Below are 129407 nucleotides of genomic sequence, written 5' to 3'. Positions count from 1 at the left end.
TCCACCTGGGGTTGCCCCAGGGCCCCCATCTATGCTCAAGTCAGTCCAAGGAGTAGTCACTCCTGCAACCAATACCAGCCCCTAGGGACCTTCCCAGACACCCCCATTGTACAGTATGTCATGTCTAGAGAGCTCACTCCCATCTTAACCCGCTAGTAAATTAAGCAGCTACTGGGCTGGGCACGGTGGCTCAAGCCTGTAACCCCAGCATTTGGGAGGCTGAGGCGGGCAGATTGTCTGAGCCCAGGAATTTGAGGCCAGCCTTGGCAACGTGGCGAAACCCTGTCTCTACCAAAAATACAAAAAGTAACTGGATGTGGTGGTGCACGCCTGTAGTCCCAGCTACTCAGGAGGCTGAGACAGGAGAATTGACTGAACCAGGAGGCAGAGGTTGCAGTGAACCCAGATTGAACCACTGCACTCCAGCCTGGGCGACAGACCAAAACTCCTCCATCTCAAAAAAAAAAAAAAAGAAAAAAAAGAAAAACACCTACTGTGCACCAAAGTCCCAGGTTTTACATGCATTCTGCTGGTTCATCCTGAAGAGGGACTGCTCTTCTCATTTTCCAGGTAAGAAAGTAGGCCCAGAGATGTCTAGACTTGCCAAGGGTCACACAGCCCTACAACCTAGGATTCCCTCCAGAGCCCTCCACCATCATGGCCCTGTCATGCCTCCTCCATCCCCAGCCTTTTTTTTTTTTTTTTTTTTTTTTTTTTGAGATGGAGTCTTGCTCTGTCACCCAGGCTGGAGTCTTGCTCTGTCACCCAGGCTGGAGTGCAGTGGCTTGGTCTTGGCTCACTGCAACCTCTGCCTCTCAGGTTCAAGCGATTCTCCTGCCTCAGCCTCCTGAGTAGCTGGGATTACAGGTGCGAGCCACCATGCCTGGCTAATTTTTGTAGTTTTTAGTAGAGATGGGGTTTCACCATGTTGGCCAGGCTGGTTTTGAACTCCTGACCTCAGGTGATCCACCTGCCTTGGCCTCCCAAAATGCTGGGATTAGAGGTGTGAGCCACTGCGTCTGGCCAGCTTTTTTTTTTTTTTTTTTTTTCTTTTTTGAGACAAGGTCTCTCTCTGTTGCTCAGGCTGAAGTGGGGTGATCGTGACTCAATGCAGCCTTGAACTCCTGGGCTCAGATGATCCTCCCGTCTCAGCCTCCCAAATAGCTGGGACTACAGGCGTGTGCCACTACACCTGGCTAATTTTTTGAATTTTTGTAGATAGAGGCCTTGCCATGTTGCCCAGGCTGGTGTTGAAATCCTGGGCTTAAGCAATCCTCCCACCTCAGCCTCCTAAAGTGCTGGGATTACAGGCATGAGCCACCACACATGGCTGCCTCTTCCCTTTTTTTTTTTTGAGACGGATTCTTCGCTCTGTCACCCAGGCTGGAGTGCAGTGGTGTGATCTTGGCTCACTGCAAGCTCCGCCTCCCGGGTTCACGCCATTCTCCTGCCTCAGCCTCCTGAGTAGCTGGGACTACAGGTGCCCGCCACCACACCTGGCTAATTTTTTATATTTTTAGTAGAGATGGGGTTTCACTGTGTTAACCAGGATGGTCTCGATCTCCTGACCTCGTGATCCACCTGCCTCCACTTCCCAAAGTGCTGGGATTACAGGCATGAGCCACCGCGCCCGGCTGCCTCTTCCCTTTTTAAAGGAAAGACGCTCATGTGCTTCTCCTGAAACCAACACTGATGATGTCCAAATGCCTACTGCACACCAGGCCCTCAACACATCTCATCTCCTTCATCTGCATGAAACCCCCAGGAGGAAGGCATGAATAGCCACGGGTGCCACTGGGGACACACTCGGAGTTGAGCCTGGATACAGCTCCGGTTGGTGAGAGACCCTGCAGCGTGCTTTTATTTTTTTATTTCATTTTTATTTATTTATTTTTTGAGATGGAATCTCACTCTGTCATCCAGGCTGGACTGCAGTGATGCGATCTCAGCTCACTGCAACCTCTGCCTCCTGGGTTCAAGTGATTCTCCTGCCTCAGGCTCCCAAGTAGCTGGGATTACAGGCATGTGCCACCACGTCCGGGTAATTTTTGAATTTTTTACGGGGTTTCACCATGTTGGCCAGGCTGGTCTCGAACTCCTGGCCTCAAGCGATCTGCCTGCCTCGGCCCCACAAAGTGCTGGGACTACAGGCATGAGCCACTGCGCCCGGCCTGCAGCGTGCTTTTAGACAACAGGACAAACAGATGATGTGGGAAAAGGGCTCGGATTCACCTGGCTTCAAATCCTGGTGCTGACACGCATAACTCTGTGGCCTTGGTCCTCTCTGAACCTCAGTCTCTTCTTCAAAACATGGAGGATGACCCTCCCTGAGGGCCTTGCTCTGAGGCATAAAATAATGAATAGAGGGTCTGGCACCGGGGCTGATGTACACGTGGCGCCCCAAACCATCAGCGTCACTCTGATGATTATTGCTAAAATAACCAGCTCACCCCATGGGTGAGTGCAGGAACAGACCCCAAAAACATCTTTATTCTATTTCCCGGGTTCCCGAAGACTCCCGGATGCCATGGTGTGGGGCCATGGAAGAAATGTTAGGACATTCAGGAGTGTGGCAGCCCCTGGCAGCAAGAGTCCCAGAGCCAGGGTGGACCTGTTCTCTAGCAGTACCCAGGGGCAAAGGGTGGCGGTTGTTGGTACTCCTCCGGGAGCTGGTCGTTCTCAGGCTCTGCCAAGCCCTGGTGCTCTGGCTTGGACTCCTGGGAGGATAGGGCTCTCACTACCATTTGGTGCCAACTCCTGTCCCCTGGGGTCACCTCAATGCAGCTGGCCGACCTCTCGGCCTTCCTGGTGGGGACCTTTCTGTCTTTTGGTGCCTGGGGCTGTGAGGGGCTTTTGAGAGATGTGGCCACATGGAGATCCGTGTAGCCGCTGTTCCCCGAGGTGGGATCCCCTGAGTGATCTTGGCTGCCTTTTCCGGTCCCAGGGCCTGAGATCACCGTGGATCTCCGGACATCCAAGAGTGATGACAAGTTCACAGTGGCGAGGTGGCTTTTTAGCTGCTGCCGGACCCTCTGGCTTCTCTGGGGAAGCATTTTGAGGCTCCTCCAGAGTTTCTGGCGGGTCTCTCCAAGAGGGGCTTTTGGGGGGCAGGAGGAAGTGGCTTCCTCGGTGCTTATTCCGTCCATCTCTGTTGACGGCTTCCTTTCCTTTGATTGGTGACACAGGACTGGCTTTGGGGAGGCCTGAAAACGAGAGTGGGTGAGGCCTGGGGTAGCTCGCCCACCAGAGCACCATGTCTGTCCCAGAAATTGGAGCCTGGGTTCCACCCAGACACCCTGCGGCTGAGAAATGTCCGCGTGTGAACCCCCAAACCTGATCCCATGCCCCATCTTTCTCGTCTCAGTAAATGGCTTTGCTGTCTCCCCCAGGGGTTGGCAAACTTCTTCTTCTTCTTTTTTTTTTTTTTTTTTTGAGATGGAGTTTCACTCTATCGCCCAGTCTGCAGTGCAGTGGTGCAATCTCGGCTCGCTGCAACCTCCACCTCCTGGGTTCAAGCGATTCTCCTGCCTCAGCCTCCCAAGTAGCTAGAACTAAAAGCACACCACCATGCCTGGCTAATTTTTGTATTTTTAGTAGAGACATGGTTTCACCATGTTGGCCCTGGTGGTCTTGAACTCCTGACCTCAGGTGATCCACCCATCTCGGCCTCCCAGAGTGCTGGGATTACAGGCATGAGCCACTGCACCCAGCCTGGCAAAGTTCTTTTACAAAGACTCAGCGAGTAAATATTTCAACTTTGCAGGCTGTACCATCTGTCTCAATCACTTAGCTCTGCTGTTGTAGGGGATGCCAGAGGTCACATGTCAACCAATGAACGTGCCTGGGTTCTAATATAGCTTTATTTATAAACATGGAAATGTGAATTTTACCTGATTTTCACAGGTAACAAAATACTATCTTTACAAAAATGTGGGGCCAGGTGTGATAGCTCACGCCTGTAATCCCAGTGCTTTGGGAGGCTGAGGCAGGAGGATTGTTTGAGGCCAGGAGTTTGAGACCAGCCTGGGCAATGTAGTGAGAGCCCATCTCTACAGATTTTTTTTTTTTGAGAGGGTCTTGCTTTGTCACCCAGGCTGGAGTGCAGTGGTGCCATCATGGCTCACTGCAGCCTCGAACTCCCGGGCTCAAGCAATCCTCTCACCTCAGGCCCCAGAGTAGCTGACTACAGGCATGCGCCACTATGCCTGGCTAATTTTTTAATTTTTTGTGGAGACAGGGTCTTGCTGTGTTGCCCAGGCTGGTCTCAAAGTCCTGGCCTCAAGCAATCCTCTCGCCTCAGCCTCCCAAAGCACTGGGAATACAGGTGTGAGCCACTACGCAGACCAAATATCCATGTTTCTTTCCACGCCTGGGCTCTCATTTTTGTCCCTCCCACCTTGACACTGTCCCCCAGCCCCACCTCACTTCCTCCTTCTTTCCATCTCCACCAGTGCCCAGGAAAGCCCCTTCTGCAGCCAGTAGCCACAGGAAACATTTAAAACCACCAGTCCTGGCCAGGTGTGGTAGCTCACGCCTATAATCCCAGCACTTTGGGAGGCCGAGGTGAGCAGATCATGAGGTCAGGGGTTTGAGACCAGTCTGGCCAACATGGTGAAACCCCGTCTCTACTAAAAATGCAAAAATTAGCACGCACCTGTAGTCCCAGCTACTCAGAAGCCTGAGGCAGGAGAATCGCTTGAACCTGGGAGGCAGAGGTTGCAGCGAGCCTAGACTGTGCCATTGCACTCCAGCTTGGTCGACAAAGCAAGACTCCGTCTCAAAAAAAAAAAAAAAAAAAAAAGTCCTCCCATGCATACACTCTCCTATGGCTCCTCCCTGGTGCAATTGGACTAGAATCCCAGCTCCTCACCTTGGACCCAAGGCCCTGCACTATTGGCCCCTGCTGACCCTGGGGCTTCAGCTTCTGACAATCTCTCTCTCACTAACCCCACTCCATCTATATGCTGGCTTTTTTTGTTCTGTTTTCCAAACACACCAAGCCCCAGGACTTTTGCAAGTGCCATTCCCTCTGCCTGGAATGTCCTCCCTGTGTCTGTGTGTATGACTGGCTCCTCCTTACCTTGCAGATCTCAGCTATATGCCACCTCCTCTAGGAAGCCTTCCCTGACTGCCTTCCCCCACTTGCACCCCCCCCCTCACTGATGTCCATCACACCAGCCTGTTTCATTTGCACCACTGTCATAACTTCCCCTGCTGGGCAAGGGGCTTGGAAAGCACTTAGACTTCAACCTAGGGGTGCCTAAAGGTCTCCCAAACCCCAAGATGCATTCATTCATCTACTCCAGAGATTCATTAGTTAAGCACCTTCAATATGGCAGGTCCTCTCAGAGGGGTGGGAGAAGCAAAGGCAAACAAGCCAGATGGAGTCTCCAGTCTCTCAGAGCTCACAGTCTGATTGGGAAGGCAGCCAGGGAGCATGTAAACCCATAAGTAAATAGGATTTGGGGGAACATTTTTGGGAAGTCCGCTGCAGTGAATAAACAGGGTAATGTGAAGGAGAATCCAGAAGGTGTTGCTTTAGGTCTGGGGCCTGGGGAAGGAGGCACTTGAAGGAGAAATGAATGAAGACATGGGAAATCTAGGGGCAGGGCACACAGTTTGTGCAAAGGACCTGAGGTGGGGCCGGCACACGCAGAGACCCCAAGGCTAGCTTGGAGTGTCTGAACAACAGACGGTATGGCAGCAGGGCTGGTGCTGGGTAGGTGATAGGCAGAAAGAGGAACTGAGATTGTAGTTTGAAATTTAATCTCGGTGTTGGGAAAGCACTGGAAAGGTTTAAAGCACCAAGCTGTAGGATCGCATTCTCATTCTAGAAGGAGCCTCCTCTGACAGCTGTTGATCACCTCTGCTCCTGCCCCTCAGCCAGGTGGGCGGTGCCAGCCTCCTGTCATATACATACCTCCTCAGGGGCAGACACCGGGCAGGCAGCTTCCTCGGCCACTGCGTTGGAGTAGAGGAAGAGATCCTCATAATCCACATTTGCGGGATCCTTCTGCAGGGCGGAAGGGGACTGTAACTCAGCACTAGGGAGGGGGAGAGGTCCTGCGCCGACCCTGGAAGGCAGGTCTCAGGGACCATCCCTTGAATAGCAGTTTCTTAGTACCTAGGTCACGCCCACTAAGCGTTATAAGAAAATATGCCCCACCCACAGCCATTTCTTAGGGGTCCTGACACACCCACTGAACCTTCTAAAGAAAGATGCCCTGCCCATAGCAGTTTCTTGGGAGCTAGGCCACACCCACTGAGCTTTCTAAGGAAAGATGCCCCGCCCACAACAGTTTCTTGGGAGCTAGGCCAGGCCCACTGAGCCCTATAAGGAAAGATGCCCCGCCCATAGCAGTTTCTTGGGAGCCAGGCCACACCTACTGAGCCTTCTAAGGAAAGATGCCCCACCTACCACAGTTTCTTGAGAGCTAGGCCAGGCCCACTGAGCCCTATAAGTAAAGATGCCCCACCCACAGCAGTTTCTTAGGGGCTAGGCAACACCCACTGAGCCTTCTAAGGAAAGATGCCCCACCCACAGCAGTTTATTGGGAGCTAGGCCACACCCACTGAGCCTTCTAAGGAGAGATACCGCCTCCTCAGCAGTTTCTTAGGGGCTAGGCCACGCCCACTAGGTCTTCTAAGGAAACATGCCCAGCTCACAGCAGTTTATTGGGAGCCAGGCCACACCCACTGAGCCTTCTAAGGAAAGATGCCATTCCTTCAGATGAGCCAAGATTATACTTAGCACATGAACCCTTATAAAAAATCAGCCTGTTGACATGGGCCTGGAGGGCGGAGCCATGGGGAAGCAGGAACCACAAGGGAGACGGCTGGGGGGGGCAGAGGGACTACGAGGGGTGGGGCCAGAGGGGCCAAAGACCCTGAGAGTGACAGAATCAAGAGTAGCTGATGGGGGCATGGGAAACAAAGGGGTCTGGGGGGCTTGGCCCCAAGGAAATGGCTGTGAACCTTGTGGGCCCCTGCCCTCACCTGCCTGCAGGGCTGTGTCAGCAGCTCCCTGCGCGGCTCAATTGGCTTCTGCTGGTGGAAGGTGACCAAGGCATCCAGCGAGGTGTGGGCCACCTTCTCCCCGGGGATCATGAAAGTCCCATCATCCAAGAGCTTCACCATGAAATGGCAGCAGCTGCTTTGGGCTCTGTGGAGACACTGTGGGGGCTGGGACATCCTACTTCCCCTCATCCCTGCCCCAAGTCCCCAGCCCTTGGGCTGGCAGCATCACTGCTACAGCCAGACTACCCCAGGTTCACATGCAGGCTTATTCACTCACTAGCCATGGGACACCCAGCAGGTTACTAACCTCGCTGTGCCTCAGTTTCCCCCATTTATAACACAGGAGTACAAAGGCTGACCTCAGATGAAACATGCCACTACAGATAAAAGCTTCACTCATTGCCTGGCTAGCAGCTCCCGTTCTCAGATCCACAGCCTCAGTTACTGCTGCTTTCTGAGAAGCTATGACATGAAGCACCCCTTGCCCCCTCCAAGGAAACCCGAGAGCCCACCTGCCCCTGCCCTGGCCCCCGGCCCAGGCCTTACTTGTAGGAGAGTGTGTAGCCCACATGGCTGTGACTGACCCTGATGAGAAAGGATCCCAGTGGCTGTGACTCCAGCAAGTTCTCAGCATCCCTGGAAGGGCACACATAGAAAGGAAATGACACAGTCCGGTCGCCCCACATACCAGTTAGACTCCTGGGGCCATTGGCCCATTCATGGAGAAGGCTGGTAGTTTTCATATTTCTTTTTTCCTTTTTTTTTTCTGAGACAGAGTCTCGCTATGTCCCCCAGGCTGGAGTGCAGTGGCGCAATCTCAGCTCACTGCAAGCTCCACCTCCTGGATTCACGCCATTCTCCTGCCTCAGCCTCCCAAGTAGCTGGGACTACAGGCGCCCGCCACCACGCCCGGCTAATTTTTTGTATATTTTAGTAGAGACGGGGTTTCACCATGTTAGCCAGGATGGTCTCGATCTCCTGACCTCGTGATCTGCCCGCCTCGGCCTCCCAAAGTGCTGGGATTATAGGTGTGAGCCACTGTGCCCGGCCTCTTTTTTCCTTTTTTTTTTTTTTTTTTTTTTGAGATAGAGTCTTGCTGTGTCACCCAGGCTGGAGTGCAATGGCGTGATCTCGGCTTACTGCAGCCTCAACCTCCCGGGTTCGGGTGATTCTCTTGCCTCAGCCTCCCAAGTAGCTGGGATTACAGGCACCCGCCACCATGCCCAGCTATTTTTTTTTTTTAGTAGAGACAGGGTTTCACCATGTTGGCCAGGCTGGTCTCAAACCCCTGTCCTCAAGTGATCTGCCTGCCTCAGCCTCCCAAAGTGCTGGGATTACAGGCGTGAGCCACCGTGCCCGGCCTGTTTTCTAAATGAACAAACATCTCAAACCCATCTTTTTTTTTTTTTTTTTTTTTTCAGTTGTTGCAGACCTTGGGCTATTCAGGGATTAGGGATGTTCCCCCCGAGGAGCTAGGAGGCGTCTGATGGCATTGATCTCAGGCCAGACCTCCTTCCATCTCCCACAGCCACTTCCCAATGCCTGGAATCCCCCGATTAAGGCACCTTTGGGTGGATCAAAGTGTCACAAGTAACAAAGAAGGAGCTGTATACTCAGATGCATTCGAGTTCATAACCCAGCTCTACTGTCCATCAGCTGTGTGACCTCAGGCAATCGTCTCTCCCTTTCTGACCTTCAGCTTCCTCAAGGGGAGAGTAAACTCCACTTCCAAGGCTGCTGTGAGAACAGAAAGAACTTGCAACATGAGCATGACAGCTGCTACCTGCTAAGTGCTCCCAAAGTGTTTGTTGTTATTATTACTATTATTCTCTCTTTTTTTTTTTTTTTTTTTTTTGCGACGGAGTTTTGCTCTTGTTGTCCAGGCTGGAGTGCAATGATGCAATCTTGGCTCACTGCAACCTCTGCCTCCCAGGTTCAAGCTATTCTCCTGCCTCAGCCTCCCAAGTAACTGGGCTTACAGGTACCTGCAACCACGCCCAGCTAATTTTTTGTATTTTTAGTAGAGACGGAGTTTCACCTGTTTGTCAGGCTGGTCTCGAACTCCTGACCTCTGGTGATCCACCCGCCTCGGCCTCCCAAAGTACTGGGATTACAGCAAAAACCAGTCTGTTTTCTATATTACTACCATTATTATCTGGAGTTCACAGAGAGGAAGGCGGCTTTCCGTGGGACAAGGTGGGGAGACTTTGGTCCTGTACTCTTCAATGCAGAGGCCACTGGCCTTTTGTACTGATTTCCAAAACAGCACAAAAAAGGAACATATGCTGTTTCATGAATCGTTTTTTGTTTTTGAGACAGGGTCTTGCTCTATCACTCAGGCTGGAGTGCAGAGGTGCAATCATAACTCACTGAAACCTTGAATTCCTGGGCTCAAGAGATCCTCCCACCTCAGCCTCCTGAGTAGCCAGAACCACAGGCATGTTCCACACGCCTGGCTAATTTAAAAAATAATTTTTTTTTTTTTGAGTTGGAGTCTTGCTCTGTCACCCAGGCTGGAGTGCAGTGGCACAATCTCAGCTTACTGCAGCCTCTGCCTCCAGGGTTCCAGCAAGTCTCCTGCCTCAGCCACCCGAGTAGCTGGGATTACAGGCACGTGTCACCATGCCCGGTTAATTTTTTTTTTTTTTTTTTTTTGAGACGGAGTTTCACTCTTGTTGCTCAGGCTGGAGTGCAGTGGCACGATCTCAGCTCACTGCAACCTCCGCCTCCCGGGTTCAAGTGATTCTCCTGCCTCAGCCTCTCGAATAGCTGGGATTACAGGCATGCACCACCACGCCTGGCTAATTTTGTATTTTTAGTAGACACAAGGTTTCACCATGTTGTCCAGGCTGGTCTCGAACTCCTGACCTCAGGTGGTCTGCCCGCCTCGGCCTCCCAAAGTGCTGGGATTACAAGCATGAGCCACCGCACCCAGCCTAAAATTCCTTTTAGAGATGGAGTCTCACTATGTTGTCCAGTCCAGCCTTGAACTCCTGGGCTCAAGCGATCCTCCTGCCTCAGCCTTCCAAGTAGCTGGGATTAAAGGTAAGTGCCAGTGCATCCAGCTGCTTCTTTTAATATAACTACTAAAATTTTTTTACATTGCAATGTGCAACTCATGTTATATTTCTGTTGTTCAGCAAGGCCCCAGAGCTCAGAAACCATGACCAACACTACTTCCTCTCTGTGGCCTTCACAGAATTTTCTCAATTTCCTGCATGCAGAGAGTGGCCATAAATATTTTTTCCTCCATTTAGTTAAAGCCGGGCCCACATCCTCAGAGCTCACAGTCTGAGGTAGAAAGGGCACACTGGGGCCAGGCATAGTGGCTCATGCCTGTAATCCCAGCACTTTGGGAGGCCGAGGCGGGCAGATCACTTGAGGTCAGGAGTTTGAGACTAGCCTGGCCAACATGGTGAAACCTCGTCTCTACTAAAAATACAAGTATTAGCCGGGCGTGGTGGTGCATGCCTGTAGTCCCAGCTACTCATGAGGCAGGAGGATTGCTTGAACCCAGGAGGTAGAGGCTGCAGTGAGCCGAGATTGCGCCACTACACACCAGCCTGGGCAACAGGAGCAGAACTCTGTCTCAAAAAAAAAAAAAATAGAAAAAGAAAAAAAAAGAAAGGGCACATTGGTTGTATCCTGATGGGTTGAGAGCAGGTGCTTGGGGTACTGTGTTCAGAAAGATTCTGGCTGGGTGCGGTGGCTCACGCCTGTAATCCCAGCATTTTGGGAGGCCGAGGTGGGTGGATCACTTGAGGCCAGGAGTTTGAGACCAGCCTGGCCAACATGGTGAAACCCTATCTCTACTATAAACACAAAAATTAGCTGGGCTTGGTGGCATGTGCCTGTAATCCCAGCTACTCAGGAGGTTGAGGCAGAAGAATCACTTGAATCAGGGAGGCAGAGGTTGCAGTGAGCCAAGATTGCACCACTGCACTCCAGCCTGGGTGACAGAGTGAGACCCTGTCTCAAAAAGAAAGAAAGAGAGAAAGATTCTGAGGCTGCATCCTGCCATCGTTGATTGGTAATGCTTGGCCTGGGCGAGGTGTGGGGTGCTGCCAGGTCCCTGGCAGTGCTGGCCTGTTGGCCACTTGTATAGAGAAAGCTGAGGCCCACAGAGAGCAAGTAACTTGCCCCAGGTCACACAGTGAGCCCACAGAGGTGGCAGGATTCAAGCCTGGGAGCCTGGAGCTCATTTTAGCCTCTTGCCACACTGAGCTGAGCCAAGTCCAGAATTCTGCAGTTAAAAGCTGCCCAGGGTAGGGACAGACAAGGAAAGAATGGGGAGGGCAGGGTGGAGGGTGTGGTTGTGTCCTCACTCTCTTGAGATTGCACCATGGAACCACTCGGGGACCCCGTCTTGGGCCAGCTGGCCCACCTGGGTGTGCACAAACCAGTCCAGCCGTGGGGGTAGCGGTAGGGGCGGCTTCCTGGCCTCTGTCATAGCTTCCTGGGGTGGAGGGAAGGTCACCTGGGTAGAGATGGGAGGGAGGACAAGAATCAAGCTTGATGCACCTCTTATCTTTGCTCTGTTCTTGAAGCTTATGGTGCCTCCTCCTTTGAGAAGTCCTCCAGGGTGGACAGAGCAATGGACTTAAAACTGGCTTGTGGCTGGGTGTGATGGCTCACACGTGTAATACCAGCACTTTGGGAGGCCAAGGTGGGAGGATTGCTTGAGCCCAGGAGTTCCAGACCAGCCTGGGCAACATAGCGAGACTCCTATCTCTACAAAAAAATTAAAAAATTCGGCCAGGTGTGGTGGCTCACGCCTGTAATCTCAGCACTTTGGGAAGCCAAGGTGGGTAGATCACCTGAGGTCAGGAGTTTGAGACCAGCCTGGTCAACCTGGTGAAACCCTGTCTTTACTAAAAATACAAAAATCAGCTGGGTGTGGTGGTGGGCACCTGTAATCCCAGCTACTCCGGAGGCTGAGGCAGGAGAATCGCTTGAACCCGGGGGGCAGAGGTTGCAGGGAGCCAAGATCGCAACACTGCACTCCAGCCTGGGTGACAGAGTGAGACTCCTCAAAAAATAAATAAGTAAATAAATAAATAAAATAAAATTTAAAAATTAGCTGGGTGTGGTGGTGCATGCCTGTAGTCCCAGCTACTCAGGAGGCTGAGGTGGGAGGATCCCTTGAGCTCGGGAGGATGTGGCTGCAGTGAGCTGTGGTTGTGCCATTGCAGTCCAGTCTGGGGAACAGAGCAAGACCATATTTCAAAAACAACAACAACAAAAAAACTGGCTTGTGTGGCCGGGCGTGGTGGCTCATGCCTGTAATCCTAGAACTTTGGGAGGCTGAGGCAGGTGGATTACCTGAGGTCAGGAGTTCAAGACCAGTCTGGGCCACGTGGTGAAACCCTGTCACTACAAAAATACAAAAATGAGCCGGGCACAGCGGCATGTGCCTATAATCGCAGCTTCTTGGGAGGCTGAGGCACGAGAATCACTGTAACCCAGGAGGCGGAGGCTGCAGTGAGCCGAGATTGCACCACTGCACTCCAGCCTGGGCAACAGAGTGAGACTCTGTCTCAAAACAAAACAAAACAAAACAAAAAAACCCACTGGCTTGTGGTTTTTGGGCACCTACTATGTGCCTGATAGTTTTTACACATTCATTCCTTGGCTCATCCCCAAAGTCCTTCAAGGACTTTTCCTTTTATTCTTCTTATGCCATTGTGTTTTTTTCTTTTTTTTTGAGACAGGGTCTCGCTCTGTCACCCAGGCTGGAGTGCAGTGGCCCCATCTTGGCTCACTGCAGCCTCGACCTTCTTCCCTCAAGTGATTCTTCCACCTCAGTCCCCCAAGTAGCTGGGACCACAGGCATGTGCCACCACGTCTGGCTAATTTTTGTATTTTTGTAGAGATGGGGTTTCACCTTGCTGCCCACATTGGTCTCAAACTCCTGGACTCAAGCAATCTGCCTGTGTCAGCCTCCCAAAGTGCTAGGATTACAGGTGTGAGCCATTGTGCCCAGACTTTTATGCCATTATTGCAAGGACTAGAGGTTCCTTTTATAAATAAATGTTTTGAAATTTAATAATAGAGTATTTAGAGCTGGGCATGGTGGTTCACGCCTGTAATCCCAGCACTTTGGGAGGCTGAGGCAGGTGGATCACCTGAGGTCAGGAGTTCGAGACCAGCCTGGCCAACATGGTGAAACCCCGTCTCTAATAAAAATACAAAAATTAGCCAGATGTGGTGGTGGGTGCCTGTAATCCAAGCCACTCAGGAGGCTGAGGCAGGAGAATCGCTAGAACCCAGGAGGCAGAGGTTGCAGTGAGCCAAGATCGTGCCATTGCACTCCAGCCTGGGGGACAGAGTGAGACTCCGTCTCAAAAAAAAAAAAAAAAAAAAGAGTAGAGTATTTAAATATTAAGTAAATACCAATGCCCCTGGAGGAATGAGGAAATGACAAAATGGCAAGTGAACGAAATAAACAGCAGACCCAACAGTGATGGTCAAAAAGGGTTGCCCTGATTTCTTTCTTTCTTTCTTTTTTTTTTTTTTTTTTTTGAGACTGGGTTTCCTCTGTTCCTGAGGCTGGAGTGTGCAATGGTGCAATCACAGCTCATGCTCCTCACTGCAGCCTCAACCTCCCAGGCTCAAGCAATCCTCCCACCTCAACCTCCCGAGTAGTTGGGACTACAGGCATGCATTACCATGCCTGGCTAATTTTGAAAATTTTTTTTGTAGAGACAGGGTCTTGCTCTGTTATCCAGGCTGGCCTCGAACTCCTGGGCTCAAGCAATCCTAACACCTCAGCCTCCCAACATACTGGGACTACAGGCACGAGCCACGGTGCCTGCCTGCCTTGGTTTCATTAAACACCAGAGAAATGTGGCTTCAGACAGTCACTTCTGCCACCAACGTCACCACACGTTGTAGCCACTCATGGCACACTTACAATATGTCAGATGCATCATTAATTCACACACTTTCTTGACAATTTTAAGCAAGCAGTACCACGGGACTTTGTGTACCAATGACAGAGCTGGAGAGAGAAAGCAGCACCGTTTTGCAAAACAGTATTAAGTGAGTGTAAGACAAGCCAAAGGATTGTATCTTGCTAGATAGTTCCTTCAGGACCCCTCTTGCTCACCCTTAATTCTTTTTTTTTTGAGATGGAGTCTCGCTCTATTGCCCAGGCTGGAGTGCAGTGGCGTGATCTCAGCTCACTGCAGCCTCCGCCTCCCAGGTTCAAGTGATTCTCCTGCCTTAGCCTCTTGAATAGCTGGGATTACAGGCATGTGCCACCACGCCTGGCTCATTTTTGTATTTTTAGCAGAGATGGGGTTTCACCATATTGGCCAGGCTGGTCTCCAACTCCCGACCTCAAGTGATCCGCCTGCCTTCGCCTCCCAAAGTGCTGGGATTACAGGCGTGAGCCACTGCGCCCGGCTGCTCACCATAAATTCTGTCCTTAAACTGGAGCTCACTCCCTCCACCCATTGGCCCCATCTAATGTTTCAATATCTCAAAACATCTTTTTACTGGGCTGTTTCTATGAGGAGGCGGGGCCTGTTGACCAATGGCAGTCAATATTGACTTTCTCCAACCAGATGTCAAGCATATCCTCTGGGGTATGGCCTGAAGGAATTCTGGGGCAACCAAAATTAAATAACTGTATTAAGAAATGTTTAATAAAGCAGGGTGACAAAGCAATTAAGAGCCTGGAATTGGAGGCTGGGTGCAGTGGCTCACACCCAGCACTGTAATCCCAGCACTGTTGGAGCCTGAGGCAGGCGGATCACCTGAGGCCAGGAGTTTGAGACCAGCCTGGCCAACATGGTGAAACCCTGTCTCTAATAAAAATACAAACATTATCTGGGCAAGGTGGCTCACGCCTGTAATCCCAGCTACTCAGGAGGCTGAGGCAGAATTGCATGAACCTGGGAGGCAGAGGTTGCAGTGAGCTGAGATTGAGCCACTGCACTCCAGCCTGGGCAACAGAGCAAGACTCCATCTCAAAATAAATAAATAAATAAATAAATAAATAAATAAATACATACATACATACATACATACATACATACATACATACAAAAATTATGATGGCATGTGCCTGTAGTCTCAGCTACTCGGGAGGCTGAGGCAGGAGAATCACCTGAACCCGGGAGGCAGAGTTTGCAGTGAGCCAAGATCGCACCACTGCACTCCAGCCTGAGCAACAGAGCGAAACTCTGTCTCACAAAAAAAAAACAACAACCAAAAAACCCCCATCACCACCAACAACAAAAAAAGAGCCTGGGCCAGGTGCGGTGGCTCACGCCTGTAATCTCAGCACTTTGGGAAGGCTGAGGCAGGCAGATCACGAGGTCAGGAGATCGAGACCATCCTGGCTAACATGGTGAAACCCTGTCTCTACTAAAAATACAAAAAATTAGCTGGGGGTGGTGGCAGGCACCTGTAGTCCCAGCTACTCAAGAGGCTGAGGCAGGAGAATGGCGTGAACCCGGGAGGCAGAGCTTGCAGTGAGCTGAGATCGAGTCATTGCACTCCAGCCTGGGCGACAGAGCAAGACTCCGTCTCACAAAAAAAAAAAAAAAAAAAAAAAAAAAAAGAGCTGGGATTCGACCCAGATGGCCTGGGTTCAAACCCTGGCTCCCCCACTTAGCCACTGTGTGACCTCAGGTAAGTCACTTAATGGCTCTCTGTGCCTGTATTTCTGCCTTTAATTTGGGGATAATGATATTTACCTAGGAAAGTTTAGCTGGCACTGTATATATAGAGAGAGATATATACAATATTCATGAATCCAGTTGTGACCTAGCATGGGGTAATGTTTACAGGCTTATTCTTTTTTTTTTTTACTTAGAAGAACTCCTATTTATCCTTCAAAACCCAGTAAAAATGTCCCCTCCTCCAGGCAGCTTTCCTACGTCTCCCCCCAGACAAAGCCCTGGCACCCCTCTCTGTCCCCAGCGTTCCCCCCCATTCCTCTCTCTGGTCCAGCCATGACTCCATGGAGCTAAAGTGTCTTTATCTTGCTCTGTCTCCACCAGCCTGAGGGCCTCCTAGGGATCAGGGCTTAGGGCTAGGTTCTTGTGATGTTTTTTTCTGCAAGGGTCTTTGCTGATGAAAAGCTATCAAGTGATGAAAGATCTCATGCTCAAATTCAAGCTCCTGACCCTGGCCTGGGAGCCTCCTCTACTTCCCTGCTACCCACATTCTAGACCTAAAGACATCCTTGCTCTCTCTCTCTTGCCTCTGCACACCTTTGCTCATGCTGTTGTCCTACCAAGACCCCCTTTTCCCCAACTCCAGCTCCATTTTCCATTTGTGGTCACCACAAATATCCCCTCCTCCATGAAGCTCTCCCCCATCCCCCCAGAAAATCCCTCCTGCCACCCCGGGCCCCACTAACCCTGTCCCTCCTTGTGGCCTAGCCTAGCCCCCATGTTCTGTCTCCTCGAGGGCTGAGAGGAGGGCTGAGGCTTCTGGGTCACATACCTGGGAGACCCTTGGATGGCCGAGGCCCTCGCTGTAGCTGTGCCAGTGCCTGCAGGAGCCTGGGTTTCGATTCAAGGTCTGCACGTCAATGGGGCGGAGCTGGCTGCCCCGAGGCAGTTCCTGTTTCCTCAAGCAGGTGAGCCCTGGGGGCGGAACAAGGACAGCCCAAGTCACCCTGTCTGCAGTCCAACAAAACATCTGGTGCCACAGGTGCAGAGACAGCTTGCTCCCGCCTTGCCCCCAGCAAGTTGTTATTGAGTACCTATAGTGTGCCTGCTCTTTGGAGGACACAGGGGTGACACGGAGACAGGTGCAGGCCCCCTGACTCCTGGCATCTACAATCTATCAAGCAGTGAAGAGGAGTGAGACGTCATTACAAAGGGGGAACAGGGGACGGGTGTGGTGGCTCACACCTGCAATCCCGGTACTTTGATAGGCTGAGGCAGGTGGATCACTTTAGGTCACGAGTTTGAGACCAGTCTGGCGAACATGGCAAAACCCTGTCTCTATTAAAATACAAAACAGCTGGGTGTGGTGGTGCACGCCCGTAATCCCAGCTACTCAGGAGGCTGAGGCACAAGAATCGCTTTAACGGCTGGGCGTGGTGGCTCACGCCTGTAATCCCAGCACTTTGGGAGGCCGAGGCGGGCGAATCACGAGGTCAGGAGATCAAGACCATCCTGGCTAACACAGTGAAACCCTGTCTCTACTAAAAAAACAAAAAATTAGCCGGGCGTGGTGGTGGGCGCCTGTAGTCCCAGCTACTTGGGAGGCTGAGGCAGGAGAATGGCGTGAACCCGGGAGGCAGAGCTTGCAGTGAGCCGAGATCGCGCCACTGCACTCCAGCCTGGGCGACAGAGCAAGACTCCGTCTCGAAAAAAAAAAAAAAAAGAATCACTTTAACCTGGGAGGCGGAGGTTGCAGTGAGCTGAGATCGCACCATTGCACTCCAGCCTGGGCAACAGAGTGAGACTCCTTCTCAAAACAAAAACAAAAGCAACAAAGGGGGAACAGAAACCGGGCACGGTGGCTCACACCTGTAATCCCAGCACTTTGGGAGGCCGAGATATGTGGATCATTTGAGGCCAGGAGTTTGAGACCAGCCTGACCAACATGGTAAAACCCTGTCTCTACTAAAAATACAAAAATTAGGCGTGGTGGCCGGTGCCTGTAATCCCAGCTACTCAGGAAGCTGATGCAAGAGAATCGCTTGGACCAGGGAGGCAGAGGCTGCAGTGAGCCAAGATCACGCCAGTGCACTTTAGCCTGGGTGACAGAGGGAAACTCTGTCCCCCGCAAAAAAAAAAAACAAAAAAAACAAAAAGAACAACAACAACAACAGCAACAACAACAAAAAAAACCAGCCGGGTGCAGTGGCTCATGCCTGTAATCCCAGCACTTTGGGAGGCCAAGGTGGGCGGATCATCTGAGGTCGGGAGTTCTCGACCAGCCTGACCAACATGGAGAAATCCCGTCTCTACTAAAACTACAAAATTAGCCGGGCGTGGTGGCGCACACCTGTAATCCCAGCTACTCGGGAGGCTGAGGCAGGAGAATCGCTTGAATCCGGGAGGTGGAGGTTGCGGTTTGCCGAGATCACGTCATTGCACTCGCCTGGGCAGCGGGAGTGTAACTCCGTCTCAAACAAAACAAAACAAATGAAAAAAACAAAACAAAAAAAACAAAAAACCCCAAACAAACAAAAAAACCCAAAGGGGGAACAGGAAGTGGGAACAGCAGTTGCACAAACCCACAAAGGTGGCCTAACTGACCTGGAGGAAGGGGCATTTGAGGGTGAGTAGGAATCATCTTGATTTGGGGAGTGTGTGGTGCAGAAAGAGTGTATTTTTTGTAGACATGGGGTCTTGCTATGTTGCCCAGGCTGGGGGAGGGAAGAGCAGGCACAAAGGCCTTGAAACTGAATTGAGCCTGGACAGGCTAGGGTCTCATGGCACGCATAGGTCCACACCAGGACTTCCTCCATTACAAAATATTTAAAAATATTTTTATTAATTGACTAACTTATTTTAGAGACAGGGTTTCACTCTGTCACCCAGGCTGGAGTGCAGTGGTACAGTCATAGCTCACTGCAGCCTTGAACTCCTGGACTCTAGTGATCCTCCCACCTCAGGCTCCCAAGTAGCTGGGACTACAGGCACACAACACCACACCTGGCTAATTTAAAAAATATTTTTTTTAGAAATGGGGTCTTGTTGTGTTGCCCAGGCTGGTCTCAAACTCCTGGGGCTCAAGTGATCCGCCCACCTTGGTTCAAGCGATTCTCCTGCCTCAGCCTTCCAAGTAGCTGGGATTACAGGTGCTCACCAACACGCCTGGCTAATTTTTGTATTTTTAGTAGAGACAAGATTTCACTATGTTGGCCAGGCTGGTCTCAAACTCCTGACCTCAGGTGATCCACCGCCTCAGCCTCCCAAAGTGCTGGGATTACAGGTGTGGGCCAGCGTGCCAGCTTAAAATTCTATTTTACAATTGCGTTGGCATTAAGACCCATGTGGTCCAGGCTGGATTCCTTATTGTATATTTATTTTTAGGATGTTCAGGTTTTTTTCTTCTGGTTTTAAATAAGCTGAAGCCCTTTGGGAAGTCCTACACAGCACTTGGATCCTGGGTGCAGGCCCCGTGTGCCTAACAGATTGGCCAGCCCTGGCCGTGTGCTCGTACCCCAGGCAGACAAACAAAACTACTTCCTCTTCTCCTTTCAGGCAGAAAGGATCCAGATCCTGCTGGGGGCCTCCCCACGGGCCTATTGCCCTGGCCCAGCTGGGCTAGATAACCCCAGGCTCACCCTGGGTGCCTCTCTCACCCCCCTACTCCTCCTCGTCAGCAGCAGCGCCTTGTCTGCCCTCTGTGGTCAACAAGGTCTAAGCAGGAGACACATGGAGCCCTGCTTCTCACTCACCTGCTGTGTGTCCTCAGGTGACTTGCTTACCCTCTCTGAGCCTCAGTTCTGCATCTGTGCAATGGGCATAATAGCCTTCCTTAATCATGTGAAGATGATAGGAGAGGCAACCCTCCAGCACAGCACATGGAGATGAGTTGGGAGTGAAAGAATCAGGACTCTTTGTTGTGACTTAATTCAAGCAAGGCCTTTGTGTTTGCCTGGGGGAGACTCTGGCTTGGGCCTCAGACCTCATGGGCTGAGCTGCCTTGGGCAACTCACTTCACCTCTCTGTGGCTAATCTCTTTTTCTTCTCTCTCTCTCTCTCTTTTTTTTTTTTTTTTTTTTGAGATAGGGTCCCCTCACTCTGTTGCCCAGGCTAGAGTGCAGTGGCGCAATCTCAGCTCACCACAGCCTCTACTTCCTGGGCTCAAGCAATCCTCCCATCTCAGCCTCCTGAGTAGCTGGGACTACAGGTGCACCACCACCACGCCTGGCTAATTTTTGGATTTTTGAAGAGATGGGGTTTTGTCATGTTACCAGGTTGGTCTCCTTCAAGTGATCCTCCCGCTTCAGCCTCCCAAAGTGTTGGGATTACAGGTGTCAGCCGCTGCATCTGGCCTTTTTATTTTTGAGATGATGTCTTGTTCTGTTGCCCTGGCTGGAGTGCAGTGGTGCGATCTCGGCTCAATGCAACCTCCACCTCCTGGGTTTAAGCAATTCTCCTGCCTCAGTCTCCCAAGTAGCTGAGATTATAAGCGTGCACCACCACTCCTGGCTAATTTTTATATTTTTAGTAGAGACAGGGGCTCGCCATGTTGGCCAGGTTGGTCTTGAACTCCTGAACTCAAGTGGTCTGCCCACTTTGGCCTCCCAAAGCGCTGGGATTATAGGCCTGACATAGTTATTTATTTATTTTTTTATTTAATTTATTTATTTTTTGAGACGGAGTCTCGCTCTGTCACCCAGGCTGGAGTGCAGTGGCGTGATGTTGGCTCACTGCAAGCTCCGCCTCCTGGGTTCACGCCATTCTCCTGCCTCAGCCTCCCGAGTAGCTGGGACTACAGGCGCCCGCCACCACTCTCGGCTAATTTTTTGTATTTTTAGTAGAGACGGGGTTTCACCGTGTTAGCAGGGATTGTCTCGATTTCCTGACCTTGTGATCTGCCTACCTTGGCCTCCCAAAGTGCTGGGATTACAGGCATGAGCCACAGAGCCTGGCCTTCACTTCACTTCTCTGATCCTCCTGGGAAAGTCTGACCATCGGGGCTCTTATTTGCATGGGGTTTAGAGTTTCCAGGAACATGGGGTATGTTTGCCTAGCTCCAGCACAGCCCCCTAAGACCTCACCACAAACGGCTCAACCTTGCTTCCCCTGACCTGCTTGGGTGATGTGGTCTCCCACAAACTAACGCCTTCCTTTCAGATGTTGCAACAGAATCACCCCCACATCCCTCAGTGTCTGCAGGCCTCGGCCCGCAAACGGATATGCGTCCCCCAGAGGAAGGAAGGGTGTGGAGGGGAAAACGAAGGTGCCCTGATGGGGAGATAACGGGGCTAGAATTCCAAGGCCCCCTCTCTCTGATATCAGGTTCTCCAGGGAGACAGATCTGGGCTTCTCAGCAGAGGCCGCAGCTGGTAAGTGGGCCATTCACAGACTCATGTGGGATGGCTCTTGGGGGATGTGGCCACAATGCCATCTTAGTGCTAGGAAAATGCTGGGCCCATACATATCAGGGAGTGGGGAAGCCCATAGGCTCTGCCAACACTGTGTTTGATGCAATTATTTTCAGAGACAGGGTCTCACTCTGTTGCCCAGGCTGAAGTGCACTGTGCCATCATAGCTCCCTGCAACCTCAAACTCCTGGGCTCAAGCGACCCTCCCGCCTCAGCCTCCCAAGTAGCTGCAATCACGAGCTCACACCACCATGCCCGGCTAATTTTTCAATTTTTATTTTGTAGAGACAGGGTCTTGCTGTGTTGCCCAGGATGGTCTAGAACGCCTGAGCTCAAGCAATCCTCACACCCCCGCCTCCCAGTGTTGGGATTATAGGCATGAGCCACTGTGCCCAACCCTGGGCTTGATGTAATTTTATGGTTTTAGCTTCCTACAATGCCTTCATTCTATTCATTCACTCATCTCACAAACACTGGCTGAGCCCCAGCTCTGGATGGGCGCCATGCTAGATGCTGCCAATGAAGCACAAGGCAAGATCGGGCCAGGTGCAGTGGCTCATGCTTATAATCCCAGCTCTTCGGGAGGCCGAGGTGGGCAGATCACCTGAGGTCAGGAGTTCAAGACCAGCCTGGCCAACATGGGGAAACCCTGTCTATACTAAAAATACAAAAATTAGTCAGGCGTAGTGGTTCATGCCTGTAATCCCAGATACTCGGGAGGCTGAGGGCAGGAGAATTGCTTGAACCAGGAGATGGAGGTTGCAGTGAGCTGAGATCATGCCACTGCACTCCAGCCTGGGTCACAGAGTGAGACTGTGTCTCAAAAAAAAAAAAAAAAAAAAGGCAAGCTCGGCATGGTCCCCACCCTTCTAGAGCCTACAGTCTATTGAGAGACAGATGCTGAACAAGTTCACATGCAGGACAGCCAGGCAGAAAAGAAAATAGCAAGGGCAAGCTGGGTGCAGTGGCTCAAACCTGTAATCCCAGCACTTCGGGAGACTGAGTCAAGGGATTGAGACCAGCCTGGCCAACATGGTGAAACCCTGTCTCTACCAAAAATACAAAAATTAGCTGGGTATGGTGGCTCACGCCTGTAATCCCAGCTACTCGGGAGGCTGAGGCAGGAGAATCGCTAGAATCCGGGAGGCGGAGGGTGCAGTGAGCTGAGATCTTGCCACTGCACTCCAGCCTGGGCAACAGAGCAAGACTCTATCTCAAACAAACAAACAAACAAACAAACAAACAAAATCAACAAGGGCAAAGGCCCTGTGGTAGGAATGAACTTGGCACGTCTGAGGCACAGATGATGACAGCTAAGGTGTCCAAATGGTGGAAACAACCCAAATGTCCATGAATGAATGAATGGGTAAACAAAACATGGTTCATCATCCACACCATGAATCATGATTCAACCACAAAAAGGAAGGAAGCACTGCTCCATGCTACAATGTGGATGAGCCCCAAAAACATGATGCATAGTGAGAGAAGCCAGACACGAAGGCCACCTAGTGCATGATTCCATTGCTATGAAATGTCCAGAACTGGCTGGACCCACGGTGGCTCATACCTGTAATTCTAGCACTTTGGGAGGCCAAGGTGGGTGGATCACCTGAGGTCAGGAGTTTCAAACTAGCCTGGCCAACATGGTGAAACTCCGTCTCTACTAAAAATACAAAAATTAGCCAGGCGTGGTGGTGGGACCTGTAATCCCAGCTACTAGGGAGGCTGAGGCATGAGAATTGCTTGAACCCAGGAGGCAGAAGTTGCAGTGAGCCAAGATTGCACCACTGCACTTTTCTTGGGGAACAAGATGAACAATGGTGGTCATAGTAATAACAGGGTGGGTGTGGTGGCTCACACCTGTAATCCCAACACTTTGGGAGGCTGAAGTGGGAGGATCACTTGAGGCCAGTTCAAGACCAGCTTGGGCAGTGAGACACCATCTCTACAAAAAAGTAAAACAATTAGTTGGGTGTGGTGGTATGCACCTGTAGTACCAGCTACTTGGGAGGCTAAGGCAGGAGGATCGCTTGAGCCTGGGAGGTTGAGGCTGCAGTGAGCCATGATCCCACCACTGCACTCCAGCCTGGGCAACAGAGCAAGACCTTGTTTCTTTTTTTCTTTTTTTTTTTTTTTTTTTTTTTTTTTTTGAGACGGAGTCTCGCTCTGTTGCTCAGGCCGGAGTGCAGTGGCGCGATCTCGGCTCACTGCAAGCTCCGGCTCCCGGGTTCACGCCATTCTCCTGCCTCAGCCTCCCGAGTAGCCGGGACTACAGGCGCCCGCCAACACGCCCGGCTAATTTTTTGTATTTTTAGTAGAGACGGGGTTTCACCGTGTTAGCCAGGATGGTCTCGATCTCCTGACCTCGTGATCCGCCCGCCTTGGCCTCCCAAAGTGCTGGGATTACAGGCTTGAGCCACCGCGCCCGGCTTTTTCTTTTTTTTTTTTTGGAGACAGAGTCTCACTCTGTTACCCAGGCTGGAGTGCAGTGGCGTGATCTAGGTTCATTGCAACCTCTGCCTCCCTGGTTCAAGTGATTTCTGGCTAATTTTTGTATTTTTAGTAGAGACGGGGTTTCACCATATTGGTCAGGCTGGTCTCGAACTCCTGACCTCAAGTGATCCGCCCACCTCGGCCTCCCAAAGTGCTGGGATTACAGGTGTGAGCTACTGCGCCCGGCCGGAAGACCCTGCTTCAAAATAATAATGATAATAACGATGATGATGGTGATGAGGACAGTAATGATGCTGATATCAGCCTATTCTCTCTCTGTGCTCATTATGTACCTGTGCCTCCTCTGGGATCCACCATCTCCCTGGCTCTTCATAGCCATCCTATGAGGTGGAAACTATGATCACCCCTATTTTGCAAGAGAGGAAATTAAGTTCAATTGGTGAGGGCATATGTCCAAGGTTGTGCCATTGAAACGGCCTCATCTGGGGTAGATACCCGAGATTTGTCATCTCATGGCCATGGAGAACAAGGACGTGGACACACAAGAGTGGGGTTAAGAGCAGAAGTTTAATAGGTGAAAGAAAGAGTTCCCTCCTGCAGAGAGAGGTCCTGAAAAAACGCATTGACGGATGCACAGTGAAATGCAGGGGGTTTTATAGATGCCTGGTGAGGAGGCGGTGTTTGATTTACATAAGGTGTGAAAGATTGGTTGGACTAGGTGTTACATTTGCATAGGGTGCGAAAAACTGGTTAGGACTAGGTGTGCCATTTGCATCGGGTGTGAATTTCTGGCCACCCCTACCGTAATCTTTTATCATGCAAGCGGGTCCTCTCCCTGAGCTGTGCCATGTTGCCCACCCCTTTACTGTACACGTGGTAATAAAAAGAGGGGAGATAGAATCTCCACGTTGGTCTTGCCTGGCTCCCAGGCAACTGTTTTCTATTGACGCAGCTGCTGGCATCTCCCCATGCAAGCTTCTAGCTCGCTCATCTATGTTTGCAGCTCGATTTCTCAGACTGCTTTTTGTTAGAAAAAATAATTTCTTGGGCTGCTTTTTGTTAGAAAAGAAATTCTGCCAAGGACTCTGGTGCCCTCACTATCTGCCTAAATAATTTCTTTCTAGCTCCTCTATCACCGTGGGTCTTGAGTGGTGCTGGGATTCGGGCCCAAGCAGCTCTCTCTTATCCGTGACCCATTAGGGGCTCAGAAGAAAGCCAGGCACAGGATGGGTTCCCAGTCAGCATCTGCTATTCATTGCCATTGGCTGTCACTGTCTCCAAATTTTGCAGTTTTGGACAGAAACTGCAGTTGCGTGGAAAGAAAGCAAGTTTCCCAAAGTGGCCGTTTATCAGGCATCCCTGGCAGGGGGCGACTTTGAGTTTTACTATCAGGATTTAGGGTCCTCCTGAGTGGGTGCTCGGAGGCTCAAGGATAGACACGACAGAGATGTTGATGGCAGCTAAGCCAGGGACCACCAGGGCAGCCTCTAGCATGGTCAGGTGGGAAGGGAGTTTGTGGCTGGGGGTTCCCAAACCCATTGAGTTTGCAATGCCTGGGGAGCTGCCCCCCACGCTGCAGAGGCTGCAGGATCAACCCTGGAAGCTGGTTTCTTTGAGGGAAGAGGATGTCACCTCCCTTGTGCTCACCCTAGAGGCCACTTGGGTGTCCTTCATTAATTCAATGGGTTCAGGCCACACACAAGCACACTACAGAAGTCCCTGTCCTCATGGAGCTTTTGGGCTGAGTGGGGACAGGCTTGGCAATGAAAACAGGTAACTTCTCATAAATGCTATGAAGATGAGCTAGGAAGAGGGAAGGGCATGGCTGGGAGAGGCCTCTGCAGAGGTAGCCCTGGATAACCATGACGTGATGAACAGTGGGCTTTGCACATTTCAGGAGACTGCAAGACTACGGTGTGGCAAGTGCAAAGGCCCTGGGGCCTTCTCAGTGATGAGTGTGGAGCGAAGGAGTAAGGAAGGAGAGGATTGGAGTGGAGTGAGCCAGGGAGGGCGGCCAGAGAAAGAGGAAGGAGTAGGCGGAGGCTTGTGCCCCACAGTGAGGGGCGTAAGTTGTATCCCTAAGCCCAGGGAAGACCTGGGGAGGTTTTTTTTTTTTTTTTTTGATAAAGGGTCTTGCTCTGTCACCCAGGCTGGAATGTAGTGGTGTGGTCACAGCTCACTGCAGCCTCCAACTCCTGGGCTCAAGTGATCCTCCCTCCTCAGCCTCCTGAGTAGCTGGACTACAGGTACATGCCACCATACTTACTATTTTTTATTTTTTTGAGACGGAGTCTTGCTCTGTCACCCAGGCTAGAGTGCAGTGGCGCAATCTTGGCTTACTGCAACCTCTGCCTCCCAGGTTCAAGCGATTCTCCTGCCTCAGCCTCCTGAGTAGTTGGGACTACAGGCGCATGCAACCATGCCTGGCTCATTTTTGTATTTTTAGTAAAGATGGGGTTTTGCCATATTGGCCAGACTGGTCTCGAACTCCTGATCTCAGGTGAACCACCCGCCTTGGCCTCCCAAAGTGCTGGGATGAGGCATGCGCCACTGTACCCGGCCAATTTTTGTATTTTTTTTTATTTTTATTTTTAGAGATGGGGTCTCACTGTGTTGTCCAGGCTGGTCTTGAACTTGAACTGGCCTCAAGCTATTCCCCTGCCTCAGCCTCTCAAGGCACTGGGATTATAGGCATAAGCCACGCACCCCAGCCCCTGAGGAGAGCTTTAAACAAGGTGACACTGATTTCAGTTTTGTAAGGACACTCTGAAAATAGTTTGAAAGACAGAGGGGAGGGCCGGAAACCCACGAGGAAGTGGTCACAGAGGTCCAGGTGGTCGTGGCTACCACTCGGGAGGGGTCAGCTGTGGGCACGATGGGGAAGGCAGGGATGGAGTCCAGGGTCAGGGCTGTGTTACGCTTATGGTGCCGATGAGACATTCAAATTGGAATAGAGAGTGGCAGGTGAAACTCAGACTTGGGTCCGGCCTGGATTTGCAGCATGAAAGCCACTGGCCTATCTAAAGGCATAGTGTGTGCAGAAAAGAATGAACAGATCTGAGGCTGCTTCCTGAGAAAGGCCTGCTGGCAAGGTGGGCCTGCAGTTGGTAAAGTTCCCTACAGATATAAAACTTCCATACATGCGTGGTTCATGACGGGTGCCTACACTTTCTGTACAAATGATGCGGTTTATGCTAAACCCCTGCTTTCTTTGTAGGAGTCTGGAATCCTGGTAAGTGCCAGGTAGAGGGTTCCTATGTGACTGGCCCCATAAACACCTGGGCACAGAACTGCCAACCAGCTTTCATGAGAGACACATTACACACCTGTTGTTACAACGCGTTGTTGGGGGAGTTAAGCATGGGGTGTGTGACCCCACTGAGAGAGGATTCTGGAAGCTTGTCTGGTTGCCTCTGGACTTCACTCTGCATGCCTTTTCCCTTTGCTGATTTTGCTGTGATCTTGGCTGTGAGTACAGCTCTCTGCCAAGTCCTAGGGAATGGCTGGACCCGGGGGGTGGTCTTGGGAAGGACCCTGGATAGAGTGGAAGGAATGCCCTGGAAAGCCAGCCAGGAGAGGGCCCCTGGAAGCACCTACCAGGGAGGCAGGAAGGACACAGTGGCTGAGCTGTGTGCCAGAAGGCAGGTGACGCAGGCTCTTGGGGAGGATGGGGTGCTCCTGAGAGCTGAGGGGTGCAGAAGCAAGGACTCAACTTGGCCAGATGGGTACCACTGGGGACCAAGGCAAGACAGTTTTGGTGGCATGATGGGGCTGATGTTGGCTGAGCAGGTCAAGCAGAGGAGTAAACAGTAGGGAGAGACAACCTTTCCATTTTCCTGCAAAGGAGGGGTGGAAGTAGGGCTGTGGCTGCAGGTGGGAAGGGCTGGGTTTTTTTTTTTTTTTTTTTTTTTTTGTTTGAGACAGGTTGTTACTCTGTCGCTCAGGTTAGAGTGCAGTGGTGCAATCTCAGCTCACTGCCGCCTCAACCTCCTGGCTCAAGTGATCTTCCTGCCTCAGCCTCCAGAGTAGCTGGGACCACAGGTACGTGCCACCGTGCCTGGCTACTTTATTTTGTATTGTTAGTAGAGATGGGGGTTCACCATGTTGGCCAGGCTGGTCTTGAATTCCTAAGCTCAAGTGATCAGCCCGCCTTGGCCTCCCAGAGTGCTGGGATTACAGGTGTGAGCCACCGCGCCCGGCCAGGAGGCTTCTTTTCCCAATTTAGTCTCTTGATGATGGGTGGCATCTCCTCTGAGGAGGCCGCTCGATGGGGTAACCCATGGGCTCTACCATCTTGTCCAGACCCACCCCCAGCACCTGGCCATGTCCGGGTGGCCTACAGGGAAAATGTGGACATAAAAATCCTTGGACTTTAAGATGAGCTTTAATTTGTTGGTTTTCCTTAAGTGCATTTATCGATGTAAACAGAGCATGTTAGAGATTCCCGGGGAGAGCAGACTATTGCTGATATGTTGGTTTAATTCAAAAGAAACGATGATGCCAATGGTTTGGATCGACAGCAGCTTAAGGAGGAAAAAAAAAAAAAAAAGAAAAAAAGAAAAGGCTGGTGACACCCCTCTGGCTTGGTTGACCTGGTCCCAATCGCAGTCCCTACGGGACAGCAGAGCTGTCAAAACAGAACCCAATGATGACGGCTGAAAATCAAGCCAGACTGCTGTGCGGTCAGCCTGCCGCCGTGGAATGCCTCGTGTCTTGGCCATGTCCAGCCAAGGGTACAACGTGCTTATACCCGATCACCCAGGTTTGCCATTGGAAGTCAAAGACAGAATTGCTTCATGGCACTACAGATGTGGAAAAATAAAAATCTCAGCTAGAAAGAATGTCCGATTTGGAGACAGCAGGAGGACATGAAGGAGTGGGGGCCATTTTGGTGCTGAAAGGAGGGTGCCCCAACTTCAGGAGGACCATGTGACGGCTGTGGCTGTTTTCGGGGTCACTTGTAGCACACACGGCGTCCCCTTGATGCTCGATGGGGACCGCAGACGGGCCTGCGGACCTAACCCCTGGCTGTGGACAGGAGAGGCTGCTCCAGGCTTCTTTCCTTCTCAACGCTTTACAAGGATTTCCTTCATTTGTGCTTTCCTTTGGTTTAACAGTTAAAAAAGAAGAGTGAGGGGGCAAAATGGTTTGTCACTTGTCCAAAACTGAGAGAAGAGGTGGAAGTGGGCGCCAAAATCTCCTGGGTGATGCTTCCCGGGCCTGGCGATCGGTTGCCTTGCTCAGGGTTTGGGACCTGCTGCTCCTGGAACCACCGCTGGCCTTCTGGGACCTCGCTTCCGTGGTGGGGGACGTGAACCAACCTCCTGGTGGAGCTTTGTGTTGCAGTGAGGCCACAAAGCAAAGGCCCAGAGGCAGAGGCCTGACACTGGCTATGGTTGACGGTCGCACCTTGACTCCCTCTCTCTCTCTGGATATACAATGTGTGGGTGGGCCCGTTCAGCAGACGTTACAGGAAAAATAGCAAATTTTTAACTTATTCCATCTCCAAAGTTGAAAAAGATCAGACAGTTACTAAAATAAACGATTTCTCAATTGCATTCTGGTGGCCGTGGGCCTGGTGGCCGTGGCGTGGGCGGGGCATTGGAGGTGGGAGGGCCCCGGCTGAGTGAAGGGCTCACTCAGAACAGGCACAGTCAGCTGGGCCGAGCGAGGCTCAGAGTAAGGCGGTGTTCCTCACAGAAGAACACATCGGAAAAAGCTGCTCCTTTTCTGCTGGTCTGGTGTGATTTTGACTCCCTGGTTGCTCCCCTGGGGGCTATTGCCTTCCTGAAATCACAAGAGGTTTTCTGAGGTTATCACTGAGCATCAGCACTACGTCTCACAATCAACCAGCCATCCACCTAAACATCCATCCAACCATCCATCCAACCAACCAACCAACCAACCAATCAACCAACCAAATCAATCAAACCAACCAAACCAACCAACTAACCAATGAGCCATCCAACCATCCATCCATCATCTGCCAGGTCATCCTTCTGTTCCCATTCCAACCATCCAACCAACCAATCAGCCATCAAACCATCCATCCATCATCTGCCAGTCCATCCAGCTGTCCCCTTCCAACCACCCAACCAACCAGCCAACCAACCAACGAACCAACCATCCATCTATATACCCTTTCAACCATCCATCCATCCATCCACTCACCCATTCCCTTCCATCCATCCACCTGCTTCCAACCAACAAACCAATCAACCAACCATCCATCCCTTCCAAGAACTATCCACTCATCCATCCCTTTCCAACCATGTCTTCTTCCAACCATCCATCCCCTTCCAACCAACCAACCAACCATCCATCCCCTTCTAACCACCTCATCCAACCAATCAACCATCCATCCATTCCTTTCCAGCCATCCATCCACCCATCCATCAACTTCCCTCCATCCACCCTCTTGCAACTAACCATCTCCTTCTAACCACCCCTTCTGACCAATCAACATCCATCCATCCCCTTCCAAGCAACCACCTCCTTCCAACCAACCATTCAACCATCCCCTTCCAACCACCAACAAACCAATGATCTATCTATCCAACCATCTCCTTCCAACAAATCAACCATCGATTTATTCCCTTTCAACCAACCATCCATCCATTATCTTCTACCCATCCATCCAATTCTCTTACAACTGATAATTCGTTTTTCAAAAACAGATCTATTTTCCATCTGCTATATACCACCCCTTCCAACCACTCTCTCACTTATCCGCCCACCCCATCATACCCTTCCCAGCACTTTGGGAAGCCAAGGCAGAAGAACTGCTTGAGCCCAGGAGTTTGAGACCAGCCTGGGTAACAAGTGAGATCCTGCCTCTTAAAAAAGAAAAAATGGCCAGGTGGGGTGGCTCACACCTATAATCCCAACACTTTGGGAGGCCGAGGCAGGTGGATCACCTGAGGTCAGGAGTTCAAGACCAGCCTGAGCAACATGGTGAAGCCTCGTCTCTACTAAAAATACAAAAATTAGCTGGGTGTGGTGGCATGTGCCTGTAATCCCAAGTACTTGGGAGGCTGAGTCAGAAGAACCGCTTGAACCCGGGAGGCAGAGGTTGCAGTGAGCAGGGATTGCACCATTGCACTCTAGCCTGGGCAACACAGCGAGACTCCTTCTCAAAAAAAAAAAAAAAAAGAAAAAGAAAAAGAAAAAGAAAAAAAATTAGCCAGGCATGGTGGCGTGTGCTTATAGCCCCAGCTACTTGGGAGGCTGAGGTGGGAGATTGCTTGAGCCCAGGAGTTGAAGGCTGCAGTGAGCTGTGATGGTGCCACTGCACTCCAGCCTAGGTGGCAAAGTGAGACTCTAAAAAAAAAAAAATCTCTTTTTTAACTAATAAAAAAACTAAAAGAAAAAAGAATCAAACCTTGACCATTATACTGAAGAAAAAAAATTACAAGAAAATCCCAAATTATTGTTGGTCAGTGCACTGGTTTCCATGAACTGTTTCCCATTTTGATTTAATGGCCAAAGAGCTGCTATTAAATCAATCACATGCCTCATTGTTCAACTCACCGCATCTTAGAATTACAAAACAGATTTGCTTACATCAGATGTAAACTACTTGAACGGCATTTTGTATTTTATGTGCATTCTCGAGTGACCAGACTTAACCCACAAATAGAGCGCCATGTGCTCCTCGATTGGACAACCAATGTAACATGGCTGGGAAAGGGCAGTTGCTGGAACCAGGGCGAGGGAGGAAGGGTCACTATGGTGTTTAGGCACTAAATGCCCCCAAAGTACAGGGAAGTGTTTTGATTCCGTCAAGAAAGCACCATTGATACTGAGCGCAATGGACTAGGAAATCACTAGTGCGGTAAACAAAAAAAGCAAGAAACGAATGAGAGGATCGATGGGGAAGGATTCATGCAGACTTCCCTGGAGGCCTCAAGAGAACCCTGGGACACAATGAAGGTCGCAGAGCTGTCACAACTTGTAGCATCTGGGGCTGGGGTGGAGCGGGGGCAGGTTCTTGATCTGCCATGCTTGTCAAGATGATGAGCCAGCAGTTATCAGACACCAGCCCCGGCCCTGCCCAAGCGACCTAGGAAGCTTTTCTCCGAGACGTGGCTCTCTGTCCCTGCACACCGTGTTGTCTTTCTGGCCCTTCTCTTAAGTGGAATGGAAAGGGCCGTGTGCCCCCTGCTAGCCTGGGGATTCACCGGGCACGGCCTTGTCTGCTTGGGCAGCGTCCCCAGGCCGGCACTGTCTGATGCTGATGCCCCAGCCACACCTGCAAACTCTTCCCCCTTTCCCAGCAATGTCCCATGGGGTCTGGCTGGGCCCTAAAAAGCAGGATCTAGGGCATGTCATGTCACTGCTGCTAACGACAATGGCTGGATCCCAGAGATCCACTCGGGGATCTAGGAAGGACACACACTCACCAATTTTTTGTCCATTTTTGCTTTGATGTCTCTGGCGAGAGTGAAAAATGCCTGTGGAATAAGCACATTGTGAGTCCTCGGGATGGCAGGACCCCGAGTCCTCAGCTGCCCGTGTACAGCAGGTGTGGCGGGACAGCTTCCCAGGAGTGGGCCTCCCATTTGGCCCTTTGATGCCCGCCTCTGGCAGTGGCTTCATCTGGCCTGTCTGGCCCCGCTCCTGTCCTTCCCTGGCTCCCTCTGCCTCCCAACCACCCTTACTCCCTGGTATCAACTCTCACTTCCGTAGAGCACCTTAGCGTTGCCGGGACTTTACGAATGTGCCACCTCCCCTAAGCCCTGTGAGATGGGGCGACACTCAGTTGGCCAGAGAGGAAAATGAGGCTCAGAGAGGCCAAGTGACTTGTCCAAAGGCACCCAGCAGTTAACCGACCAATCCAGAAGGATCTAGAAGGAGTGCCCAGTTCTTTGTCTCTAACTCCTAGGTTCTGTCAGCTCTGGCCTCCCTTCTGATGGTCAGGGAAAAAGGCAAGCAGCTCTGTGGCCAAACAAGCTTCACTCGGAGTCCTTGCCTGGCAGGGCTGGGAGCGGGAGCAGGTTCATCTCCCAGCAGCCAAGGCTTGAGCTGCTGTCACAGCCTTGAGGAGGGGACATACAGAGATGGCAGGAGGCGTGATCCCAACATACATCCCCATGATATGGGAGGTACTGGAGAGTGGCTTGGGGTGCGGAGGAAGGCCCAGGGGAGGCTGAAGGTGTTCTTGGGGAGAGGCCCCCTGGGCCGGGCCCTGACTAGAAAAGGGAACCTGGCAGGCAGAAAAGGGGGCACATAGGAGGGAAATGCAGTGAAGTATTGGAGAAGGGAGCAGCCCAGGTGGCCTGGGGAGGGAGTGGTGGGGTGGGCAAGGCCCGAGTCCTGGGTGGCAAACACCAGCTGTGGTCAGCAAGGGAGGGTTTTCCATGCCAGGCGAGGAGTCTAGCCTTTGTCTTCACGTCAGCATAGAGACTTTAGGTCAGAAGTGATATGGAAGATGTGCTTTGGAAACACGACTAGGATGGGGAAACATCACAGGATCGGCCGCAGGGCTGGGGTCGCCCCGTGGAGAGGGGAGGGCGGCATGGGCCCGGGTCCCATCAGGGCTCCCTGCTGTGTCTGGGCTTTTGACAGGGGCCTCTCCAGGGTAAGTGGTGTGGCTGAGAGGGTAAACACAGAGTTGGGTCTTTCTGAGCCTTAGTTTCCTCACCTGTAAAACCGTGCCTATTCCCCAGGGCTGCCCAAGAGCCCGTGAGATGCATCCTAGGTGCCCTTTGTGGGGCCTGTCCCTGCTGATGGCACATTCCCAGGGGCTGCCTGTGCCTGGCACGTGGCACTGCCCAGGAAATGTCCCTCAGAGGACTGAATGGCAGCCCTGAGCCCGAGGCTGTTCCCTCTGGCAGGACCTCCTCGGAGGACGCCAGCTCCCCCTTCAGCCTGAAGGGGCCGATCCTGCAGGCCCCGTGTCTCCCAGCAGGAGCCGGGACTCACATTTTCCACGTTGATGTTGGCCTTCGCGCTGGTCTCCATGAACTTGATTCCATAGTCGAGGGCCAGCTGTGAGAGAGGGAGGCACACGCATGAGCACACCAGCTGCTGGGCGCATCTGAGCTTGCCCAAAACAGGAGCGGAAGGCAGTGCCGGCGCCAAGAGGGAGCAGCAACGGGGCTGGGGCTGTGCGGCGTGACTTCCTGGATCACTCCCTCAATTCTATAGTGAATGGCCCTCCATAGTGCTGCACAGGGCATGGAGTGCTGGGGTTGGCAGCTGAGATGGGAGGGTGGCGGGGGCCTGCTGGGATCAAACCATGGCTCCATTCCCTGCTCCTGTGGTCTTGAAAGCCTGCAGCGGGGCCATGGTAGGTTTTGAAGAGATGCCCGCAGAGCGTACCCAAGAAGCCCCGGCTGGGTGTGTGCTCCTGCCATCCCACAGCACATGCCCCACTGGGGTGACCAACTCGTCCCAGGCCCCTGGGGCAGAGGAGGGACAGGGGAAGCCCTCCGCACAAAAACCCCTAGACCCCAAGGCCCTCTGCCCCTTGTGCCACCACGCCCACCTTTTCTCCCCGTTCCTTGGAAACTTGTCTCTTGTCATTCACATCACACTTGTTCCCGAGTATCATCTTTTCGACGTCTGCAGAGGCGTGCTGAGAGGGAGGGGGACAGACGGGGGATCAGACCAGATGACACAGGCCAGGTGCCTCTGCCAACACACAGCCTGTCCCCAGAAATCAGAGCGGTGGGGTCAGGACTGCTAGGTACAGCCTGGTCTAAGGGACAAGCTAAAGCTCACAGAGGCCAAGCAGCCGGCCCCATGTCACACAGCTAATGCCAGGGCTGGGGCCAGGGTTCTAGCTGCTACTCTGAGCAAATGCACATTTTCTGAAAATGCTTTCTGGCAGCTTCTATGGCTGTATCAATCAAGCCCCCACACCTGGGCTGCTGGGCGGATCTAGCCTATGGGAGGTGAGTGAGGCTGAGATATTTATCCCCGACCTTGGCTTTCCTCCTTCCCTCCCTGGCTCCTCTGCAAGAGGCCCCAGCTGTTGTCCTGGGACCTTCTGCTCTGACACTTTTTTTTTGTTTTGTTGAGATGGAGTCTCATTCTGTCTCCCAGGCTGGAGTGTAGTGGCATGATCTTGGCTCACTGCAACCTCTGCCTCCAGGTTCAAGCGATCCTGAACCTCCCGAATAGCTGAGATTACAGGCATCTGCCACCATACCAGGCTAATTTTTTGTATTTTTAGCAGAGTTTCGCCATGTTGGCCAGGCTGGTCTCGAACTTCTGACCTCAGGTGATCTGCCCGCCTCGGCCTCCCAAAGTGCTGGGATTACAGGTGTGACCCACCGCGCCTGGCCCTGACATTTCAACTCTCTTTTTGGGCTCCGGAAACAGGCCATGCCTGAGGTGGTCACAACTCGAGGCCGTCACCAGCCACAGGCACTTCACCACCCTGTGTGATGTTGCCCAAACTCTGCCCTCATACCCAAAGGCAGCTCCTTCGTCAAGCCTCCCTGGGTCCCCATGGAGCGGACCACGCTTCCTGGAGGACGGGGACACTGGAAACTGCTGTCTTCTTCCACCAGCTCAGACTTGGTCTCTGGAACCTACTGCGCCACTCCCTGCCTCACTTCCCATGAACCAGAAGGTGGCTCCTGCCCGCTGGCCAGAAACAGAGACCTTTCACAAAGACCAGGCTCTCCTCCTCTCCATGGATGAAGACAGCTTTCCCAGCTGGGGTGCACCCCTGCACTGGCAAATTCAGCAGCACAGCCCTCTCAGGGTCACTGGGGAGGTGAGCCCAGTGCAATGACTCATAAATGATGGGGTGGCCTCTTGGCCTGGCCTGGGAGGTCCATGAGTCCTGGGTGGACAGTGATATGCCCTTTTGCTGTGGTTTTATAGATGGGAAAAGTTCTCTGGCTGTGCCTCAGACCTGAAGCCCCATCTGGTTAGTTATAGAAAGCTGCAGGTGCCGGTAGCCAGGAAGGCTTTGCGGGTGAGGTCAGCTCTTTGGGGAGCAGGAAGATGAAGATGCTGGCTTTGGGAGGGGAGGAGGGGTTGGCCTCCTCTGTGGTTCAAGGTCTGAACACAGGTCGTTTGTACCAGGTCACACCCTGCTCCGATATAGCTCAAAGTACAACTGACGCCTGCTCACCACACCCTCCAACTACAAGGGTCACACCTGTGCTAGAACCTTCCTTCTCTAGAAAGCACCCAACACAAGCTTGGATTCCTTTCTCTTATGACCACAAGCTTGGATTCCTTTCTCTTATGACCATGACACTGGCCAAATCCAACAGCCTAGCTGGAGGGATGGGCTCCGAGGGGCTCTGGGGTGGGGCCAGGCCAGTGTGTGGTCCCTGGGGCCGGCTGCCTGCATCTCAGTCCCTGCTCCCACCACGTCCCTGACTAGGAGGCTGTTGGCAAGTGGCCTGTATGTGTCTCTGCACCTTGGCCTTCTCATGAGTAAACCAGAGGGCTTTGGGACAAGGACTGAAGCAGGGACAATGGGAGGAGCCAGTGGGCCTCACCTCCTCAATGTTGCGAATCCAGTTCCGGATGTTGTCGAAGGACTTCTCATTGGTGATGTCGTAGACCAGCATGATGCCCTGAGCGGGGAGAGAAGACACAGGTGCCTGATCGGCTGCAGGCTCTGGAAGGCAGGCCTCAGCGGCACCAGAGAACAGTGGCGGGGAGCCCAGCACCCACTGCACAGCCAGGCCCATTAGCTGCCGCCCTCCCCACCTCTGTGGAGCCCTGGAAGCCAGCCCCCTCCTTTCCATCCCTGTGGCCCTTCTTTCTGCTGGGTTCTGGAACCAGCCTTGTCCTGCCCCTCGGGCTGCTGAGGTGACCCTTCTGCCTCACAGGCCAGCCCCTGCCACGCCCTCGCTGACAAGCCCGGCTGGCTCCTCTCATGGCCCACGGGGTGGTGCCACCTGATGGTGGGAGCTGGTCTATAGGCCCACTGCCATCAGCACTCCCCTCATGCTGACCCTCCCCTGCAATCGGCCTCCTCTTCACCCCTTGCTCACCCCACGCTCTGCCTGAGCCACCTCCCAGGCACAACTGAGCCCAGGAAGTCCTGACCCGACATCCACACAACTTCCAGTGACCCCACCACAGAGGGAACCGGCTGTGTGAAGATGGAGCCGAGAGCGCCGAGGCCCTTCCAGTTCCCTAACCTAGACGTGAGCAACTGGGAGATGGCTTGTGGGTCCTGAAAGAGCTTCGGGGCAGCCCTGCCTCAGCCTGGGTCCACAGCCTTGCTACTGCTGTGGACAAGGGCAAACATGCCCATGCAATGCAAGGGGAAACTGAGGCACAGAGACGTGACCTTTAAGATTCAAGCCCGGGGTGGGGGGACTAACTCCAAAAGCGCTGATGACACCTATCCTCTCAGCAATGTCCCTGGGCCTTTTTCAGCCCCAGAACCCACATGTGGGGGCCACCTTCTGACGGTCTGTGTGTGGTTCTCGATGTCCTTGTGGAGTGCCCACAGCAGGCCAGCCTGCAGTGCCATCACAAGTCCCCCTTTGTTGCCGGGCATCCTGGGCTCCAAGGCATGTGGCCTGCTCACGTCCAAGCCTGGCTTTCTTCCTTCCTCCTCGCTACCTGCTCCCCAGGCCCAGCCCTGCATCTGTGGCACCTGTGGGCACTGATGACTTCTGCAGCTGGCCAAGTTGTCTGGGGCCATCCAAGTTTGCAGAATAAGGACACGGGCCCTGTGGTAATGGTGAGACAGGTGTGGGTGCAAGAGTGTGGGACAAAACAACACAGATGGGGCAAGAAAGGCACTGTAACCCCAAATCCCCCTGGGAATTTGGGGACATGAATAATAGCCTCACAGTCAGGCGCAACCACGGCGAAGAACCTCAAGGCTGCAGTGGCCCATGATGTCTGCCATGGCCCAGCCACGGTGGGCATACCCTGTCACTGTGACATGGTCAGGGACAGGGGACGTGGGGCCCTTTATCCGGGGACCGGACCCTCTGAAGGCCCAGGATTCCTGCCTTCACCACTAAGTTGGTGACATATGCCCAAGACTCAAATTCCTGGATTGTACCTATTTCAGGGAGCTGAGGGGAGAGAACCTGGACGTTAGTGGGGCAGTAGGTAGAGCTCTCTCTTAAGAATCAAGCAGAAGCACCTGGAAAATACTGAGCCAGCCATCCTATTCCAGGTTTTCCTGGAAACGCCCCTCAGGGCTCCAAGTGACTATTTCCCAGGCCCCCGTCTGGGCAAACCTCACCATGGGTCTCTAGGCATCCAATGCTTCCCAAACTTGGGATTTTGAGGCCCAAGGGTCTAGGAGCATGCTGACAGAGATGAGGACACAGCTGCAATGGCGGCGCTGTCCCATATGACTGCTATTGGCTACACAGGGCTCTAGGGCATCAGAAACATAGCTGCTTTGACCCGAGGAGCTGGATTTTCAATGTTTTTTAAAATTAATTAATTAAGTAGTTAAGCGATGGATTCTTGCTCTGCTGCCCAGACTGGAGTGCCGTGGTGCAACCTCGGCTCACCGCAACCTCTGGCTCCTGGGTTTAAGCGATTCTCCTGCCTCACCCTCCTGAGTAGCTGGGATTACAGGCATCCACCACCATGCCCAGCTAATTTTTATATTTTTAGTAGAGATGGAATTTCACCATGTGGCCAGGCTGGTCTCCAACTCCTGACCTCAAGAGATCTACCCGCCTCGGCCTCCCAAAGTGCTGGGATTACAGGCATCAGCCACTGCGCCTGGCTGGATTTTCAACGTTAATTGGGTAAATTCAAATAGCCACAGGCAGCCAGTGGTGGCATCTGTTCAGGTTGGCCTGGGTCTAGGAGGATGGAAAGCCACAATCATCTTGGTGCTGGTTGAGGATGTGGGTGCTAGAGACAAACAGCCCAGCCCAGCCTAGCCATTTACCTGCTGAGTGAACTTCCGCAGAGCAGGCCACCGGGCCAAACCTCAGGTTCTTTGTTATAAAACAGGGATGACAATGGCGCTTGCATAAAGAGGTTCACAGCCAAAATGCAATGAGATAATCTGAGCTAAGACCTGGGCCCACCGCCTGGTGCAGGGGAGGGCTTGGTGATCAGGGCAGGGTGGAAGGTGGCTATTTGGGCCCAGAGAAGATCGGGACAGGCCCCAGGTCACACAGTTTTCTCCAGAGGCTGAAGCTCCTCAAGACCCCAGTGCTCTCAGGCCACCTGCCCGCCCTCCCCCAGAGCACTGTGAGGTGGGGGAAGAAATACATTAATTTCACTGAGGCACACTAAGGCTGCAACCCACACGAGTGGGTTTCCATGAGGTTTCGGATGCCGCGTGGGATGCTCTAAACACATAATGCCTCCATTCATCTCCACCCTCAAGTCTTTCCTGAGCAACTACTGCAGACCCAGCAAGTTCCCTGGGGTCAGGCAGATGGCAGGGACCAGGATGTGGCGCTGCCCTCATCGAGGAAACAGGCAGCTGGCTGAGCAACTAAATGATGGGGCATGCCGAGGAAAGAGTGGGGAGCAGAGGGACCTGGGAATGGGGAGAGGCAGCCATTTATCCTCAGCACAGCCTGAGACACAGTGCCGTGCTCCGTTCCATTTTCCAAGTCAGGAGATGGAGCTCAGTGGGCAAGCCAGGGTCTCAGGCTAGGTCCAGGGGCTCCACCTCCTGCTCCCTCCACCCCTGAATGCCCTGCCACCTACACACAGGGCCCCTGACACAGGACCTTGTCCCATCCCTGGCCGCCTTCTGCATCTAGTTAAGGCCTGGCCCAGAGAAGGTGCTTGAGAAATATTTTGAGGGATGATGAGTGAGTCTTCCCGTCACGTCATCCCGCCTCAGGCCTGGGTGACGGATATAACGGCCGACAGCCCAGGGCAGGTCAGCTCCTGGAAGGTCTTCAAGCTTTTGGTAGCAAATTCCATAGAGACAGATGCAGGTCATGTGACAGCTTCTAAAAGTCAGGGCATGCCGGCTTCGACCGCACTGAGCTCACCTGGAAGAACCGGCTTCCTGTGTCCTCCTTCATTCCCAAAGAATTATGTTTCCACTTTATTTAAACCCTGCATTGTCTCTGCAGCCAGAAGGGGAGGTATGTACATGGGGGTGGGCCAGGGCACAAAGCCTGTTCCTAAAACTAAGTTGGGACCAAGGAGCCCTGAGGAGGTGGGGCACAGGCGCCACAGAAACATCTAGGCTTCGGTAACCAATGCACAGTGACGCTCCCATGTTGACTTAAAAAGGAGATAAAAACAACCAAACAAAAAATCCCTACCATTGCGCCCCTGTAGTAGGCCGTTGTGATCGTCCGAAACCGTTCCTGACCGGCCGTGTCCCTAAACGTGAAGAGAAGGGATATTAGCAACATTAAAAGAAAGTAACTGTCCCCAGTAGGAGACAAGGAGCATCTACCCGGGATGCCTGGCTTTCTCACGGGTCAGCCACTGTGATATCTTCTTCTGCTAAGGCAGCACCTTCTAATCTCCCTATTATTACAGGGAAGGACACTGTGGCCTGGAGGGGTTAAGGTCATTTGATATGGCAGAGCCATGATGGGATCCCTGACCCATGCGCCTTCTCCTCTTCTGCACCTTTGCTTCCAGGGAATTCTCCCTGGAGTTTCTGGTTCACAGAAGAGGCAGTCATGTGGCTCAGGAACATAGCTCTTGCTGTTGAAGGTGGCTGGGACTCAGGAAAAGCTTTCAGGCCTGCCATCTTGGTTTGAATGATGGGGAAAGTCCCTCCTCATCTGCATGACAAGGAACACAGGGCCTATTGCCCGGGAGGTGATGCCTGGGTAAGACACACCCATGCCCAGCCCAGCTCCTGGCTTGAAGGGTACTTACTGTTTGGTTTAAAGGTAGGTAACCTAACTGGCCAGGCGCAGTGGCTCACATCTGTAATCCTAGCACTTTGGGAGGCTGAGGCAGGTGGACCACCTGAGGTCAGGAGGTCGAGACCAGCCTGGCCAACATGGTGAAACCCCATCCCTACAAAAAATACAAAAATTAGCCAGGCGTGGTGGCACATGCCTGTAATCCCAGCTACCTGGGAGGCTGAGGCAGGAAAATTGCTGGAACCCAGGAGGCGGAGGCTGCAGTGAGCTGAGATTGCACCATTGCACCCTAGCCTGGGTGACAGAGCAAGACTCCGTCTCAAAAAAAAAAAAAAAAAAGGTAACCTAACTGGCCTGGTGCAGTGGCTTACATCTGTAATCCCAGCACTTTAAGAGGCCGAGGCGGGTGGAGCACCTGAGGCCAGGAGTTCGAGACCGGCCTGACCAACACAGTGAAACCTCATCTCTACTAAAAATACAAAAATTAGGCAGGCGCGGATCTGCAGTCCCAGCTACTTAGGAGGCCGAGACACAAGAATCACTTGAACCTGGGAGGTGGAGGTTGCAGTGACCTGAGATCGTGCCACTATATTCCAGCATGGGTGACAGAGTAAGACTGTCTCAGAAAAAAAAAAAAAAAAAAAAAAAGCCAGGTGTGATGGCTCACTCCTGTAATCTCAGCACTTTGGGAGGCTGAGGCCAGCGGATCACCTGAGGTCAGGAGTTTGAGATCAGCCTGACCAACATGGTGAAACCCTGTCTACTAAAAATACAAAAGTTAGCCAGGCGTGGTGGCAGGTGCCTGTAATCCCAGCTACTCGGGAGGCTGAAGCACGAGAATTGCTTGAACCAAGGAAGTGGAGGTTGCAGTGAGCTGAGATCATGCCACTGCACTCCAGCCTGGGTGACAGAGTGAGACTTTGTCAAAAAAAAAAAAAAAAAAAAAAAAAAATTAAAGGTGACCTAACTGATTGGTGGCAGAGCCAGGGCAAGACTCAGGTCTTGTCTCCAAGCCCAGCGTTCCTCCCACGGCCTTGCTGGGACCCAGAGGGCTCTATACGTCTGGATTGTGCAGAAACACCTTGCTTGGAGCTAAGCTGACTTTCTGACACCAGCAGCAGGAGACATGAGTGGTTAAGAACAGTCATTTTTGCTGGGTGCGGTGGCTCACGCCTGTAATCCCAGCACTTTGGGAGGCCGAAGTGGGTGGATCACCTGAGTTCAGGGGTTCGAAGCCAACCTGTCCAACATGGCGAAACCCCGTCTCTACTAAAAATACAAAATTAGCCAAGCATGGTGGCAGGCACCTGTAATCCCAGCTACTTGGGAGGCCGAGGCAGAAGAATTGCTTGAACCCAGGAGGCGGAGGTTGCAGTGAGCCGAAATCGTGCCACTGCACTCCAGCCTGGGCAACAAGAGCAAAACTCTGTCTCAAACAAACAAACAGTCATTTTTTTTTTTCAACCACAGTCCTTAGAAGAGTTTTGAGTCACTAACCTCACCACAATTGCTAAGAGCAGAAGCAGGAAGGCAGGAGGAAAGTGAAACTTCTGCTTGCTGGTGCAGTGTCACTTTGAACTTGGGAACAAAGGGTGACGTGGCACCAACGTGCTGGAAGTGGAGAAACTTCCATGGCTTGGAACTTACAAGGCAGCCAGAGCTTGATTACTACCAATGTCTGCAGGATGGACTGCATGTTAAACCTACCTGACTCCCAAAGTCAGATTAAGAGGTGAACAGTAGGGCCGGGCGTGGTGGCTCACGCCTGTAATCCCAGCACTTTGGGAGGCCACGGTGGGTGGATCGCCTGAGGTTGGGAGTTCGAGACCAGCCTGACCAACATGGAGAAACCCCGTCTCTACTAAAAATACAAAATTAGTTGGGCGTGGTGGCGCATGCCTGTAATACCAGCTACTTGGGAGGCTGAGGCAGGAGAATCACTTGAACCCGGGAGGCGGAGGTTGCAGTGAGACAAGATCGTGCCATTGCACTCCAGCCTAGGCGACAAGAGCAAAACTCCGTCTCAAAAAAAGAAGAAGAAAAAAAAGAAGAGGTGAATAGCACCTGGAGCCAAGGGTAGCTGTGGGGCTCCCTGAAACTGGCAAGTGGGGATGACCGGTCACACTTTGAGACTTGAGGGAGGATGGCTTCGTGGCCCATCTCCTGGTACACTGCTCCTACTCAAAGGCGCTTGCCTGGTTTGGGTGACAGGGAAATTGCACCATGCTCTTAAATGTGACTTCTCTTTGTTTTGCTCAGGGCCAGTGACTCTATGCAAGTGTGGCATGTGTGCAGGGCAGGACCCCACTATACCCGCCACCTGAACTCAGTCTCAGCAAACTGGGTCAGGCCACTGATGGCGACTTGGAGTCTCCCCACTTCCCTAATTGCATGTGCATGGGAAGTCACCCTTAGTTCTCAGGAATGGAAACAGGTCTCAACAGGGGGCCCGGCCCTCGGCTTAATTTCGGTTCGGGGTTTCGGTCTGTATGCTAGGAAGGGAGGCCAGGCCTGCCCCAGGAGAGAAAAGAGGAAGTGAAGTTGGACCTTTATGCTTCTGAGTGGGTTGAGAGGCTCAAAAGGAAACTCTTGGCTGGGGCATCTCACAGTCCCTGCAGGCGTCACCAGCACCTGGCACCGAGAGGGCTCTTTTCCCGTTCAACAGAAGCAGCCCACTCTGAAGCCCAGACTCAGATGGTGCCCACTGCGGAACACTGAGCTAGCCAGGGCTGGGCAGCTTTGTGCCTATGATGCTATAGGCCCTGGTGCCCTGCAGCCAGCAGAAGACAGCTCTCTGGGCTGGGTATAAACCTCCAGGAGCTTCTGGAGAAAGCCCCATGTGCCAGGACTGGGCACCAAGAAATGGAGGCCAAGGTCACAGGGACGGTGGAGGGAGAAGGCCAGGGGCTTCTGGCTTGAAGCCATCGCCAGGTGGAGAGAATGACAGAGAACAATGACTCTTACCATATCTGCAATTTAATTCTCTTGCCATCGAGCTCTATGGTCCTAATTTTAAAGTCAATTCCTGAAAGAAAAAAGAAAAAAGGCACGTCACTGTCAGCCCATTTCCCAAGTTGTGTCTGAGCTGGGCGCCACCAATCTGTGCAGGTAACAGCTGTTGTGGCTTACGGAGACCCTGCCTGGTGCTGGGCATGCGGGATGTCGGAATATCCAGATCTGGAAACACTTGGAGATACTTTCCCTCTCCAAGGGCTGACGGGAGCAGTGCAGAGCAAACCCAGGGGGCGTGGGTGGCAAAGTCCTGCTCTTGTCCCTTGCTACCAGCTGAACCCGCCTCCCTGCCCCCCAGGCAGTTGTATGGAGTGGGTCTCAAGAGAGCCCTCTGCAGGCCTGAGTCCCTCGCTCCCCAGCACCCTGCAGCTGACCCCCAAGCACACAGGGCCTTGGGCCCCACGATGCATCAATGCACATGGTCACGTTCTCTCCTGCCCCCAGCTTTTGTACACGCTGTTCCTTTTCTGCAGGTGGTCTGTGTCCCACTGACTGTCAGCTGGGCAAACTTCTCCTCCTTTAAGGCCCCCTTGAAGATCACCTCCTAACAGGCCTTCCTGACCCCATCCTCCTTGTCTCTCACCTCCCGCTTTCATCCCCTTTCCCCACGGTGACCTCGCAGCCACCTTGATGTTCCCCAGGCTCCCACTGTTCCCCCTCAGTCCCCTCCCCAGCCTTCAAAAATATAACCCTAACCATGTTACACAGCTAACCTCTGCTCCAAACTTTCTTTTTTTTCTTTTTTTGAGATGGAATCTCGCCCTGTCGCCCAGGCTGGAGTGCAGTGGCAAGATCTCGGCTCACCGCAGCCTCTGTCTCCTGGGTTCAAGTGATTCTCCTGCCTCAGCCTCCCGAGTAGCTGGGACTACAGGTGCCTGCCACAATGCCCAGCCAATTTTTGAGTTTTTAGTAGAGATGGGGTTTCACCGTGTTGGCCAGGCTGATCTCAAACTCCTGACTTCAAATCATCCGCCTGCCTCAGCCTCCCAAAGTGCTGGGATTATAGGCATCAACCATCGCACCCAGCCCTCTGCTCCAAACTTTCTAGTATGTCCACCAACAGATGAATGGATGAACAAAATGTGGTCCAACCATACAACGGAATATGACTCAGTCATAAAAACGAACGGAGTACTCATCCATGCTATACAATGTGGATGAACCTTGAAGACAGGATGCTGAGAGAAGCCAGACACCAAAGGCCACTTAGTGTGAGATTCCATTAACAGACATGTCCAGCATACGCTCATCCATAGAAACAGAAAGCTGATTAGCGGTTGTCTGGGGCTGGCGGGGGCAGGGGGACGTGCGGAAACTAGAAGGGTTGGTATCTTTTTTTTTTTTTTTTTTTTTTTGAGACGGAGTTTCTCTGTCACCAGGCTGGAGTGCAGTGGTGCGATCTTGGCTAGGCTGGAGTGCAGTGGTGTGATCTTGGCTCACTGCAACCTCTGCCTCCCAGGTACAAGTGATTCTCCTGCCACAGCCTCCCAAGTAGCTGGGACTGCAGGCACATGCCACCATGCCCAGCTAATTTTTCTATTTTTAGTAGAGGCAGGGTATCACCATGTTGTTGGCCAGGCTGTTCTCGATCTCTTGACCTCGTGATCTGCCCACCTCAGCCTCCCAAAGTACTGGGATTACAGGTGTGAGCCACTGTGCCACCGTGTGTGCCTGGCCTTGGGTTGGTGTCTTTTTGGTATAATAAAAATGTTCCCAAATTGCCTGTGGTGATGGTTGTGGAACTCTGTGAATGTACCCAAAGCCACTGAATTGTATACTGCAAATGGGTGAACTGTATGCGAATTCTATCTCATAAAGCTATTTTTTTTTAAAGCCTCTTTCAGTGGCTTCCCTGTCCCCTTCCCTCGAATAAAGTGGAAACAGCTCCCCGTGTGTGTCGAGGTCCTGCCTAACCTGGTCACCTCTCAGCACTCTGGCCCATGACCTGCTCTCTCTGGCCACACTATCCACACAGCGATTTCCTCAACATTCCAAGCACGCTCCTGACTCGGGGCTTTGATGTTTGCTCTTCCCTGCCCTGGAAAGTTCTTTCTTCTGTAGCTACCTGGCTACCCCTTCGTTCAGGTTCCCATTCAAGTTCCCTCCTCGGGGGAGCCTTTCTGACCATCCTCATCAGTTCTCCTTTTACCTATTTATTAACATAGCTGACGTACATTTATGTATCTGCTGCATGGACCTGGGCATAACGCTTGCAGATCATAATGGCCCATGTGGATGAGAAACAGCCAGACCCAGCCTTTGCCACCAGGAGTTTGTTCAAATCCCTGCCGGAGAAGACTTGAGGCCCAGGACTGGCTGGGCCTCTCTGAACCCAGGGTGGGGATGCTAACTCCATCCAGCCAGCCCCAGCACTGGACTTTCGCCCTCTCAAACGTAAGCTCCCTGGGGCAGGGACCTGACAAGTCTCATCCACTGCTATTACCTCCAGTGTGAACACACAGGGGCTGAATACGCATTTGCTAGAAGCTGGTACCCCAGTCCTGCACGCACCTTGACTCACCTGCGTCCTCTCCGCAGCCCTCTTGCCAAAGCGGCTGCCTGGCCCACAGAAGACACTGGCAAAATATGGCTGGATCAAAGTATTAAAGTGCAACAGGGTCTACACCGTGTTGAGCGGTTCACAAAGCACTTTCTCAAATGCCCGTTCTCAAATGCCAACCCTCTCACTGGAGGAATCAATGGGCCCCCGAGGAGGCAGTGGCCCCGAGCCAGGCTGGTGAGAACCCATTCCAGGGAGCTACAGGGCCAAGTCCACACCACAAATGATGGATGGGGCTTCTGAGAATAGGCTTTGGTGAAATGTAACTTTTGGCAAAATGTTAAGGATTGAGTGGCAGAAAATGAACAGCCACTCAATCCTTGTCTATAAGGAAAACCCAGAGGTACACTCAGCCAATAGAGAATTGCTTTTTCTTTTTTTTTTGGAGACAGAGTTTTGCTCTGTTGCCCAGGCTGGAGTGCACTGGCACAATCTTGGCTCACTGCAACCTCTGCCTCCCGGACTCAAGCGATTCTCCTGCCTCAGCCTCCCGAGTAGCTGGGAATACAGGCAAGCGCCACCACGTATGGCTAATTTATGGAATCACCTTTAAGCATTAAGGTGATTCTGCTTCAGGACTAGACAGCCCAGTGTGCCCAGGCTTCCTAAAACATTCCCCACTTCCTGTCACACGTGTACAGGGACACAAAAAACCAAGGAGCACTGTTAAGTTGGCCAAGCTCCACCGCAGCACTCCGCCCTACACTCCTCTGGGTTTTATTAACATGCCACATTTAATTAGGAAGTGTAAACTTTATGAGGCCTAAGAATTATGAGGCCTGAACTTCAAGGTCATGGTGAATTAGACTTTCCTAGAAGACAGAAGGCTACAAATGGAAGGAGGGGAATGAAGGGGTGGGAGGGAGGGATCTTAGGGTCAGGTGCCACCTCCACCTTGCTAGGTAACTTTCACCAAGTCACATCCTCATCTGCAAATGGAAGACAGCCTCTTTAAAGCTCAAAGTAACTCTAAGGAGGAGGGGTTGGGCTGGGCGTGGTGGCTCATGCTTGTAATCCCAGCACTTTGGGAGGCCAAGGTGGGTGGTCATGAGGTCAGGGGTTCGAGACCAGCCTGGCCAACATGGTGAAACCCCATCTCTACTAAAAAAACAAAAACAAAAACAAAAAACAAAAAAACAAAAATTAGCTGGTCATGGTGGCGGGTGCTTGTAATCCCAGCTACTCGGGAGGCTGAGACAGGAGAATCGCTGGAATCCAGGAGGCGGAAGTTGCAGCGGGCCAAGATTGCGCCACTGCACTCCAGACTGGGTGACAGAGTGAGACTCCGTCTCAAAAAAAAAAAAAAAAAAAAAAAAAAGAGGGGGGTTTGTGGGGATGGCCGGGAAACTGGGATCTGAGTGAATGCAAGCCAGTCTACCCACAGTTAACATCATTTCTTTTTCTTTTCTTTTTCTTTTTTAAGACAGGGTCTTGATCTGTTGCCCAGGCTGGAGTGCAGAGACACCATCACAGCTCACTGCACCTTGACCTCCTGGGCTCAATCGATCCTCCCACCTTGGCCTCCCAAGTGGCTGGGTCTACACGGATGAGCCACTATGCCTGGCTAATTTTATTTTATTTTTTGTAGAGATGGGGTTTTGCCATGTTGACCAGGCTGAATTAACGCCACTTCTTGATTGGTTGGAGCACAAGAGTTACCCTAAAGTTTGGCCTTGGAGTGGGGGAGGGGGAAGAATTCAGAAACATCTGTCTTCAGAGGCTGGATGCTGTCACCGCAGGAGCCATTCATTTGCTTCCTCTAGATGGCCTCTGGTTGTGGTGACAACCCCTTATTGTCTAATTCTAATCCTCAACCACCAGGGTACTAGGCCGGGCAGACAGCGTCACTCCTGCTCTAAAGACAGCAGGGCTCAGAGAGGGGTAGTGCACATTCAAGGGCAAACAGCAACTGGAAACCAGACGTAATGATTTCCAGTCAATTCTCTCTATTTTACATCTGGCATATAACTGTTTCATAAAGCACAGCTCCGCTGGGTGCGGTGGCTCATACTTGTAATCCTAGCACTTTGGGATGCCGAGGAAGGCAGATCACAAGGTAAGGAGTTCGACACCAGCCTGACCAACACAGTGAAACCCTGTTTTTACTAAAAATACAAAAATTAGCTGGACATGGTGGCGGATGCCTATAATCCCAGCTACTAGGGAGGTCGAGGCAGGAGAATTGCTTGAACCCGGGAGGCGGAGGTTGTAGTGACCCGAGATCACGCTGCTGGATTCCAGCCTGGGCAAAAGAGCTAGACTCCGTCTCAAAAAATAAAATAAAATAAAATAAATAAAGCACAGTTCCTGGAGGTGGGCAAGAATGGAATTAGCACATTATCGTGGGGTTCAGGGAGATAACACGATTTTGTTGAAGTGACACAGTAAAGCAAAGGCCATTCCCTAGGTTTTCTTGAGTCGGAATAAACCCCTGGACTTAGTGACCATTCCCCCACTTTCCCCAACCCTAGCAGGGCTACAGAGCTCACATGCCACTCAGATCCATGTTACTCCCGGGTCAAACCTTTTCATTGTGGGCCAGGACTGCTTTTGTGGCACTGAGAGAGGTCAGCTCCACTTCTGTGGACGTCACAACTGAGATGCACCAAGCCAATTCTGTTCAACCACAATGTGGGCTGGCCCTACAGGAAAAGCTGTTCTAAAGTGACAACCGGAGTCTTGGGCCCTTCGATAGGGAAGTCAAGGCTGTCTGTGGCAGTGGCTGATTTAGTTTCTCGCTGAGACTTTTATCTTGCATCTTTTTGGGGATGACAGGTCCCAGGGCAGGCAGTGCTGTCACTTGCCATTGCTGTCACTCCTGGAGCAGGATGAAAGGTGGGCAGGGAAAAGGTCCTGACTCCTCTTATCATTCCTTCTAGAGGAAAATACACTTATGAGGGGAAGCATGGTCAGGGAGAGAGGCTCAACCTCTGAACACTCCAGAGAAAAGAGCAGGAATGGTGTTGGTTAGAGTCTTGGCTCCAAGGTGCATTAGCTGAGCTTGTCATCAGCTGGGAGTGTGCAGTAGCATCTCTCTAGGATAGCCAAGCCTCGAGTTTTGGGTTGAGACACAGCCAGGTTCAAATTCCATCAAATCCCATTCTCACCACCTGCAGACTGTGTGGCCTTGGGCAAGTTCCATGCCCTCCCTGAGCCTCAAATTCCTCATCTGTGAGATGGGCTCATAACAGCACTTAACACCAAGAACTGGAGAGTGTGAAAATGCACGTGAAGCACTTGGCACATAGTAAATGCTCATTAAGGTGAGATGCCACTGTCTTTTTCCCATGGCCAATTCCCCATGACTCAGTTTCCACTTCTGTAAGGCAGGAGCCTCAAAAGAACCGCTTCGAGGGCTGCTGCTAGGACAGATCGAGAGGACGGGCGCGAAGACCCCAGCTCAAGACATAACACGCCCTAATGAGCGGGCTAAGGGTCGGAGCCTCAGTCTCCCCATCTGCAAAATGGGCACCTGGTCTCCCCCACCACGGCCCAGGAACCCCCGAACGGCGGTGCAGGCGACTGCTCTTCTCCCTTTAGGCCCCCTCGACCCTTTAGACGCCCTCGGCCCGTCCAGCCCTGTAGATCCCTCAGCCCCAGCCCCTCAGGGGCGCGCCCAGCCCGGGCCTCCGGCGCCCCCAGCCACTCCCCGGTCCCGCTACCTATGGTGGAGATAAAAGTGGAGTTGAAGGCGTCCTCGGAGAAGCGGAACAGGACACAGGTCTTCCCCACCCCCGAGTCCCCGATCAGCAGCAGCTTGAACAGGTAATCGTAGGTCTTCGCCATATTACACTCTCTCCCCGACGGGAAGTGCGGCCAGCGCCTTTCCACTGGCCACCAGCACCGTCCATCAGCACCGAGCCCGCCCCTTATTGGCTCCAGGCCCGCTGCGCGTCACCGCGGCCGACGCCCGCCCCTGCGTCCCGCCAGTCGCGGGGAGACCTTGGGAGGGGGCGAGCGGAGCGCGGAGCCGGAAGCAGCCCGAGCGCACCTCCCATTGGCCGGCACTAGGGAGAGCAGGGGCTCTGATTGACCAGCAGTGAAGAGTCGTGGGGCTTCAAATGAAGAAGAGGCGGGGGCGTGGCATTATGTGGCCGCCTTCCACCCCCGACTCGGGCGGCCCGGCCCCGCCCCACTATAGGAGAGGGAAGGCACGGAGCGGCGCCAACGGCTCGCGCGCCTGCAGCCTGGGGGCGGGGCTTGGGGTGCGTGCGCACGCGCGCCCAGAGTTCCGTTAGGCGACAGCAGAGGGCGCACGCCCGTAGTTGGGGCGGGTATCGCTCGGTTTCGCCCGCAGAGCTCGCGCAGGCGCAGTAGGCACCGAGGCGAGCGTGGGAAGGCAAGGTATCGCTCTCAGCCTTGTCTGCGGCCTGCAAGTCGGGGCAGTGGCAAGTCGGGGCAGTGGGGGCCTAGGAAGGAGAGAGGAGGCGCTGTATACTCGAAAAGTGACCCAAGCCGGGCGCGGTGGCTCACGCCTGTAATCCCCGCACTTTGAGAGGCCGAGACGCGTGGATCACGAGGTCAGGAGTTCAAGACCAGCCTGGCCAAGATGGTGAAACCCTGTTTCTACTAAAAATACAAAAATTAGCCGGGCGTGGTGGCGGGCGCCTGTAATCCCAGCTACTCGGGAGGCTGAGGCAGAGAATTGCTTGAATCTGGGAGGCGGAGCGTGCAGTGAGCCGAGATCGCGCCATTGCATTCCAGCCTGGGCGACAGAGCGAGACTCTGTCTCGAAAAAAAAATAAAAGTGACCCAAGACGAGCTCCGAGGTCTGTGGCCTAGTGACCGGCTTAGAGATACCCAAGGCCTCCGCCACCTGAGCGGCTTCACTGCCACAAGCTGTGCCCCGAAGCGCGCGCCGGCCTCCTCAGGGCCCGCCCTCGGCCGCCTTAGGGGTTGTCCGGGCCAGCCCGGGGGTGGGAGGGGGGAGGGTTAGAGCAGTAAGGATGCTGGGTCCTATCTAGGGGCCAGGGCTCTCAACATTGAAAAAACTGGCCGGGGCCGGTGGCTTCCCGCCTGTGATCCCAGTGCTTTGGGAGGCCAGGAGGTTGAGGGTGCAGTAAGCCGTGATCGCCCCGCTGCACTCCGGCCTGGGCGACAGAGCAAGACCCTATCAAAAGAAAAAAAGGCTGGGCGCGGTGGCTCACGCCTGTAATCCCAGCACTTTGGGAGGCCGAGGCGGGCGGATCACGAGGTCAGGAGATCGAGACCATCCTGGCTAACACGGTGAAACCCTGTCTCTACTAAAAATACAAAAAAAAAAAAAAAAAAAAGCCGGGCGCAGTGGCAGGCGCCTGTAGTCCCAGCTACTCGGGAGGCTGAGACAGGAGAATGGAGTGAACCCGGGAGGCAGAGCTTGCAGTGAGCCGAAATCTCGCCACTGCACTCCAGCCTGGGCGACAGAGCGAGACTCTGTCTCAAAAAAAAAAAAAAAAAAAAAGTAGCCAGGTATGGTGGTGTATGCTTGTAGTCCCAGCTACTCAGGAGGCTAAGGTGGGAGGATCCCTTGAGCCTAGGAGGTCAAGGCAGCAGTGAGCTGTGATCGCACCATTGCACTCCAGCCTGGGTGATGGAGCAAGACCCTTTTTTTTTTTTTTTTTTTTTGAGATGGAGTCTCCCACGGTCACCAGGGCTGGAGTGCAATGGCACGATCTCGGCTCACTGCAACCTCTGCCTCCCAGGTTCAGGCAATTCTCCTGCCTCAGCCTCCCAAGTAGCTTGGATTCCAGGCACCCACCACCACGCCTGGTGTGGTGTATTTTTTTGTATTTTTAGTAGAGATGGGGTTTCACCGTGTTGGCCAGGCTGGTCTCGAACTCCTGACCTCGTGATCCGCCTGCCATCACCTCCCAAAGTACTGGGATTACAGGCGTGAGCCCCCGCGCCCGGCCCCTGACTCTTAAAATTTTAGTCCCATTACCAGCCCAGCAAAATGATGTCATTACTTTTTTCCCCATTTGATGGTGAGAAAACTGAAGCCAGAGGAGGTTAAGTGACTTTTTCCCCCTCCCTGCTCAAAAGTGGGAATTTGGTATCTGAACTCAGAGTGCCAAGCTTCCAGGCTGCAGTTTGATCACTAGGGCTCCCTGCTTCTTAGAGATGGTCCAGTCTGTTCTAGGTCACTCTGGGGCCTCCAGGGCCTTGAGGCTCACTTAAGGATCTGCGGAAGGAGGGCCCAGCCTTTCCTCCTCCCTTCCACTTCAGCTCATTCTTCTGCTAATCTAGCTCTGGTTAAAAAAGCTTCAACCAGAGGCATTGACCACTTTACAGGCCTCAGCCTCTGTGGTATTTGATAGTCTTGACCACCTCTGAATATTCCTTTTTCTTGGTATTATCCTCATTTTATTTATTTACTTATTTTTGAGACAGGGTCTTGTTCTGTGGCCCAGGCTGGAGAGCAATGGTGTGATTTCACTCACTGCAACCTCCGCCTCCCAGGCTCAAGTGATTCTCCCACCTCAGCCTCCAGAGTAGCTGGAACCACTGGCATGCACCACCACGCATGGCTAATTTTTGTTTATTTTTTGTAGAGATGGGGGTCTTGCTATGTTACCCAGGCTGGTCTGGAATTCCTGGGCTCAAGCCATCCTCCCACCTCAACCTCCCAAGTAGCTGGGACTACATCTGCACGATACTATGGCAGGCTAATTTTTTTTATTTTTTGTAGAAATGGGGTCTCCCTATGTTGCCCAGGCTGGTCTCAAACTCCTGGGCTCAAGCGATCCTCCAGCCTCCACCTCCCAAAAAGCTGGGATCACAGGTATGAGCCACCACACCTGGCCCTATACCATTTTTTTTTTTTTTTTTGAGATGGAGTTTTGCTCTTTGTTGCCTAGGCTGGAGTGCAGTGGCGCGATCTCAGCTCACTGCAACCTCTGCCTCCCGGGTTGCAGTGATTCTCCTGTCTCAGCCTCCTAAGTAGCTGGGATTACAGGTGCCTGCCACCACATCTGGCTAATTTTTGTATTTTTAGTAGAGATGGGGTTTCACCATATTGGCCAGGCTGGTCTCGAACTCCTGACCTTAGGTGATCTGCCCACTTTGGCCTCCCAAAGTGCTGGGATTACAGGTGTGAGCCACCACGCCCGGCCCCTATCCCTTTTTTTTTTTTTTTGAGACAGAGTCTTGCTCTTTCACCCAGGCCGGAGTAAAGTGGCATGATCTCGGCTCACTGCAACCTCTGCCTGCCGGGTTCAAGCGATTCTTCTGCCTCAGCCTTCTGAGTAGCTGGGATTACACGCGCGTGCCACCACGCTCGGCTAATTTTTGTATTTTTAGTAGAGACAGGGTTTCACCATGTTGGCCAGGCTGGTCTTGAACTCCTGACATCAAGTGATCCCCCCCAAAGTGCTGGGATCACAGGCATGAGCCACTGTGCCCGGCCCTGTCCCTATTTTATTAGCTGATTTCTTCTCCCTACCACCTCTCCCCTTCTTTGTTTTTTTTTTCTTTCTCAGACCGCAGTGCAGTCTTTTTGCAGGGGGCGGGGTTCTGCCTGTCCCTTAGTGTTTGTGTTCCTCGTTGTTCTGTCTCTGTTCTCATTTTCTGGGGGCTCGTAATCCATGCTGACCATTCTCAGTTTTTTATCCTTAGCCCACCCGTCTCTTCACGTACACCTGCGTTCAGGACATCTCCCTTTGGATTTGTCAGATACTCCTAGCTCAGCACGTTCACAACTGAACCCATCAGCTAATACCCAGACTGGCTTGTCCTGATTTTCTTTAGGAGTGAAACTTAAGCCGTCTTGGACAGCTGCCTTTAATCTCTCATCGGTCACATCCTGGTTTTTAAGGAGGTTCTAAATAGTTCTTGAGGGCCGGGCACGGTAGCTCACGCCTGTAATCCCAGCACTTTGGGAGGCTGAGGTGGGCCGATCACCTGAGTTAGAAATTTGAGACTAGCCCGGGTAACATGGTAAGATCCCATTTTTACTAAAAATTAAAAAAACTAGCCGGGTGTGGTGGGCACCTGTAATTCCAGCTACTCAGGAGGCTGAGGCAGGAGAATGGCTTGAATCCGGGAGGCAGAGGTTGCAGTGAGCCGAGATTGCACCACTGCACTCCAGCCTGGGTGACAGAGCAAGACTCCGTCTCAAAAGTAAAAAATAAAAAAAAAAATAGCTCTTGAATTGCATTCTTCCATTTCCATTGCCACAGTGGAATCATCACATTTCTCCACTGGTCTCCCTGACCATTTTCTCTAACCCAGATTTCACCCTGTAGTGTGCTTATTCTAAAATACTTGAGGCTGGGCACGGTGGCTCATGCCTGTAATCCCAGCACTTTGGCAGGCTGAGGCAACCAGGTTACTTGAGGTCTGGCATTTGAGACCAGCCTGGGCAACATGGCGAAACCCTGTCTCCATTAAAAATACAAAAATTAGCTGGGCACACGTCTGTAGTCCCAGCTACTTGGGAGGCAGAGGTGGGAGGATTGCTTGAGCCCAGGAGGTCGAGGCTGCTGTGAGCCATGATCGCGCCACTGCCCTCCAGCCTGGGTGACAAGAGTGGAACCCTGTCTCAAAAAACAAAAAAACCACTTCCTTTAATAGCCATCTGTGGTCTCTGGGCAGGATAAAATCCAAAATCTTCCTCTTAGCGTTTGAAATCCCTCACAATCTGGTTCTAACCTCATGCTGTGTTCCAGCCATACTTCATGGCATTGGAAACTCCTCAAAAGTTGGGACAGGTTCGTTGAACACAGTGAAGTGTGAAGTGCTGAGGCCACAACCATGACTAAAACAGCATCCCAAGATGAGATTACAACCCAAGTGGGGAGGGAGGAGGGAGAAACACACACACAAAGGGGGAACTTCGGTCAAATCATGGCAGGGCCTTTATTGGAGGGGGTGACTTTATTCATTCACATTCCCTGCACCAACCATCTAAATCAGCCCAGTGTCCGTTAAAGGTTGGATTGGTCTAAAGGAAATGCTTTAATTGTATACTTTTATTATAACTGTACATTTTTGGTTATTTTATTTGTTTATTTATTTAGAGACAGTCTGTCACTAAGGCTGGAGTGCAGTGGCGTGATCTCAGCTCACTGCAGCCTCCACGTCCCAGGTTCAAATGATTCTCCTGCCTCAGCCTCCTGAGTAGCTGGGATTATAGGCACCCACCACCACACTCAGATAATTTTTAGTGGAGACGGGGTTTCACCATGTTGGCCAGGCTGGTCTCAAACTCCTGAATTCAAGTGATCCGCCTGCCTCGGCCTCCCAAAATGTTGGGATTACAGGTGTCAGCCACCATGCCCAGCCGGTTATTTATTTTTTATTAATTTATTTTTGGAGAATGGGATCTCGCTATATTGCCCAAGCAGGTCTCGAACTCCTGGCTGGGCTTGTTATCCTCCCCCGTCTCTGCCTGCTGTTTGTTTTTAAGACAGAGTTTTGCTCTTGTTGCCAAGGCTGGAGTGCAGTGGCAGGATCTCAGCTCACGGCAACCTCCGCTTCCCGGGTTCAAGCGATTCTCCTGCCTCAGCCTCCCGAGTAGCTGGGATTACAGGCATGTGCCACCACACCCGGCTTTTTGTATTTTTAGTAGAGATGGGGTTTCTCCGTATTGGTCAGGCTGGTCTCGAACTCCCAACCTCAGGTGATCCGCCCACCTCGGCCTCCCAAAGGGCTGGGATTACAGGCGTGAGCCACCGTGCCCGGCCTGTTACTTTATTTTATTTTGTTTTATTTTTGAGACAGAGTCTTGATCTGTTGCCCAAGCTGGAGTGCAGTGGCGCGATCTTGGTTCACTGCCACCTCTGCCTCTTGGGTTCAAGCAATTCTCCTGTCTCAGCCTCCCAAGTAGCTGGGATTACAGACGTGTGCCACCACGCCTGGCTAATTTTTGTATTTTTGGTAGAGACAGGGTTTCACCATGTCGGCCACAGTGGTCTCCAACTCCTGACCTCAGGTGATCTGCCTGTCTGTGACCTCAGATGATCTGCCCGCCTTGGCTTCCCAAAGTGCTGGGATTACAAGCGTGAGCCACAGCGCCCAGCTTGTTATTTTTTCGATAACAGGAAGTTGTCTGCAGACTCCATTAATGTTTTAAAGGCCTTCATTTCTTTCTGATTCACTGCCTCCCCTCCTCAAAAGAAGATCTTGAGGCAAAATATCAAAATTCAGGTAGTGAAACTGTAGTGGTCTTTGACACTGTTCTAAGTTCTCTGCCATCCAGCGAGCTACATTTTAAGATTACTTCCTTCGAATCACTTCTTCCCTCGTATTCCATGGCAACCCGTACTGAATTATTGAAACCTTTTCCTAACTGGGCTTCCTGCCTCAGTCCACCCCAATGCTAGACCTTCTCGAAGATGAATGCTAAGTGAATTTTCCTAATGTATTGCTTGACTTGTTTCCTCCAGTCTTTTTTTTTCTTCTTAGATGGAGTCTTGCTCTGTCACCCAGTCTGGAGTGCAGTGGTTTGATCTTGGCTCACTGCAACCTCCGCCTCCTGGGTTCAAGTGATTCTCCTGCCTCAGCCTCCCGAGTAGCTGGGATTACAGGTGCATGCCACCATGCCCGGTTAATTTTTTGTATTTTTAGTAGAGATGGGGTTTCACCCTGTTAGCCAGGATGGTCTTGATCTCCTGACCTCGTGATCCACCCGTCTTAGCCTCTCAAAGTGCTGGGATTACAGATGTGAGCCACCGCACCCGGCCTCTTCCAATCTTTTTAGTCTTTATTTTTGGAGACAGTCTTGCTCTGTTGCCTAGGCTGAAGTGTAGTGGCATGATCTCAGCTCACTGCAACCTCCACCTCCTGGGTTCAAGTGATTCTCCTGCCTCAGCCTCCTGAGTAGCTGGGATTACAGGTGTGCACCCAGCTCATTTTTGTATTTTTAGTAGAGACGGGGTTTCACCCTGTTGCCCAGGCTGGTCTTGAACTCCTGAGCTCAAATGATCCACCTGCCTCAGCCTCCCAAAGTGCTGGGATTACAGGCGTGAGCCACCGCACCCGGCCTCCTCTAGTCTTTAGTGGCTCTCCACTCCTGACTAAATTAAGTTCAGGCTGTCATCAGTGTGGGCTCAGCCTACCTTCCAGCTTTTCTGCTTCTGCTTTGCTTTATTTATTTACTTATTTTGAGACAGGGTCTTGCTCAAAGACGGTCCCCCAGGCTGGAGTGCACTGGCCAGTCATAGCTCACTGCATCCTCTGCCTCCTGGGCTCAAGCGATCCTTCTTCCTCAGCCTCTAGAGTAGCTGGGACTTATAGGCACGTGCCACTACACCCCACTAATTTGTGTGTGTGTGTTTGAGACAGAGTCCCGCCCCGTCACCCAGGCTGGAGTGCAGTGGCGCAATCTCGGCTCACCACAACCTCTGCCTCCCGGGTAGCTGGGATTATAGGTATGCACCACCATGCCCAGCTCATTTTTGTGTTTTTAGTAGAGATGGGGTTTCACAATGTTGGCCAGGCTGGTCCTGAACTCCTGGCCCTAAGCGGTCCGCCTGCCTCGGCCTCCCAAAGTGCTGGGATTACAGGTGTAATTTGGCCACTGCACCTGGCCAAATTTTTGTTATTTTTTGTAGACTCACTATGGGTCTCACTATGGTGCCCATTGCTGGTCTGCTTTCCTTTATATGTGTAACTTAGAAAGCCTTAGCCAGGCAGGCCTTCCTAACTCAGACAACAGAGACGATCTTCCCTGCTCTTATCTCTTAAAATCCTACTCATTCTTCACAGCCTGGCTCAGGCAGGGTAGGGGATAAGGAAGGCCAGGGGTTTTCAAGTGACCGAGGCTGAGTGCTCTCGGGCTGTAACATCCTTGTATCATGAAGTCACAGTATAAAGCAAATAGATAACCTTGTCGACATTCTTGGCTGTGTCATTTTCCCTTTCCATCCCTTTAACATTTGTTGAACCAAAATGCTCTGTGTACCCCCACACATTCTAAAATTCACACAAATTGTAGTTTATGTAAAAATTTATTTGACCAAAATGTAGAAAAAGTGATACTATTACATATGATACAGTTGCAAGAATCTAAAGTAAAGTGTGGATTTTATTCCATTGCACAATTTGCTAGTGTATTTCCTGGGTAGTGTGGTGCTGAATAAATAGGAGTGGGGTGGTAGGGTGGGGTGGGTAAGGGATTCAGATAAGCCAGAAGCAGGGTGATTTTTAGTCGGAATTGTAAACTTTAGTCAGCCCCCACACGCTGCTGGGGAATGTGGAATGTTCCAGCTCTGAGATGTTAACTGAGAAAAGAGAAGTCAAACAAAGCCGATACGTGCAGCCCTGTCTACAGAATCCTTCATTATCCAGTTTAATCAGGAGTTTCTTGGTCTTTTATTAACTTGGTCCCAAAGAAGAAATTCCAAGTCCTAGATAAGTAAATCTTCAATTTGCTATTCCCTGAAGTATGGAAATGAAGTCGGGCCAAGTTTTAATCTCTGCTGCCAGAGAGGCCCTTTCTGCTAATGGATAAAAACTCTTTTGCTCAACTTAGTAATGACTTGTAGTCTTTTGGATATGGCTGATCTGAATTGGACTGAACTCCACCATATTCCTGCTGAGTGGATCATTACTGGAATGAGACATTTGCTCTTCAGAGAACAACTTAATTTTTATTTTTTCTTGAGATGGAGTCTCACTCTGTCGACCAGGCTGGAGTGCAGTGGTGCGATCTCGGCTCACTGCAATCTCTACTTCCTGGGTTCAAGCGATCCTCCTGCCTCAGCCTCCTGAGTAGCTGGGACTACAGGCAGGCGTCACCATAATTTTTGTATTTTTAGTAGAGGCATGGTTTCACCATGTTGGCTGGGCTGGTCTCGAACTCCTGACCTCAAGTGATCTGGCCTCCCAAAGTGTTGGGATTACAAGCGAAAGCCACCGCGCCCGGCCAGAGAACAACTTTAGAATGAAGGAAATATGCAAAAGAACATCACATCAAGGATCTATTAATTACCATCTATGAATTACTATGTGTGGGTAATTATGACTATTTCCCAAGCATTCTACATTGACTGCTTGAGAGGATGTTTGTTCTGCATGCTGGAGAGTGGAGAAGGGCCAGGATTCTTACGTTAATCTATCTGTGGGTTATGACTTACCACAATAGCCACCCCTGGCCCCCACCAGCCCTTTTATTGGCTCTGGATGGAAAATCCCTACCCATGTGATGGTCCTTGGTCTCTCCTATAGTTTGACCAACAGGTGACCCAAAAGGTTATGGTTTTCAGCATTTTAATTATATCCACGACTAGATACTGGGTTCTGTATTCTTCAAAGTGTGGGGCTGCCTATTCTCCCAGGAACAAAATGGCCTCCGTCTTAAGAAAGTATGCTTACTAGGAAATACCCTGCCTACCTTAGGAATAAATGCAACTTAAGGAAAAAATAAGAGAGCTGAAAAAGCTGGTGCCATTTGAAAAAAAAAAAGGGAAGGAATGAGATTTAACTGGTGCTCAAAGCTTCTCCGATACAAAATATTTGGTCATGTATTCATAATTTGCTTGACATTTCAGCAAAGCGAAGATGGCAATAACAAAAGGAACTTCTTACAAGAGAAGAGAAAGACCCACGGAGCTCTGGAGTTTCTGTTGGAACAAGACTCTTCTGTTTTGCTTATATACAGTTAAGTTCGTTTAGTGTCTGATCCAGTGTCTGATGTAAGCCCACATTCTCTTCTTTGGCCTGGGCAAGTTTCTCTGATGAGGATTAAGAGTAGGGGGAAAGATAAATTAATAAGCATATTTGTTAAATGAAAGAAAAAAAGATTTCTTTTTTTTTTTCTTCTTGAGACAGGGTCTCACTGTCTCCAGGCTGGAGTGCAGTGGCACGATCTTGGCTCAATGCAACCTCCCCCTCCCAGGCTCAAGCAATTCTCCTGCCTCAGCCTCCCGAGTAGTTGGGATTACAGGTCCGTGCCACCACTGCCCAGCTAATTTTTGTATTCTTAGTAGAGAAGGGGTTTCACCATGTTAGCCAGGCTGGTCTCGAACTCTTGACTTCAAGTGATCCACCCACCTCAGCCTCCTAAAGTGCTGGGATTACAGGTGTGAGCCACCATGCCCAGCACCCCCCCGCCCCCTCAAAACATTTCTAAACCTGAAACTGCCAGGGTGAAAGTCACAACAGAGAAAGTACTTTTTTTTTTGAGACAGGGTCTCACTCTGTTGTCCAGGCTGAAGTGCAGTGGCGTAATCACGAATCACTGCAGCCTTGACTTCCCTGGGCTCAGGGCATCCTCCCACCTCAGCCTCCCGCGTAGCTGGGACTGCAGGTGCGTGCCACCACCTGGCCAATGTTTGCATTTTTTCTAGAGACAGGGTCTCACCATGTTACCCAGGCTGGTCTTGAGCTCCTGGGCTCAAGGAACCCGTCTGCTCAGCCTCCCAAAGTGCTGGGATTACAGGTAGGTTATAGCCACCACGCCTGCCCAGTACTTTGTATTTTTAATTACAGCAGAACATCACAGAATACTAAGGAACAAGCAGCAAATTTGGGAGTCATAGTTGTAAGATAAAATGCAGGGTGCCCAGTTAAATTGAATTTCAGATAAACCACAAATAATATTTTAGTGTAAGTATATCCCAAATGTTGCATAAGACGTACTTATGCATGAGATATACTTAGCGATTAAAAGATTATTCATTGCTTATCTGAAATTCAGATTTAAGTTGGTGTCCTGTATTTTTCCTTGTCAACTCTGGTAACCCTTGAGTCAGAATACCTGAACTGAAGCTCCAGTTGTATCACTGAAGTAAGCATCTAACCTTCCTAGGTCTGTTTTCCCCATCTGTCAAATGGGGGTAACGATATCAATGTGTGGTGTGGGGGTTATGATGAGGAATAAATGAGAAATACTTCAGAACCTATGACGTGCTACATGAAGATAAGATTTCATTCCTAGATATGCGTGACTTAATATAAAGTTCCACCCAAGTGCTAGTTAATTAGCCCCTGAGCCTTTGATAGTTAAATCTAATCCTGTAACCCATCTTTCCTTCGGAACTTCAGGGAATGGCTGTTTAAGTTATACGCATAATTGTGTAACTGTCTATGTATCCAGGGGAATGGAGACAAACCCCAGGTAAATGCGAAATTTAAGCCATTCTATAGGCATGTTATTAAGTGACTGAGCTGATGAAACAATTTAAATTAAAAAAGAAAGAAAAAAGACGCCATTTAGAGCTATGCGTGACAGAGCACGAGAGAGAACTTAGTTTGCAGTAAGTGACGGCTGATAAGGGACAAGGCCAAGACTCATTAAAATGCTGGGGGAAAGCAAAATGCCTCATAAAATGTGATATAATCAGCCTGGAAATTTACAGAAAGAAAAAAGACTGCAGAAGATGGCAGCCTTTCTTATTTATTTATTTTTAAACCGGGTCTTGCTCTGTTGCCTAGGCTGGAGTGCAGTGGCATGATCATAGCTCACTGCAGCCTTGACCTCCTAGGCTCAAGTGATCCGCCTACCTCAGCCTCCCAAGTAGCTGGGACTACAAGTGCATGCCACTACACCCAGCCAATTCTTGTATTTTTAGTAGAGATGAGGTTTCGCCATGTTGCCCAAGCTGGTTTCATGCAATCCACCCACCCTCAGCCTCCCAAAGTGCTGGGATTACTGGCATGAGACACCATGGATCCTTGATGTAAGGAGTTGAAGACTAGCCTGGCCAACATGGCAAAACCCATCTCTACTAAAAATACAAAAAATTAGCCAGGTGTGGTGGTGCACACCTGTAATCCCAGCTACTCAGGAGGCTGAGGCAGAAGAATCACTGGAACCCGGGAGGTGGAGGTTGCAGTGAGCTGAGATTGCGTCACTGCACTCCAGCCTGGGTGACAGAGTGGGACTCCATCAGACACACACACACACACACACACACACACACACACACACACACGTCAAGTGACCATGACCTGGGAGGATTCCATCAGACAGATCAGTGACCTGGGCCTATCCAGTCTGGGTAAGTAGATGTTAAATGAATGCTGACTATGTTGTATGAGCCAGTTTCTCCATTATCTCATTTAATCCTCATAATAGAGATATCACCTTTATTCTGCAGAAAACCTAAGCAGCTTGTCACGTTGGCACGGTTAAAGTAGTAGAGCTAGGATTTTAAACCCTGGTCTCTTTATTTTTTTTTAATTAAAAAATTTTTTAAAAATAAAATATTATTATGAATAATTTTAGAGATGGGGTCTTGCCATGTTGCCCAGGTTGGTCTCAAACTCCTGAGCTCAAGTGATCCGCCTGCCTTAGCCTCCCAAAATGCTGGGATTACAATTGTGAGCCACTGCACCGGGCCCTAAACCCTGGTCTCTTGACTACAAATCCTGATTTCGGTTCATCTTGTCACTCAGATGCCTTAGCATCTATTTTGTTATTAGGTCTGAGATAAAATGACTTTCCCTGAAAGTGTAAACTGCCCTTGAGAATCATGACAAGGCTCACAGACTATCAACAGATAGTGTAGACCTCCATAGGGGCTAATCTCTTTTCTTTTCTTTTTTTTTGAGGCGGAGTCTCACTCTGTCGCCCAGGCTGGAGTACAATGGTGCGACCTTGGCTCACTGCAAGCTCCGCTTCCCAGGTTCAAGTGATTGATTTTCCCACCTCAGCCTCCCCAGTAGCTGGGATTATAGGCCCCCATGACCACGTCCGGCTAATTTTTGCATTTTTAGTAGAGACAGGGTTTCACCATGTTGACTAGGTTGGTCCCGAACTTCTGACCTCAAGTGACCTGCCTGCCTTGGCCTCCCTAAGTGTTGGGATTACAGGCGTGAGCCACCGTGCCTGGCCATAGCACTAATCTCTGAAATTCCACTTATGTGCTTAGGTAGAATAACTGGATAGACAGGCTGCATAGTTACTTCAAAGGGTGGAGTCCAGAAATGCCTGGAAAAATTCCAGGGACAAACACACAGACTCCAAACAAAAACCAGCCCCCTACACAGTCTGTAATCTTTCCAAGGGCATATATATGGCAATGTGTGAGGGGAATGGTTTTTGCAGAAGTTCAGGATGGACGGCAGTTAGGAGCAGGGAGAGGCCAAGGGTGGAAAGGTGGAGGTGGTTTAGGGGAGGTGCATTTTGGAGGAATGAATGAATGGAGAAAGTAATGGGGACAGAGCTTCCCACCTGGACAAAAAAAATAGGATGAGGAATAACAATGGATACTGAAAATTCAGGATCTAGTTGGAGATTTTCATGCCATTTCCAGGTTCAAGGGGTAGTCTGGAAGATGTGGCTTGAACATCTAAATGTCAATTATCTGTGATAATTTGAGGTGGTAGTAGTGGTAGGATGCAGGGGAGAACCAGATGGACTATTTGAAATTTGGATTATCTTTGACAAATTGGTGTTTATGATCATTAGAAAAGCACAGCTTGGGCCGGGTGCAGTGGCTCACACCTGTAATCCTAGCACTTTGGGAGGCCGAGGCGGGTGGATCACCTGAGGTCAGGGGTTCGAAACCAGTCTGGCCAACATGGTGAAACCCCATCTCTACTAAAAAATACAAAATTAGCCAGGCATGGTGGTGCATGCCTGTAATCCCAGCCACTTGGGAGGCTGAGGCAGGAGAATTGCTTGAACCTGGGAGGCGGAGGTTGCAGTGAGCAGAGATGGTGCCACTGCACCCCAGCGTGGGCAACAAGAGTGAAACTCCGTCTCAAAAAGAAAAAAAAAAAAAGCAAAGCATAGCCCGGGCCGGGCACAGTGGCTCACGCCTTTAATCCCAGCACTTTGGGAAGCTGAGGTGGGTGGATCAGTTGAGGCCAGCAGTTTGAGACCAGCCTAGCTAACATGGTGAAACCCCGTTTCTGCTGAAAGTACAAAAATTAGCTGAGTGTGGTGGTGCGCGACTATAATTCCAGCTACTCGGGAGGCTGAGGCATGAGAATCACTTGAACCCAGGAGGCGGAGGTTGCAGTGAGCCAAGATGGCGCCACTGCACTCCAGCCCAGGCAACAGAGTGAGACCCTGTCTCGAAAAAAAAAAAAAAAAAAAAAAAGTGTGACCTTGTTTTCCCCATAACCCTCATGTAGGAAAAAGCATGACCTTCTAATACCCACAAGTCAACCTTAAGAGCTATTCTAAACTAAAGCAAGGTTCCTGTTATAACTAACTGAAATATGAATGGAGATTGGTGTTAGCGTCTCAGGCAATTTTGGAATTCGGGAAAGTATTCTGAATTCATTTCTTCTGACGTCACAGCACTTTCCCTGTTCATGGAGGCCCGTTCACTCCTTGTACAGTCAGTTTTCTAAGGGCAGGGTGTGGAGGTGAGCTTCCTCCCAGGACTGGGAGCTGGATGAACAGTGAAGCCACGGGAAGCCCCAGTCACCACAGTCACAGTGTAACACAGAGAAAAGACACAAGAAAAGGAGGAAATGGAGATCAAAATGTCATTGCTGCTATTTGAATCTGTAGCTCAAGCCCCATTCAAGGGGAGCCTCATTTTCGACAAAGTCTTGCTGGTTTTTCCAAATCCCTGTTGACTCTTAAGCTGCCTAAGCGGTTTATAAGGATGAGTCTCCATTCACGACAATTTCTATTTAAGGAAAAACCACTGGGGCTGGGCGCGGTGGCTCATGCCTGTAACTGCAGCACCCTGGGAGGGTGAGGAGGGCAGATTGCCTGAGCCCAGGGGTTCAAGACCAGCCTGGGCAACACAGTGAAACCCTCCCACTTCTACAAAAAGTACAAAAATGGCCGGGTGCGGTGGCTCATGCCTGTAATCCCTGCACTTTGGGTGGCCAAGGCAGGCAGATCACAAGGTCAGAAGTTCGAGACCAGCCTGGCCAACATGGTGAAACCCCCATCTCTACTAAAAATACAAAAAAAAAATTTAGCTGGGTGTGGTGGCACATGCCTGTAATCTCAGCTACTCGGGAGGCTGAGGCAGGAGAATTGCTTGAACCCAGGAGGCGGAGGTTGCAGTGAGCCGAGATTGCGCCACTGCACTCCAGCCTGGGTGACATAGCGAGACTCTGTCTCAAAAAAAAAAAAAAGTACAAATATTAGCCTTGTGTGGTGGTGCACACCTGTAGTTCCAGCTACTTGGGAGGTCGAGGTGGGAGGATAGCTTGAGCCTTGTAGGTGGAGGTTGCAGTGAACTATGATAGTGCCACTGCACTTCAGCCTGGGTGACAAAGCGAGACCCTGTCTCAAAACAAAAAAAAAACAAAAAAACTATTGGCCTGCAGATGCTGTTAGCTAACAGCGGTATCTGAGAGCACATGCCCAGCTCGCTTTTGTTTCTACGTCTTCAGAAAAGCATCCTGTAGGCATAATTTTCTTTTTGTAATAAGCTTTTCATTTGTGAGTGAGAGGCTAACAACCCACTTTGTGTTTCAGGCTATGGTTAAGGGCACGCAGCTACAGCTCAAAGGCAGCAAGTGGAGAAAATGAGAATGAGGGGGCATGAAGAGGAGGACTGCCCGTCTTTATTTCGGTTGTAGAGTCACAGACACATCAGAAGAAGGCTCTGACGTTCAAACCAGGAGGCAGGCCACCGGAGCTCCTAGCCACCGGAGCTCCTAGAAGCCCACAGGGGCATAGGAGGCACCACGTGAGAAGGACAGAGGGCAGCGACCTGGCTGCCTCTCAGAGAGAGGTCATGTCGTTGAGAGCGTGGTCCAGTTCCTCGCTGATAGCTTTGTACTTGAGCTTCTGAGCGTATAACTCATCTAGAGGGCGGAGGTCCCCAGGGAGACAGTTCAGAAGAAGTACAGGGGACAGAAGGCAAGGGTCGGAATGGAGTGCCACAGATGAACCACAAGAGGAAGAAAAAAAAACATGAGCAAACAAGCACAGACTAGGAGAAAGTTGTGTTCCATGTGAAACAGATGAAGAAAACCAAAAATCTATGGAGTGATCTCTAAGTGGTTTGAGGTTCTGCAGGGAGATTAGCCACAATGAAGCTTCAAAACAGTGGTAACCAGAAGTGACAGAGCTTCCCCCGACTAGTCCCCACCCCTCAGTTTATTTCGGATTTCCAATGACGTCACCCTGTCCAAAGGTCGTATTTTGGAATGGGGCATTTTCCCTTATATGGGAACCTCACTTCCCCAAAAACACATTGGAACACATGGTCTGAAGAATGTGTCCTTTCTGGGTGGAATGGGCAGTTTGGAAGATTCCATTTGAACCCCGAGATTCTGGAATTTCTGAGGCCGAATGTTAAACATTGGACCTCTTGAAGAAATTCTGGGAGATGTGGGCCCCAGACTTGCAGACTAGAGTCTTTATTGCAGTGCCTACATTTTCTGTATTTGTTTTTTTTTTTTTTTTTTTTAATACTATGATAAGCTTTGAGCTCCCTGGGACAGAGCTTCTGCAAAAATGCAAGGCATGTAAAAAAAAAAAATGCAAGGCATCTATCAGAAATGAGCAAACAGAAGGAAATTGTGAAGATTTTTTTTTTTTGAGACGGAGTCTGGCTCTGTTGCCCAGGCTGGAGAGCTGTGGCGTGATCTTGGCTCACTGCAACCTCTGCCTCCCGGGTTCAAGCGATTCTCCCTGCCTCAGCCTCCCCAGTAGCTGGGATTACAGGCGTGCACCACCACGTGCACCATGTTGGCCAGGTTAGTCTCAAACTCCTGATCTCAAGTGATCCGCCCGCCTTGGCCTCCCAAAGTGCTGGGATTACAGGCTTGAGCCACTGCACCCGGCCTGAGATTTTTTATTTATTATTACTATTTTTTTTAATCAGAGAGAGCCAAACTTGTTTCTCTATACTTGCTCATGGGACTAACTAAGCAGAGATATTTTACCTCCTGAAAGTGGCAATTCAATTAGCCAGGTGTGGTGGCGCACGCCTGTAGTCCCAGCTACCCGGGAGGCTGAGGCAGGAGAATCACTTGAACCTGGGAGGCGGAGGTTGCAGTGAGCCGAGATGGCGCCACTGCACTCCATCCAGCCTGGGAGACAGAGCCAGACTCCGTCTCAAGAAAAAAAAAAAAAAAAAAAAAAAGGCCAGTCAAGCCTGAATGATTTGCATTATCCTATTCCAGTGTTCCAGGACATCCAGATGTGACATCACTAAGTGCTTTACTCTCCTAAGGCAAACAAGGCCCAACCCACCCCCTCCACAAACATTCCCCAACTGTCCATGGATGTGTCCCGGAGGAGGAGGCAGGGCAAGGCAAACATTTAGATGGTAACCTCATACCTTCCAGGTCATCAATTGTCTTTTCCAGTTTTGCAACCGTTCTCTCTGCAAATTCAGCACGGGTCTCAGCCTAGATAAGAAGAAAGGAGTTACTATCATGGCTTCAAGACCAGCCCCAGGAGAAACCAGAGCTTGCTGGGTGCAACCACACTCACCTCTTTCAGTTTGTCAGACAGAAGTTTAATTTCTTCTTCATATTTGTCCTCCTTTTCAGAATACTGTGGGAGAAACCAAAACATTGCTTTAAGAAAAGGAGGCCCAGCTGGGCATGGTGGCTCATGGGAATCCTGGCACTTTGGGAGCCTGAGGCTGGATGATCACAAGGTCAGGAGTTCGAGACCAGCCTGGCCAACATGGTGAAACCCCGTCTCTACTAAAAACACAAAAATTAGCTGGGCGTGGTGGCACGCGCCTGTAGTCCCAGCTACTGGGGAGGCTGAGGCAGAAGACTCGCTCGAACCTGGGAGGTGGAGGTTGCAGTGAGCCAAGATCACGCCACTGCACTCCAACCTAGGTGACAGAGCAAGACTCCATCTCAAAAAAACAAACAGACAAAAAAACCAAAAAAAAAAAAGAAAGAAAGAAAAGGAGGGCTGGGTGTGGTGGCTCTCACCTGTGATTCGTGTTTTGGGGGACCATGGTGGGAGGATTACTTGAGCCCAGGAATTTGAGACCAACCTGGGTCACATAGTGAGACCCCGTCTCTACAAAGAATTTAAAAATTAGCCAGTCATGGTGGTGAGCACCTGTAGTCCCAGCTAATGGGGACGCTGAGGAGGGAAGATGGCTTGAACTCTGGAATTCAAGGCTGCAGAGAGCTCTGATTGGACCACTACACTCTAGCCTGGGTAACAGGGCAGGACCCCATCTCAAAAAAAAAGAAGGAAGAAGCATAAAAAGAAGTAAGCAGGCCAGGCACGGTGGCTCACGCCTGTAATCCCAGCACTCTGGGAGGCCAAGGCGGGTGGATCGCTTGAGGTCAGGAGTTCGAGACCAGCCTGGCCAACATGGCGAAACCCTGTCTTTACTAAAAATACAAAAATTAGCCAGGTATGGTGGTGGGTGCCTGTAATCCCAGCTACTCGGGAGGCTAAGGCATGAGAATTGCTTAAACCCAGGAGGTGGAGGCTGTAGTGAGCCCAGATGGCGCCACTGCACTCCAGCCTGGGCGACAGAGGGAGACTCCATCTCAAAAAGAAAAAAAAAAAAGTAGGTAGAGTAGAGGCAGGCACCTTTCCCCAGCAGAAGAAATATGTGTGAAATGCGGAGGATGTGGGGGAGAGTCCTCTAGGATGGTATTGATCAGAAGGCCTGAACTGATAACTTGAGATAAAAAGTATGGCGAAGAAAGGGGGAGATAACTGGGAATCTGTGTCACTCAAGGCCTCCTCTGTATTTCCAACCCCATTCTCCACCACCTTCCCCAGGGTGACAGGCACTCCCTGATCATAATCTGTGGACTCCTAAGTCCCAGTCCCTGTCCATGAATGCGCTCCTTAGCATGGAATGTTCCCCTCCCCATGATGACCCATCAGAAATTATACTTTTCTTTTCTTTCTTTTTTTTTTTTTTTCAGACAGAATCTTGCTCTGTTGCCCAGGCTGGAGTGCAGTGGTACGATCTCGGTTCACTGTGACTTGCGACTTCTGCCTCCTGGGCTGAAGCAATTCCCCTGACTCAGCCTCCCAAGTAGCTGGGCCTACAGGCGCCCACGACCACGCCCGGCTAATTTTTGTTATTTTTAGTAGAGATGGGGTTTTGCCATCATGGCCAGCCAGGCTGGTCTCGAACTCCTGACCTCAGGTGATCCGCCTGCCTCGGCCTCCCAATAATAACTAACACTTATTATTAGCTGCTTACCATGGGCCAGACATAGTCAATGGCATCACAGCCTGGTATCCGTAATCTCATTTTATAGGGGAGGAAAGGGTCGCAGAAAGGTGAAGTTATTATTTTGCCTAGGGTCACATGGCTATTAAGTGATCAAGTCATGACTGAAGCCTGACTCTGGAGTGCAGTGGGGCAATCTTGGCTCAGTGCAACCTCTGCCCTCCGGGCTCAAGTGATGCTCACACCTCAGCCTCCCGAGTAGCTGGGATCACAAGCATGCGCCACCGTGCCCGGCTAGTTTTTGTATTTTTGGTAGAGACGGGATCTCTCCATGCTGCCCAGGCTGGTCTCGAACTTCTGAGCTCAAGCGATCCTCCCGCCTCGGCTTTCTAAAGTGCTGGGATTACAGGCATGAGCCACCGTGCTGGATCTACAGCTGTTTTAAATGTCGCCTCCTTGGTGACACCGTTCACAATCTACCAAGGTCCCTCTATTGTATTCCCAAAGCACTTTGTGACTTTGTCAATCCCTTCCACTAGACTAGACTCTGAGCTCTTCAAGAGCAGATGCCAGGCAGGGCACAGTGGCTCATGCCTGTAATCCCAGCCCTTTGGGAGGCCAAGGTGGGTGGATCACTTGAGGTCAGGAGTTTGAGACCTGTCTGGCCAACATGGTGAAACCCCGTCTCTACTAAAAATACAAAAATTAGCTGGGCGTGGTGTGTGCGCCTGTATTCCCAGTTACTCAGGGGGCTGAGGCAGGAGAATTGCTTGAGCCTAGGAGGTGGAGGTTGCAGTGAGCCGAGATCGTGCCTCTGCACTCCAGCCTGGGCGACACAGCAAGGCTCCATCACAAAACAAAACAAAACAACAAAAAGCAGCTGCCGTATTAGTGGTGTTACATCTATCCCCCTGGCCCAGGGCAGTCTCTGGCACACACACACTGACTGCATTCATTCCTTACACATCTTAGTATCAGATATATGCCAGGGCTGGCACATATGGGAGACAGAGGCAGGTGGATCACTCGAGGCCAGGAGTTTAAGGTCAGCCTGGGCAACATGGTGAAACACCGTCTCTACTAACAAAAAAAAAAAGAAAGAAAAAAAATCACACACACACACACTACAGGTATATGCCAGGCACAACGCTAGTACTAGGGACACAACTCTGAACAAGACGACATGGTTCCTGTCCTTGCAACTTACAATCTAGCAAGGAAGGCATGAAATTAATGGAGTAACTATAATAAATGTAAGAAATCATAATGCCAACAAAAGTATAGACAGGGCTACACAGCAGAGAAATACCTAACCTAGATGAGAAATCAGAGAAGGCCTCTCAGAAGTGATGTTTAAGCAGAAGCTCAAAGGATGAACAGGAGGCCAGGCTCGGCGGCCCACGCCTGTAATCCCAGCACTTTGGGAGGCCGAGGTGGGAGGATCACTTGAGGCCAGGAGTTCAAGACCAGCCTGGCCAACGTGATGAAACCTCGTCTCTACCAAAAATTAGAAAAATTAGCCAGGCACGGTGGCCCATGCCTGTAATCCCAGCACTTTGGTAGGCTGAGGTGGGAGGATCACTTGAGGCCAGGAGTTTAATATCAGCCTGGGCAACATAGACTGTGCGCTACAAAAAAAAAAAAAATACAGTTTTGGAGTAGTGGCACATGCCTGCAAGTCCTAGCTACTCAGGAAGCTGAGGTGATAGGATTATTTAAGCCCAGGAGTTTGGGGCCTGCAGTGAGCTATGATCACACCACTACACTCCAGCCTGGGCAACAGAGCAAGATCTCATCTCTAGGCCAGGTGCAGTGGGTCATGCCTGTAATCCCAGCACTTTGGGAGGCCGAGGTGGGCAGATCACTTGAGATCAGGAGTTCAAGACCAGCCTGGCCAACATGGTGAAACCTCGTCTCTACCAAAAATTATAAAAATTAGCGTGTAATCGGGAGGCTGAGGTGGGAGAATTGCTTGAACTCGGGGGTCGAAGGCTGCAGTGAGCTGAGATCACGCCACTTCACTCCAGCCTGGATGACAGAGTGAGACCCTGTCTCAAAAAAAAAGAAAGAAAAAAAAAAGGCTAAATAGGGGTTTATCATGCAAAAGGAAAGCCACACCCAGCTGAGTGAATAGCAGGTGGTGGCTGAGGTGGGAGGATCACTTGAACCCGGGAGTTCAAGGCTGCAATGAACTATGATCATGCCACTGAATTCCAGCCTGGGCAACAGAGCAAGACTCTGTCTCAAAAAAAAAAAAAAAAAAAAAAAAAAAAAAAAAAAAAAAAAGTGGGGGGGGTGGAGGTGATGGGAGAACAAAGAATGTCTGTGAAACTGCAAAAGCAGGAGCAAGAATGAGGAAGAGAAGAGGCTGGGGAATTCATTGGGGCTCGGCCATGGAAGTGTGTCCTTTGTTCCTGATGTAGCTGCCACGTAGCGACTGCTTTGGGTGCTGTTTCAAACTAAAAAGCCCAGTTCCACCTCTGATCATTGCTATACCTTTGAGATGGTATTTGTGGAGGAACCAGGGGAATCAGGTGAGAGGGAGGCTCTGTATTTATTTATACGACTATGCTCAGATCTGGCTAAGAAGAGCCTCATGTTCTATCTCTATCCTCCTGAGATGGAGATCAAAGATGGTGCTCAGACCCCATGGAAGAGGACCCGAGAGTGTGCATGAGAAATCCAGCTCTTTCTGTAGGGGAAAAACCCTGGCTGCCAGGCACCAACGCTACTGTTAAATAAAGGTGAGATTCCCCATACCCTGACAGGCTCCTGCATCCCTCGGGAGAAGAAAAGAACAAAGTCCAGCAAGCCACTCTCCAGCTCAAGCCAACCACCAACCAACCTTTTCAGATGCAGCCTCCAGAGATTTCAGATTGTTAGTAACATTCTTGAGTTCTTCTTCCAGGTCACCACATTTTCTGCATAAAGACAAAGGATTTTTGTGTCTTATCTTCCCTTACAGCCGGCAACAATAGCAATTGCCCCTACAATAAATTTTCAAAAGGAGAAACCTACACAGCCCCCCCACGGAGGGGGGTGTGAAGGAATGTGGGGGGAAAATGTTAATGGATTTTTCTGCAGTGCGATACTATGGGCTTATCAAAGCCTTCTCATACCAGGCAGAGGCGAGGCGCGCCTGAGGAGTATTTGGAGGGCTTGGAAAACACTCCTGGTCTTCTGCCAAGGGTAAGGCTGCAAGGACTTGTGAAATCTATGATTGATGAGGCCGACTCCGGAAGGTGTTTAAGAATGGGACGGAGGGCAGGCGGCGGGCAGACTCCTGCAGGGGACACTCCGGGAAGGAAGCCCGGAGTGGATTTGTGAAACCAGATCTCTCTCAGCACTCTAGGATGCTCTGTGGGGCTGAATTCCTCACGCGGCGGGCAGACTCCTGCAGGGGACACTCCGGGAAGGAAGCCCGGAGTGGATTTGTGAAACCAGATCTCTCTCAGCACTCTAGGATGCTCTGTGGGGCTGAATTCCTCACCCGGGGCCAAGAGGACAGGCGTTTTGTTTTTCGGTGCTTGCTTGTGGGATTCTTGTTCAGCTTCTCACCTTCCCCCCAGGAATGTGTCACAGCCAAACACTGACAGGAGCAAAGTATTTACATACTGACTGGGGGAGCCTGCCTTCTGGAGCAGGTCAGTGTTCTGTTAAGATGGCACAGTCCCCTGAGATATCCTCTCTGGGAAAATGGGACTTCTGGGCTTCCTTGTTGCCTCCTGTCTCACTCCTATTTCCTCATATCTTTGCAGAAAGGGTCAACACGTGGGCAGTGCTTCCCATGGCAGTAAGAACAAGTCACCACCTCTCTTTGTCACGGAAGCCAAGAGAAAGGATGAGCCATGAGCCCCCGACGCCCGTCCACTTGAGCAGAGGCTCCGGTCAGAGCCAATTCCCAACACAGCCAGCTCCCTCCCACTCTGCCCCAGGAACTGAGCCAGCCTCGCTCAGTCCTGTTCTGCCACTCACAGTTCAGACACCTCCGCACGCTCCTCTGCCCTCTCCAGCTCACCCTCCAGGATGACCAGCTTACGAGCTACCTGCAGAGACAGAAAAGCCCAGCTGAGCCCGATCCCTACCAGCCGTGTCCTCTCTCAACCACTGCAGACAGCCCCCAGTGATGCCCCACCCAGACCCCTAGACGAGCGGCAACATGGGTTTTTCTGGTGTTTCTTTTTTTTGCGGGGGGACAGAGTCTCCCTCTGTTGCCCAGGCTGGACTGCAGTGGCACAATCTCGGCTCACGGCAACCTCTGCCTCCTGGGTTCAAGCGATTTTCCTACTTCAGCCTTCCAAGTAGCTGGGACTACAGGCGCGTGCCACCACGCCCAGCTAATTTTTGTATTTTCAGTCGAGACGGGGTTTCACCGTATTGGCCAGGCTGGTCTCGAATTCCTGACCTCCTGATCCACCTGCCTCGGCCTCCCAGAGTGCTGGGATTACAGGCATGAGCCACCACACCCGGCCTCTTTTTTATTTTTTTGAGACAGAGTCTCACTCCGTCACCCAGGCTGAAATGCAGTGGCGCAACCTTGACTCACTGCAACCTCTGCCTCCTGGGTTAAAGTGATTCTCCTGTCTCAGCCTCCCAAAAAGCTGGGCTTACAGGCATGCGCCACCACGCCCGGCTAATTTTTGTATTTTTTGTAGAGACGGGGTTTCACCATGTTGGCCAGGCTGGTCATGAACTCATGACCTCAGGTGATCTGCCTGCCTCGGCCTCCCAAAGTGCTGGGATTACTGGCGTGAGCCACCATGCCCAGCCCTTTTTTATGTTTTTGACACAGGGTCTTGTTCTGTCTCCAAGGCTGGAGTGCAGTGGTGCAGTCAGAGCTCACTGCAGCCTTGACTTCCCAGGCTCAAGCGATCCTCCTGCCTCAGCCTCCCAAGTAGCTGGGACTACAGGTGCATGCCACCACACTCAGCTAATTATTATTATTATTTTTAGAAATGGGGTCTCACTATGTTGCCCAGGCTGGTCTCAAACTCCTGGCCTCAGGTGATCCTCCTGCCTCGGTCGAAGTGCGAGGGTTACAGGTACGAGCCACCGCACCTGGCCTTTTGCTGGCGCTTCAACTGAAAGAGCCATCCTGGGGCCTGGAGGAAATCCTGATTCTCTTCCTCAGGCCCGAGGAGCGAGGCAGACAAGAGGAGGGAGGGAAGAGCTGAGCCATCGAGGGAGGCAAAGGAGGGCCTGAGCTTTCATGGTATGAAACTCCATGGCTTGGGACCACAATCCTCTATTTTTGCCCAGCTGTGCCAAAACTCCCTGCTAATGACACAAGTGAGCTGATCATTCGGTTTTCCCATTATGTTAGACAAGCATCCGCGGCACTTTCTGGCATCGTGAAAGATAGTTTCCTAGCCAAGTGGCTGTCTCTGGACAAACATATGTTCACGCAGGAGGACAGCTGACCTAACCGAGAGCTTCCTTTCGTTGGCCCCGGCGTCCTCCCTATCTCAGCAGATGCATTTCCTCCCACTTCCTGCTGCTGCGCCATCTGCCAGCCCCACTCACCTCCTCGTATTTGCGGTCAGCCTCTTCCGCAATGTGCTTGGCCTCTTTGAGCTGCATCTCCTGAATCTCCATCTTCTCCTCATCCTTCATGGCCCGGTTTTCTATCACCTTCATTCCTCTGCAAGGAGCAATCTCATCAGGACGGCCGTTCACTCACACCCCTCCACCCACCTCTCATCTATCTTTTCTTTCAGACGGAGTCTCGCTCTGTCGTCCAGGCTGGAGTGCAGTGGCACGATCTCAGCTCACTGCAACCTCCGCCTCCCGGGTTCAAGCGATTCTCCTGCCTCAGCCTCCTGAGTAGCTGGAGTTACAGGCACCCATCACCATGTTTGGCTAATTTTTGTATTTTTAGTAGAGATGGGGTTTCACCATGTTGGTCAGGATGGTCTCGAAGTCCTGACCTCAAATGATCCGCCCACCTTGGCCTCCCAAAGTGCTGGGATTACAGGCGTGAGCCACTGTGCCCCGCCTATCTTTTTTTATTTTTTTATTTTTTGTGGAGATGGGGTCTCAGTATGTTGCCCAGGCTGGTTGCAAACGCCTGGGCTCAAGTGATCCTACTGCCTTGGCCTTCCAAAGCATTGGGATTACAGGCGTGAGACACCACCCCTAGTCCCATCTCTCATCTAAATGAGTCTCTGAATCTACTGAGCACTGTAACACACTGCAAAGATGGAACTCTGTGCACACATTTCCTTCATCTTGTTTTTTTTGTTTTGTTTTGTTTTTGAGACGGACTCTCCCTCTGTCACCCAGGCTGGAGTGCAGTAGCATGATCTCAGCTCACTGCAGCCTCCATCTCCTGGGTTCAAGCGATTCTCCTGTCTCAACCTCCAGCGTAGCCGGGGCTACAGGCGTGCACCACCATGACCGGCTAACTTTTATATTTTTAGTAGAGAGAGGGTTTCGCCATGTTGGCCAGGCTGGTCTGGAACTCTTGACCTCAAGTGATCTGCCCGCCTTGGCCTCCCAGAGTGCTGGGATTACAGTTGTGAGCCAACGACCGCGCCCAGCCTCCCTTCATCTTTACTGACTACCAGGCACTTAGTTCTAAGTGCCTTCACTTTCACAACTGCCCTAAGGAGCAGGTACATTATCCACATTTTACAAATGAAGAAACTAAGGCATAGAGAGAGGGTAAGTAACTTAAGGTTACAGAGCTGGTAAGTGGTAGAGCTGAGGCTCAGCCCTTGGCAGTCTGACTCCAGAGTCTGTGCCCCCTTTCTTTTTCTTTTGTTTTGAGAGATGGCATCTCACTCTGTTGCCCAGGTTGGAGTGCAGTGGTGCCTGAGAGCTCACGGCAGCCTTGTCCTCTCAGGCTCAAGAGACCCTGTTGCCTCAGCCTTCTGAGTAGCTGGGACTATAGGTGTGCACCACTGCACCCGGCTAAACTAAAAAAATATTTTTGTGGAGGTGGGGGTTTCGCTATATTGCTGAGGTAGGAGGATTGCTTGAGCCCAGGAGTTCAAGGCTGCGGTGAGTCGTGATTCCACCACTGCACTCCAGCCTGGATGACAGAGCAAGACGATGTGTATTTCTTTTTTTTTTTTCTTGAAATAGGTTCTCACTCTGTTGCCCAGGCTGGAGTATAGTGGTGTAATCATAGCTCACTGCAGCCTTGACTTCCTGGGATCAGGTGATTCTCCCACCTCAGCCCCTTGAGTGGCTGGGACTACCAGCATGCACTACCATGCCTGGCTAATTTTCAATATTTTTTTGTAGAGATGGGGTCTCATTATGTTGCCCAGGCTGGTCTCAAACTCCTGGGCTCAAGCGATCCGCCCGCCACCCAAAGGGCTGGGATTACAGGTGTGAGCCACCGCACCCTGCCAAGACCTTGTGTATTTAAAAAACGAAAAGAAGAGGCCAGCCTGGGATAATGTGTCATTGATATATATTATTCCCATCCAGCATAGAGACCATATGCTTCTTGCTGTCCAATAAATATGTCCACATGGGGTGTCACCCATTCTCAGCTAAGTCTCAAAACACCCTCCCCCACCTGTACGAGGTCTCACCCTCAGCATGTGAGCAAGCTTGCTGGGTTATTTATTGCCCCAAAACCCCTTGTAGCACCCAAGAGATCAAAGCGACTTGCCCAAGGCTCCATAGAAAGTGCCAGTGGAAGAAGCTGACTCTAGATCCCCCAGCTTCAAGTATAGAATTCTTTCTACTGAGACACATCAGTCTCTAACAGGGGTGTCAGTCACCAAAGGCCTCTGGGGACATGGTGGAAACAAGAGACTGGCCTTCGCAGCCTCTCTTGGTTTGCCAATATGGGAGTCCTCGACGTCAGCATCCAGCCAAGCTGGTCTGACTGTGAACAGCAGCTAACCCAGGCCACAGGCACAGCCAGCAGCTCTCGTGACTGGGTCCTTCCACTGCCCCGTGGCTGCCCGAGCTGCCACTCTCTCCCTTGATTCAGTGGCTGATGCAGAGTCTGCAGTAGCGTCTGTTCCCTCTGCCCTGGCTGTTCCACTACTTGGGAATAAATTTCCAGCTTAGGCAACATGCGATCTCCAAGATTCCCTAGCTGGTTTCTAATCTCTGGTTAGCGGTCACAACAGCACAATCAGAAATGCGTCTTAAATTAGCTGGGCGTGCCTGTAATCCCAGCACTTTGGGAGGCCGAGGCGGGAAGATCATGAGGTCAGGAGATCGAGATCATCCTGGCTAACACAGTGAAACCCCGTCTGTACTAAAAATACAAAAAAATTAGCCGGGTGTGGTGGCGGGCGCCTGTAGTCCCAGCTACTTGGGAGGCTGAGGCAGGAGAATGGCGTGAACCCGGGAGGTGGAGCTTGCAGTGAGCCGAGATCGCGCCATTGCACTCCAGCCTGGGCAACACAGTGAGACTCTGTCTCAAAAAAAAATTAGCTGGGCGTGATGGCATGCACCTGTAGTCCCAGCTTTACTCTGGAGCTCTGGAGGCTGTGGTGGAAGGATAGCTTGAGCCCAGGAGGTCGAGGCTGCAGTGAGCTGTGATCGCACCACTGCACTCCAGCCTGGGTGACAGAGTAAGACCCTGTCTCAAAAAAAAAAAAAAAAAAAAAGAAATGAATCTTTGGGAGGCATTTATACTGCAAAAGCATGGTGGCTGGCTCAAGTGAGAACTCCGGTGTGAATGAGGGGCAGACGCGATGATCACTGGTCGGGCCCACACCATTGCCACACAAGGAACTCCTTTTCCACCACACAGAGACTGCTGCTTCTGTAAATTACACAATCTACCCTCAGTCTTCCAGAAAGCCTGTGCCAAGGCGTGCCAGAGAATGATCTGGCTCCCGAGGAGAAGACACCCTACTGGTGGCTGGGATGCAGCACAGATACCATGGGGGGGCGAGGAACATGGTCAGTTTCTTTTTTGAGATGGAGTCTCACTGTCGCCCAGGCTGGAGTGCAGTGGTGCGATCTCGGCTCACTGCAACCTCCGCCTCCTGGGTTCAAGCTGGGGGATCTTGCCTTAGCCTCCTGAGTAGTTGGGATTACAGGTGCCCGTCACCACGCCCAGCTAATTTGTGTATTTTTAATAAAGACGGGGTTTCACCATCTTGGCCAGTCTGGTCTCAAACTCCTGACCTCAGGTGATCCACCCGCCTTGGCATCATGAAGTGCTGGAATTACAGGCATGAGCCACGGCACCCGGAACATGGTCAGCTGCAAGTACATTAACCATGCTGGTTTGCAACTGTCCCTGAAATAGCTGTCACCGTCCAAAAGCCTAAAGCCTACCTGACAGCTCTGCTAACAATCACCTATGCATCCCAAGTTTCCTTTCCTCCTTTCCACAGTACTCTGCTTTTTTTTTTTTTGACACAGAATCTTATCTGTCACTGAGGCTGGAGTGCAGTGGTGTGGTCTTGCCTCACTGCAGCTTCAAACTCTTCGGCTCAAGTGATCCTCCCACCTCAGCCTCTTGAGTAGCCAGGAGTACAGGCACGCACCACCACACCCGGCTAATTTTTGTATTTTTTGTAGAGACAGGGTCTCACCAGGTTGCCCCAGTTGGCCTTGAACTCCTGAGCTCAGGTGATTTGCCCGCCTCCGCCTCCCAAAGTGCTGGGAACACAGGCAGGAATCACTGCATCCGGCCTACCCTGAAGTTTGGTGTCTAGAGAACACTGAGAAGAGGCACCGTGGCTTTCAGAGAAAATACGAGAAGCAGCGCTTTGCAAACCGACCACCATGGACAGTCATACTTGCAGTCTCACATCTGCCCGTTCTGTTTGCCTTTCTGTCTGTCGGAAGTTTCTTTTCATGGTTACCATAAGGATAAACACCACTCACTTTATTTTGAGATGGAGTTTCGCTCTTGTTGCCCAGGCTGGAGTGCAATGGCACGATCTCGGCTCACTGCAGCCTCTGCCTCCTGGGTTCAAGTGATTCTCTTGCCTCAGCCTCCTGAGTACAGGTGCCCGCCACCATGCCAGGCTACTTTTTTTTGTACTTTTAGGAAAGACGGGGTTTCACCATGTTGGCGAGGCTGGTCTCGAACTCCCAACCTCAGGTGATCCGTCCACCTTGGCCTCCCAAAGTACTGGGATTACAGGCGTGAGCCACCGCGCCTGGCCACGGATAAACATCTCTACCCACGGAGTGACGGTTTACAAAGTGCTGTCATGCATTTTTTTGTGGACACGTGCATGTCCCTGTGACCTTGTTTACTTTCACACCAGCTCTGCGAGGTCGGCAGCATAATCCCCATTTTCCAAAAGCAAACACGGATGCCACCAGATTCAAAGCGTCCTTACCTCTCACTCTCATCTGCAGCTTTTTCTGCCTCCTCCAGCTTCTGCAGGGCCGTGGCCAGTCGTTCCTGAGCCCTGTCCAACTCCTCCTCAACGAGCTGGATGCGTCGGTTGAGGGCGGCCACATCACCTTCAGCCTGGGGAGGTCGGAGGTGCAGCCATGTTAAGACTTATCAGGCCAGCCACCAGTGGGAGCCTCCCCCATGTCCTGCCCTCTGTTAACCTGATTTTCCCCATCAAAGCCCACCCAGGAGTCCAGGCCATAGGGATTTTTACACTCATACCAAAATTTCAGTATGATCTTCCCGGAAAATGTCCGGGAAAAACATCTACCACTCCATAGCAAAAGACGAGCATCGCCAGGTGTGGTGACTCACGCCTGTAATCCCAGCACTTTGGGGGCCGGGTGCGGTGGCTCACGCCTGTAATCCCAGCACTTTGGGAGGCCGAGGCGTGTGTATCACAAGGTCAAGAGATCGAGACCATCCTGGCCAACATGGTGAAACCCTGTCTCTACTAAAAACAGAAAAATTATTTGAGCGTGGTGGCACGTGCCTGTAGTCCCACATGCTCAGGAGGCTGAGGCAGGAGAATCGCTTGAACCTGGGAGGCAGAGGTTGCCATGAGCTGAGATCGCGCCACTGCACTCCAGCCTGGTGACAGAGCAAGACTCCGTCTCAAAAAAAAAAAAAAAAAAAGGCGAGTGTCCCAGTACAAGATGGGTAGCTGAGTCAACATAAGAGACAAACATACCATGTGCTTTGAGATGAATGTCAGTGCTGGTCTCTCCAGCAACACAACAGACCCAACGTTAGGCTAAGATCTAAGATAGGCTCTGAAAAAGGCACACAGTGTTACCACATAGAGAGTTCTAGGGCTCACTGTGAGATTCCTAGAAAGCAAGGCCATCAGTGACCCGGCTCATTTGTGTCCCGTGAGTTCCGCTCCCATTCACCTGAACGGCAAGATAAATGCAAGACTATGGAGCCCTCAGTTAAATGTTGGCCATGCAATTACCAAGGTGGGATGAGGCGGGGGAGCCTCGTTGGAATTCCATCCTTCAATCAGCCTGGCTGAGAGATGGCAGGACAAAAAGATACGAAAGGGAAAGAAAACTTGGTTGCAGGCATGGAAGACATACCCCAATAGTGTTATTGGCTTTTCAAGGTGTTTTTACCTACAAGGAAGGAAGTACAATGGGAAGCATTAAAGCAGGAACTCCAGGGCCAAAAAGTGCTGGGTTGGAATACCCGCTTTGTCATTTTCTTTTTAATTTTTTTTTTGAGATGGAGTCTCGCGCTGTCACCCAGGCTGGAGTGCAATGGCACGATCTCGGCTTGCTGCAACTTCTGCCTCCCTGGTTCAAGCAATTCTGCCTCAGCCTCCTGAGTAGCTGGGATTACAGACGGGCACCACCATGCCTGGCTAATTTTTTGTATTTTTAGTAGAGACGTGGTTTCGTCTTGTTGGCCAGGCTGGTCTCAAACTCCTGGCCTCATGTGATCCACCCGCCTTAGTCTCCCAAAGTGCTGGGATTACAGGCATGAGCCACTGCGCCTGACCATGCTTTGTCATTTTCACAGCCACGTGGTGTTGGGAGGGTTGCTTCATCATCCTGGCCCTTTCCATCCCAAAGCCTGATTAGTTACAGGACTGCCTTGAGGCTCTAACTCCAGAGGGTGGTGCTGCTTACCCCCAGCAGGTGGGATGTGCCAGAGAAAGGCATCTCTTACTGCCAAGGTTTTATTTTACCACAATTTCATCCTCACACATCGCACCCATTTTACAGGTGAGGAAACCGAGGGGCCCCACTGGGGGAAGTGGTTTTATTCAGTGACTCAGAGTTGGTAAGAAATGAATGGCCTCTTAAGACCCGCCCATGGCTCTTCCTTGTCCGAACCTGTCCCCTAGGTCCTGCCAGGGCTATGAGGCCAGGCGAGTTTTCCGGCGATGCCCGCTCTTTGGAAGGAATATTGAGAATGGGTCAAACGGGCCTCAACTGAGAGGAAAAGGGAAGCCACGCTAGCTTTTTCCTATCAGGACAAATGAAGAATCCCTGAACTGGGGAAAGCTATCGAAATTATTAGGAAGGCCAGGCGCAGTGGCTCAGGTCCGTAATCCTAACACTTTGGGAGGCGGAGGCGGGTGGATCACATGAGGTCAGGTGTTCGAAACCAGCCTGGCCAACATGGTGAAACCGCGTCTCTGCTAAAAATACAAAAAAATTAGTTGGGCGTGGGGGCGGACGCCTGTAATACCAGCTACTTGGGAGGCTGAGGCAGGAAAATGGCTTAAACCCGGGAGGTGGAGGTTGCAGTGAGCCGAGATCGCGCCACTGCACTCCAGCCTGGGTGACAGAGCGAGACTTCGTCTCAAAAAAAAAAACAACAACAAAAAAACAAAACTCATTAGGAAACCACTCCCTCTCCTGCCCTGAGTTCATACTGGGGGAAAAAAAAAAACAGAATGAGGCTAACGTGGCTGAAAAACACAAGTAGAGTCAGGAAGGTTTCTCAGCCTCAGATTCCTAGAAGCAGAAAGAGGGCACTCCCACAGGTGTTTCGTATTGCAGCGTCCTCTGAAACACCAAATGCAGAGAATTGTGAAAACCATCGATGAAACCGTCTTATGAAATGTCACTGAGGCTTTCCCATGAATGGGTGCCTTTCATTCTTTTTAATTGCATACATCTTAACTCCTCCTACCACCTTCAGTAACTGGGCCAGGAACTGATGTTGCAGAAAAACTCTGCAACCAACACCATTATCCAATTCCAGGACATTTTCATAACCCGCCAAAGACAAACAAACAAACACACAAAACACTATGTACCCATTAGCAGTCGAGGAATTGATTTTAAAGATCAAACAGAGGTGCTTGATTCATGAGTTGTCTTTTAAGAAGTGAGTAGCCCTTATGTGGGAAATTCTGAATCCTGGCAAACAACGCTTTTGGCAGATTTTCAACTGTCTGGAGTTAGGAGATACGCGCATATCTGTACATGCATACATATATATGTATTTTTGAAAAACTGCTAGTCACTGCCGAGTCATTTTGGGTTCCACCCCTTCCTGCAATCAAAGCCTTCCACACGCTACAAAGGATTTCCCTTATAAGGTAAAAGAGGCTTGCTAGATACATGTGGCAAAGGAACAGGAAGATGTCAGTTAATCACACAAAAATCTAAACGAAACCAGCTGTCGGGAAACAGGCCCAGAAGTCTACCACACGCCGGCTCCTGGCTTATTCTACCAGAGTGAAAGGGTTTTTTTTTTTTTTTTAACCCACCCCTGGTCTTAGTTCCTTCTGCCCTGGGAGAGGTTTTCTCTCAGACCGAGAGAAGCATCCTTTGCTTTTTCAAGAACTTTTGAACTTTTTCAAGAAGTCTTCATCTCTCCAAAAACATCTGCTCTCCCAACTAGACGGTCCTGCTGCTAAATCTTGGCTCCAGGCTGAGGGCCATTTTGAAGCTGAGTTAATTGTCCTCCAGCGAGATGACTTGGGATGAGATCAGAGCAAGAGCTGTGTCGGTTAAGTGTGAGAAAGAGGCCAGACCGGCTACCGATTGAGGCTTACACCGGGTTTCTAAGGCCTCTCGGGCCAAAGCAGCCCTTACAGGATTAGAGGCTTCAACCAAGGCCCATGCTGCAGCCCCCATCTGGGCTCTTTCCAGACCTGGCAATTCACACCACCAATTCCATCTGGCTGGGTATCTTTTGCCCCTCTAGGGTCCCCACCCTGAGCCTCAGCGCTTAACTTTCAGGGCTTTTGGGCTTCAACCTCTACCCGCACACACCCCCACCCCCACCATACAACTTTCTTGTCTCTCTCTGAGTCTGTGCACACCCATGTCTCTGGTCCCAGCAAACTTATTTATTCTATAAGACCCTGCTCAACCTCCATTTTGGAGCCTTCCCTGTCATGCTCCCATAACTGCACAGAAAACCGGTGGAATGCAAACCTCGCTCCATCAGTAAGTCAGCTCCCCTGCCTCCGTTTGTCTATGAGCTCTTCCCAGGGCAGAGAAAACACAATTGGGGCTGGGTGCGGTGGCTCACGCTTGTAATCCCAGAACTTTGGGAGGCCAAGGTGGGCAGATCACGAGGTCAGGAGTTCGAGACCAGCCTGGCCAGCATGGTGAGACACCGTCTCTACTAAAAATTAAAAAAAAAAATAAAAAAAAAGCTGGGCGTGGTGGCGGGTGCCTGTAATCCCAGCTACTGGGGAGGCTGAAGCAGGAGAATCGCTTGAACTGGGAGGTGGAGGTTGCAGTGAGCTGAGATCGCACCACTGCACTCCAGCCTGGGCGACAGAGTGAGACTGTCTCAAAAACAAAACAACAAAAAAACAAAAAACAACAACACAATTGAGCATTTACAAAGCGCCAGGCTCCACGCCTGAGATTTTACTCCTGGGACCCTCCCTGCTACTCTGGGGGGTCGGGATTCTTATCAGTCCTACTCGCAGATGGGGAAACAGCTCCTAGAGAGCAAATACCAAGTCATGCAGCTGGTGGGTGGCATGATATGGGACCAGAATCCAAATCTGTCCCCAGCCCCTGGCGGTGCCACCATCTGTCCCGAGGGACAGCCAGGAGGATGATGCAGAGGGCATGGTGAAACTCCCTCCTTTTTCAGACCCATTGTCTATCTCGGGCCCTGCGACTCGCGGCGGAGGCGCACAGCAGGCGCTCAAACGATCGTGGGTTCAAGGCCCCGCGCTAGCGTTCCCGGGGCCTTCTGGAGGGAGGCAGGGTCCCGCCGCCCCAGTTCCCGCAGGAATCAGCTGGAGAGAGAAAGGCGGGCGGCTCGGGGCTGAACTTCCGCCACCCCCCATCCCCCGCGCCGCCTGGAGCAGACACGTCGCCGCCGCGCCCCTGGGAACGGTCAGGGAGGTCCAAGCAGAAGCCGGGAAGCCGCGAAAGAGGCGAGAAAGTGCGACCCCCCTCCCCAGATCCCCGGACCCCCGTCGAAATCCCTGTCGGCCGGTCAAACCCCAGACAATGGAAGCTCCAGGTTTCCATCCTTATTCGTCCCCACAAGTCCGGGCGCGGGTTCCCCTCGGCCCGGGACCCCGGCGCCAGCCCCGAGTCGGAGCCTGCACGATACGCCCCCTCCCGCCGCTCCACTTCTCCACCCGGAGGTCGCGCACCCCCTCCGCCCCATCCCCCCATTTCCCGCTCGGCCGGCCCCGCCCGACCCGGAGGCGGCGCCCCCTCCCCTGTCCCAGGCCCAGGAAGGAGGACAGCGGAGGAAGTAGGGGGTCCTCGCTGCGGGCGCAGGGATGTGGGTCCGCGATCGGCGTCCGAGGGCGTAAAAACGCGGCCCGAGGACTGCGCGCGGGCGGGCAGCGCGGGAAGCCGGGAAGAAAGGAGGGCGCGCGGGGGAGGAGGCTGCGGGCGCGGGGCCCGAGGCCGGGGCGCTCACTTTCTCGCGCCGCTCGCGCTCGCCGTCCAGCTCCCGCTGCAGGCCCTGCGCGCGGTCTTCCGCCTCGTCCGCCTGCTGCTGCAGGGCCTGGATCTTGCGTTTCACCGCCTCCAGGGAGTTGAGGCCGGCCATGGCGCGGAGGCGCAGAGGCGCACGGGCAGCGGCGGACGCTCGGCTGGGCTCGGCTCCGGCGAGAGCTGCTCAGCCGCGCCCCGGGCCCCCAAGCCTTTGCCTGCGCGGGGGCCGCCCCCGCCTCTCCCCGCCCCCCGGGCCAGCTGCCGTCGGGGCGGTGAGGTCACCCGGCCGGACCGCCGACGTCAGCACCGCTGGGGGAGGGCCTGACGTCGGCACCGCTGGCCACAGCTGCTGGAAAGTGCCCCTTTTCGGGACTTATTTGGAGAAAGCGCTGGGAGGCGCCGCCTTCTCCTCCTCCTCTTCCTCCTCCCCCTGCGGCTCTCCCCGCCCTCCCGGCCCCGGGGCTCCGGCCTGGCCCCGCCGCGGGCTCCCGCATCCCTGCACACGTACATCGGAGGCTTTCTTCTCCGTGAGCTCCAGCTTCTCCTGCGCGTCCTTCAGGTTTTCAGAATATTTATCCAGCTCGTCCTCTGTCCCTTTTAGCTTCTTCTGGAGGTGCGTCAGCTCCTCCTCCACCTGGGGACGACAGAGCGGGGGACGGGTCAGCCTGGGCGGGGGGTCACGTCCCCGAGGTGCAGGGGTGGTTCCCCCCAATATTCACGAGAGTCCTCCGTCTCTCTCTGGGCATCAGTTTCCTCATCTGTAGAACAGGGGTTACAATAGCATGCACCACGCCATCCATACTACCTGATAGTGGGATTTTCACATCTTTCCCTCGTCCTGAGGACCAGCTGTTTTAGGCTTATTGGGGTCCCCAGTACTCTAGGGAGATCAATGGCAGCTTTTGGGAAACTGAAGACCCCAAATGTTTTCCAGAAATACACACATTCCAGTTCAGAGGTGCAGCCTCACCGTGACCTGGAGTTAAGCAGTCTTATTCTCCACGCCTGGATCCCTCCGCCCATCTCTGTCCCCAGCCTTTCTCCCTCTGGTTCTGACCCCAAGGCGGGGTCAGAGAAACTTTCTAACAATTACGCCTGCCATCGTTCTGCCTAGAACCTGCTATGGCTCCCTATGGCCCAAGGCAGTGGTTCTTAGACTGTCTTACCAAAATACTCGGAAGGGCTGAAGGGCTCAGACCTAGTCCGTCATTTCTGGGCTTTGGGGGCTTGGCTAGAAGAGACTCGCCCCTACAGGATCACTTTCTTTGAAGGCTCAGGTTAAATCTTTAAAATTTTTGCATATAGGCCGTGTTCATTTTAATAAAAATGTCCCCTACTTTCCCTAAATTTTCAGTTTTCTGTTTATCCCAAGAGTCCTATCCTCCCACCACTCCTAGTTTGAGAAGCTCAGGCCTATGGGATATAAACCACAGACCTCATCACCTCTCTATCTTTGTCACCCCCCCGCCACACCGGTCTAGAGTTGGCTCAAGAAGCCTTTCCTGTCACCTCCAGGCTGAAACTCCCTCCCTGGGCCCCTAACTCTGGATTAGGGTGATCATATCCAGCTCATGCCTGGATCTGACTTTTTTTTGAGAGTCTCGCTCTGTCGCCAAGGCTGGAGTGCAGTGGCACGATCTCAGCTCACTGCAACCTCCGCCTCCTGGGTTCAAGTGATTCTCCTGCCTCAACCTCCCTGGTAGCTGGTACTGCAGGTGCACACCACCACGCCTGGCTAATTTTTGTATTTTCAGTCGAGACGGGGTTTTGCAATATTGGCCAGGCTGCTCTCAAACTCCTGACCTCAAGTGATCTTCCCGCCTCGGCCTCCCAAATTGCTGGGATTGCAGGCGTGAGTCACCACACCTGGCTTGGATCTGACTTTTGCTTCAGATGGTTTGACACTGATCTTTTTCCTACTCCCAGGGTGGGCAGGCAGCCCCCACTGAGCCCCGTTTCATTCTCCTGCTTTCTCCCCACAGTAGGAGGCTCAGAGAGGTGGGATGACTTTCCCCAGGTCACACAACACAGGATTTGAGCCCAGGTCTTCTGAATATAAGCCTGTTATTAACTGAATGCTTGCTTCTGCCCCCTCTCCAATTCATATGTTGAAGCCCTCATCTCCATGTGATGGTACTTGGTGATGGGGCCTTTGGAAGATGATGAGGTTTGGATGAGGTCTTGAGGGTTGACCCACGATGATGGGATTAAGGCCCTTATGAGAAGAGACCAGAACTTGGTTATCCTCTTCCAATGTGAGGACACAGCAAGAAAGTGGCCGTCCGCAAGCTAGCTAGAGAGCCCTCACCAGACATTTAATCTGCCAGCATCTTGATCGTGGACATCTAGCCTCCAGACTGTAAACAATAAATGTCTATTATTGAAGCCACCTAGTCTATGGTGTTTTGTTATAACTGCCTGAGCTGACAAAGACAAAGTCCTTGGCCCTGTTCCTCACACTAGGCCAGCTTCCCTTCCTCTCTGACTTGTTTCTCTTCTCTTTTTTCCTGAAAAGGGTATGTTAAAAAAGCTGCTGTGCCCGTGGCTTCTAGACTGAGCTCTGAATCCTATCTGGGTTACATGCTTACCCCTGAGTGGATGTGCAAAATGTACCAGGTGCCCCGTGTGTGTGTGTGTGTGTGTGTGCACTTTTTTTTGCTTTTTTTTTTACATGATCTTGCTGTGTATGTGTGTGCACATTTTTTTTTTTCTTTTTTTTTTACATGATCTTGCTGTGTGTGTGTGTGTGCATTTTTTTTTTTTCCTTTTTTTTTTTTTTGCATGGTCTTGCTGTGCCTCCCAGGTTGGAGTGCAGTGGCGTGATCATAGCTTACTGCAGCCTTGACCTCCTGGGCTCAAGTGATTCTCCCGCCTCAGCCTCCCGAGTAGCTGGGAAGTGTGAACTCCAGGCTTCCCATCTTGCGGCCTGCTGGGTGTCAGCTGGAGGATGGGGTGGAGGCTGGCAGCTGGGGGTTCAGCTGATGTCACTGAGGTGACCTGCAAGGGTCTCTAGCTGAGATGCTACAGAGAACAGGGAGGGCTATCCTGTCTGAAGCCCTCAGGAGCATCCCAAGCTATGGGGAGATGACAGGGCCCAACCCAGGGCGGCCAGCTGATCAGGGCAAGGTCAGAGTCTATAGGGCCTGACCTTGACCTCCAGGTGGGGAGCCTGGAAGCCTGACTCCAAATCCAAGCTCTGCGACCCCCGTCCCCTTTTCTGGCCTCGGTTCCTCCATCTGCAGAACAGAAACCTTGACATGCTGGTCTCTGAGCATTCCGGCAGCTGCTTTTGAACTTCTGCCTTGACTGAGAAAATGAGCCAGTTTCCTTAAAGACGTTTCATAGGTCAACCTTGACCTATAGCGTCCACCTGACTTCCTTCCAGATCTGTGGATCACAGCATTTATTGGGTGCCAACTGTGTGCCCAGCACAGAACTCTCCTAACATATAGGAAGAGTGAGAGCAAATCTGACAGCATTGGACTCATCAGGGTATGAAGATGGTTTGGGTGTTTTGTTTTGTTTTTGTTTTTTTTGAGATAGGATCTCGCTGTGTTATCCAGGCTGGTCTCGAACTCCTGGGCTCAAGGGATCCTCCCACTTCAGCCTCCCGAGTAGCTGGGACAACAGGCATGAGCCACCCCACCTGGCTGGTTTGGATTTTTTTTTGTTTGTTTGGTTTGGGGTTTTGACTACTTTTTTGGGGGAAATGTTTGGGCAGGAACAGGTGAGGATGGGGATAAGGCTGACAGGGGGCCATCTGGCATTTAGAATGTGTTGGGCGTGTTACAATTTGTTTTGATATATTTTTTGAGACAGAGTCTTGCTCTGTTGCCTAGGCTGGAGTGTAGTGGCTGGATCTCGGCTCACTGCAACTTCCACCTTCCGGGCTCAAGTGCTTCTCCTGCCTCAACCTCCCTAGTAGCTGGGATTACAGGCTCACGCCACCAAGCCCGGTTAAGTTTTGTATTTTTTGTAGAGACAGGGTTTTGCCAGGCTGGTCTCGAACTCCTGACCTCAGGTGATCCCTCACCTCAGCCTCCTGAAGTGCTGGGATTACAGATGTGAGCCACTATGCCTGGCCAGGGCATGTTACAAATATTGCCTCAGGGAAGCCCCATACTACAGAAGGGCAAACTGAGTCTCTGAAAGGGGAAGGGACTTGCCTGATGCCACACAGATGGGAGATTTGAATCTTTGTTAGTCTCATTCCAAAGCTGATTTGCTTGACTTCTAGACCATGCTGGACCCACTGCTAAGAATGACTTTCTACTTTTCACTGGGAGGGCTTCTACCGTCCCTCCATGCTCAGTCCCAAGGCTCCCCAACCCTAGTGGCCTGCTCTGCTGCCCTGAGCAGAGCTTTTGCCATGCCTACAGCTCTCCCAGCCTCTGTTCCTCCCTCTGGTCCGGCCCTGACCTCTGAGCTGGAGGTATTCATGGTCTGTCTCCCTCAGCTTGGAGTTTCTTGGGGGTCAGGTCTGGGACTGAGGCCACTATAGGCCCCAGCATTAGAACACTATAGGAAGTGTTTGGGATGAATCGAAGACACAACCCCAAACCCTTCAGTGGTAGGCAGTGAGTATAAAAAATAAATGACAGCTGGGCGCGGTGGTTCACGCCTGTAATCCCAGCACTTTGGGAGGCTGAAGCGGGCGGATCACGAGGTCAGGAGTTTGAGACCAGCGAGACCAACATGATGAAACCCTGTCTTTACTAAAAATACAAAAATCAGCCGGGCGTGGTGGCGCGTGCCCGTCGTTGTCCCTCTGTGAGCCTCAGTTTCCCTGCCTGTCATAGGATTACCTTAGTCCCTGCAAATGGGGCCTTGGGGCAGGGCTGAGGCAGGATGTGGGGTCAAAGGCCAGTGGTGGAGGATGTTGCTGCCCTGGGAGGGGAGTGGGCAGGAAGCGGCCGGGCTGGGCCTCTTTGTCCTTTTCCCCACACTGGGTAAGCAGAGCCAGAAATCAGTGCTGGGATCAGGCTGGCCCGAGAGCCACTCTCTCTGGCCTCCTGCAGCATCAGGCGCTCTAAGTGCCTCTATTCCCCAGCAGGACTGGCTGTCAGCTCCTGTGGGGCTCTGGCTTCTGCTTCGGAATTCTGGGATCTTGAGTTCCACACCTGAACTTCAGAAGGCCTCGTGTTCCCATTTCACAGATGAGGACACTGAGGGCTCAGAGATGTTCAGGAATGTGTCCTCAGTCATGAAGCTAGGAGAGTCACAAAGACCAGGCCCCGTGGCTCAAGTCTGTGATCCCAGCACTTTGGGGGGTTGAGGTGGAAGGATTACTTGAGCTCAGGAGTTCAAGACTAGCCTGGGCAACATAGTGAGACCCTGTCTCTACTAAAAATAAAATAACTAGCTGGGCGTGGAGGTGTGTGCCTCCACTGGGGAGGCTGAGGTGGGAGGATCCCTTGAGCCTGGGAATTCGAGGCTGCAGTGAGCTGTGATTGCACCACTGCACTCCAGCCTGGGCAACAGAGTGAGACCCTCATCTCTAAAAAATAAAAATACATTGAAAGACTGACATACACAAAGTATGTGCTAGTCTATGGAGGTTTTGCCTCAAAGCTAGTCTGTGGAGACTTGCTTTGAGCCCAAGCCTACTCCAGTGGGCATCTTTGTGGGACAAAAAAGGCATAACCTCCTTGGCCACGCAGCTGGCTGGAGGCTTTGAGAATCCTTCCTTTTTGAACTTGTGGCTGCCCTGGGAGATAGCCACTCACACCTTAGTAAGAATTACTGCTATAAACTTGTTTCTCTCCGAATCTCTGGCTGAGTCCCTCATGGTGAGGGCTAAATGATGGCTAGAAGCTGGCCCAGCACAGGATGAATGTCTGTGTTTGCCAGGGAGGGGCACAGAGAAGGCGGAGGGAGGTTGTGGCAGGGAACACCGGGGTGGGGCTTGTCCTGCACGAATGTGCCACAGACTTTCAGGGCAGCCCCGGGGCATGGGGGGCTGGGGAGTCCCAAAGGGGAAGTAGGGCGGGGCAGGAAATCAACCTACATTTATTGAGTGCTTACTCTGAGCTAGGCTCCCGGCCAAGGGTTCCACCTGTACAGTCACCTCTAATCCTGTCATGGGGTGGCGAGGGAGGCCCTACTGTCACTTCTGTATCTCACTCATGCAGGCGTCCGGGACAGCTATCGACTGAGCCATGACTCAAACATGGCCAGTCTGAGCTCCGAGCTTTCGCCTTTAGCTGCCGGGCTGGCCTGGCTCCTGGCCTGAGTGGGGCTGGGCACTCGGTGCCGTGGTCCTAGGCATCTCCCAGGGCTTATCGGAGACCTGGACACTCCCCAGGGCTTGGCAGTTGACCTCGGGGTGTGGATAAGCATTGTGGGGAACATGGCTCTGTGGGAGGGGACTCCCTTCCTTCTTCCCACCAACTGCTCCTGTCTGCTCTGCCCCAAACCATGGCCACGGCCTTGGAACTCCAATGCATTCTCATTGCCGGGGCTCCCAGAACCCTTGTCTCCAAAGTTCTGGGTCTGTGTGGGCTCTTGGCTGCCAGGAGATGAGAAATGGCCCCCCGTCCTCCATCTACCATGGGCAGCCCCCCTGCCCCAGCCTCCAGGCTTTTAGCAGGGACACCCCCACATACACATTGAGATTCTCAGACTCACTCTCAACTCTACTCCCATCCCAGTCCCCAGATCCCACCCAGTCACCCCTGCAGCAGGTCACAGCCCTGGGACCCCACCACACACACACGCGCGCCCTGCCATTCTCCCGGGCAGCTGCCCATGAGACCGCGGGCTCCTGTCACAGTGGAGGCTTCCTGATCCTACACGTCACCTACACGCACACACAGGTCTGCACAGCCCCCCTCACATCCACACGCACATGCCAGCAGAAACAGTCACTGACACACTCACCCCGACAGAAACACACACTCATCCGCACACACACACACCAATAGAAACACACACTCATCCACACACACCCCCCATAGAAACACACACATACACACGACCCCATAAATCACACACACTCATCCACACACACCAACAGAAACACACACTCATCCACACCAATAGAAACACACATTCATCCACACACCAATAGAAACACACACACACATCAATAGAAACACACACTCATCCACACACACACACCTCAATAGAATCACACACATACACACCCCATAAAAACACACATTCACACCACACACTAACAGAAACACAGTCATCCACATACACACACCAATAGAAACACACACTCATCCACACACACACTTCCCAATAGAAACACACACACAACCGAATAAAAACACACACTCATCCACACACATACACACCAATAGAAACACACTCATCCACACACATACACACCAATAGAAACACACAATCATACACACACCCCATAAGAAACACACACTCATCCATACACATTCACACACACACCAACAGAAACACACTCATACACATAAACACACCAACAGAAACACTCATCTAAACATGCACACACCCCAACAGAAACACAGTCACCAACACACACACAACAGAAACACACATCCAAACGTGCATGGGTGCACACACACACGCCAGCAGAAACCCATCACCCTGATACACAGATGCCAACACAAACATAGCCACATCAACATGTACTTTCAATCACTGTCATGCCAGCATTTGCACAAGCACACACACAGCCAGCCTCTCCCGCTACCCTCACAGACCCTCACCATCTACACACAGACTCACAAACACACCCACACTCTTTCACACCTACTTTCCAACAGCCGCATGCAGTGTCCCACACACTCACAGCTCTCCTAGTACACACTCATTCTCACAGTCACCTTTACCCCTCCGCACTCTTTTCAGCTGGAACATATGCGCATGTACAGATAGACATGTAAAACAGATACATAAAACACATGTGCACACACAGAAAGGCTCAAACACACACAGATACACTCACACACAAACACACAGAACAGCTCACACACACACAAATATGTGTACACACACAGACACACGCAGAAATGCTTAAACACATACAGATACATGCACAGAGAATTGCTCAAACACACAAATATGTGTACACACACAGACACATGCAGAAATGCTTAAACACATAGATACACACACAGGCACACAGACACATGCTCAAACATACACAATACATGTACACACAGACACAAATGCTCAAACATGCAGATACACACACAGACATACACAGAAATGTTCACACACACACAGAGAATTGCTCAAACACACACAAATGGCCGGGTGCAGTGGCTCATGCCTGTAATCCCAGCACTTTGGGAGGCAGACGTGGGTGGATCACTTGAGGTCAGGAGTTCAAGACCAGTCCGGCCAACATGGCGAAATCTGGTCTCTACTAAAAATACAAAATTAACCGGGTGTGATGGTGGGTGCCTGTAATCCCAGCTACTCATGAGGCCGAGGCAGGAGAATCGCTTGAACCCAGGAGGCGGAGGTTGCAGTGATCCCAGATCAGGCCACTGCACTCCAGCCTGGGCCACAGAGCAAGACTCTGTCTCAAACACACATACACACACACACCCCAGAGGCAAACACACACATGTACACACACATACGCTCAAACACATGCAAATACACACACACAGCATGTCCCCAACCGCCCTATCTAGTACACAACCTCCCAGCTCAAACACCTCTACCTCTCTCACGAACGTTCTCACTCTCCCTCCCCCGCCAACTCTCTCTCTGTCAAACTCACTTTGTTCGCACTGGCCCTGCTGGGGATGGGTCCGATCGTCACCCCCCTTCCAGCCCAGGACCCCATCCAAGGAAGGCAATGGTCCCCTCGCTCTTCCTTGGCCAAAGCATCAGACTCCTGTCCTCCCGCAGGTGTCTGCGACCCCCAACTGGGCTCCGGACCCCGGCCTTCCGCACAGAGAGGACGCCCAGCAGCCCGGGGCGGCCCAGCGGAGGGCACCTCACCTGCTTGCACTTGTCCTCAGCGGCTTTCTTATCCGCCTCCGCCTGCTCCGCGCGATCGATGGCATTCTCCTTGTCCAGCTTCAGCATCTGCATTTTCTTCTTGATGGCCTCCATGGCTGGGCGCTGGCGTGGGGGGCGTGGGGTGCGCGGTGGGCTCTGTGGGGGCTGCGGCAGGCAGGGGCTGTGGCTGTGGGGCCGAGTGAGCCTGGCAGGGTGGAGGAGAGGGCCTTATAGCCTCCCAGGGTGCCTCCGCCCTCCTGCCAGGCGAGTCTTGGAGGAGGCCCAAGCCCAGGCTGGCCGGGCCAGTCGCCACTCGCTTGCTCAGGAGGAATTGGCCAGCTCACCGTGCTCCCCGCAGCCCTCGCCTTATTTGGACCTAGGATTTTCTTAAAGGAAGAAAAAAAAAAAAGATCCTAGCTGTTTCCATTTTTAACCTGGTGACACAGGTCCCGCGTGGGCGCGTGGGCATGGCACAGGCCCAGGAGAAGCTGCCCGGGCAGGACCTAGGGTGGGGGCTGCTCTGGGCTGCCTCAGTTTCCCCATCATCGTTGGGAGGAATGAAGAGGGCTGTGGGTGGGCGCGGAGTCCCGGAGCTGCAATGTGGGGAGGCACCTGTCTTTTCTGCCTTGGTCTTGTCTGTGGCCCTCTGAGTACCTGGTCCCCTAAAAATTGGAAAGTACTTGTTAAGTAAAATGAGCAATTCCTCGTTCCCCCGCTCTCCCCACCACCCACACACACACTTTTCTCTGCCTAGGAAACGTCTATTTATCTTTCAAGGCCCAGATCCAATGGCCCCTCCTTCAGGAAGCCGTCCTGGATTCCTAGACAGACTTTTGGACTTCCAGCCTAGCATCAAGCTTTCTCCTCCCCTCTGGGTCCTGCCTCTCTAGTATCAGGGATTAGGCCTCCACCCCATTTCCTGCCACCACCCCCAGGTAGCCTTCCTGGATTTCTCCCACCTCTTTCTGCCATGCCTCTGTCTCTCTTTTGATGACTGTCTCTGTGTCTCTCTCCATCTCTCCATCTCTCCTGCCCCCCTGTGGCTTCTCTGCTTGTAACTCATGACAGGGAGAAGGCCATTTGATCAACTGATCTGGGCCATCTCTGAAACTCTTGGAGCCCAGGGCAGGCTCCTGCTGTCCTCCTTAGATCTCAGGACTTCCTTCCCTCCCTCTTGTGCTGAGAATCAAGCTGTGGCTCCCCAGTTCCCAAAGAACAGGAGACGGCCCTAGCACCTTAGCTCCCCGCTTAAGACTCTGCCCCCAACTGTCTCCACACTGGACCCCTGTACCCCAGTTTTCCCACCCCCAGGCCTTTGTGCCGTCTGTCTCCTTGGCCCTACTATGCCTCCCTTCTCCCCTCTAGCAATCGGGGGCAGGATTTGCTGACTCTAGAAAGCTTTTTCCTTCCTTAGAGAGTAGAGCTAAAAGAATAAAACAAAAAGAATTTTTTTTTGAAGAGAAAGTTTAATTTATTGGCTCATTCATTCAGACACTGAATTCCTGTCACATGCCATGTCCTAGCAGCGCACACTCAGCGCGTGGGAGCTGTTACTATTATTGTTATTATTCAAGCATCATTTATGAGATGTGAACTCTTTGGGGCAGGCCATGGGGCTGGGTCTTGTCTGTGGTCTTCTGAGTACCTGGTCCCTAGAAGACAGGAAAGTGTTTGTTAAATTGAACACATACATACACACACACACACACACACACACACACTTCTCTGCCTAGGAAAGTTCTATTCATCCTTCAAGGCCCAGATGCAATGGCTCCTCCTCTAGGAAGCCTTCCTGGATTCCTAGACAGACTCCTGGACTCCCACCCAGCATCAAGACTGCTGTGTGGGATGAAGTGGAGGTAGGGAGGCCTCCTTGTTTTCTGCCCAAGGCTGTAGAGGAAACAGTATCGTGGGAGAGATGGGTAGTGGTCAGTGCCACTGGGGGCTGTAGGTTCAGGCCAAGAGTGTCCAGCTTCCCTCTGCCCCCTCCCAGCAGCCTCACTGTTCATTAAGCCAGCTTCCTTCTCTTTGTCACGGTGAGAACTTCACCCCTGTTGGTGCAGGGGCTGAAAAGGTAGCAAATAGAACATTCTAGAACGTCTTTCATGCGCTAAAGACATTGACTTCTCCCTGTGTTCTGGAGCTAAGGGAGCCCAGCCCAGACCCCTCCCCAACTCTGTTCTTCATCCTCCTCCCTTATCCCACCCCTCCCCTATGCTACACAGACAATTTCCTCCTGTGACAAAAGCTGACCAGAATAATTGCATCTGGAAGGACGTCAGTCACAATGAAAGGACTCTGGGTGGATAATGAAGAAATGCTGTTCATGGACTAAGCTCAGCAGACGACTCACAGATCCCACTTCGAGCCCTAAGCGGGGGGGACTGTTTTTATTCCCCCCCTTTTTTTTGAGACGGAGTCTTGCTCTGTCGCCCAAGCCGGAGTGCACTGGCATGATCTTGGCTCACTGCAACCTCTGCCTCCCAAGTTCAAGTGATTCTCCTGTCTCAGCCTCCCGAGTAGCTGGGACTACAGGTGCCTGCCACCACGCCTGGCTAAATTTTTGTATTTTTAGCAGAGACGGGGTTTTGCTATGTTGGTCAGGCTGGACTCCAACTCCTGACCTCAAGTGATCCACCCACCTTTGCCTCCCAAAGTGCTGGGATTACAGGCATGAGCCACCGTGCCTGGCCTTTTGTTCCCATTTTTACAGAGGAGGAAGTTGAGGCTGGCCCTGCACGTCAGAGGCCATCCAGCCAGGCGAGGCGGCTGCAACGGAGGCCCCTTTGCCTTTACAATGAACTCCAGGAATGAGCTGTGGTTATGAGCTCCCCCGTGTTACAAATGGGGAAACTGAGGCCCAGAGTGGCTCACCCACAGTCACCCAGCTTGTGAGTGGCCCAGCTGACTCTAGGACCGAGCTGGCAAGAAGTCCTAAGACTCCCCCACCTGCCCTGCTCCGCCACAACCAGGCCTCCATGCCCACCATTTCTCATTTCACTGTCTCAAGCTGAGTCATCAGAGGTCAGTCCTGATGTCCTCTCCACCCCTGCTGTCCCCCGCTGTCCCCAGAGACCCTGGGACCAGCCTCGCCACAGGTGGTGTGGCTAATTCCAGGCCTGACACCACCGACCTCAGAAAAAGATCCCTCCCGCAGGAGATGTCTGCGTGCTCCATGGCCTTGTAGGGAAGACCCTTGTCCCTGGTACGGTTTCTTGTAAAGGGAGCTCCCGGAGGTGGAGTCTGATGTGGAGGAGGGGAGAAGCAGGCTAGGAATGGCGCTAGGACTAGCTGTGTGACCCCATCAGCATCTTTAGTGTGCCCTCTGCAGCCTTGGTAACGGACTTACATCCCCTCTGGGCATGAGCTCCAGGGAACACCCCAGGAGCCCTGGTCAGGGCTGGGAGGGTCATTTGGGGTTCCTGGAGGCTGGGGGCCCTGCCCCAGCTGTTCAGGCTGTGTATTCTGGAGCATGGGGCAGGTGGAGGCTGCCATTTATAGCTTGGGAGTGAGCTTCCCTCCTGCACTACAACTTGTCCAACTGGGGGCTTCTAAGGACGGGATGGGGGAAGGAGAACAGCCCATCAGCATCCCAGCCACCTCCCAGTCACGAGACCCAGAGTCATTTATCAAGCATCTACTACCATGTGCGTGTTTTTGGAACACTGTGGTGGACATGACTCATCCCAGTGGGGTGAGACAACCAATAACTGCAATTGTGGAATTAATTACAATAGGGCAAATGACTGTCTTTTGATACAAAAGTTCAAGGAAGTCACGCAAAATGGCTCACGCCTGTAATCCTAGCACTTTGGGAGGCTGAGGTGGAAGGATCACTTGAGGTCAGGAGTTTGAGGCCAGCCTGGGCAGCACAGCAAGACCCCATCTATACAAAAGATACAAAAACTAGCTGGGCATGGTGGTCTGTGCCTGTCATCCCAGCTACTCAGGAGGCTGAGGGAGGAGAATCACTTGGGCCCTGGAGTTTGAGGCTGTAGTGAGCTTCTCTTTTCTTTCTTTCTTTCTTTCTTCCTTCCTTCCTTCCTTTCTTTCTTTCTTTCTTTCTTTCTTTCTTCTTTCTCTTTCTTTCTTTCTTTCTTTCTTTCTTTCTTTTCTTCTTTCTTTCTTTCTCTTTCTTTCTCTCTCTCTCTCTTTCTTTCTTTCTCTCTCTCTCTCTCTTTCTTTTTCTTTCTCTCTTGAGACAAGGTCTCACTCTGTTGCCCAGGCTGGAGTGCAGTGGCACAATCGTGGCTAACTACAGCCTAGATCCCCCAGCTTCAATTGATCCTCCCACCTCAGCCTTCTGAGTAGCTAGGACTACAGGCATGTGCCACTATGCCTGGATACTTTTTTGTTTTTGTAGAGGTGGGGTCCTGCTATGTTGCACAGGCTGGTCTTGAACTCCTGGGTTCAAGTGATCTTCCTGCCTTGGCCCCCCAAACTGTTGGGATTACAGGCCCCTGTGCCTGGCCTGCCGTGAGCTAATATTGCACCACTGCACTTCAGCCTGGGCACCAGAGACTCCATCTCTTAAAAAATGCAAGGACAAATAGTTTATTTGGGAGGTGACCCGAGGAGATACAAGTAGAGGATTGGAAGTGAAATAGGGAAAAGAAAGTAGCCATTAAGCATGCGTTATGAAACCAGTTACTGGCATGGACAAACAGGGTGCAGTCCCACTGAGGGCCTCTGGAGGCAGCAGAGAGCACACTCTTTGGCGTTGTCCCAGCTGAGGGGCGAACGAGCTAGGGTATTTATCCACCAATTCACTGCTGTTGTTGATTGAAGACTGCTCTTAGGGGCTGTTGATTCTGCTGACCTGCCCTTGTATGGGCCACACACTTCAGCAGCTGGAGGAAGACCGCCTCTCCCCCTAGCAGAGAGATGAAGCTGCTAGAAGTAACCCTTGGTGTGGAGAGAAACAGTAGGAACCCAGTGGATCTGGGCAGGCACCCAGAGTGTGAGCTAAATTTTTTTTTTTTTTTTTTTTTTGAGATGGTCTTGCTCTGTTGCCCAGGCTGGAGTGCAGTGGTGCGATCTCGGCTCACTGCAACCTCCACCTCCCAGGTTCAAGCAATTCTCGTGCCTCAGCCTCCCAAGTAGCTGGGATTACAGGCACGCACCACCACGCCTGGCTACTTTTTGTATTTTTGCAAAACAGGGTTTCACCATGTTGGCCAGGCCAGTCTCGAACTCCTGACCTCAGGTGGTCTGGCCGCCTCGGCCTCCTGGAGTGCTAGGATTACAGGCATGAGCCACCACGCCCAGCCTAAAAATGTTAATGAATGCAAAATGCAGGCACCTGATTAGTCTTGGGTGGAAGTCAGGGAGAAGCTTCCCTGAGGAAGTGGCAATTGAGGGAGGTCTGAACGGTGGTGATGGGGTCTATGCGAAGGTCATAGGAGGAAGGGACTGAGGGCAGGTGAGAGTGTCTGCCGTTGAATGCAGAGGTGAGGATGTGGTGTGGTGTGGTGTGGTGGGTGGTGAGGCTGCAGAGATCAAACAACAGAAGAGAGGATGAGGACTGCCCCCAAACGTGTCTCCTGCAGTTTGAGACATGCAGAGAGACCAAGGCAACAAGTGAGTTTACTGAGTTCTGATAGAAAAGAGCAAAAATGTTCTCAGCTTGTACTCTATGGAGTTTCATTTCCTGGGGTACAATAGAGTAATAAAGATGACAAGGATGACAATAAAAATGACCCTGAAGCTGGGTGCAGTGGCTTACGCCTGTAATCCCAGCACTTTGGGAGGCAAAGGTGGGAGAATTGCTTGAGCCCAGGAGTTCAAGATCATCCTGAGCAGCAGAGCGAGACCCCATCTCTACAAAAAATTTAAAAATTAGCTGGGTGTGGTGGCATGCATCTGTAGTCCCAGTTACTCTAGAGGCTGAGGCAGGAGGATCACTTGAGCCCAGGAGTTTGAGGCTGCAGTGAGCCATGAAGGTACTACTGCATTCCAGCCTGGGCAACAGAGTGAGACCCTATCTCTTAATAAAAAAAGAGTTTCTAGGCCAGGTGCAGTGGCTTACACCTGTAATCCTGGTACTTTGAGAGGCCAAGGGGTTGGATCCCTTGAGGCTAGAAGTTCGAGACCAGACTGGCCAACATGGTGACATCCCGTCCCTACTAAAAATACAAAAAAATTAGCCGGGCATGGTGATGCACACCTGTAATCCTAGATACTCAGGAAGCTGACGAGTATTGCTTGAACCTGGGAGGTGGAGGTTGCAATGAGCTGAGATTGCACTACTGCACTCCTGCCTGGACGACAGAGAAAGATCCTGTTTTTTTTTTTTTTTAAATTATCCAGGAAGGGGCAAACCAGTGGTGGGTCGGGCAGGGAGAAAAGGGCCCTAAGTCCTCCTCAAAGTCTCTGAGCCACACTCCGAGGGAACTGTGTGGGTTAAAGAGCTTGGCCATTAATCCCGTAAAACAGGCATGACCACAAGCTTGGTGGCATCATCAGGATAATTAATAATAATTATAGTTAAACTGACATGTCTTTAATGTGTCCATGCTTTTCTACATGCCTTGCACACATCAACTCACTTAATTTTCACAATAACCTCGTGAGATAACTGCTATTGTCATTTCCATTTTATAAAAGGAGAAATTGAGGCACAGAGAGGTAAAGTAACTTGCTCAAGCCTGCACAGCTAAGAAGTGGTGGTGTTGGGAGTTGAACCAAGAGTGTCTGACTCCAGATTCTACACATTGACCCACAAACTATAACCTGAGCAGCCTCCCCTATTCAACCTCCTACCTGAGTTACCTTCACGGACAGCCACTGCCCATTGGGTGTCAATGGTGTCATTGGAGAACAATTCTCCATGGGTCTCTTGCATTTCTGTACACCCCAGAATCAGGGGCTCAGACAACTTTTATTCCAGCAATCTTTTCAAGGATGTTTGTATAGCAAACAGCTATACAAACTGTGAAGCAGAGGGCAGTTTCATTTGCTGTCCATATAATAAAGATATTGTCTCCCTCTGGTATTAAAATAGACCAGGTTTGTTTGCAGTAGACTATAAAAATCGAGATCTTTAAGCTCAGAGTTCCTCGGCTGTGGAACTAACCCAGTGTGGGCTAGTGCAAACACAAAGTTCATGCTGCCTGCTGTGCCACGAGTAATAAAGTCCTTTGTCTCTGATACTGGAGTCTCGTGTCTTCTGCCAGCATCCATAAAACTGTAGCAGGTTCAATTGTTCACTTGCAAGTAGGATAAGATCGCAAACTCTTCACAGTTCTTGACAACTACTTGTGTCTCTGGGATGACAACTGTCACTGAGGTGTTTCTCTTGGGATCCTAGATTTGGCCTGGTTAGGTCTCACTTTTACTGCTACCTTTCTTTTTTTCTTAAAGAGACAGGGTCTCACTCTGTTGCCCAGGCTGGAGTTCAGTGATGCAATCATAGCTCATTGCAGCCTCCAACTCCTGGCTCAAGTGATCCTCCTGCCTCAGCCTCCCAAGTAGCTAGGACTACAGGTGTGTGCCACCACACCTGGCTAATTTTTATTTCTTTCTCTTTTTTTTTTTAAATCAATTTTTACATTTTTGGTAGAGATGGGATCTTGCTATATTGCCCAGGCTAGTCTTGAACTCCAGGCCCCTCAAGCTGTCCTCCCACCTTGGCCTCCCAAGTGCTGGGATTCCTCCATGCCCAGCTAAATGCAGCTACTTTTTATTTATTTATTTAATTTATTTTTAATTTTTTAATTTTTATTTTTTTTGAGACAGAGTTTTGCTCTTGTCACCCAGGCTGGAGTGCAATGGCACGATCTCAGCTCATTGTAACCTCTGTCTCCTGGGTTCACGTGATTCTCCTGCCTCAGCCTCCTGAGTAGTTGGGATTACAGGGGCCCGCCACCACATTCGGCTAATTTTTGTATTTTTAGTAGAGATGGGGTTTCACCATGTTGGCCAGCCTGGTCTCGAACTCCTGACCTCAAGTGATCCACCCGCCTTGGCCTCCCAAAGTGCTGGGATTACAGGCATGAGCCACTGCGCCTGGTTTGCAGCTACCTTTCAAAGTAGGTGCAGAGTGGGATGGCATACCTTAACTCTTTGCTGCCTGAATAATTTTTGTTTTTTTTTTTTTGAGACAGGGTCTTGCTCTGTTACCCAGGCTGGAGTGCAGTACTGCAATCATGGCTCGCTGCAGCCTTGACCTCCTGAGCTCAAGCAATCCTGCCTCAGCCTCCAGAGTAGCTACAGGCATGGATTACAGGCATGTACCACCATGCCCAGCTAAGTTTTTTGATTTTTAGTAGAGTCGGGGTCTTGCCATGTTGCTCAGGCTGGTCTTGAATTCCTGCGCTCAAGCAATCCTCCCGCCTCAACCTCCCAAAGTGTTGGGATTACAGGCATGAGCCACTGCGCCCAGCCTCATGGATTATTCTTTAAAGCACAAGACTTTCCTATGCATTGGAGGATGTTGAGCCACATTCCTGGCCTCTACCTGTTACATGCCAGTAGTATCCCATCCCCAGTCACCACAGTCAAAACAGTTTCTGGACACGGCCAAATGTCCCCGGGGCTGGGAGCGAGTGAAATCATCCCCCTTGTTGACAATCACTTCTTTGAGGGAGGACCACGATCTTAAGACAGCCTTCAAAGCTGCCTCCTTTGGCTTAGGGGGTCTATTTTATTTTATTTTATTTTATTATTTTATTTTATTTCATTTTTGAGACGGAGTCTCGCTCTGCCGCCCAGGCTGGAGTGCAGTGGCGCGATCTCGGCTCACTGTAAGCTCCGCCTCCCGGGTTCACGCCATTCTCCTGCCTCAGCCTCTCCGAGTAGCTGGGACTACAGGCGCCCGCCACCACGCCCGGCTAATTTTTTGTATTTTTTTAGTAGAGACGGAGTTTCACTGTGGTCTCGATCTCCTGACCTCGAGATTCGCCCCCTCGGCCTCCCAAAGTGCTGGGATTACAAGCGTGAGCCACCGCGCCTGGCCTAGGGGGTCTTTTTTAAAATAAGAAATTCCTCCACACTCCCAAATCACAGTCAACCCTCGGTATCCACAGGGGATAGATTCCAAGACCCCCTGAAAACACAAAAAACCTGGGATGCTCAAGTTTCTTTTTTTGAGACGGAGGCTCGCTCTGTCGCCCAGGCTGGAGTGCAGTGGCATGATCTTGGCTCACTGCAACCTCCGCCTCCTGGGTTCAAGCGATTCTTCTGCCTCAGCCTCCAGGGTAGCTGGGGCTACAGGTGCATGCCACCATACCCAGCTAATTTTTGTATTTTTAGTAGAGACGGGGTTTCACCATATTGGCCAGGCTGGTCTTGAACTCCTGACCTCATGATCTGCCTGCCTCGGCCTCCCAAAGTGCTGGTTCTTTCTTTCTTTCCTTTTCTCTTTTCCCTTTCTTTCTCTCTCCCTTCCTTTCTTTCTTTCTTTCTTTCTTTCTTTCTTTCTTTCTTTCTTTCTTTCTTTCTTTCTTTCTTTCCTTCTTCCTTCCTTCCTTCCTTCCTTCCTTCCTTCCTTCCTTCCTTCCTTCTCTCTCTCTCTCTCTCTTTCTTTCTTTCTTTTTCTTTCTTTCTTTCCTTCTTTTTCTTCCTCCCTCCCTCCCTCCCTCCCTCCCTTCCTTCCTTCCTTCCTTCCTTCCTTCCTTCCTTCCTTCCTTCCATCTCTCTCTCCCTCATTTTTTTTGAGATGCAGTTTTGCTTTTGTTGCCCAGTCTGGAGTGTAGTGGTGCGATCTTGGCTCACCGCAACCTCTGCCTCCCCAGTTCAAGCGATTCTCCTGCCTCAGCTTCCTGAGTAGCTAGGAATACAGACATCTGCCACCACGCCTGGCTAATGTTTTGTGTTTTTAGTAGAGACGGGGTTTCACCATGTTGGCCAGGCTGGTTTCAAACTCCTGACTTTGTGATCCGCCCACATCGGCCTCCCAAAGTGCTGGGATTACAGGCATGAGCTGCTGTGCCCAGCCTCAAGTTTCTTATATAAAATTGTTGGCTGGACGCAGTGGTTCACACCTATAATCTAGCCTGGGTGAAAGAGTGAGACTCTGTCTCAAAAAAAAAAAAAAGATTACCTAGAACACCCAATATAATGTATGTACTATGTAGATAGTTGTTATACTGTATTGGTTTTAAAATTTGTATTATTTTTATTGTTGTATTGTTATTTTTAATTTTTTTTCTGGATATTTTGGATCCATGGTTGGTTGAATCTGAGGATGTGGAACCCTCAGATGTGAAGGACTGACTATATATGGAAATTATCACTGGAATGCCCTCCGTTTGAACATTGGCATATCAAAATTCCTGGAACTCTGAATGAATGAATAAGTGAATGAATGAAAAAAGGAAAAACAATATCATTTACCATGTTCATAGCAGGATTATTCACGATGGCCAAAAGATGGAAGCAGCCCGTGCCCATCGATGGCTGAATGAATGAACAAAATATGGTCTATCCATGTAATGGAATCTTACTCAGCCTTAGAAAGGGAAGAAATTCTGGCTGGGTGTGGTAGCTTATGCCTGTAATCTCAGCATTTTGGGAGGCCGAGGCGAGTAGATCACTTGAGATCAGGAGTTCAAGACCAGCCTGGCCAATATGGTGAACCCCTATCTCTATTAGAAATATGAAAATTAGCTGGCATGGTGGTGCATGCCTGTAATCCCAGTTTCTCGAGAGGCTGAGGCACAAGAATCACTTGAGCCTGGGAGGGGGAGGTTGCAGTGAGCGGAGATCCAGCTACTACACTCCAGCCTGGGCGACAGAGTAAGGCTCTGTCTCAAAACAAACACACAAACAAAAAACAACAAAAAAAGAAGAAATTCTGACACATGTTACAACAGGGCTGCACCTTGGATCATACTGTATGATTCCACTTATATGAAGTAACTAAAGTAGTTAAATTCACAGAAAGAGAAAGTAGAATGGTGCTTGCCAGGGGCTGCAGGAAGGCAGAACGAGGAGTTGTTTAATGGGTAGGGAGTTTCAGTTTTGCAAAATGCAAAGGGTTCTGGAGGTAACTGATGGTGATGGTTGCACAGGAATGTAAATGTGCTTAATGCCACTGACTGAACTGTAAACTTAAAAATGGTTAAATGGTGGCTGGGCGCGGTGGTTCACGCCTGTAATCCCAGCACTTTGGGAGGCCGAGGCAGGTAGATCACGAGGTCAGGAGATCAAGACCATCCTGGCTAACACGGTGAAACCCAGTCTCTACTAAAAATACAAAAAATTAGCCGGTCATGGTGGCAGGCGCCTGTAGTCCCAGCTACTTGGGAGGCTGAGGCGGGAGAATGGCGTGAACCCGGGAGGTGGAGGTTGCAGTGAGCCGAGATCATGCCACTGCACTCCAGCCTGGGCTACAGAGTGTGACTCTGTCTCAAAAAAAAAAAAAAAAAAAGGTTAAGTGGTAAATTTTATGTTATGTGTGGCTTCCCAAAATTAAAAAAGCAACAACAATGAACAACGTTTGTTGAGCACTTACTATGTGCCAGGCAATGAGCAAGTGTTTCAGATGCTTTGTCTCAGGGTTGACAAACTTCTGTCATTCCCACATCACCTCCAACTTTTGTCCATGTCTTAGTTTGGGTTTCCCCAAAAAGTAGACCTCAAAACACGGATTTGTGGGAGGTGGTCCCAGGAAGCATGAGGAGTGAGGAAAGGTGATGGCGAGGGGAGATACATTCATGAGTGGGCAACTTGTGCTTGGTTCCACTCAGGATCTTCTGAGCAGCTGAGTAAGAGACTGCAGAGTCATCCTATGGAAGGATTAGGATATTGTGAGTACGTTGCCCACCAATTCATTCATTTATTTATTTTTTTCTTGAGAAAGAGTCTCGCTCTGTCACCCAGGCTGGAGTGCAGTGGCACAATCTCGGCTCACTGCAATGTCCGCCTCCCGGGTTCAAGTGATTCTCCTGCCTCAGCCTCACAAGTAGCTGAGATTACAGGTGCCCACCACCATGCCCAGCTAATTTTTTGTATTATTAGTAGAAATGGGGTTTCACCATGTTGGCCAGGCTGGCCTCGAACTCATGACCTCAGGTAAACCTCCTACATTGGCCTCCCAAAGTGCTGGGACTACAGGCGTGAGCCTCTGTACCCAGCAGCCACCAATTCTTGACCCTCATTGGTTGATGATTACTGATATAGTTTGGATTTGTGTCTCCACCCAAATCTCATGTTGAATTGTAATCCCCAATGTTGGAGAAGGGCCTTGGTGAGGGGTGATTGGATCATGGGGATGGATTTCCCTGACCTTTGCTGTTCTCATCAAGTGAGCGAGTTCTCACGAGATCTGGTTGTTTAAAAGTGTCTAGCAGCTCCCTTCCCCTCTGGTCCTCCTGCTCCAGCCATGTAACATGTGCCTGCTTCCCCTTCCGCCATGATTGAAAGTATCCTGAGGCCTCCCCAGCCATGCTTCCTCTACAGCCTGTGGAACCATGAGCCAATCGAACCTCTTTTCTTTATAAATTACTAAATTACCCGGTCACCCAGTCTCAGGTAGTTCTTTTTTTTATTTATTATTATTTTTTTGAGGCAGGGTCTCGCGCTGTTGCCCAGGCTGGAATGCTGCAGCAGCGTGATCTTGGCTCACTCCAACCTCCACTTCCCAGGTTCAAGTGATTCTTGTGTCTCAGCCTCCTGAGTAGCTGGGATCACAGGTGTTTGCCACCATGGCCTGGCTAATTTTTTTTCTTTTTTTTTTTTTGAGACAGAGTCTTGTGCCATCACCCAGGCTGGAGTGCAGTGGTGCAATCTCGGCTCACCACAACCTCCACCTCTTGGGTTCAAGTGATTCTCCTGCCTCAGCCTCCCAAGTAACTGGGATTACAGGTGCATGCCACCATGCCTGGTTAATTTTTATATTTTTAGTAGAGACGAGGTTTCACCATGTTGGTTAGGCTGATCTCGAACTACTGACCTCGTGATCTGCCCGCCTTGGCCTCCCAAAGTGCTGGGATTACAGGCATGAGCCCCTGCACCTGGACAGCCTGTCTAATTTTTGTATTTTTAGTAGAGAAGGAATTTCATCATATTGCCCAGGCTGGTCTTGAACTCTTGACTTCAGGTGATCCACCTGCCTCAGCCTCTCAAAGTGCTGGGATTACAGGTATGAGCCACCATACGCTGCTCAAGTAGTTCTTTATAGCAGTGTGAGAACAGACTAATACAGTTACCTTTTGAGCATTCCACTGGCAGTTTTGGTCTTCCTTGTGTGGGGCCAAGAACATTCTGTGTTGGAAGTCTTTGGTGTGCATGAGAACTATCTGCAGGTGAGCTATGGGGTGGGCTGAAAGAATATGGAAGGGGTCAGCAACAGCATCTGCTAAGACTACATCCGTGTACCAATGGTATTATTATTTCCTTGATGTATATTTTTTGAATCATTAAGAAAATCTCAAGTAGCTTCTTTAGCCTCATCCTAAGTGTAGGCTTGAGATACTAGTTGTGTTTTCCTTCATACACATTTAAATAAAACATGATTATCTATTTAACATCTCAAATCATCTTGCTTGCCAATATACAGGCACCACATTATCTCATTTAATCCTCTTAACATCCCTAGGCTGTAGGTAATAGTATCTCTGTTTTACGTATGAGAACACTGAGGGGTGAAATGACTGCTCACGGGTACATGGGAAGGAAATAGCAGAATCATGCTTTGGAGAATACTAACTGTGTACCAATTCTATTCTCCCATCTTTTGTAGCAGACAGAATTGTGACCTCGCAGGGACATCATATTCTCTAGCCTCCCTTGCAGCAAGGCCATGTGGGTGGCTAAGTTCTCACTGATGGAATGTGAATGTAAGTTATATGTGCACCATCTGAGTGAAGCCTCGAAGACAGTAGACTTACCTCCTCCATGCTCTCTTTTTTCCTTGTTTGCAAGCTGGTATATGGACTTACCTAAGACCCAACCTACAGACAGGGCAAATTCCTTAGGGATTAATGGAGAAATAAAATGAAAGAAACTTGGGTCCGTAGATGGTTGCATGAAGCAGAGTTGCAGGTTGAACCAAAACTAGAGAGATAAATAAACTTCTGTCTGTTTAAAATATTGCTTTTTGGACTTCTCACTTCTTTTTACTGAAGCTTAGACTTTTGTCCTAATAAACACAGTAATTGGTTCCAGAAGTGGGGTGTAGCCATAAGAATAGATGGCATTTGATTAATGGCTGGGTTGTGAGGACACAGATATTTCAGGCTGGAAAGCTGGGTATCCTCCTTAGGCCAAGGCAAAACATACAATCTTAGAGAACTAGGAAGATAGTTCAAATGGTAATTGAACTTGAATTTCTAGATGAAGTGATTAGAAAGAGGTAGAACACGGTTGTGATTTGGTTGCTTCCTGCTGCTTTTAGCAAAGTGTTATAAGAAAGACGTGGACTTAGTGGTCAAGAACTTGGCCAATATGCAAACAGAGATGGAAGAATCCACAGATAAAAGTCCACAAAGAGTTAGAGAAGTCATCTGACCCTGATATCTCCAACAGTGAGTGGTAAATAGGCTTTTCACTTAAGGTATTTGTTTCAAATGTCCTCAGGCAGCCACCATTATCGTGGTAGAGAGGCTTGGGTAAACTAAGGAATGAAAATATCTGATGTCTTCAGAAGAACTTTTGGTGTGGTTACTGATTGGAAGCAAATAGCTCACTAAATGTTTTAGGGAATTATCTTGAAACCATGAACCCAGCCTGTGTATCAGCCTTAAGGAAATCCCTAATTTGCACCACAGGAATCAGGCTATGGTAACTGCAGAGTTCCCAAGCAGGGAACCCTCCTCAAAACTCACTCTAGATGTGGTCATGGAAGATAAGTGGACAAGGAAGAAAACCCCGGATAGAAAAACCAGTGAACAACAGACAATGGAGTTTCCCGGAGAGATCTACCAGAGTCTCACCAAATGATTTATTCTACTTTACAAGCAGAGAGTTAAAAAAAAAATCCTGCCCAGCAAGATTTGATCATTATTCTGTGCTAGCAACTGGTATAATATTGTGTATTCAATGAGGAGAGGGCCAGAAAAATTGACTTTTAGTTTACAAATTATTGGATCATGAGAGAAACAGTAAGACATGCCTGATGAAGAAGACTGTTTTAGCCAGAGATTTTGGACTCTGAGCTGGATGCATCAATAATATGGGATATTAGATTGCCTTCTTCCAGGAAGGGTATAAAGGTATTCTATGGTGGGAAGAAGCATGTTTTTATATATTTGGTGGCTAGAGGATGGAATGTGGACTGCTAGCTCTCTACAAAAATCCATTCTCCCCTTCTATAATAACAAAATCACAGCCTAGCAACTTGGTTGACCATGTTTTACCAAATGTTTTGCCTTGGCCTAAGGAGGATACTCAGCTTTCCAGCCTGAAATATCTGTGTCCTCACAACCCTGTCATTAAGCAAATGCCATCTATTTTTATGGTGTACCCCACTTCTGGAACCAATTACTGTGTCTGTTAGGACAAACGTCTAAGCTCCAGTTAAAAGAAGTGAGAGGTCCAAAATTCAATATTTTAAAGTTTACTTTTCTCTCTAGTTTCAGTTCAGCATGCAATTCTGCTTCATGCAATTATTTAGGGACCAAAGTTCCAATATCATATTTCTTGGCCTCTCTTGCAGCTAGGGGTAACCCAGTGTGGAATGAGAAAAGTAGGTGGCATTTCCAGACAATAGGCTTGCCTCTTCTGTGCACTGTGATTATTATTATTTTTTGTAATCCAGAGTTCACAGGTTTGCTCTTATAGACAAGAACAATGTTTAGGAAATGGGTGGGAAACAAGATGCAGGAAACTTGGGTCCCTGAGTGACTGAGAGGAGTAGAGCCATGCACTGACCTAGGATTCTGTTATGTGAGAAATAAGCTACTACGTTGCTTCAGCTATGAATCCACTCACTACAGTCTTTTTTTTTTTGAAACAGAGTTTTGCTCTTGTTGCCCAGGCTGGAGTACAATGGCATGATCTCGGCTTGCTGCATCCTCCACCTCCTGGGTTCAAGCGATTCTCCTGCCTCAGCCTCCCAAGTAGCTGGGATTACAGGCATGTGCATGTGCCACTATGCTTGGCTAATTTTGTATATATATATATATATATATATATATATATATATATATATTTTTTTTTTTTTTTTTAGTGGAGATGGGGTTTCACCATGTTGGTCAGGCTGGTCTTGAACTCCTGACCTCAAGTGATCCACCTGCCTTGGCCTCCCAAAGTGCTGGGATTACAGGTGTGAGCCACTGCACCCGGCCTTTTATTCTTTTTATTTTTAGTAAGTCTTATGGGTTGGATTATGTCTCTTCTCCCAATTCATATGTTGAAGTCCTAATCCCCAGTATCTCAGAATGTGATCTTATTTAGAAATAGGATTAAGTATAATAACTAAGATGAAATCATACTGGAGAGTGGTGGGCTCCTAATACAGTATAACTGGTGTCCTTATAAAAAGGTGACATTTAAAGACAGATACACACACAGGGAGAATGCCATGTGAAGATGAATGCAGAGGTCTACAATCCAAGGAACATCAAAGATTGGCAGCAAACCACAAGAAGCTAGGGAACAACATCATACTGAACATGAAAAAAATTGAAGCATTCCCTTTGAGAACTGGAACAAGACAAGGATGTCCACTCTCACCACAACTGTTCAACATAATACTGGAAGTGCTAGCCAGAGCAATTAGGCAAGAGAAAGAAATAAAAGTCATCTAAATAGGAAAAGAAGAAGTCAAACTATCTCTCTTTACTGACAATATGATTCCATACTTAGAAAACCCTAAGGACTCCACCAAAAAGCTATTAGAACTAATAAACAATTTTAGCAAGGTTTCAGGGTACAAAATCAATGTACAAAAATCTGTAGCGTGTCCATACACCAATACATCCAAGCTGAGAGCGAAACCAAAAACACAATCCCATTTATAGTAACCACACAAAAAAGTACCTAGGAATACATCTAACGGAGGAGGTGAAAGATCTTTACAAGGAGAACTGCAAAACACTTCAAAGAAATCATGGATGACACAAACAAATGGAAAAACATTCCATGCTCATGGATTAGAAGAATCAATATCATTCAAATGGCCATACTGCCCAAAGCAACCTACAGATTCAATGCTATTCTTATCAAACTACAAAAAACCATTTTTCACAAAATTGAAAAAACTATATTAAAATTCATATGGAACCAAAACAGCTTGAATAGTCAAAGCAATCCTAAGATAAAAGAACAAAACTGGAGGCATCACATTATCCGACTTCAAACTATACTATAGGGTTACAGTAACCAAAACAACATAGTGCTGGTACAAAAACAGACACACAGACCAATGGAATAGAATAGAGAGCCCAGAAATAAAGCCACACACCTACAACCATCTGATCTTCAACAAAGTTGACAATAACCAGCAATGGGGAAAAGACTTCCTATTCAATAAATGGTGCTGGGATAGCTGGCAAGTCACATGCAGAAGAATGAAACTGGACCCCTCCGTTTCACCATATACAAACATTAACTCAAGATAGATTAAAAATTTAAATGTAAGACCTCAAATCATAAGAATCCAGAAGAAAACCTAGGAAACATGAATTTATGACTAAGTCCTCAAAAGCAGTTGCAATGAGAACAAAAATTGACAAATGAGATCTAATCAAATTAAAGAGTTTCTGCACAGCAAAAGAAACTACCAATAGAGTAAACAGACAACCTACAGAATGGGAGAAAATATTTGCAAACTGTGCATCTGACAAAGGTCTGATATCCAGAATCTACAAGGAACTTAAACAGTTGAACAAGCAAAAAACAAATAACCCCATTAAAAAGTGGGTAAAGGACATTAACAGACACTTCTCAAAAGACATACAAGTGGCTAGCAAACATAGGAAAGAATGATCACCGTCACTAGTCATCAGAGAAATGCAAATCAAAACCACAATGAGATACCATCTCACACCAGTCGGAATGGCTATTCTGAAAAAGTAAAACAAAAAACAAAAATAAAAACCACCAGACATTAAAGAGACTGCAGAGAAAATGGAATGTTTATCCTGTACTGATGAAAATGTAAATTAGTTCAGCCACTGTGGAAAGCAGTTTGGAGATTACTCAAAGAAATTAAACATTGCTACCTGGCCGGGTAATCCTGTAATCCCAGTACTTTGGGAGGCTGAGTTGGGTGGATTGCCTGAGGTCAGGAGTTCGAGACCAGCTGGGCCAACATGGTGAAACCCCGTCTCTACTAAAAATACAAAAATCAGCCAGGCGTGGTGGTGGGTGCTTGCAATCCCAGCTACTTGGGAGGCTGAGGCAGGAGAATCGCTTGAACCCAGGAGGTGGAGGTTGCGGTGAGCCAAGATCACGCCATTGCACTCTAGCCTGGGTGACAAGAGTGAGACTCCATCTCAAAAAAAAAAAAAAAAAACAAAACCCAAAACAGAGCTACCATTTGACCCAGCAGTCCCGTTACTGGGCATATACTCCAGAGAAAACAAAAATCAGTCTATCAAAAAGGCACATTCATGCATGTGTTAATTGCAGCACTATTTACAATGGCAAAAGACATTGTGACACAGAGGTGCAAAGTCAGAGGTCAGGGTGCAATGCGACAGGTTCCTTCCATTGAACTGGACACTATAGTGTCCGATGGTGCACAGCTCTAATGTATGTCATATACAGAAGCTTGTTTTCCAAACCTTACAGCTCAAAATTACATAAAGTTGATAGAATTTTCCCCCAATTTGACAGTCATCCTGAACATTTATTTTTACATTACCAGTAATAAATTGTGAAGTCCAAATAATTTTTCCAACAGGCTGGGTGTGGTGGCTCATGCCTGTAATCCCAGTTCTTTGGGAGGCCAAGGTGGGCTGATTACTTGAGGTCAGGAGTCTGAGACCAGCCTGGCCAACATGGTGAATCCCCATCTCTACTAAAAATACAAAAAAAAATTAGCGGGGCATAGTGGTGTGTGACTGTAGTCCCAGCTACTCAGGAGGCTGAGGCAGGAGAATCACTTGAACACAGGAGGTGAAGGTTGCAGTGAGCCGAGATCACCCCACTGCACTCCAGACTGGGTGAAAGAGCGATACTTCACCTCCCCCCTCCCCTGACAAAAAAAGCCCTGGAGGAGCTTGTTTGCCCCTTCCACCATTTTTTTTTTTTTAGATGGAGTCTCACTCTTTCACCCAGGCTGGAGTGCAGTGGCGCGATCTTGGCTCACTGCAGGCTCCGCCCCCTGGGGTTCACGCCATTCTCCTGCCTCAGCCTCCCGCGTAGCTGGGACTACAGGCGCCCGCCACCTCGCCCGGCTAATTTTTTGTATTTTTAGTAGAGACGGGGTTTCACTGTGTTAGCCAGGATGGTCTCGATCTCCTGACCTCGTGATCCGCCCCCCTCGGCCTCCCAAAGTGCTGGGATTACAGGCGTGAGCCACTGTGCCCGGTCCCCTTCCACCATTTGAAGGCATCATCTATGGGTTCTCACCAGACACTGAATCTGCTGGCACCTTGATCTTGGACTTCCCAGCCTCTAGAACTGTTAGCAGTAAACCTCTGCTGTTTATAAACTATTCCGTCTAAAGTATGTTGTTCTAGCAGCTAAAACAAACTAAGACATTGGTACCAAGAAGTGGAGTGCTATTGTAAGAAATACCCAGGAATGTGGAAGCAGCTTTGGAACTGGGTAATGTGTAGAGGCGGGAAGAGTGTGCAGGTGCATGCTTTGTGAACAAAGCCTTAAAAGTGATTCTGATGAAGTCTTAAAAGAAAAGGAGAGAAAGCCTCAATCTTTTTAAAGTTTACCTAGGTGGCAGTGATGAGAATGTTGTAGCAATATGAATAGCAAAGGCCATTCTGAGGAGGTCCCAGATGGAAATGAGGACCATGTTGTTGAAAACTGGAGGAGGCCAGATGCTGTGGTTCGCGCCTGTAATCCTAGCATTTTGGAAGTCTTAGGCAGGAACATTTGAGCTCCAGAGTTTCAGACCAGCCTGGGCAATATGGAGAAACCTCATCTCTACAAAAAATACAAAAAAATTAGCTGGGTGTGGTGGCATACGCCTGTGGTCCTAGCTACTTGGGAGGCTGAGAAGGGAGGATCGTTTGAGCCTGGGGGTTGAGGCTGCAGTGAACTATGATCATACCACTGCAGTCCAGCCAGGGTGACAGAGTGAGACCTGTCTAAACAATAACAACAACAACCACAAAAAATGGGAGGAAAAGTGGTTATTATTACAAAATGCCAAAAGAATGTGTGGCTGAATGGCATGCATGTCCTTGTGTTTTGTGTAGGGGTTGCACCGTCACATTGTTGAGAGTGGCATCTGAGCAGGCCAACTTCAGCAGCTGGCTGAGGTTGCAGAAGACATGGCTGACCCACTCATACGTGCAGAGTGAGAGGCAGGTCAGTAACACTGAGTGAGTCAGGGAATTCCTGAATGCGAAGGTCCAGGAGGCCACCACCAGGAGGCCACAGAGCTGTGGTGTCACAGACCTGATGGAATTCAGACAGTGACAGATGGCCACACAGTGGTCATTGGCCATTGCAGTCAGCAGCAAGCTGCGGATGCCTAGCAGATGGAGAAGAGCATCTGGGCCAGGCCACCAGCATAAGGAATCCCTTTGCATCCTGACACGACATAAGGGATCTCTTTGCACGCCCAGCACCTTGGGGATGGTGGTGGAGGTGAAGCAAGTGACCACAAAGGCCAGGTTGGCAAGGAAAAAGTGCACGAGCATGGAGCGCCGGGTGTCAGTGGCAATGGCTTGGATGATGAGCAGGTTCTTTTTTTTTTTTTTTTTTTTTATTGAGTCAGAGTCTCTCTCTGTTGCCCAGGCCAGAGTGCATTGGTGTGATCTTGGCTCACTGCAACCTCTGCCTCCTGGGCTCAAGCAATTCGTTGATGAGCAGGTTCTTCAGCCCCGTGACCAGGAATATGCTCAGGAAGGGGATGAGCATGAGTTCCCCCAAGAGGCCCAAGAGCAGAAACTCAGAGACCCAGGCAAGATGTTACCAGATTACCAGACGGAAGCTCTTGACTGTGAGTTGTCCAAGTTCTTGGCGTGTTGAACAAAGCAAAGCAACAAAAGAAGCAACTAAAGACAAACAAGCAACAGAAGAACAGAGTCGTGAAAGCACAGATTTATTGAAGCAAAAGTACATTCCATAGAGTGGAAGTGGGCTCAAGAGCACCCCCAACTGAGGTTTTTATTAAGCTAGAATAATTTGGCAACACCTCAGGTGCCCTTTAGAAGGCCTCTAATTGGTTATACCCTATGAAGGGTGGCCCTGTGACCAATCAGAGGCTGAAGTGGAGACAGCCCAGGACCAATCAGAGGCTGAAGTGGAGACAGCCCAGGACCAATCAGAGGCTGAAGTGGAGACAGCCCAGGACCAATCAGAGGCTGAAGTGGAGGCAGCCCATGACCAATCAGAGGCTGAAGTGGAAAATTCTGTCTTGTTATTATAGGAGGGAGGATGTGGCCTGGATGCTGCCTAACGTTGCCTAGAAGTGGCTGCACCTGCTGTTCTTATGCTTGTGCCTTAACCCGTGGTTATCCTAATTCCCTATTCTGCCTTAGACGTTCATCCCTTCCGTAGCTAACCTGGGTCAACTAGAAAGGAAACGGAGGAGCTGTCCATGGTTCTGGCTGAGGCCAGCCTCTGACCCCATTGCATCCTGATCTCATCCCCTCTTTTGGGTTCGGACATTCAGCAATTCTCCCAACTCTTTCCTGCAATAGAATTTCCTCCTTCCTATTGGCTCAATTATTCCTTTTTTAAAATTTTTATTTGTAGAGACAGGATCTTGCTGTGTCCCCCAGGCTGGAGTGCATTGGTGAGATCATAGCTCACTGCAGTAGCCTTGACCTCCCGGGCTCAAGTGATCCTTCTGCCTCAGGAGGAACTGGGACAACAGATTCATGCCAGCACACCCAGCTAATTTTGAATATTGTTTAGAGATGGGGTCTTGCTGTGTTGCCCAAGCTGGTCTCGAACTCCTGGGCTCAAGCAATCCTCTCGCTTTGGCCTCCCAAAGTGCTGGGATTACAGGTGTGAATCACCACACCTGGCTTGCTCCTTTATTTTTATCAGCAAACACACTGAAGCAACACTGTTTATTTTCCCCCAGCCCATGTGCAGGGTGCCATCTGGGTGGACGGCTCCCAGACACACTGACCCTTTACCTCTACCACCATGTGTCTCTATGCCCGAGGGCTTCATCTGACCACAGGAGCAGGCTCAGCCTGCACATGGGGGTAATGTGGATGTGCTGGGAGTTCCCACTCCTAGGAGTGACCCTTGGCTGTTGAGGGACAGGGCTGGTTGGGCGAGTCCCTGGCTTCCTCACTCCTGAGTGGGGCAGTTCTGGGGTGTTCTATAGTATTATATCTCAGGGATTACTCATTTGAATTGCCCAGCCTGGAGTGCAATGGTGTGATCATAGCTCACTGCAGCCCTGACCTCCTGGGTTCCAGTGATCTTCCTGCCCAGAGGGGAAGGTTTAACCGCACCCTTCCTTCCCATTTCTCTTCTCCAGGTGCTCACTGGGTCTCTGGAGATTATCTCCTGAATATTTATACTCAATTCCTCGACTCAAAATCTGCTTTGGGGAGAATCCAACTCCAGATGTAAGGATTCTATAATTTCTTCCAGCTTTGAAAGAATCCCTTCTTTCTTCCAACTACCTCCTTTTCTCTGCTCCCTGGCTTTCAATGCTCCTCAAAAACATTGTCTGTCCTTGCACGTCAATACTATCTTTTGGCTTTATAAGAAGGAAATATTCCAGTCTTTAAAACTAACAATAATGTACATAGCAATCATTTAGTACCTAGCAATATGTATTAAATGATACCTAAAACATGGCTCCACTTGTCCTTGCCAGTCTCCTCTGTAGTCATTTCCCACTCCCTACTATATCCTGAAACCAGGTTTTCTCGAGCTGCAGGGCCTTTGCCTTTGCAGTTTCCTCTGCTTGGAATGTCCCTATTCCTACAGACGATTTCTCATACCCTGCTCTCCATACTAAGCCCAAGCACCTTCTATGGGACATATTCCTGTCACTATTCCCCACTTCCAGGGCCTTGCTCTGGCCCATCCCTAAACATCCATTCACCCATTCATCTCTCCATCCCTCCTTTCATCCCTTTATCCATCTACCCATCCCTCTGTTCCTTCATTCATCCATCCATCCATTCATCCACCCACTCATTCATCCCTCTATCCCTCCCTTCATCCCTTCATCCATTCATCCACTTACCCATTCATCATCAATCCCCCATCCATTCGTTTATTCATCCATCCTCTGCCCATTCATCCCTCCATCCCTTCATCCATCCACCCATCCATCTCTCCATCTCTCCCTCCATCCATTCATCCATCTACCCATTCATCCATCCATCCCTCCCTTCATTCCTCCATCCATCCATCCACCCATCCACCCCTCCATTCCTCCCTCCCTCCATTCATCCATCTACCCATTCATTCCTTCTTCCCTCCATCCATTTGTTTATTCATCCATCCTCCACCCATTCATCCATCCATTCATCCACCCACCCATCCACCCCTCCTTTACTCCCTCCCTCCATTCATCCATCTACCCATTCATCCATCCCTCCAGCCATTCGTTTATTCATCCATCCTCCACCCATTCATCCCTCCATCCCTTCCTCCATCCACCCATCCATCCCTCCATCCCTCCCTCCATCCATTCATCCATATACCCATTCATCCATCTATCTATCCATCCATCCATCCATCCATCCATCCATCCACTCATTCATCCCTCCATCCCTTCATCCATCCACCCATTCATCCCGGCCTCCTTCCTTCCCTCCTTCCCTTCATTGAACACACAGGCCAGGGATGTCTGTGTCTGGCTCTGTGCTCCAACCCCCAGAGAGGAGCTTCTCAAGAGCAGGGTTTCAGGTTGAGCTTTCTGCTGCCCCGACATGGCTCAGCACAGGGCTGTTGTTGAATGTGCTTGATTTTGTAGGATAACTTTGTGAGCCAGTATTCATATTTTTGCAATGAGGTTGTATGTATTTTGAGTTGCATGGGAAGGCCCTACAAGGACAAGCCTATCATGCTTATGCACCTGTATTCATTCATTCATTCATTCATTCTTTCATTCGTTCATTATTGAACCCTTAGGATGTTCCAGGTGAAGACAAACAGTATCTTGTTCCTTGGGACCAGGGAAGGTTTTCCTGAGGTGGTAACACTGAGCTAAAATATGAAGGATGAATGGGAGGTGAATTGGCTGATGTGGGAAGGGAAGGGTGATGGAGGCCAAAGGGAACAGCATAGGTGAAGGCAGAGGGCTGCGTAGCGCATCCCTGGGTACCTGCACTCGTGGGGGACTTGTTTAATATCAAACATTAAAAGGCACTCACATTGAATGTATTTCTTCCTGTTAAAACAAGAAGAAGCTAGGTGTGGTGGCTAACACCTATAATCCCAGCACTTTGGGAGGCGGAGGCAGGAGGATCACTTGAGCCCAGGAGTTTGAGACCAGCCCTGGCAACATAGTGAGACCCTGACTCTAAAAAAATAAAAAAATTAGTAGGGCGTGGTGGTGTGCACCCTCCCAGCTACTTGGGAGGCTGAAGTGGGAAGATTGTTTGAGTCCAGGAGTTTGAGGCTGCAGTGAGCTGTGATTGCGCCACTGCACTCCAGCCTGGGCAACAGAGCAAGACCCTGTTAAGCATACACAAAAAGTTAAAAAAGTAGAAAGGATCGTTATCTTTTTGCTTTTGAAATTATTGGGGTCCCATTAAACTCATATGCTTCTTGTGCATGTACAGGCATTCTTGTCAACAGAGAACATCTAAGCCACAAATAACTTTCCAACGTGATGACACCGTGGGGTGGGGGGAATTCTGGAGCCAACCGTGAATCCAGGTGGCACTATGTCTAGCTAAGTAGACATTTCCTTCAAGCGTTTGTTGATTTTGATTTTGCAGCCTTGCTTTTACGTTGTCAAATATCAAAGTGTGTGGTTTTACAGTTTTTTTTTTTCCTTCCAGGTCTTGAATGTTTTCGGGGATCTCTGGAAAACCTACAGGCGCGGCCCTGGGAAGCTCTGGGTCCCTAGGAAGGGAGGTGACTCCGCGGCGTCCCAGGAATAATCCTCGAGGGGCTCGCGAGGTACTCGCGCCTCCCAGCGTCTGGATTGAGAAACGCACCCTGTGAGGGTGGAGAACCAGCCCAGCCCCAAAGTGAGGTGGCAGAAAAACGAACTCACGGCCAAGGACTGGCTGAGTTAGGCGGAATTGTCTAAATGTGTTTTGTCTTGCTGGGCTGCCCCCTCTCCTGGTCCTTTGGCTAGGGAGAACAGGATTTTGTTTGGGATTTGTCTTTTGCTTTTTTTGACTATGCCTGTTGGCGTTCGCGGGTTGCCAGCTTCTTCAGGTCAAAGCCTGGGCTGTATGTGGCGAAAAACAAAACACCAAAGAATTGACTTTTGTGTCATTCTTTGGGTCCTGAAATTCCCAGTGTGTCTGCCTTCTCTCCATCATTCAGAGTCTTATATTTTTCTAGTTTGATCCAATTTCCCAATCACTTTTTATTTTGACAAAATTGTAAATTTGATGCATAGAACATGTTTTGACATAGGTGTACAGTGTAAAATATGTAAATCAAGCTAATTTAACACATTCTTGACATACCCGTGACCATACATCCATGCTTATCTCTTTTTCTGTGGTAAGAACACTTAAAATCTGCTCAGCAATTCAGTTTTATATTGAAAAAAAAAAAAAAGAGGTCTCACTATGTCGCCCCGGCTGGTCTCAAACTCCTGGCCTCAAGTGATCCCCCTCGGTCTCCCAGCGTGCTGGGATTACAGATGTGAGCCACCGCGCCCAGCCTACTCAGCATTTTTCAAGAATAAAATACATTGACTAGAGTCACCATGTTGAACAATTCCTCTTGTGCCCTTTGACCAACATCTGTTCAGTCCCTCCTCCCTCCCTCAGCCCCTGGAGCCACCATTCTACTTGGGAGTTCAGCTTTTTAGATTCCACATGTGAAGACAGTAAATATTTGTCTTTCTGTGCCTGGCTTATTTCACTGAACGTCTTCCAGGTTCATCCATGTTGTAAACACAAGCTTTCTTGTTTTTAAAGGCTGAATCATATTCAGAGTCTTAGGTTTTTATGTACGACGTCCGGCCCAGGGTTTTAGTTGCGCTTCGTGGGAGGAATGGGGAAAATTATGTATACTTTGTCCATTTGAATTTGAGAAACGTACATGATTACAGGATCATGTTTTGATCATATGCGTAGAATCACAACTTATGTATTTTGGTCAACAGCTGCTTATTTCCTTTGTTCTACCTTCCTCTCCTCCTCCGAGTCCAGTTCTCTCCATCTTTCAAATTCAGACTCACTCCTTCTCCCACGGATTACTCCAGTTGTCCCCCCTTTTTATCTCTGCTGGTCATGTCTGGATTTGGAATAAACCCTTTCTGTCCACATGGGCCCTGTGTGCCTGCTGACCTGTCTTCTTTCTCTCACTTCTGGCCTCAACATTATCATTCATTCATCAAACACTAAGCATCTCATTTTGGGGGCACCCCTGAACCTGTGATCCCTCAGAGTTGACCGGGCAAGAAGATCTCCTTATGAAGCAGAGACAGCAAGTGGCGGGGGTGGGGGTGGGGGGCCCAGGTGGCACAGGATTAAAATACAAGGGCACCCAACTTCACCAGTCATGAGGAACAAGAAGCCACCGTGAGGCATTTCAAACCCAACACCCAGCATAAATGAAAAAAGTCTGGCAACACCAGCAGTTTTGGAGGCAGGTAGAAACCCTCAATGGTGTGAGAGCACATTGGTGAAATCACTGTGAAGAACATGGAAATACCTGGAAATGTTGAAAACGCCCAGATTCTGAAGCTTAGCCTGTCCCCACTTGGCTTTATACCCTAGTAAGCTCCATGGAACTTAAAATGGGTTTGGTCTGGGGCCAAACCCATTTTCTTCGATGGGTTGACTTAAGATGGGCCCTGGTCTGTGGGTAGATGGTCACGGGGGACTGGGTCAGTGGTGGCTTGGTCACTGGGGGGCCTGATCAGTGGGACCCAGTCTGCAGGCCTTGGTCAGCACAGAACACGATCAGTCCTGCTTAGTCAACAGGACCTGGTGGGTGGGGACCTAGTGAGTGGGGGCCTGACCAGTGGGAGCCTGGTTAGTGAGGACTTAGTCAGTAAGGACAAGGTCAGCTGGCTGCTGGGTGACCTCAGGCAGGGGGTTTGTCCTAGAAGCCTTTCTTCCATTTGTAGGGGAGATGAAATCAACTGCACCCCAGAGAACTACTGGGAGAAGTGCATTGAATATGGCCCTGCTATGCAGATTTAGCACTGGACACACTGAGTCCTCCCCGAGGGAGGGGGTTTCACCCACTGCCCTGCCCTGCCCTGCCTGCATCCCCAGGACCACCCTGCCTGAAGGCAGAGGCTGGGGCGCACCCGTGGATGCTCTGATGCTGACCACAGGCCCTGGGGTGACAGTGAGGAAGATACAGCAGTACCCATGATAGGGGAAGCCAGGGCCGGCCGGCCGGAGAGACACACGCTCACACGCACCCGCACATATCCACCTGCACTCAAGTGCACAGACGCATTGCACACACACGTCGACAGTTCAGGGGGCAGAGGATGCCGTCTCTGGGCCCTGCTGACCCATGCAGGGCCCCGTTGTGATGGGTGCCATGAGTCCACAATGTCACCATTACCCAATGCCCAGGTACCCGCCCGGTTCTGTGTCGTAGAGCAGTTGGAGACACAGTGTGAGTGGGTTCTGCCCAAAGGACGCTTTTCTAGGTGAGAGGCACATCTCTGCGCAGCTGCTTGATCAGACTTAGGAGATCGTGACCTGCTCTTTCCTCCCTGCTGACTTGGGGACAGTCGCTACTGGGTGGGCGGCAGCTGCCCGAGGAGGGTCATCCTCGAGTGCTCACTGGGTGCCCGTTCTGTGCTGACCGGGTAGACGGTCATCCTGTTCATCCTCACGGTGACTCCGTTCCAGGAACATGCCAGGAAGACCCCAGCCCCGCTCCCCAGGACAGACCTGGACTGGCCCAAGGACAGCACCCTCACACCATCCCCACGACCCTCTTCATTCTGGAGGGCCAGGCTGGGCCTGTTGTGCTGAGCAGGACACTGAGTCCTCCCAGACATGGAGCCCACCTTGACAAGACCCACGTCAAAGGCAGGAGTGTGGAGGGCACCTCCTCACCCAGGCCTCCCCCTGGCCATGGCCTCCTGTGCACAGCTGGAAGCCAGGGGTGGCTGCAAAAGGACCCAGCACCTCCCAGTGGGAGGTAGCTGTGGTGGAAACCTGGGTGTGGGCACCGACCCCTTCCATGCTACCCCCCTGTCCCTAGAGTGCCTCATGAATCTATCCGAGTCTGGCCTATAAGGATTGGTTCAGGAGCCGTTCTCCCAGGCCTGGGCCCTGGAGGACGATGAGGTTCTCATGCACTTTCGGGTCTGCATGAGGGAACTGACGAGGAGACACTGGGACCTGCCACCCCTAGGGAGGCTCCAGCATCAGGTCCCCTCCTGAGTCAACCTCTGGGGTAGTTGATAGTAGAGGGGGCCTGGGTCCCTGCAGCCCCATTACCTGGACCTTCCTCCCACACCTCTTCCTCCTTTACACAGAGAAACTTTTACAAATAGACCTGTCGGTTTTCAGGGGATGTGCTGAGTGCACATGTACTGGACATGCTGCTCAAGACAAGCGGGGGTGCCACCTTTTACACTCTCTCTGGTCTGCGCGAGCTCCCTGCCCCGCCTGTGAGCATCGACAGATGCCGGGAGGAGCAGGGTCCCCTTACTCCAGAGCGCCCCTTAGGAGATGCTGTGTCAACAGAAGAATCAGTGTTTCTGGCCCAGAGGATTCGGGGAGAGGACATGGGCAGGAGCTCTGGCCCAGGGCCAGAACCCAGAGTTCAGCCAGGCGTGGGAACGGTCCAGTCCTGGCATGGAGTGGATGGCCCCAGAGAGCGGTGGGGACCCCGTGCCCGGGGCCATCTCACCCACTGTGGAGACAGGCCCCCGTGTGAGGTGGCAAGGGGGCCAGGTGACAGTGAGAGCTTCTTCCCACCCGAGCGCCGAATCAGGGCTGCATCTTAGGCCGCACAGCCCTGGGATGAGGATGTGAGGCATAAGCCAGCCTGAAGCCTGTGTTACCCATCCCAGGGGGGATACCCAGGCAGCTGCACACACCCCTTGCTCTGGGATCTGCAGCCTGCAGGGGTGTCCTCAGTGTCAGGCTAGGGTGAAGGACAGAGGGGCCCCAAGGACTCCAGAGACCCAGGTGTGCAGAACCCGGCCCTGCGAGGGCATCTGATGGGTTTGGTGGAGAAGCTGGGTTCATCCACATTCTCTTCAGCCAAACTTGAGGGAGGGACCCCAGCGCCCAGGGCTCTTCGGCTATTTCTCGGCATTGAGCCTCTCTGCAAGGGGGATGGGCTGACCCTCCCTGGCCCACCCGACCAGCTCCAGCAGCGCATGCAGGCAACTCCTCTGGAATGGGAGCCTGGTCCTCCCCTACTCTGGCCTGGCCAGGCTGTCCCCCAGGCCGAGGCCCAGTGGCATGTAAAGGGGGTTTCTGCAGCGCCCAGGGCAGAAGGTTGCTCACTGGGAACCTCCAGGGCTCAGGGTGTGGCCAGGCTGTCCCCAGCTCAAGACAGACCTTCTTGGCTTAACTGGTGATACCTGTGTCTGAATCCTATGCCAAAGCTTCTGACAGAGCTTGATAGCGTTGGGGGCTTGTGGTTCCTGTGGTATGACCTTGAACAGGGATGCTGAGCTCCTGTCACATCCACATCTGCCCTGGATAGGCTAAATGGCTTCATCAAAGCCCAGACACCAGAAACTACTGTGCCCCATGATAACCAAGAGCCAGGTCCAGAGACATTTCTCTACAAAATGGCACCTGCATCCAACTCCTCTTGGTGGGCAGTGACCAGCCCGGTGTGGAAGGAGTTAGGGCAGCATCCGGCTAACTGCTCCACAGCCCTAGGTGGCTCTTGGGCCTTGGGAAGTCATCTTCAATAAGAATGCTGTTCACTCTAAGACTTCCCCAGAGTGGGGTGAGTGTGGCACCCCTGCAGCCCTAGCCGTCAGTAGCGTGCCTTGCGACCTCTGACTCAACCCGCGGGACAGAGCCCCACTCTCAGGGCACACTTCCCAGGACTAGAGGGGCCTGCCCTCAACCTAAGCCCTGGGAGGGGAGGGGAACTAGAGGTGTCACGTGCCTCCACAGTGGCCAGGATGACCATGCAGGGGACCCATGGCACTGTGGATTCAGTTGCTGTACTACTTGATGGCGGAGAATTTGAAAGTGATCTATGAGAACATGAAGTGCTGAGCCTGTGTAGTGAGCAGGACATCAATGGCTGACTCGCAGGGGCTCATGGCCTCAGCAACCCTGGCCTTATATCTGCAGTGCAAGTGGTCTGCACCCCTGGACTGGCCCAGCACGCCATGGCTGCCCCTGTGCCTTGACCCGCTGTGCCATGGCCGTCATACCACCCAGAGGCTTCCAGGCCCTGCCCAGTGCACTGCCTGGTGCACTGCCCACCTCCTTGAAGCTGCCTCTCAGTGCTTTCCAGCTGCTACTGCAGCTGCAGCAGGTGCCACCGCAGAGTGTCTTCCAGCAGCCAGCGCAGGATTTCCAGGCGGTAGGGGTGCCCTGCAGCTGTGGCCTCAGCAGCTCCTTGGTAGCAACTAGGCCAGCTAGGGCAGTGATGATAACTGGGATGACAAGTGGGATGGCAGCTCCATGATGGTGGATGAGCCAGGTGCACTGGGCAGAGGTGCATACCTGGAGCTCGACGGCTCCCTGGGTCCCCACGTGGGCGGGAGCTCAGTCACTGTGAGCCGCAACCTCAACCACTACTCTGCCTTCATCAAGTCGGGAAGGGAGGCCTTCGTGCTTGGCGAGGCGTTGGGCTCTGTGAAGGACGGGGACAAGCTGTGTGCATGGTGCTGTGGATGCTTGGCCCCATGGCCCCAAGCGGCAGGAAAACCCCTACCCCATGGCCCCAAGTGGCAGGAGAACCCAGTGCACCGCTGGCAACACCACTCAGTAGAACAAGTTCAAGGACATAAAGACCTACCTCTCCCGCAAGCTGGTGCGCGGCGCGACAAGCCCTTGGACCGGTTGGATGCGTGTCTAGTGAAGTTCCCAGTCGTCTCCATGCTCCACCTGCCCAAGAACCGGGCCACGGGCTGCCTCCAGGGGGACTCCATCTCCATGCACAGGAAGAGCCTGATCTGCAGGATGAGCCACACGGCCGGCCGCCTGGTGTTGGTGCAATGCCACGTCCTCCACCACTTCCTGACGTGGCCCAGCAACACTGCGAGGAGGCCTGGAAACAGGGCAAGAGGAAGGGTGAGAAGGGTGGCATGCTGGGGTCAGCTCCTTCCTGACCCTAAGCACTACCCCCACCACAGCCCTCGACCTTCAGGAGGCGGAGAGCAAGATGGTTGGCTGGAGATGCTTGCCCAGGAAGGTGGACAACAGCGCTGCTGCTCAGCCACAGGGCATGGAGCCCACGGCCAGCAGGTGAGGGGCTTCGAGAAGGAGCATCAGCAGGAGGCCAGCCCTTCTGTGGCCTCAGCCAGGCCTTGGAGTGGGCCCAGTAGGCCTCTGGGTGGTCCTGAACCAAACCATCCCCTTCCCCGAGGTGCCTGTGATGCCATTGGCAAGCTCTTCCCAGATTGGCCCAGGCAGGACCTGGACCCCGTCTCGGACCTGTTAGTGCCGGTCCCAGGAGCACTGGGCCAACTTCCCAGACATCCTCCACGTTCAAGAGGAGCTCTTACCAGAGTCACGGGGAGCAGGTGACTCGTGGGAGGAGGGAAGATGGAGGTGCGGGGGCTGATGGCATTCAGGAGCGTGGGACACGAGTTCTTTGGGCGCTCTGGCTGAAAGTCACCATCTCTATCCAATTCCAGTAGAGACTTGAGATCACAGATGCAGCACTGTTTATCGCAACAGATATTTTTTCCAAAAAGCGACCCAGAATTCGGAACCAGGCCTTCACAAAGATGGAGTGTTGAATTGGGGATTTTTTTTTTTTTCCGGTTCAAGGATAATTTCTACAGCAGAATAAAAACTGCTATCAAAGAGCCATGGCCAACTATTCGTGGTGGTACAAGGATGGTTTTGTGCTCAACTGAGGCCAGTTGAATAGAGAATTACATAGGAAATAAAGAGAGAACATGGCGATGGGGTAGAAACAGCACCACGTGTTGTAATTTCGTAGGCATCGGTACTATGGAAGTTCCTTCCTTCCTTCTCTCCTTTCTGCTGTCTGAGCCTCCTCCCAGCATTGGGCATCCCCTGGGCCTGGGCCTGTGCTAGGAGAGACACAAAGGACACCATTGGCTGCAGGCCAGGGACTGGCATGGTCAGGGGAGCCTGGTGAAGTCAGAGTGGCCCCTGAGGATCAGTCCTGGGATGACCAGGTCCAACTGACCAGGCCCCTGCTGACCAGGGCCCCATCACCCGGGCCTTCCATGACCTAGCCCTCACTAAATGGGCCCTGATGACCAGGTCTCCACCGACCTGGTCCCTCATTGACAAATCCCCAATATCCAGGACACACTGACCAACCCTGCTGACCAAATTTTCACTGACCAGGCCCCCGATGACCAGGCTTTATTGATTGGGCTCCCTCTGACTAGAAGCCTGCTGACCAGGATGTCACTGCCCAGGCCCTACTGACAGCCACCCCCTCCACCCCTCCCCCACCTCTGCCAGGCCCCGAGGGATTAGGTCCAATGATCAGGCAGCCACTGGCCAGGGCTGCACTGACCCCTACTGATCAGTCACCTGCTGACCAGGCCCCTGAAGACCAGGTTCACACTCACCAGGCACAAGGCCCCACTGACTAGGCCCCCACTCACCAGGCCCTCACTGACTCACTGATTAGGTCCCCCTGATGAGGCCCTCACTGCCTGGACCCCACTAACTAGGCCTCATCAATGAGACTTTCACTGACCAGACCCTATTACCCACGACCCCAGTGACCAGGCCTCACTATCCAGGACCCACTGATGGCCTAGGCCTCCACTGACCGGGCCCCCACTGACTGGACCCAACTGACCAGGTCCTTAACTGACGAGGTTCTGACTGGCCAGGTCCTTAACTGACGAGGTTCTGACTGGCCAGGTCCTTAACTGACAAGGTTCTGACTGGCCAGGTCCTTAACTGACGAGGTTCTGACTGGCCAGGTCCTTAACTGACAAGGTTCTGACTGGCCAGGTCCTTAACTGACAAGGTTCTGACTGGCCAGGTCCTTAACTGACGAGGTTCTGACTGGCCAGGTCCTTAACTGACGAGGTTCTGACTGGCCAGGTCCTTAACTGACGAGGTTCTGACTGGCCAGGTCCTTAACTGACGAGGTTCTGACTGGCCAGGTCCTTAACTGACGAGGTTCTGACTGGCCAGGTCCTTAACTGACAAGGTTCTGACTGGCCAAGTCCTTAACTGACGAGGTTCTGACTGGCCAGGTCCTTAATGACCAGACCCTTACTGACTAGGCCCCACTACCCAGGACTCCCACTGACTGGGCCCAACTGACAAGGCCCCCACAGACCAGGCCCCCACTAACCATGTCCCTACTGACCATGTCTCTACTGACCAGGCCCCCATTGACTGGGCCCAACTGACAAGGCCCCCACAGACCAGGCCCCCACTGACCAGGTCCCCACTAACCATGTCCCTACTGACCAGGCCCCCAGTGACTGGCCAACTGACAAGGTTCCAACTGACCAGGTCCTTAACTGACAAGGATCTGACTGGCCAGGTTCTCAATGGCCAGACCTTTACTGACCAGGCCCCACTACCCAGGAATCCAGTGACCAGACCCCCAACTGACCAGTTCCCCACTGACCAGGACCCATCTCTCCAGGCCCCCAATGGCCAGGTTTCCCCCACTGACCAGGCTCCCACTGACAAGCACATCTTGACCAGGTCCCCACTGACCAGCCCCCAACTGACGAGGCCCCAACTTACTAGGACACCACTGACCAGACCTCCACTGACGAGACTCAACTGACGAGGCCCCCACTCAGCAGTCCTCCACTGACCAGGCCCCAGCTGACAAGGTTCCAACTGACCAGGTCCTTACTGAACAGACCTTTAATGACCGGACCCCACTAACCAGGATCCCACTGACCAGACTTCCAGTGGCCAGGCCCCACTATCCAGGACCCACTGAGGAGACCTCCACTGACCAGACTTCTAGTGGCCAGGCCTCACTATCCAAGACCCACTGATGAGGTCTCCACTGACCGGGCCCCCACTGACTGGGCCCAACTGACGAGGCCCCCACTGATGAGGTGCCCACTGACTGGGTCCTAACTGACAAGGTTCTGACTGGCCAGGTCCTTAACTGACAAGGTTCTGACTGACCAAGTCCTCAGTGACCAGACCTTTACTGACTGGGCCCCACTACCTAGGACCCCAATGACCCAGACCTTTACCGAATAGGCCTCACTAACCAGGACCCCAGTGACCCAGGCCTTTATTGAATAGGCCCCACTCTCCAGGGCCTCAAAGACCAGGCCCCTACTAACCAGGTCTCTCTGAATAGACCCTTACTGACTAGACCCCACAAATCAGGACCTCAGTGACCAAGCTCCCATTGACCAGCTCCCACTGGCCAGGCCCCAGTTGATGAGGCCCCACTAACCACATCCAACACTGACCAGGTCCCACTGAGCAGGCCCCAGCTCTCCAGGTCCCCAGTGGCCGGGTTTCACTACCTAGGCCCCACTGACCAGGCTCCTTCTAACAAGGGTCCCCTGACCACGTCTCATCGACAAGCCCCCACTGACCAGGTCCCCACTGATGAGGCCCCAACTTACCAGGATCCCACTGACCAAACCTCCACTGACCAGGCCCCACTAGCCAGGCCGCACTGATGAGACTCCCACTGACTGGGCCCAACTGACAAGACCCCCTCAGACCAGGTCCAACTGACCGGGCCCAAAGTGATAAGGTTCCAACTGACCAGGTCCTTAATGACCAGACCTTTAGGGACCAGGCCCCCTTACCCAAGCCCCCACTGACCAGTCATCCAGTGACCAGGCCTCACTATCCAAGACCCACTGATGAGGCTTCCATTGCCAGGTCCCCACTGACTAGGCCTCACTGACACGGCCCCAACTGATGAGGTTCTGGCTGACCAGGCCCTTAATGACCAGACCTTTACTGACCAGACCCCACTACGCAGGACTCCAGTGACCAGGTCCCTACTGAACAAGTCCCACTGACCAGGCCCTGGCTGACCAGGTCCTCCCAGACTGGGCCCCAACTAACAAAATTCCAACTGACCAAGTCCTTACTGAACAGACCTTTACTGACTAGGCCCCACTAACCAGGAGCCCAACGACCAGGCCCCCACTGCCAGGCTTCCACTGACCACGTTTCTATTGAACAGGCCCCAGTCACCACGTTTCCACTGACTAGGTCCCCATAGACCAGACCCCCAATAATCAGATCACACTGACCCAGCTCCTGCTGACCAGGCACCCACTGACCAGGTCCCCACCGATGAGGTGCCAAGTGACTAAGTCCTTAACTCGAGGACCCATGATCACCCTCTGACCAGGCCTCCCACAGACCAGATCCTCACTGAGCAGGCCCCTGCTGACAACACCCCCATTCACTAGGTGTTTTCTGACTACGTCCCCAAGGACTGTGTCCCCATTCACAAGGCCTCCGCTGACCGGGCCCCCACTGACCAGGCCACAGTGTCCAGGTCCCACTGATCAGGCCCCTCAGCCGTGGTGCTCAAAGTCCCCTACCTATGGCCCCCACTCAGCCCACAGACTCTCCCCTCCCCACATCTGCACCCACAGGCCAGGCCCCTGGGGTCTTTTTGGGACAGGGCCCCTCCTCCAGGACATAGGGAGGGACAGCTGGCCTCAGGCTCCAGGCGCCCAGCTTCAC

The 129407-nt window shown here is 51.2% G+C and overlaps 3 protein-coding genes, 1 long non-coding RNA gene and 1 pseudogene across 18 annotated transcripts; all 5 read right to left on the bottom strand.

Annotated features, from left to right (window-relative positions):
- Window positions 1–1858: 1858 nt before the first annotated feature.
- HSH2D (hematopoietic SH2 domain containing) lies at window positions 1859–16840 on the bottom strand. 7 transcript variants are annotated; one of them, XM_055239173.2, is made up of 8 exons: window positions 16739–16836; window positions 16477–16619; window positions 11343–11494; window positions 7564–7653; window positions 6997–7162; window positions 5921–5961; window positions 5326–5488; window positions 1859–3203 (listed from the first exon to the last, which is right to left on the bottom strand). In XM_055239173.2, the coding sequence occupies exons 1-8, from the start codon at window positions 16809–16811 to the stop codon at window positions 2619–2621; spliced, it is 1413 nt and encodes a 470-aa protein (XP_055095148.2). In that variant the 5' UTR covers window positions 16812–16836; the 3' UTR covers window positions 1859–2618. The 7 variants fall into 7 exon arrangements, with proteins under 7 accessions (XP_055095148.2, XP_063472457.1, XP_055095154.1 ...); XM_063616387.1 differs by lacking the exon at window positions 5326–5488 and having other exon boundaries at window positions 5921–6013; window positions 16739–16840; XM_055239179.2 differs by lacking the exons at window positions 5326–5488; window positions 16739–16836 and adding an exon at window positions 4655–4776 and having other exon boundaries at window positions 5921–6013; window positions 16477–16592.
- Window positions 16841–27871: 11031 nt separating this feature from the next.
- RAB8A (RAB8A, member RAS oncogene family) lies at window positions 27872–50036 on the bottom strand. 2 transcript variants are annotated; one of them, XM_055239196.2, is made up of 8 exons: window positions 49501–50036; window positions 43231–43291; window positions 39706–39766; window positions 35974–36051; window positions 33996–34085; window positions 33431–33496; window positions 31909–31959; window positions 27872–29293 (listed from the first exon to the last, which is right to left on the bottom strand). In XM_055239196.2, exons 1-8 carry the CDS (start codon window positions 49622–49624, stop codon window positions 29201–29203), a joined length of 624 nt encoding a protein of 207 aa, XP_055095171.1. In that variant the 5' UTR covers window positions 49625–50036; the 3' UTR covers window positions 27872–29200. The 2 variants fall into 2 exon arrangements, with proteins under 2 accessions (XP_055095171.1, XP_063472540.1); XM_063616470.1 differs by having other exon boundaries at window positions 31909–31939; window positions 49501–49896.
- A 7710-nt stretch (window positions 50037–57746) lies between these two features.
- On the bottom strand, window positions 57747–93655 carry TPM4 (tropomyosin 4). Of its 7 annotated transcripts, none has more exons than XM_055239189.1 (9): window positions 93230–93655; window positions 85025–85150; window positions 79077–79210; window positions 74323–74440; window positions 72775–72845; window positions 71645–71720; window positions 67125–67187; window positions 66970–67039; window positions 57747–59490 (listed from the first exon to the last, which is right to left on the bottom strand). In XM_055239189.1, exons 1-9 carry the CDS (start codon window positions 93293–93295, stop codon window positions 59408–59410), a joined length of 807 nt encoding a protein of 268 aa, XP_055095164.1. In that variant the 5' UTR covers window positions 93296–93655; the 3' UTR covers window positions 57747–59407. The 7 variants fall into 7 exon arrangements, with proteins under 7 accessions (XP_055095164.1, XP_055095162.1, XP_055095165.1 ...); XM_055239187.1 differs by having other exon boundaries at window positions 93454–93655; XM_055239188.2 differs by lacking the exon at window positions 57747–59490 and adding an exon at window positions 65205–65485 and having other exon boundaries at window positions 93454–93586.
- Window positions 93656–94909: 1254 nt separating this feature from the next.
- Window positions 94910–106719, bottom strand: LOC129459729 (uncharacterized). 2 transcript variants are annotated; one of them, XR_008650036.1, is made up of 3 exons: window positions 95456–95524; window positions 95175–95343; window positions 94910–95105 (listed from the first exon to the last, which is right to left on the bottom strand). It is a non-coding gene; the product is annotated as an uncharacterized lncRNA (long non-coding RNA). The 2 variants fall into 2 exon arrangements; XR_010115349.1 differs by lacking the exons at window positions 95175–95343; window positions 95456–95524 and adding an exon at window positions 106605–106719.
- Window positions 106720–123645: 16926 nt separating this feature from the next.
- LOC129460201 (uncharacterized) lies at window positions 123646–127169 on the bottom strand (annotated as a pseudogene).
- Window positions 127170–129407: the final 2238 nt, after the last annotated feature.

The sequence above is a fragment of the Symphalangus syndactylus genome, chromosome 13 (assembly GCF_028878055.3).
Source record: "Symphalangus syndactylus isolate Jambi chromosome 13, NHGRI_mSymSyn1-v2.1_pri, whole genome shotgun sequence".
Classification (NCBI taxonomy): Eukaryota; Metazoa; Chordata; class Mammalia; order Primates; family Hylobatidae; genus Symphalangus; species Symphalangus syndactylus.
The sequence above is the reverse complement of the archived record's forward strand: the minus strand, read 5'-3'. Positions and strand labels throughout refer to the sequence as shown.

What these genes read in the sequence shown, in the direction of transcription:
- RAB8A (XM_055239196.2), bottom strand. Translation starts at nt 49,624, where the DNA reads ATGGCGAAGACCTACGATTACCTGTTCAAGCTGCTGCTGATCGGGGAC. An exon ending in CACTTTTATCTCCACCATAG is followed by an intron (nt 43,292 to 49,500) that starts GTAGCGGGACCG and finishes TTTTTCTTTCAG; the next exon opens with GAATTGACTTTAAAATTAGG. An exon ending in CAAAAATGGACAAAAAATTG is followed by an intron (nt 29,294 to 31,908) that starts GTGAGTGTGTGT and finishes TTGTGATTTCAG; the next exon opens with GAAGGCAATAGCCCCCAGGG.
- TPM4 (XM_055239187.1), bottom strand. Translation starts at nt 93,567, where the DNA reads ATGGAGGCCATCAAGAAGAAAATGCAGATGCTGAAGCTGGACAAGGAG. An exon ending in CTGAGGACAAGTGCAAGCAG is followed by an intron (nt 85,151 to 93,453) that starts GTGAGGTGCCCT and finishes TGTCGTCCCCAG; the next exon opens with GTGGAGGAGGAGCTGACGCA. An exon ending in CTGACCGCAAATACGAGGAG is followed by an intron (nt 72,846 to 74,322) that starts GTGAGTGGGGCT and finishes CTGTCTCTGCAG; the next exon opens with GTAGCTCGTAAGCTGGTCAT.
- HSH2D (XM_055239173.2), bottom strand. Translation starts at nt 16,811, where the DNA reads ATGCCAGGAGTCAGGGGGCCTGCACCTGTCTCCGTGTCACCCCTGTGT. An exon ending in GCCATCCAAGGGTCTCCCAG is followed by an intron (nt 11,495 to 16,476) that starts GTATGTGACCCA and finishes ATCTCTACCCAG; the next exon opens with GTGACCTTCCCTCCACCCCA. An exon ending in TGACACAGCCCTGCAGGCAG is followed by an intron (nt 5,962 to 6,996) that starts GTGAGGGCAGGG and finishes ACTCCAACGCAG; the next exon opens with TGGCCGAGGAAGCTGCCTGC.